This window comes from Takifugu rubripes, chromosome 20 (assembly GCF_901000725.2).
Source record: "Takifugu rubripes chromosome 20, fTakRub1.2, whole genome shotgun sequence".
Classification (NCBI taxonomy): Eukaryota; Metazoa; Chordata; class Actinopteri; order Tetraodontiformes; family Tetraodontidae; genus Takifugu; species Takifugu rubripes.
In genome coordinates, this window is record NC_042304.1 from 14,082,788 (window position 1) to 14,196,336 (window position 113,549).

At 45.3% G+C, this 113,549-nt stretch overlaps 5 protein-coding genes across 27 annotated transcripts; 2 read left to right on the forward strand and 3 right to left on the reverse strand.

Annotated features, from left to right (window-relative positions):
• Positions 1–26,718: 26,718 nt before the first annotated feature.
• atg4c (autophagy related 4C, cysteine peptidase) lies at positions 26,719–32,527 on the reverse strand. 2 transcript variants are annotated; one of them, XM_003974374.3, is made up of 11 exons: positions 32,290–32,521; positions 32,055–32,155; positions 31,604–31,687; positions 31,255–31,485; positions 30,168–30,498; positions 29,984–30,054; positions 29,282–29,472; positions 29,111–29,189; positions 28,267–28,343; positions 27,668–27,787; positions 26,719–27,398 (listed from the first exon to the last, which is right to left on the reverse strand). In XM_003974374.3, exons 2-11 carry the CDS (start codon positions 32,107–32,109, stop codon positions 27,231–27,233), a joined length of 1,407 nt encoding a protein of 468 aa, XP_003974423.1. In that variant the 5' UTR covers positions 32,110–32,155; positions 32,290–32,521; the 3' UTR covers positions 26,719–27,230. The 2 variants fall into 2 exon arrangements, with proteins under 2 accessions (XP_003974423.1, XP_029683482.1); XM_029827622.1 differs by lacking the exons at positions 26,719–27,398; positions 27,668–27,787 and adding an exon at positions 27,804–28,122 and having other exon boundaries at positions 32,290–32,527.
• A 610-nt stretch (positions 32,528–33,137) lies between these two features.
• dock7 (dedicator of cytokinesis 7) lies at positions 33,138–61,868 on the forward strand. Of its 19 annotated transcripts, XM_029827612.1 has the most exons (52): positions 33,138–33,279; positions 34,738–34,837; positions 35,692–35,867; positions 35,995–36,063; positions 36,188–36,317; positions 36,415–36,627; positions 36,787–36,872; positions 36,951–37,017; positions 37,263–37,412; positions 37,533–37,613; positions 37,774–37,936; positions 38,341–38,483; positions 38,562–38,655; positions 38,743–38,905; positions 44,820–45,008; positions 45,249–45,387; positions 45,560–45,661; positions 46,081–46,167; positions 46,839–47,070; positions 47,251–47,415; positions 47,629–47,649; positions 47,863–48,032; positions 48,966–49,058; positions 50,251–50,340; positions 51,096–51,191; positions 51,279–51,419; positions 51,498–51,611; positions 51,858–52,025; positions 52,206–52,345; positions 52,427–52,596; positions 52,673–52,851; positions 52,962–53,144; positions 53,447–53,606; positions 53,820–53,916; positions 54,635–54,652; positions 55,305–55,401; positions 55,499–55,633; positions 55,726–55,878; positions 55,970–56,128; positions 56,230–56,330; positions 56,423–56,615; positions 56,695–56,838; positions 56,934–57,065; positions 57,729–57,743; positions 59,414–59,539; positions 59,615–59,704; positions 59,776–60,012; positions 60,082–60,225; positions 60,302–60,408; positions 60,483–60,650; positions 60,761–60,780; positions 61,204–61,868. In XM_029827612.1, the coding sequence occupies exons 1-51, from the start codon at positions 33,242–33,244 to the stop codon at positions 60,774–60,776; spliced, it is 6,444 nt and encodes a 2,147-aa protein (XP_029683472.1). In that variant the 5' UTR covers positions 33,138–33,241; the 3' UTR covers positions 60,777–60,780; positions 61,204–61,868. The 19 variants fall into 19 exon arrangements, with proteins under 19 accessions (XP_029683472.1, XP_029683466.1, XP_029683471.1 ...); XM_029827606.1 differs by lacking the exon at positions 60,761–60,780; XM_029827611.1 differs by lacking the exon at positions 60,761–60,780 and having other exon boundaries at positions 53,471–53,606.
• angptl3 (angiopoietin-like 3) lies at positions 40,036–43,060 on the reverse strand. Its single transcript, XM_011615119.2, has 7 exons — positions 42,425–43,060; positions 42,183–42,293; positions 41,942–42,050; positions 41,726–41,839; positions 41,378–41,473; positions 40,996–41,268; positions 40,036–40,914 (listed from the first exon to the last, which is right to left on the reverse strand). Exons 1-7 carry the CDS (start codon positions 42,947–42,949, stop codon positions 40,733–40,735), a joined length of 1,410 nt encoding a protein of 469 aa, XP_011613421.2. The 5' UTR covers positions 42,950–43,060; the 3' UTR covers positions 40,036–40,732.
• Positions 61,869–61,932: 64 nt separating the features above from the next.
• Positions 61,933–67,143, reverse strand: usp1 (ubiquitin specific peptidase 1). The gene is made up of 9 exons (XM_011615117.2): positions 67,034–67,143; positions 66,310–66,525; positions 66,018–66,162; positions 65,807–65,908; positions 65,518–65,681; positions 64,693–65,366; positions 64,390–64,548; positions 64,019–64,220; positions 61,933–63,873 (listed from the first exon to the last, which is right to left on the reverse strand). Exons 2-9 carry the CDS (start codon positions 66,477–66,479, stop codon positions 63,069–63,071), a joined length of 2,421 nt encoding a protein of 806 aa, XP_011613419.2. The 5' UTR covers positions 66,480–66,525; positions 67,034–67,143; the 3' UTR covers positions 61,933–63,068.
• A 1,228-nt stretch (positions 67,144–68,371) lies between these two features.
• kank4 (KN motif and ankyrin repeat domains 4) lies at positions 68,372–110,501 on the forward strand. Of its 4 annotated transcripts, XR_965410.2 has the most exons (11): positions 70,506–70,734; positions 98,447–98,520; positions 99,029–102,334; positions 103,723–103,816; positions 105,665–105,934; positions 106,277–106,361; positions 106,667–106,886; positions 106,961–107,103; positions 107,291–107,491; positions 108,094–108,515; positions 109,980–110,501. XR_965410.2 is itself a non-coding variant. In XM_011615116.2 (10 exons), exons 2-10 carry the CDS (start codon positions 98,505–98,507, stop codon positions 108,196–108,198), a joined length of 4,440 nt encoding a protein of 1,479 aa, XP_011613418.2. In that variant the 5' UTR covers positions 68,372–68,444; positions 98,447–98,504; the 3' UTR covers positions 108,199–110,501. The 4 variants fall into 4 exon arrangements, 3 of the variants coding, with proteins under 3 accessions (XP_011613418.2, XP_011613416.2, XP_011613417.2); XM_011615116.2 differs by lacking the exon at positions 70,506–70,734 and adding an exon at positions 68,372–68,444 and having other exon boundaries at positions 108,094–110,501; XM_011615114.2 differs by having other exon boundaries at positions 108,094–110,501.
• The last annotated feature ends 3,048 nt before the right edge of the window (positions 110,502–113,549 follow it).

The window sequence follows — 113,549 nt, forward strand, 5'->3', positions numbered from 1 at the left end:
TGTTCTGCCGCCATGCTAAAAGGGGAGGCAGCGTGTTCAAAGTTTGTACCTGCAACTGTAGTTTTTATTCACATATCACTTTAATCCACCAATCATCCACTCCTTTGGTCATCAAAAAAGGGTGGATGACAAAAGAAAAAGGTCTAAAAACTCTTTTGAGCTTTTGAAATATAAAACTTTCATTGAATTTTCTCTTATTGGATACAGGAACGACTGTGCTGTAAATAGATGACTCCTTTATTGGCATTCAGGTTGAAGGAGTGTCTGGAAACGCTGCGGGGAAACAGCCTTTTGCTGCGGTCGAGGTGCTGCTGCTGCCGTTAAATGGAAATTCAGATGGAGCTGTAGATAAATATTTTTTCCTTGACTGTTTAGACCCATTTTTGGCTGGATATCATCTAAGATATCAGATGACCTTTCCTGCCTTGTCATTTTTTTCTCATTTCCCCCACGCCGGCGGAAGGGATGCAAAGGTGCTTTACTGGCAGCTGGAAATCAATTTATACAGTCCCGCGTTGCATGTAGGGAGAGATGGGACACGGGGAGCCTGATATAATGACACGGCCAATTGCATTGTGTTGGGCTGCGGGGGTCAAGTGGGGTCTGAGTGTGGCACGGATGCAGGCTTTGTTCGCACGAGGGGGCATTAGGCAGGAATTACACAGTGGGGTCAAATGACCCAAACCCCAACTTGCTCCCCTCAGCCCCCTCATCATCAGGCTTGGGAGATGAGAGTGACACGGGATGACATTTCAAAAGGCGGGGGTGGGGTGGAGAAACACTCCCACTAAACACTTCACCTACTGATAGGTGCCATTGACCCTTCCTAAATCTCATCATCGTCACCCCAACGCAAGGGAAGATGGTGTGGGATTTTCCGTGACATCCCCTCTATGCCTCTGCCCCCCCCCCTTCCTTTATGCCTTTGGGTTTCTGGCTTGCTCATTTGTATACAGACGCATATGTCTGGATTTATTTATCTATCTGTCTGGCGGATGTAGCGGACGTCCCTGCTGAAGATGGCAATACTCCCGCGCTGATCCTCTCTAAGCCTGCTTAGCATCTCCCAGCAGATACAGTCCCGCTGCGTCCTTCAATGATTTATCAATTTACAATGTTTGTTAAGGTAGCTTTTCCGTGACATCCCAGTGGCACGGCGGGCCGCAGGGGCCTGCTGGGAGCGGGGTTCGTGATTCTAAAATCTTCCTGTCTGTCCTGTCATTCTCCCTCACTGTGTCTGAATTACAGATAACGCTGGGACGTGTTATTAAACCTGCAGGGGGAGAGGCTGTGTTGGATCCATGTTTGATCCCAGGGCCAGGATGTAGAGTTGCCAGAGGGCCCTGACCCTCTGGCAGACCAATGGAGTGCATAGATCTGAGGTTAAGTCATCTGACCTGGCTTGATGGTGAGCTCCCTCCCTTTTTTCTTTTTTTTTTTAAACCATAATTACTGCTCATAGAACCAACTTTCCCCTTTCTCGTTCTCGGATGTCCACAATGCATCCTTCATTTCCACCATTAAACTCTGTTTCTCTCCATCCGCCCGCTGGTGTACGAGGAGCTACGTGGATATCTGCACCTAGCTCATTTAGATTGAGCAAATATGCAAACTTAGCTTTTTACGTAATTGATGGTTAAAAGATTACATTTTTAGGAAGAGTATAGTTCGAAACATTGCAAGAAAATATCATAAAGGTTCTGTGCTTATTTGAGTCCCCCCACCCCCATTTTTAAAATACTATCTCATTATTAGGTTACATTCCAATATTACATACAACTTTCTATTAATGTGGATATTAGAGGCATTTATTTCCGTGTGATCTCAACTAAAAGAGCAAAGGAATGACACAAACAGACCAGGAGGACACAAGCTCACGTAGCAAAACAGGAAGGGACGAAGATGAATCAAGAGAAAGAAGGTGAAGGAGAATGAAACGGAGTGAAGGGGAGAAAGAGCAGAATGGCTGCTGTCAGCCGAGGCCCGCCGCGGTGAAACACTAACTGTAGCGACAGGCTGATGAGTCAGTGTCTGTTTAAATGGCGGCTTGTCAGGCCTCCAGCTCTGAGGTGGGGCTGCAGACCTGTCAGGCCCCTCTGCACATTAACCAGCTGACCCTATCATCCTTAACATTGCTCTGCCACTGAGCCACCTGTCACTGGTTCTGCCATTCAGCTTTGCAGAGATCTGCCAAAGGGGGCAAGCACAGCCACCTCTTAGTGTTGTTTATTGATTTCTGACCCACCGCTTAATAGTTTTCCCAGTCCCCCTGAATGGCTTTTGTAAGCAATAGGGTTTGTACATCTCGCAGATCAATACCTTTTATATTTACAATAAAATTGAAACAGCTTCTTGGTGGGTCTCGCAGCACCTCGGCATTTGTCATCCTTCTGCAAGGGAAAACTATGTCATTATCTGAATTAAAACATTTATTTCTGATTAAGAGAGTGTCCCATCTCATTAATTTTCCCTTTTCCAATACAAGGGGAATGGAATCCTATTGATTTTTGCACTTTTTACACGTCTCCACTACTGGGAAGATAATTGAGAAGTTAGCCAGGATAAATGAAGTTTCTAGTCTTGCCTTGCAGCCAATACCTTGGAAATGTGAGGTGTTTTTGTGGGAGCAGGCCTTTAATTTTGTGCCAGTAGAAGACAGGGAGCCTGAACAAATTGGATTAAGGCTGGAGATGGGGGGGGGGGGCACCAAGGTAGGAGGAGGCGGCCGGTGCAGAGCCAGGGCCAACTGACTCTGCACACGCATGCATGTCTTGAGAAAGGAATGTCTCTGCCACCCCCCAGCACAGATTTCGGACAGAGAAAGCTGGAGAAGCGCAGATTAAAGCAGAGCAATAACACCCCCTCCTCCCCCAGGCCCATTGTTAAGGAAGAATTGAGAGACAGTAATCAATGCTTGAACTAGACCTTTTAACACAGCTGGACTCATTGATTGAGCGTGATCACCTTAATGAGCCTGAATTAAATTATGGCTGCTTTTCATCTCATCTCTCTTGTCCGAGTCACCGCAGACGTACAAAGCTGTGGGAATCTTTTTAATTATGGTCTTTATGCAGACGACACCTTCACTTCTGCGTCTGTGTCTCAGCCTGCCTAAATGTTGTGGCATGTCTGCTGTGCAGATTTGGAGGAGACGGGGCGGCGTGGTCAGCTCCAGTTTGCACAAGCCCAGCGCAGCTGATAGGGAGGTCGTGAGAGGGGTGACTGAACACAGCAAATGGACCTCACAAACACTGAGAGGGGCCAGCTCCGGCCTACCACTGATGCTGCCCGATCTCGCTTCAGGGACCGAGAGAAAATGTTGTCGGACTCGGAGAGGGCATCGTCGATCACGGCCCTGGTCTGCCTGTCAGCCGGCTGATTGCGGCAGAGTGAGGGGAGACAGAAAAGAGGCTCGAGAGTCCCAAAGGAAGGTGATTTTAAGAACAAAGGAGGCAAAGAAAGAAAAAAAGAGAGGGGAGAAGAACACACCTTTCCACTGACACGTGTGTTCGGCTGCCGGGCCCACGAATGCTCCATCTAACGTCCTCCAGCCGCTCCCTTTCCCCATCAAGAAGTCATCCCTCTTTACTCTCACTGCATCCCTTCATTGTCTGTCCAATGATCTCTCCGTCCTTCCATCCCTCCTTCATGGACAGCTGAATGTAAGGCCAATAGGCCAAAGAGTGAATGGGGCAGCTGCCAGAGCCTTGCAGCTAAACAATGTCTGACTGGGCACTAATTCACCCAGCAGAGAAGGAACCTCAAAGCTCACCCAAACACCCACAGAGCTCCGAGGAGAGCGAGAGAGGAAAAGTTTGGAAAATTAGAAAATGAACTGCTTAACAGGAAACAAGGAACAGGTCAAGGTTCAACAATAAATGTCTCATGTAGGCGACAATAGTTTAGAGAAGAACAACAGGAATTACAATCAAAAGCTGGACAAAAATGCAGCGCGCCACCTTTGCAATAAACCATCACATCACCACTTTCCATTTGTTTATCTGCATAAACTTTCTCACGGCCAGCCAGGAGCTGTGTTCAATGAACAGCTTAATTTGTAGATGCATTTCCATGCCTGGACTAATCTGGGGAGGGATACAGAAAGGTTGGATACATTCATCACAAACACAAGCTTAACATAAGTGAAAAATTACAGGATTCCCAATGACCTTCCAACCAATCAGGCCCGGTAATTACACCCATTCATTACAGAGGAAGGGAGAGATGGAGGAATACAGAGATGACCCTTCAGGACAACAAAAATGTTTATAGATGGGAACAAAGAGGAAAAGGCTAATAGCTCGGCTAGCTACCTGGATGAGACAGTGGGGAATCACAGTTTCCCAGAATTCTTCAGGACAAACCTGTTCACATTTCAGATTCATTTTTGTTTTTTTCTGAAGGACAGTTACTCACTACTGTTTTTACATATCGAGGAGGATAAGATGGAACGTTAACACTGCAGAGGTGGTCAAGAAATGTTAACAGCTGCTAAAGTTTTCTTTCTTTTCTTAAAAAATGTCCCTCTCCATTCAAGCTTTGTGAAGCAACAGTTTTAAATTATTAAGATTTATTACTATCATTGAATTATACATTTGCCACACTTTTCAGTCTTTTGTTGTTTTGTTTTTTTAAATAGACTTTAACATAATATTATTTGCTGCAGTGCTTTTTTTAACTGATAGAGTTTAACATCAACAATTGAATGCGATTTTGCTTTTAAAAACTCATCAATTATCAGTTAATAAAAATAGGAAGACATTATTATTTGCACTGTCTAACAATATCTGGAACTATTAGCCCAAACATTAAAACAATCATCAGCTGATCAATATTCTAACATTAAATCATAGAGTAATAATTGCATTTAATGCTGCGTGCTTTCTAAGGCCGGGGTCACGTTTCAGTGCCTTATCTAATGGAACCCAAAGTATCCTCAGCGTGCTTATTTTCCCGTGCACCAACAACATGCAGATTTCCTCGCCGCCTTAAAATTGAACGACTGTCGAGCCCAAATAGCGCGATGATCTGACAGTGAACTTCCCGATTCATTCCATTTCCCCGGCGATGGTATCTGACTGCTTCCCTCTGATTATGCAGATGATATTACTTTTTTCCTTGTTGATATGTGTTTAGGTGTCATTTGCGGTGGATGATGTTCTCATTGCTCAGTTTACCGCGTCTGTAATAAGATCACCTGTGGTATGAATACATTTCCCTACTCCGCTCATATATTTGAATTTGCAGAGTAAATGAGTTTCTCTCTGCCTGGAAGAGAGCAAGAGAGACAGGAAAGGGAGAGGAAAAGAGAGGGAGAGAGCGAGCGCATCAAGCAAGGTCTTAGATTCACTTTAGAGCTTGACACCTCGCCGCTCGGTCAGTAAATGGCTTTTCTACTGCAGGAGCTGGGGAAGGGCTTTGTGCGTGCACTTGAATCAACATCTGCAGAGATCTCCGCGTGAGTTTCCATCTGCAAGGCGGCCTGTGCATCAACCTGTGCCTGATATGGCGAAGCTGAATTTTACAGCCACATCTACATCCCTGGGCCCTCTCGGTGTTCCGCCACGGGGTCGACGCAGACCCCGGCCGTCGTGTTTCGCTGTCCGTCCACACAGAAGTTCCAGTTGGCGAAAAAACCCATCAGGTGGGCAGGAGGACGGATAATTGAGGTGATGATCGGAGCCGTTCAAAGACAATTGATAGTGATGGAGGCAAGGGGGGGACGGGGAGCGCAGGCGGCTGACCGAGCTCTCGGGGGGCTCAGGGAGTTCCAGACTAGAATGTGGAATAAGAGGTACTGCTGTTCCTCTGAAAGAGGAGTCAAGAGTTGTTCTCCTTTTAAAGCCGTTCTTTGAAAACCTCTGCATTGTCCTACACAAGCGACATATTGAAAACAGTATTATTTAACAGGTGGATATAATTTGAATCGCCATTGTCTTGTTAATGCTGGCTCTTTTTTTTTTTTTTTAATTCACCCAGCCACTCAATAAAAAAGGTTTTTCATCTTTGACAGCAGCAGTGTGATGTGGGCTCACTGGAAGGCCACCAGGAGCATTACAAATAGCCCAAATCCCCTCTGCCAAGCTTACCTCAATCACGCAGCGAGATATTGAGCTAGCAGAGAACGCTGTGACCCTAACATCATATTTCCACCAGCTGCAATCCCAGTGACAAGTTGCCAAACTTCAAAATACCCCAGAAAACCCAGTTGAGGCAAAGCAAGTTGTAAAGGCATTTTTCATAAGCCGAGGGACAAGGGGGAACAAATGGAGGTTATTACTTGCCTCTATTCCAAATAGCCCCCTACTGTCTAGCTGGAATGGGCCTGGTAAAAAAAATGTCTGTATATCACACATCTATAGCCGACAGCTCTGGATTTTTCTATTACTCGCTGAAAACTTTTTGTCCTCTCCCCTTTTCCTCCCTTTTTTTTTTTTACCCGCACACAAATATTTTCACCCCAGTCTCATTAATCGAGCGCGTACTGACTGATTATCATCGATACAATCACAGCCCTTGACTGTCTTTGCTGAAACCTTTGCCACATCTGTCGGCCGTGTTTCTGGAGCGCGCTGGCCGTGCCTGACTGAGGATGTTTGGATCCAAGTGTGCGGTGCCAATAACTCCATCACAAGAAGGGCGACATAGATACGGGCGCAGTATTAATGCACGTTAATGGGGCACCGTATCAATAATGCTCTCATTCGTATGATGACGCACAGCTATTTGCACGGAGACACTGTGTCAATAGCTCAATATTTCAGGTGTCAGTCCTGTGTGTCGTGCCATGCGCACCCCCCCACCCCCCCCTCAATGGCGGAGGTTGGCAGCAGAGGACGCAGACAGGGGGAGGCTTCCTGACAAGCCTGCAGCACCTTTCAATACCTGCGCTCTGCCTGTCATTAGCTTGTACCTGTCTGTGTGAGTGCCTGGCGTGAGCTGGCACAGTCAGCAAACTCCCCCCCCCCAGGTGTCATCCGTGCTCACGGCCCCCGCTGTCTCCACATAAAGATGGCTGATCCGACAGGACGTCCCGCTTTACGTCCCCTGTGCGATTCCTGCTGCCTATCCGCTCACTGGATGATCCTCCCAGGGCTCCTGAGTATTGACCCGAGCTGTCACCCCGGCCTGCACCCTTGACCCCCCTCTGTGGCGTGGGATCCATGGCGGGGCTGAAGGTTCAAATGATTTTCCTACACCACCCACCTTCCTGTTTGCCCAGTGAGCTGATTGCTAATGACAACATTAGAGAGGAGCATAATGGAGATTCCACAAACAATTTACCCCGCAGAATGAAATTACTGGAGTTTTGTGATATTATTTTTACCTAAAACAGGAATTCCGGTATATATTTGCCTAATGAATAATAAAATAAGAGGAAAAGCAAAGCAACTCTTGTTGCTTACTAATCAGGAATTCCTCCTGGAATCTGTCCTGAATCCCTCCTATGTTCACATCTGCCCAAATGAATTCCAAAATTTGTTTTTATATTAAAAATGTGCAACAAATGTAGTCATGTTCAGATATAAGAAATGATCTCAATGTGTAAAAAGTCCCTTTAATCTATTACTACAAAGAGAAAATGGCAAAAGTTGACGAAGGACTCTGTGCAAAGATAATAAAACAGTCCCTGCGGTCTTTTTCTTGCATTTCATGGATTAATGCTAATGCAAGTTCCATTCTCAGTACAACCAATAACGAACTGCCAGGAATCCACAGGAGCTCCACTATTACAGGCTTTATAATGGCTGCCTGAGATATATGTATTTATGTGGCAGGAAATAACATAAGAGTGAGTTGCCATAACAACCATATTAATCAGGGGTGAAGCAGAAAAGAGAGACGAGCGGATTGAAGGTGGCATTAAGTCTGAGTCTGAGATGGCGTCCGTCACCACCGGCCATACGTTGTCAAGAAAATGACCTTTTTTCTGTTGTTGGTGCAACATCCTTTTCCAAAAACATGTTCTTGACTGTTCCATCATAACCAACGCCATGGCCGTTCCGGTTCTTTAAATCCAGATGAAAAAAATCAGGGGAATCTGCCCATTAATCAAAAGTTCCAAACAGATTTCCCCGTGTCATAACTCTTGCAATGGGCTTTTCCCTTGATTGATTCCTATACACACATACTGTCTGATTACCATAATGTGTTCTTGTGGTGAAAATACTTGCGGCAGGGGGTGAGGAGGTGCGTGGGTTGGGGAGGAGGGTGCTGTGGGTAAGGGGTTCAGTGGGGGAGCTGTTGTGAAGCCAGCAAGGAGTAAATAACAAATGGCCCGGACCCCACCTCATCTGGAGTGATTTCAATCCAATGTTCCATCATAGCTAGTGGAGAGAGGCGAGTGTTTAGGGTTTGGGCGATCAATTACACATACGTGGAGGCAGGCAGACACTATCATTTCACTGATTGTCACCAGTCCACCGTAGTGACATCGGGAAGTGATTCATCAGTCTATTTCCTGTGACACGCCGGAGAAAGATGACAGGCTAGAAGGCCTGTGGAATTATGGGGGATCCTGAAATAAGGGCTCTTTAACATGCTTGAGGGGAGGGGGGTGGTTGCACATTCTAATGCAGACATGTAACCTGCCTCTGCCAGCGATTGCTCTTAACTGACTCCAGTCCGTTCATTCATTTCAAGAGATGAAACCATCTGAACTCTTGGTTCAGCGACGTGTCAGAGTGGCTCCGTGACCAGGGAGCTCCTGAAAAGTTGGAAATAGTATAAAAGTTTAAGATGGTAAAGCTGAATTTATTATCTTCATCATCATTGCAGGTGAGCATCAACAGTATTAGTGTTATTACCTATTTGGGAGTTGTTGTTGAGGTTATCGTGATGATTATTATTATTATTATCATTATTATTGTTGTTGTTGTGTAGTAATAGCGGCATGTTGTGATTGTATAAGGTTACCTGTACAGTGTTGCCTCTATGAGGGCAGCAGAGGTAAATGTGCTGTGCCTGGTTTTCCTCACAGGTCATCTCTCCTCAGAGTCCTGCCAGTGAGCACAGATGATACCAGCAGGCCAAACTTTATTCCTCCCTGTTGCAATTGCGTCTGCGAGCACTGACTCTATCAATCTGCTGCTGTTGGGGAGATTGCCTAATCCCGTAGCCAAGGGACTCTCATCATCAGACGGCCTCTTCATTGTGTGTGTGTGTGTGTGTGTGTGTGTGAGAGAGAGAGAGAGATCGGCAGGAAGTGTGTGTACAGCTCCTCTGCTCAGCAGTGTCGCCCTCATTTGTAAACACGGTAATCCATCAGTCGCCGACCCCCCACTTATCCAAACAGATGAAGAAGGTGTGTGTTCTTATAATTTGCTCTCATCTGAGAAAGAGACAGAATAATAATAATCTCCCCCTGATGTACACGCGCCCCCTCCTCCATCTCCTCCTCCTTTTTTTCATCTACTTTCATTCTCTCTTCTTTCTGCTGAATGCTGTATTAATGATGCCCCCTAATTCGACACCCACCGCGGTGTAATGGATTAAAACACAACCCCTCCATCCGTCTACCAGGCACAAATAATACACGCTGCATAAATGTTGTAATCCATACCCAAGAATCATGGTGCCACCTCTTGCTTGCATGATAATAATCTTAAATTGCTGATGCAGATTGGAAACACCCCATCGGGTGTTTGTTTATGTGCGAGTGCATCTGAAATCAGGCCATTGTAGGAGGGTGAATATCCAGCATTTATGTAGAGAAATACACAGCATTTTAGTTTTAATTGTGATTGAATTGAGCTGATTTAAAATATGCATGTTAAATGGCTGGGGAAAAAAAAGAGGAACAGTTTATTTTCGATACAAACTGCTTTGATTTCTTTGAACGTTCATCCCGACTTCTCAGTCTTCCTCTTTAGCAGCAGGTGTCCTGATTTCCACCGCTCTTCCCCATAAGCTGCTCAGACCGTCAGCGCTTTAGTCACGCTCCTGGAAGGAGCTTTGGCCATCAGTCCCGGTAAGAGCAGCGCCATTGTGCTGCCAGCTTTGTCTGTTACCTAACATGTGACGCGCTGGGACGGTCATTAGCAACAACTTCATGAATGGGCGTACGTCATGTGGTGAGTGGCGAGGGAAGAGACGTGTTATGAGCGGAGAAGTTGTTACCATCTGTTCAGGCTTCGAGAGCCTTAGACTCTTTCTCAACTGTTTCAGTGGTGAATATGGCCAATATGTGGTGTTTTACAGTGAAATGCCTCTTGGATAACTGGGTGAAGTGGGTTCTTTATGAAACCACTTGAATTTATAGTCTGTTGTTGTGCACAACAGCCACAAAATCAACCTCAGCAGCTTTAGCTTTAGTGGACTATTGTATTCTGAAGTGGACCTCCTGGATAAGCACTCTGACAAAATGGGCCTATCCCATCCGATGCCGCCTGAATAGCAAACATCCCAAGTGCCTCTATTAGCATTGTAGATGTGCGTGTGTGTTCGCTCTCTATTGAATTGTTTTCTTAATCGTTTCCTTTGTGCCAAGAAGTAAAGAAAACAGATTGTGTCTGAAGAGCATTGGAAGTGCCAATGACCTCTGGTCACAGCAGCAGCAGCAGGACTGCCAGAACAGCACATAAGGAGCCGGGGGGGTCAAACACTCCGTCCTTCAGTGATAGCTAGCACCAATATTTGGATAAAGGGAGACAAAGTGCATTTTCAGAAATAAACCAAACTTTATGGGGTTCAACATGTGCAATCTGCTGGATTTACATCTGAGCTGTTCCCCATCAAATGTCCAAAATCAATAAATCTTTATTTCATCTAGATGGACGGACAGACAGACAGACAGACAGACAGACAGACAGACAGACAGACAGATAGATAGATAGATAGATAGAGGGTGTGATTGCAGAGACGCCTAATTGCCTTTCAGACCTCAGCAGCACAGTGTATTTATTAATTGGGAAGTGATTCCAAATCTTGGGGATAATGAAAATCCCTTTTATTAATATGTATGCTCTGAAGTGTCAATATAATAAAGCTCGGGTAAAAAACAGGGGGCAGCAGGACTCCTGAAGGATGAGACACAGGCCCCGCAGAAAGGAATGTTCCCCCAGCAGAAATTGGTTTAATTAATAGGACATTTTACATAATGATTACAGTGTAATTGCACCGACTAGCAGAGTGTCATTAAATATATCCTTACTCCTTTACAACACCCTCCAGCTAAAAATAATGAGTTACATTGGAAATCACTATGCAACAGGTTCATAAATAATATTTAAGCCCATATAAGGCAAGTACTTATAAATAATAAATATTTGCCTTTTGTAATTGAAGAAAAAATGACAGCACGCTGCTGTAGCCTCTCTTCACCTCTTGTAAGAGCTGAATAATTTATTTGGCGGCTAATAGCGAACGCTGCACACACCCGGTGGTTAAAATATACCTGTGCGTGGATAAATGCAGCAGCAGCAGGCTGCAGAGTGATAATTGCCTGCTTTCGGATATTTTGTAGGATGCATTCGCTGTATACTCGGCAGTAAATCACTGACTTCCAATTACCGTCGTCCATAAAACAAGTTTTGTATTCAAATCAGGCCCTCACAGGAAGTGAAGAGACAGACGGCTAAAGCTTTACCTGGGGTGCTGCTGAGCGTGTGCACGTGTGGAATCAGATCTTTGGTTACTGTTACAGGTAAAACAGCACATTGGAGAATTTTTACTCACTTAAAATAATCTTGCCAATGAACTATTTTCCTCAGTCTCTCCAACAGTTTTTGTTGAACTTAGTCCAAAAGGATAAAGCAATTAGACATTTTGTGATCAAGAGGCATGAGTGTAACATTACCAAAGCGGGGGTAACTGTTCTCGGGGGGCTGTTGTGCTGTAAGTGCATCCATCAATCATTTTTATGTGGCGGAGCTCGGAGGGGGACATTAGAGGCCTCTGTTTATGTCCTTGTCACTGATGGAACAATAATTACTATTTTGGAAAAATAAAATAAGGGAATTTCAAAACAATTTTAAAATGTGTGTTTTTAAAGTACAACAAATGAAAGCTGTTGATTTAGTGGTGTTTTTAGGACTATTGTATTAATCCCATCGCATTACAATAACTCCTGCATTATTACGCGACCTGCAGGTTTCACTTCTGGAAATTAGAAAACAAGATTTTATATATGAAATTAAAAATGGAGCATTTGAAAAGATGAAGCCATGGTCAGCTTCATTGTCCTAAACATCAAATATAACGTTTAAATCACTATTTACATTTGCTATAAAAAGACATTTTAAAAAAGGGCAGAAAATTTGCATATTGACATTGTGGTAAAATGAACAATCACGGTAATTCAGCTCGTATCTGGCGTCTAATCGACCGCCACCCTGGACGACCTCACACGTGTCGCTTCACCGCGGCCCCCCCCCTCGGCGCCCTAACTTCCCTCTTTTGTCCCCGGGCAGAGGCTTTGATAAATGCCCCACTGTCACACATGCAGATACCCTCTTGAACATGATTCACTTTTGATCAGCTTTCCTGAAGTGCGGTGAATAAAAAACAGCGGCGGAGCCCCGGCTGATGCTCGCCCCCCCTGATGCTCGCCCCCCCTGATGCTCGCCCCCCCTGATGCTCGCCCCCCCTGATGCTCGCCCCCCCTGCCTCCGGGTGGATTAAATACCCCATTTCCGCCCCACACTCCCACACCAACAGCCGGATGCCTTCCCCTCATACCTATACGGCGGCAGACACCATCAGCGGATTACATTTATGCAGAATGCATCAATAACCAGAAAAACTAAGAGGCCTTGTCAGGGAGGGAGTTGTCACAGACGCAGGCAAACGATTCTACGCGGTGCTCATCTGAGCTGTAATCAGCCCCTAATCTGAGTATACATCAGGCTTTGGTGACATGGAAATTTCCTGCTGCTCCGCTCTCGTTTTCAGAGGCAGTAATCACAGGGAGAGTCGCTCAGCCTCGCCAAAATGTATAAATAATTTCTGTTCAAACATATTAACAGTCAAAATAGCGAGATCCGTCACAGAGGTGCGGGGTGCTTCCCGAGAAGCAATCAGAAGCTCTGCGTGTGTTCTTTGTCTTTGGCAGCTGAGAGACAGGGTGCAGATTACTTAGTGCGAGTCCTGTTTTGCATAATGGCCTTCTCCCTCGGTGCCTTTAAACTTTCCTGCCGATCCATTACGTTTACCAAGCCCGGCTCCCTGCCTGTCTTTAATATCATGCTTCCTTGAGAAGAAGATCTGGATGAGGGTTTAAAGACCTTTTTATTAAGGTGTGCATGCGGGCCTCCATCCATCTTCCACGACTCACAGACACGTTTATGTTCCATGGATGGGTTATGTACCGCCATCTTAAAGAGCAAAAACTTGCCCTTTTTACCTCATTGGGAACAAAAGGAATTTCAGAAAGGAGTTAGTCGATTTCAAGGTTACCAGGCCAGAGGCAGCGCTGGAATCTCGACTCGATTGTGCGCTTTATGTTGGTCTCTTTGGAATAAAAGACGCTGGACCGACCTGGATGAGGTCACCGACAACGACGCGGCGTGATAAAAATCCATCAGCAGCGGCACCAGCTCATTAAAACACGCCTTCTTCATGTCAGAGGATGTTATGGAAATTCACAGGAGGTGTAAATTGCGGTGGTTTAAGCTCTGAAGCCACCCAGGCTTGGCGGGACATCGGCGGCAGCTTTATGCTGCATCATTCATCTGCACTTTAGATTTTCTGCCTGGAAAAGATGCAGGTTGTTAAAAGGAGACACCTCCTGTCTGCAGCGTGCCTCCGAAATGCTAATGTTTTGGTAACAGTCGTCGCCTCTTAATGATCCACAAACACTTTTTCACAGAAATCTCTTCCTCATATCGGTCTGAATGTCTCTCCCGAGCAGCCGATTCGAGGCCGGCGAAGACGGACGGCGAAGAGCGATGAAACATCCTGCAAATGGCGCAAAGCTAGTGAGGGGTGCCCACTTCTCCGACAATAAAGAACACCGAGGCAAAGAAAACACCCATGGATGACAACCCATTTCATTACGACAGTGAGGCTCTCTTGTACTTTTATATTTCTCCTCATCAGCTGAAAACGATAAAACCAAAAATTCGATATGGAGCCATAATGAAAAGAATAATAATGGCTTTGTGTGCCCACTGATTCATGGGTCGGCCGTGGTCCCGGCTGTATGCGGATGGAGAACAGAAGCCTTCATTTCCAAAAGAGATTCGGAACCCTCGGCGCTATCGACATCTCTGAAATCCCCCAAACCGAGGAACATTGACGATAGAAAGGCGCCATCACATGCTGCGTCCAACTTTGTGGACGGCGGGAAGCGCAGAGGCGCGTGCGTGCTATTTAGCGTGCCAAAGATAACAAGGTTTAGTCCTGATGTCACTTCCTCCTCCAGCTCCCTCTAGACTAGGAGGCCTGCGATGAAGAAAACGAGACTTGCTGCTGTTGCAATAACAGCCAGAGAGGCTCACAATAAAGTTTAGCTTAAGGACAAGAACAAACGACTCGGACATTCGGCCGCTGGAAACTTTTTTGTGAGGATTGCATCACATATATCAGCGGGCAACTGCGCGTGACGGCTGGGCGATCGCGCTCGCCGCCCCGGTCCCGGTGATGCATGTGGCCCCTCGTGACAGGTGTCTGTTTTATAGACTTAATCGGTTGGAAATGTTGGGAACAGGCTGGAGGTGAGGCTGGGGCGCAGAGGTCTGGCCAGATTATTGTTTACTGCACAGTTCAGCCAGGCTCCGCTGGACCCGGACTCTAACTTTTAAGCACAGGAGAGCAAATCCCAACATCTGAGGTGATGTCAAGGCTGCTGCCGCTGCTGCTGCTGCAGAACCTGGACAGAATCTATAGCAGCGCTTTACGGCAAACAGAATGATTGTGGGTCTTTCCCTCGCGGGCGGCTCCGTCCCGGAGCAACACGTTAATGGCATGAGAGAGCACAGATGAGGAGAATCCACGGATCATAGCAACATTTAATTTGCTGCCACGTTGCTTGGTAACAGGATACTTAGTCCTGATGAGTGATGAGCGCTGATGGCCTTCAGGTGTTGCCGATGCCGCGCAGCTGCTGGATCGAGGGCTGCAGGACGGCAGCCATATTGTAATAAACAGCAGGAGAGGCCATGGGAACAGTCCTCCGGGATCAGGCTGCCTGTATTTCAGTTCATTTGCTTTTGGGAAATAGCTGATTACATGAGATATTTACATTTGGAAACAAGTTGACTCCCAACTTGAGGAGACCTTTACTTAAACTCATCAATCTGCCCTGGGTTGTTTCTCAAACTCTCCTGTTGGTTATTTGTTGCCACATTTCTGGTTTACATGGCCTGAAAAGACTCACTGGGCGCAGCTATTGTCAAACCGCAGCCCCGTATGCAGATTCATGCCAGGCACCGTTATAACAAAAGAATGTGGGAGACAACCTGAAAGACGAGCAAGTGACAAATGATCAACCTAATAATGGGCTCCGACACAACACACTTCCCATGCTAACAACGCGGCGCGCACAACGTTAGCCCCCCTCCTCCACCGCCTCCGTTGAAAACAAACAATGTGCTTCCAATCTATCATCGTTGATCCGTGTCATCATTACCACGGGATGGCCTCGCGGACATCAGCATGACAATGCAACATGCGGTGGGGGGGGGGCACATCAGTACCATAGATTATCATCATAGACATCGTAGCGCAAATCTCTTACGGACCATTATAGCTAGTGTGGAAAGTAATAAACAAACAGATTTATGTCTCCGAGGGGGGGCATGTTGGCCAGGCACAGTGGGTGTGGGTGTGTGTGTGTGTGTGTGTGGAGGGGGGGGGGTAAGCATCAGTGTGTCAGTTGCAAAGCTTTGCTGATGAAATGTTGTACTAATTCTGCACAGGTTGGGCTAATGTCAAGCCCCCAGGTCCTGGACTGTTGGCAAGCTGATTGGTGATTAGAGACATAATTAAGAGCAGCTTTGACACCATCACTGTCCTCCACCTCCTCAAGTGCCTTTGTCACCCCCCCCCCCCCCCACACACACACACACAAACACACAGGTGATTGGCCCAGCCACCCAACCTGTAAAGCCCCCCCAGGCTACTTCTCAGTGTTGTTTATGGTGCTTCCTCCATTATCTGACAACAAAAGGAGTCGTCGGCGCACTAACCTCCAGCCAGCTGTGGGCCTGACGCGCCTGGGAACACGTGGCCCCTCTCCAGCGACAATAAAAAGAAACTTGAGTTTAAACAAAAAAAGTTACACCATATTTGCTCAGACTAACTATGATGAAAGGCAATGAAGACAAGGGCTCCTCATGTAGGTATCAATATAAATATTACTGGAAGGTCAATTAATATGTAAATTAACTCCTCCATTTAATTAGCTATTTAACTATTTTCCAAGGCATGGACATATTAAATCATGCTTAAAGACCCCTCTAACTAGCCTCCTGACAATAGTGCCAGGGAGTCGTGGGCTCATAAACTACCGGCTTGACCTATAAAGAGCCCCGAGTCTGCTAATTCCATCTCAGCCTAATTTTATGACTTGCATAAAATAACCATAGTGCAGCTTTGTAGCTGTAAAGAGGATATGGGTAATAAAACAGAGCTGGGGAAAGCATCAGAAATCTCCTCTTCACTAGTGTCCTCATTTATTATTCTATTATTCTTTGCAGGGTACTGGGCTCATGTGAAAGACAAATGACCTTATTATATTAAATAATTTGTAAGGATATTAACCGTTAATCACATATAAACAGCATTTAAAAGGTATTGATTTTCCACAGCTCTCAACGGCTTGTTAAATTTACGTCCAATAACATGATAATAGATGATCAGGTGCACGATATTCATTTGCGGGGGACAAAGGAAAGGTGACGGGCGCCACTGTAGCGGCCCGCCGTGACCTTCAAACACAGGCCTGACCTTGGTCACGTGTATTGGTGCCAGTATCAAATTCTTGACAGTCACATATCAGATTTTATTGCTCCGATACAGGGCCAGTTTAAAAATAGCCCTGCCTTATTTTGAAAAGGTTTCATTCTTTCTCAAAGCATCTTTTGTTTCATTACTGCTCATTTCCCCCACAAAATATAAAAGCATATCAATCCTATTTGACTTTATTGGAACAGTACTGACAACAATGAGGAAAACTAATCCTCAGCATATAATTCAGCATTTTACTCTTAACATTAATGATGTGAAAACAATCTTCTATATATTAATAGCTCATATGCAGCAGTACCAAGACCTAAAGCACAATGAGAGAGTGAATACATGCATTAATGTTGATATAGAACATGATAACACATCTTTTCTGCTGAGCCACAGTGACGACCATTCGCTTGTGTGTGTGTGTGTGTGTGTGTGTGTGTGAGAGAGAGAGAGAGAGAGAGAGAGAGAGAGAGAGAGAGAGAGAGAGAGAGAGAGTCCCCTTGTTTCTGAAACAGCCCAACACTTTATCAAAAGCATCACTTTTGTTTGGCACCACTGACAGCTCTACTCTGATCTCCATGATTACAATCTGATGCACCTTTGGCTTTTCCCCTTCTACGCGTGTGTGTGCGCGCGCGCGCGTGTGTGTATGTGTGATTTCTATGTGTCTGCCGAGCGCCTGCAGACACCATTTAGGTTTGAAAAGTCCTCCAAGTTGCTGTTGGGGAAGCTGACTTGCCGCAATAATAAATTTGCAGCGGGGAACAGAGAATAGCGGATGGCATGCAAATCTGTCTTGGTGTCCCTCTGGGGCCCGGCTGCTCGCTGGGAGAAAATGAAGCCATGCTGCTCCAAACACTGTCTCTTTTTCTCTCCTGGGCCTAAAGTTAATTTCAGCAGAGAGAGCCAAATAGGCCTGGTCTGCTCTTTCTTCTTTAGCTCTATAGACACACTGGGGCTTATTTCACAGATGGATATGTGAGGATAGACTCACACTACCTGCCTGACACTGGCCCACTTGATTCATTATGACAGGCCAATCTGTTATTAGCCTGGACGTCATACTCGAACCTGATCAGGAAATAAAAGCGAAAAGCTGATTTTTTTTCCCAGGAAGAATACAGCGGTTCCATTACGCAATGCTGCTCCGTGCTTCTGACAGATGGGGTCACCCAGCAGCTTTTCGATGGCCACCTTAGCTCAGCTAGGACCACGCAGCCACGCAAATCATTATTTTAAAAGAGATGTGCTGTAAGGCTCTTTTTCGGGAGCTCGCTGGAAGGATGTAATCAAACGCATCCAATTTTACTGTTACTGGAAGAATTCTGAACAGTAAATGAATGCAAGGCTGAATGGAGGAGTAATTCAATTACTGTGTGGCAGTGCAGACCCGGTTTTATGGCCTGCTCTCTGCTCTGTGAACACATTCACAGTTAAATGGACATGATGGCCAATGGTCATCTCACCCTGTTGTTACAAGATAGCTGTTAGGCTGCTGCGGTACTGAACCTGGAACTGGATCGAACCTGGAACTGGATCCCCGGGACTATTTATGAGGCATTGAAAAAATAGTTCAATTTGTTCAAAGATGCCATTTCAATTTCAAGTCGTGCAGGACTCTGTTTTATTCATGTCCCAGTGAGATATGAAGGCACGAACCGCTCAGGAATCAGGCCTTTAGCCGATGCTGAGGTCTCCCGTATTGATCCTGATCCGTCTCGTGTTTGCGAGCCAATGGCATTTCCTTCTGTGTTTGGGTACCTTTTTGATGGCCTCTGACAGCCCCCTCTGAGTGCTGTCGGAGACTATTTGACAGGCCGGCTGAGGGGGAAAGAAGGGGGAGAAGGGGAGGAGAAGGCAGAGGAAGGTAACTGTTCGGTGGTGACAATCGGCTCAGCCTCGGAATCGATTCCCTTTGTTTACAGACCATTTCACAGCCCTTTACCTGTAACATCACTTGTGTCAGTCCCATTAATACTCCCAGATATATAATGGTTGAATTAGCATAATGGCTAAAGCGAGGCGCTGGACTGTGAACACACAGCAAATGTCAACGTGTTGTCTTCACTAACACAATTAGAGACCATTAACGGGCCCACGTCAACGATGTCAACAAAGCTAAAGGCGATTTCAAACAGCGTTCCTTGCAACCTTGTATTTCCCTCTCGTTTCCATAGAAACTGAAATGTGAGTAGGCCAACTACTGACAAATGCTGAGCGGTATTAGCACTGCAGACAGACGTATCTCAACATAAGGCACGTTGGCTTAATGATTTGGTGGAAGGCTGTAAAATGTGGTTGTGGCTCGGTGACACAGCCCTGTTATGAAAAAATATATATATATATTGACGATGCAAAGTCAAAGAGGAAGGCAGGTTGCTGCCTCCAGCATGTGCTTAGCATGCTGAACGCGATCTAATGTATTCACATGCATATTTAGACCTGGCCTATTAACTTTCTTTTCAATTAACTGGTTAGCTGATAAAGGCAACTGCAAACAGCTGGGAATGTTGCTCATTCTAACAAATAAGGATGAATACAGTTCTGAGATGAACACCAGAATGTCGCGTTAGCTATAAAAATCTGTCGTGAAATGATCTAAGTGCTGCGCCAAATGATCTGGCTACACAAGAATCCACACTCAGTTGAGCCGTGTGCTTCTGACTTCTCTAGATTGAGCGTGTAGCGCCAGACCATCATATAAAAACGAAAGGACAGCAGTGCCAGTGGTAACCAAAGTCCTTGAAAGTATTTTTACCAAACTGCAGAGGCCAGCAAGGCCAAGAGTTAACTGTTCAGGACCACACATCATCTGAGGCGGCCTTCGAGAGCAGTTATCCTGCTAATGAAAAACCCTCCAGATATCAACAGATCGCTCAGGATTTGGCTCGTTTTGGTCCAGAAAATTGCACGGAAAGCGGCTTCAGCACCCCATTTGTTTAATTTTTTTTAATTGAGCAAATGAAACATAACCTTTGGCTTCTTGACACAGAAAAAAAAAATCACTTTTACACATTCATAAATACGACTACTTTGACTGCATTTACACATTTCCTTACATTCTGGCCTAAAGGTTGTAACACCGTGCCCTCTCACGGGGATTTTTCCCTATGTGTACTCAGAATAAATGGGCCAGTGCCTGGCGGGCCTTCCCTCACGTCTGCATCAGGATTCAGCCCGATGTCTGCTGCCCGCTCGCCTCAGCGCCGCGGTCAGCCCTCAGTGATAAGTCGCCCAGCCAGCCGCTATTGATTGGGGGGTCCTCCAGGCTTATACAAAGGCGAGCGGCGAGGTGACTGATTGTGTTTTACCGAGAACATTATCACTCCGCTCAACGCAGGAGGGCTGACAGAATTTCCTCGGCCAAGAAATGGAGACGGCCACCCTGGCTGGGAGTATATGACTTGACTCAGTGAAGCGCTAAGTCCAATTTGAAAGCCAAATTGTGAGGCTTAGAACACAGAGGAAAAGAGAGAAATGGTTCCAGTTTGTGTGGTGATTTTTCTCCTTTTAGCGCTGACCGGTCCATTATATACTACCTTTCTGTTTACTGCATTTTTTTCATAAATTTCCTAAAAGTACTGAAACAAATCCCCTCTTTTTGTATGTGCACTGCGTCCCAGCCTGGCACGGAACTCTGCCTCTGTGACTTTGTCAAAGGCTAAAGAGAATAAAACTTGGTCTTTATGGTCATTTAAATCACTTTTCAGTCTATTTTGAATGTCAGAATCTGGCTTTCTCTGCTCCCGCTGATTAGATGTGGATCAAAGTGAGAGCTGCTCCCACTGAATACCATAAGGCACAATCATAGATGATCGCAGCCGATGAAAAACTGCTCCGGGGTGGCGTCTGTGGAATCCCGAATCCTTTCCACAGCTCATCTTCTTTCACCTCCCACCGACTATCTTCCTCAATCATTTTCTGCCTAAATAAAACCCACGCTCCCACAAAGTAATCAGGCCGGAGTATCTGGAGCTAATAGACTCACACAAGCTCCCTTATCAGCCAGGTGCAATCTGAGGCTGGGGCCGCTTAACAAGGAATTAAACATTTTTCCATGCTGCTGCCAGCACTTTAATTGATTGATGCTAAAAGTTTGGAAAATAAAGGTCTAGCGTGTCGACGGCTTTCCAGGATCTCTCACGCCCCGCACCAGGAGAGGCCCTCAATTAGAAGTGGCAGCTTGCATTTCCAGCACGTCATCCCGGGGGCGGCCTGGACGTGCGCGTGGGTGTGAATGTGTGTGAGCGTGAGTGGGTGCACGTGTGTCCACCACTTCATGTGGAGAGCTGTGGCTGAAAGACACATGTACTTGAAATAAGGAAATCAATAGAACACTTAATGAACAATTAGGAGAACAGCTGTAGGCCTGTCAGACCCCCCATCTGTACACAGATCTGCTCTGAGAGATGGAGAGCAAGAGAGAGGCCTCACAGCAACATCAAGGCTAAATCGCTTCAGGATACACACACACACACACACACACACACACACACAATCAGCCAATCTGCATCCATTTACACCCCCGATCGCCTCCCTCGGCTCTTGACTATGAGAGCCAAGCCCAATTTAGCCAAGCAGACCTCTGTCTCCTTCCATCCCTCACTTCACATTAACAGCAGAAACTAAAGATATGGAAATGGCGCAGGACATCCTTCAGGCTTATGGCGGGGGAGGAGGGATCGATAAATTTGACAATCCATGGCATTTAATTAAAATGGCTGCCGGAAGCAAGGCAGTTTGTTTTTCCGCGGGACACAGCCCGGCATTTATTGCTCAAATGAATACATAAGTGTATTCATAAGCACCCCGTACATTAAATCCACTTCAGTCTTTGAGCTGGGCTGGGCTGGGCTGGGTTGGGGGGGGGGGGGGGTCAGCTTTAAACACTGAGCAGGCCGCCAGACAGATGAAATTAATACCTCCACCTCCCCCACAAATGATTTTTAACATATTCCTGATGCATAAAGAGACATCCTCCTCAAAGAGGGCGCTGACAAATGAGCGTTAACCCCAGTCGAGCCCCTCGATCCGATCTGCCTGCGACAACGGCGACCTTACGTGCCAGTCAGGACGAAAAATAGTCGACAGCGAGCGTACCCCAACAGAGGTGTTGGATAGATTCAGCCTTCGTCTTGGCGCCTGACGTTGTGACGTGTAGATCAGCCGGCTGTGACTGACAGGGGCTGAGATGAGAACCAAGCTCCAGCGTCATAGGACGGCCAACGCGCGGTAATTGACCTTGCAGAGCTTCGCCGTCATTCTTTTATTAAAACTTCATTTAAAGAAGAACAACCCCAGGTGGCTTCTGCTGAGGATTCTTTATCTCTCTGCAGGCGTAATGGATTGCAGATGAATCCATTATGCTTTGCACACAAGAAAAGAAGTAGAGCCCAGGACCTGCTTAAAAATATATTTTTAGTACTGAAAATTAATGTGTTCACACAAGCTACTGAATCATTTTAAATGTTCTTTTTTAGTATATTAGGTATATGTGTTGAGAAGACCTATATTTCAATGAGGCCTTGGGCCCAGCCGTGCAAGAATAATGGAGGTGCTAATTTATTCATGATTTTAGCCGTGTTCTTATCTGTGTTTTCACTTAAGCCTGCTAATGTATTGTTTTCTAGGCTAGTTAATGTTCGCTGAAGACTGCATTCGTTACTGGAGTCTAAGGTACCCTAGAGTTCAAATAAGAATCAGACAATTTATGTGCCTTTGGTGATTGTTTCCTGGGCATTTTGCGATACCTATGATGACCCTTTAAGGTAAGATGTGGGTACAATTTGCCACAATCATCCCTTTAAGGGCTGTATGCCAAGATCTTTAGAGAAAGCTTTGACTACCTGATCCTTAGACATAACATGACTTTTCCTTAAAAAATAACCTGAAATTCAAGGACTCCAACAAAGATGGTGAGACCCAATTTGAGAGAGAGAGAGAGAGAGAGAGAGAGAGAGAGAGAGAGAGAGAGAGAGAGAGAGAGAGAGAGAGAGAGAGAGAGAGAGAGAGAGTTCCATATTTTCACTGGACAATGGGCGACTCATTGTCCACTCAAGAGTTTCAGAACACAAAATGGTCATCAGGTGTATAATTTTTTTACAATTCTAATTTCCGAGGCATAAAAAGGTTAGATTGCGCCATTACATTGACTGTGAGCACAGGTGCTGATTAAGTTGATTCACTGAGGCAATTAGAGCAAGATCCCCTTTAATTACTGTGGCTTTTATTGCCACTGTGTGATAATGGTGCAGAGAGCCTACAGGAAGTTTTAGATGGAAATGGAGATGGCAAAGTATCACATGCAGACAGAAGCCTAAAGGATGGAACTATAACACACACACACACACACAGACACACACAGACACACACAGACACACACACACACACACACACACACACACACACACACTTGGTGTTATGAAGCAGGAATACTAACTGAGCACTGCAGAGACAGGTGTAGGTTCCAACCCAAAACATGTACGACTGATGGAGTGTGTGTGCGTGTGTGTGTGTGTGTGCAGTGAAGGAAACGCATTCCTAAATTCATAGCATGTCCTGCCACACATATTTACACGCAGCGACAGCCTGACACCCTGCTAACCCCCACCCTCCTTCGCACATACGCGCAGCACACTTGCCACCCTGAGCAGCGCAGGCATGCAATAAGAAACAAGTCGACAGCTACGCAGCAGGCAATATCCCCTGCCTTCAGCCACGGCGCACCTTTCGGATGCATTTGGTTAGTAAAAGCTGACAGAGGGCTGGCTGCGCCTCAGAACTCAGCAGAATGAGGCTTTCCTTTGCATCCTGAGATGGCGCCGGTCCGACCAAACCGCTCACACACACGGGAACCCGAGGTTTGTTCTGTTTCCCTGTCAGGAATCAAAAAGGGGACTCGTCTGTCACCCCCAGGTTTACTCCAGTGCCCTTCTTGCTTGGTTTGGGGCCTCTTCCGTGGCGCAACCTCCTCAGGAAGAGAGGAGAACTCTCATCTTAGCTCATGTTAAACCTGACTAAATGATGTCACGGCTTCACTTTCATAGAGTCCAACAATCCAGGTCTCATCAGAAGTTTTGGTGTGCAAAAAGTGGTCAACAAGCAGAAAAAGAACGATCTAATTTAAGTTTTGACGGCAACAATAATCCCAACCATCACTCTAAGGCTGATGGAACAGAGAGGAGATTCGGCTTCTCTGAGTCTTGATGGCCATTTAAAAAAAAATCAACCTTCCAACAAGGTCAAAAACATCATTTTCATTGGAGTGGACCTTTGGACTAACACGGGTAGATGGCATCCTCACCGCACAGCCCTTGTAAAGCTCTGGCACCGATGCTACGGAACATCACATCTGGTTTCACGCAGAAGACGCGTGAGACATGCGATGCCTCAGCACTTTTCCAGCAGCGAGATGGGGAGGAGGTGAGCCGGCGGAGGCAGACAGCTGGAGACAAGCGGGCGGTTGTGTGGACAGACCTGGGACTGAATGCACTCTGGTGCAGTGCCGGCGGTATTTACGCTCCGACGGCGGCGGGATCTGGGTGCCGGATATATTTAGCGCCTAGAGATATCACAGCGAGATGAGATTTCAAAGTGAAGTACCTGTTTGAAGATGCATAGCATTCCACAAGGGTGGGCTAGGGATACATGGTATAAATCTAGCACCCCCTGCACCTGGTGTGAAGACGTAGGGGGGGTGTGACACCTAAGATTTAGAGCGACTCACACACAAGACACACATGTGTAAACTACACACTCGCCCTTATAAATTTACACACCCTTGATGAATGGAAAAGCTCGGACACTCAACTTCTTTTCCTTTTTGTTAATATAATTCTCTTGGGTGTTCTTGGTGCCATCCATCACAGTCCTGGTGCTGGCTTGAGGAGCTTCTTGAATCTATAGGGTTGCAGGAAAATGACAGATTTTCTTGTGCATCTTTGGCATGAAGGGAGCAGATTTGAGCAACGGCAGAGAAATCTGAATTTATCTGTGTGTTTATGGACCCACGGAGACTTTTCTAAACCAGGAATGGAGATGACAGATTGTCCAGGACCTTCTTGCATTATATATGGCCTCACTCATCAATTCCACTGCAGAATTAATAATCAGGGACGCTTGTATTCATGGATCTACTTTGTTCTTGATTTTTCATAAAAATAATAACCATTATACTCTGCAGTGGAACTACCCCCCCCCCCCCAAAAAAAAGAAAGAATCCCTCCTCTATATTCTGTTATAGTCTGAGAACATTGAAATTCATCTCAGATCACATCAGGGCAGTAAATCCAGAAGGTCCCCTTGTCCCATGAACGATGTTATCAAGTCTTCACCCCAAACACAGGTGGGATCTTAAAACATTAGGAGCCACACTGTTGCTATCTGAGGGCCTCGTGCCACAAGCAATTTCCTCCACAGGATGACGCCAAAATAAAATCTTTATTGGTCTTTGCAGAGCCTTTACATGAATGCCCCCCCGACACCCGTCTCTGACCATCCATCCATCTGTGGAACAGCAGAATCACCATCATAGACGCCCTCTTTGTGGGGAATCTGCGCGGCTGCAGATGAGATTTTCAGGAATCTGCAGTGTCAATGACATTTTCGGCCTGCGTTTAACAGGAAGGCATATTGTACGCCTGTGGATGTGCTCAGCTCGGGTTTTGTGAAGCCGCCGCGCCCTCCCTGTATCTCCCCTGAGCCTGTGACTTATTAATCAAATATTCATACATTCCCCTTAAATACAGGGCCAGCACAGACAATCCTCAGAGCGCTGCGTGCCCCCCAGCACAAGTGCTCTTTCATGTCTCTGACAAAAATCCCCAAATGTCCCATTCCCCCCCCCCCCCACCCCGGCCAAATCAAGCCTTCCTTTTCCCTCACATCTTCCAAAGTTGGGGAATGCAGCTGCATACTTGATGTTCCTGCCGCGTCCACACAGCTGGCCGACGCTCGCCATGAAGGAAAGAGACGCGGACGGACACACGGATCATCAGACAGCCCGCCGGAACGACGCTTTCATGTGTTTTGCCACTGCTTTATCCATGGTAGCGAGAGGAACAAATGAGGGATTCTTCTGGGCATTCTCACCCTTGCCCCTTCTCCATCACAGAGGGGAAATTTCCTGCCTTTAATAAGGGAGGCCCATCATAAGGCAAGAATTTGTATTGTGGATGAAAACAGTCCAGAATAGCTTGGACTTGCATGGAAACAGAGCTCTGCACACAAGGATATTTTCTTTTCCTCTACAGAGGAACACAATTGCCGCCAGTGTCACCGGGTCACATTTTTTCCAGTCCCTGGTTAATGGGCTGTAGAGATGGTTAGCACGTACGATTAGTTTTAATCTACAACATTTGACTGGGAGCAAAATAGATTGAATATATTTCAACACATCGCTGAGGTTCGAATCTAGCGGTGGAAATGAGGCAAACATTCATGGGGCTCAACAGTTCTTTCAGTGGACCCAAATGGAGCGACAAAACAGATTTTTAGTTTGCTTTTTAATTCATGCAAGTGTGCAGGAGTTGCAAATACTGGAAACTCCTCAGGTACACAGAACCACCGCCTTTATTAGGGAGCTAATTGAATAGTTCGATAAAAAGAATCTATCATCGGAAACACGACGTGAAACGTTAAAAAGTTCCCTAAATTATAAATGAATCTGTGAATTTATGACTGATTTGGAAGTTTAACATAGTAAATCTCTGCATTTGTCATTATTATGGCCTGGTTTGATACATTTAAGCAGATCATATGATCTGTTTCTCATGGTTTCAGCTGACTTTGTATCATTTTTGCAAGGACTTAACAGTACAACAATTATGTCAAAAGTTATTTATTTCTTACATTTAGATCATGAAGAGAAGGACATTATCTGTGTTGTCTGCTCAACTCCTGTGAACAGACACGAGACAGGTAATAACAGAATATTTGTCTAATCCCTATCTACTGATGAAATGTATCAAATACAAATTAAAAGCTTGAAAACTTGATCAACTTGCAGTTAAGCCAACTTTAAAGGCACAAGAACAACTTTTAAATACCCTTTAAGGGCTTAATACTTTTACTGAACTAATAACCATTTAATCTAATTATTCCTCTAATGTTTCTTCAATGATAATAACACTGATGAGACAGTCAGTATATTTGATTAATGTAAAAAAATGAAGGATAGAAAAACACATTAGGTCATTAAATTAAGTTAAAAAAATCTGACGTTTAAACTTATTGCTACGCATTTTAAAAGAAGTTTTATAACCTTCATTGTCAAAATGTGCTTGGGTACGAGGCAGAGTAAAATGTTCCTTTTCAGTAGTCTTTAAAGAGCGCTATCAAAGCAGCACGAAGTCCCCGACGGTGCTGCCGGACCTCCGTGGGTCACGGATGAACGGCCATTCTCTCTTCTCTGGAGACAGGGAGGCTGACAGGTCATAGTCCCGACCGTGCCCTTGCACGAAAATGAACGCTGGGTATTTCTCTTTAGCTGATGGCTGCAACAGCTGGAACAGAAAAGACATATGACAATATTTGTGCTTACTTTGCCACCAACCTGTTAATAACAGGTCATTTAAACAGAAACAGAATATTTAGAGCACAAATAGGAATGGTGCAACTTTATAGGCGAAAGAGATAAGTCGCTCTAATTCATAGATAAATGCTGCCACCTAGTGGACATGCATGAGAACAATTCCACATTAAGACGGAGAGAAGAACTTCCCTTTAAAACAAGGAAACTATCAGTGGAGTGAAGAGCATGAATTTACTCTACCTCAGTCAGCTCATGTTTGATTCTCTCAAAGTCTTGTGCACTTCTAGAGTAAAAACCAAAGGTGCAGCTCGGGTCCATCTTGGTGAAAGGCATCTTCTTTGGAGAGGGACAATGAAAGGACTGGACAGAAAGACCCCATGTCTTTTAGAACATGCTCCGCACGTTGAAAGAGCCAGATAATGCACAACAACAAAGGTGCACACACACATACACACACACTCTGTGGCAGCGAACAAGATGTATTCCACATTATTTGGGGAATGAAATCCTATTTATCTGCTGTCACACCGTCCATAAATCTGCAGCTCATGTGTTGTCACGTTGTATACCACCGCATGCAAAAGCATAAAACAAAGTTGCTGCGCTGATTTTTATGTATGGGCCCTGAAATATTCAGGCTCTCTGTACCTGATCTGATGTTTGCCATATTTCTCCTAAGTGGCAGCTTCGCACAGCTGAGCAGCAAATAAATCAGAAGAAAGAGACTTTGTAATTGGTCTGAGGGCTGATTTAAGATTCATGCCCTTAAGTACTAACAGAAACTATTAAATTCACATTACAGGGGCCGCCGTCAGTTCGTCTGTGTAATTTGGCATTACCTGGAGAGGGAAATCGCTGGTGCTGACATCCACAAAAGACTGACAGTAATGAGGGTCCATGTAAATCAAGCTGTCATCTGCAAGGACAAAACAAAAGACAAGTTATTCAAAAACATCAGATTATTTTAGAAAAAAAACGGGCTTCTCTTCAATTTCTATGCAGAGTAGCTCAAAGTCACTCGCCCCGTCTACTTGTGTGCATCAAATATGCCTCCCAGAAGGTTGTTGCTTTTTAATATCCACCAGTGCAGATTAAATTCCGTATAATCAGATGCGTTTGTGCAAGCACATTCTTTACGCGCACAAAGAGGGGTTGTCATTTAATTTTTGTGCGGGGGAATTACTTTTACAAACATGCAATTATATTCGGCCATTTGCATGTGATAAATGCAGCCCTGAGCGCCGCCTTGGCAGGAGGAACGTATGGCTTGTCATTTAGACATCTTCCACTACTGTATTTCAAATTGGTAAAATGTAAATGCGTAAATATTGACTGCCAAGATGTACAACTGAAGGTTCCTCCTAGCTCCTGAAGGTGATGAAGAGTGGCTCACTTTAAGGCTTGGGGGGAATTTAATACACGTCTCCTATGGAAATCAATTACAGCTCACAACTTGGGAGGGTTACTTGTGATAAATGGCGAGGCTTTGATAGGTCACAGAGAATAAAGTGAGCTTCGCTTCACTTGCCTCCATTTTCACTTCTCTCCATTTCCCTCATGCAAACAGGAATACATTAACTTACCGTGTCTCTTCATATAATGAGAGGAGGTTATGCAAAATAATCGTTTTCAGACCCCAACGGCTCGTTGTGTCTTTCTGTTTTACACTGAGCCAATACCAACCTTGAAATCCCACAAAGTAGCAGGCCTGTTTGGGCTTCCCCCCAATGATGCCTATGCAGTAGTCCAGACTCAGAAAGCTCTAAATGGAGAAAGGGACAGGGAGGATTTGCCTTTGATAAAAGCACAGGCATGTCGCTCTTTTAAATGTTGCATTGTTCAAGCATATCTCACCTTTGCGAGGTTAAAATAATCTGGATTCGTCTTCTCGCCGCCCAGCCGCACCGGGACGAGGATGATGACGGCCCGGCTGTCTGGAGAGGCTGAAGCTGGCTGGCTGTTGTGAGAGGATGAAGTCACATCAGGCCTCTCAGCGGCTGCTGATGCTGATGCTTTGTGGCTGTCGATGACATCAGCGCTGTACACTGGAAATATAGACGGCGGTCTTCTGTCAATTCTTTTTGTCCTCATTTCATGAGATGTATATTATCAGAAATGTCATTTATTGTGGTTGAAAATTTCCTAATTCGTTTTTAAAAAAAAATAAAATGCTTTTATACTTAATAAACAGCAATTTTTTGTCTTATTCTGCCATTACAATATGCAGCAGAAGTCCTTTTTAGGCAACAAATAAGCACAACCGAGCTGTCCAAGTTGGAGTCAATAAAAACAGAACCTATATAGATTTTTAAAAAGCTGCAAGAAGTTTGTGTTGTTGTTCAGAAATAATTAACTGAGGGATGAGCTGAACAGATGAATATGGGAGTGCGGAGCTAAATCTTTTAGCCTGCATTATACTTATATACTGATATAACCCAGGCAGTGAGGATAAGGGTCGTGTTTTGAACTTGAGAACAGAAGACTCCTGCTGCTGTGAGAAGGGGAGAGACAGTCAGCGTGAGTGCTGCGGGCTGGGACCAGGCTCCTCGTTCTCACCTGTGCAGTCCTGCGAGACATAAGAGGAAATACCTGCGAGACAAGGGTCCCTCGCTTCCTCAACAGCTTTCCTTAGAGCGGTAGGAGATGGAGAAAGGAAGGAATCAGGTAAAGCAGGGAGATGCTAGCTGGAGGATTTATAAACACTAATTTTGCAGGCGTCTTCCTAATTAGCCAGACTTACTTGAGAATGTGTGCCACCACAGCAGGCCCGTACCATTCCCCTGCCCGTTTCCCCATCGCCAGGCCCAGGCGGACCATCCTGTGGAGGCCGAACTGAGCCGACGGGCTGTCCCCGAACCAGGACACCAGAGTTCGGTGGAAGCCCCCGTCCGTGTGGACGCCCGCTTCCTCACCAGATCCTGCGACCTGCCTTTGGGACACCACGGGGTCAGAGGGTCCAGGAGAAGCTTGCAGAGAAGACTCAAGAGAGGCCACCAGGCGCTTCGCTGCAGAGGTGGTCCACGTCTCTGTGTCCAAAGGCTGCAGTGACATCGCCCCTGACCAGGTCCAGTCTAGGGGGGAGGATACACTACTCTGAGGTTTCATGTAAAATACTTGGCAACAGAAATCACAGCTCCCAACATAAACCCAAGGCCTTGCGGTGGAGGACAGGAGCCGCCTACGGCCTTTCCAGATAATTATAGGAGGAAGGCAATTACAGTAATCTTTTTGACCAGATGTTTAGTGACAATCCTTCAAAAGTTGGGCAATTTAGCTAAGAACAGACAGATGACTGTCCCATTCTGAAAAACAAGTGTCCCGGTATCTCACTCCAGCAGGACCGTACAAAAATGAGAGCCGCAGGCAGTAACGAGAGGAGTGTCCCGGCTCGTAAAACAGGCCAGATTAAAGTCCGAGGCATTAACAAAATGACCTTGAACCAGAAGTGAATTAGAGGGAAATTGATTAATAAATATGTTTAAGTGGCCCTTAGTCATTTTATAGAGAACTATTTCATTCGAGGCATATTTGAGGTCTGACAGAAGAACAAGTTTTAAATATTGTTTTCTAAATGACTACATTACGCTGGCAGTCATCTCATTATATGGACCCATTAAGTCTGGGACACTTCACAGTCAAAAGGTCTCGCAAAGACTTGCGGGATTCATTTATGTTACACGGCTCGCATCAACTCATTTAAATGTGTACTTTTGGGTAAAAAATTAGGAAACTCTTAAATGTGGCTAGCCATGAATTTAAAAAATATATTGCGACGTTACAGTTCGCCAAATTACTGTCCGCGGTTCCCCCATCGCTCCTCCGCTCACCTCTGCCCAGAAAGTGAAGAAGGAGGGCCTGAGCCAGCATCATCTGCCCGGCTCTCAGCATGCAGCCCCAGCCGCAGTCCGAGGTCAGAGAGGAGCCGGGCAATGGGGGAAACTCCTCTCTGTAGGTGAGCCAAATCCGGGACCCAAAGTCTCTGCGGAAATCCTCCACATTACCCATGACACCTTCCTCATCAGAGGCCTCTCGGCAGGCTTCTGTCTGACCTTCATCCTCTGAAACGAGCGCATCAAAAAGGGTTGACATGGCCGAACAGGACGAGCTTGTGTGTGGTAAACAAAGGCTTTAGAGGAGATTTCTGTGAGCCTGTATTCTTTTATCTTTTACACGCACCTTCGGCTTTAAAATGGTAACATTTTCCAAGAAGAAGGACCGGGGAATTTCTGCTGAATGATGTCTTTGGTTTCAGAGCCCAACCTACACACACACACACACACACACACACACACACACACACACACACACACACACACACACACACACACACACACACACACCATTCAGTGTTTTCTAACTCAGTAATATTTGCACCTACAAACTTCTTTGCAAATCAGAGTTGACACCATAACACATAATTGTTTTAAGATATTCTAACCTGGTTTCCTTTAAATGTTTGATTTGTTCAATGTTCTATGAAAAAAAAGGGCATAACACTTTTCCAACCTTAAAACTGCAATGCAATTTACAACCCAGTTGAGAAAATAAGTCCTTAAGTGCGATCTATAAAAGCAAGCAAACCAAAGTGTGTGTGTGTGTGTGTGTCCGCCTCGAGCCGATCACTTACTGTATTTGACATTGTGCCACACTGACAAGAACTTTGTCTTTCCTTTCGTTTCCATTTGAGCCAGAAGGGCACGGGGTCCATTCCCACAGCGCTTTCAAACTCTGCCAGCGAACAGTTACACACTCAAAACGGCGTCAATTTACAAAGCAAAAACCACAAGTGCCACAAAACGGTTAACCACCAAGAATGTTTCACCGGCTGTGCTTGTACTGGTGCACGCAGAGCAAACTGTTACCTTAGAACTTCCTCCATACGTGCGTGTTTCACATCCACAGTCACAGGGCGAGACCGTTGGAAATTGTAGCGTAAAAATATCTTCAAGTGCATTTAAATGAATTGCATGGTCTGTCGTTACGTCCCCACTTTCGAAAACCAGAAATTAACATCGTAATCTTTATCCAACGTTTAGATGGAGGAAGTGGAAAACGCGGGTCACGTGATCTCGTGTTTCCGCCGGTGACCATTACTTCTCGAGCCTGGGACTGTGGGGGCTTGTTTTTAACCAGCCATGCACGAGCGGGCGGTGCTTAATAACTCCCCCTCCTGAACTACGTTGCGGACGACGAGCGCCCGGTTTGTTTGTGTTGCGCCGTGCTTTGAAATAAGCGCCACTTATTTCTTATGGCCGCACTGACAAAATAAAGCGCCGCAGGCACCGTTTAACTTATTGTCTCACATTACTGTCAGTACTGCGCAGGGAGGACTCGTTGTTCATGACCTCTATCTGTTTTTCATAAACTGAGACTCAACAACTAACCAAAAATATGCACGTCCATAAAACAATCAGGCACTAACGTAACCTCTTGTGGAGGAATTAATCTTATTCTGTAAATGGGCCAGAAATGGGCCAGTGTGTCCAAACTGTACTTGAAAAAAACTAAAGAATAAAAAAAATTGACACTGTCATTTCATGTGTGTTTTCATTCTCATTTGCAGTGACTCGGAGTGGCCGATATATAAAAGCCCCTTATTTATCTGTGCTGTATTCGACACTTTTGCTGAATAATGCGCAGCGGCTTTCTGCTGGGTGTGTTCTCTTGCGCAGCACTGCGGTCGGGACGGTAATGCTTCCATTCTCCTGTTTTCCCTGTGGTCGTAGTGAGTGGAAAAACCAACGGCGTCTTCCTCAGCAGCCTGCCTGCCTGCCTCCCTGGGAATCCCGTTAAAGCACAGTAGCGGCCACTGCCATGGCTGAACGCCGCGCCTTCGCCCAGAAAATCAGCAGGTAAGGCCTCGAAACCCTCGGCAGTTTTGTGGGAGGCTGCGTGAGCTTTCTGTCTGCCTGCGCGGTGGTCAGTCTCCGTCATACCATTACTGTGGGACCCCAATGAAGGAGGCCCAGCCAACGGAAGCCTGGCCGCTCCAAGCTAACCGCTCGTTAGCCGCATCAGCAAAGATGCTCAGACCCACCCAGACAGCCGCAGACGCAGCTCGCTGCTTCCCCCTGTCCCGTCTGTTTAACGCTAACAAAGAATAGAGGTGAAGTCGTTGTTCAAGACGTGTTGTAGCAAAAGGGAATTCAGCTTTTTTGAAATATTTCGGTTTACTGTCAATTGAGCCTGTTTTTTGGTTAGCAAGCTATCCTGCCTGGTTGCTAACGACAGGCAACTGGATGTGAGACAACTTGGTGTAGCTGGAATTTATACGAAGTGACAGAAGATGTTGGTGGTTTAAGGGCATTAAGAGCGAGGACAAAAGTCTTCCTCAGAGGCTACCAATGGCGATGTTATGATCCCTTATCCGCTTCTCAGACAGATCAAAGTAATCTCTTTAACAAAGGGCTTTGTGCTAGCTGTCAATTACGATCATCCCAGATAGATGGATGTATAGATGATGTCTACTGGAACTATTAACACCCCCGATATTTGTCACTTACAGGATTAATTGGGCTTTTTGGTGCAGTCTAAGCTGGTGAACCTACAGAATTTCTGATGAACTCAATGTTCCCTGCTGATTCTCTGCGTTTTTATTCAAAAATGCAGATTTTGGCTGCAAAATGCTCAAATTAATGGGATTTTTACTGACTGCCTGTAAGTCACAAATGTTTGCATAAAAAACATATATTTCCTAGAATTATACAATCATAGGGGAGTGGAATGTTGTATTCTGATTTCAAGATTTAAAACAAATAACATTAAGTTGATTCCAGAACACGAGAACCATTTGTACATATAATATTAATGCTCATACTATTGACATGGTGGCCGGTTCCAGTAAATCCAGTAAATTGCATCCCTTTTTTAGCCTGTTATAAACCTAGCTCATCATTTAAAATGTAATTTTTATATAATATAGTAGCAGTTGAATGCTTCCTTTGTGGTGAAATCTTTCAGTTTTGAACAATATTGTATAATATCTCTCCTAGCGTAGCTTTTTGGTGTTGATTTCAGTGTCATATTATGATATGTGATCACCAGCTCGACACATCGAGCTGGTGACACCACAGAATCATGAGTGCCAATCCTGCTCCACCCAAGTCTTTTTCACTTGCCATGATTAGGTCGGGACTCTAACACCTAGTCCTATAGAGAAGTCTATTTACCATAATCGAATCTGCTTGAGGATCAATCGGTCGGCCATCTTGATTCGCTGTGGTTAATCATGCTCGCTTTAGCTGGAGGATCTCTGAAATATGATGACACTCACCTGCCTTCTTCCTTCTGTTTCACTCTCTCTTTTACAGGACTGTGGCAGCAGAGGTTAGGAAGCAGATAGCTGGCCAATATGGTGGTTCACCACAACTCTTCAAAAACCTCAATGTGGGGACCGCAACAAGCAATACAGTGAGTCGTCTCCAACAGCATCGGCGCTCGACCTTCGCGCGATCTTCTGATTGCTGTCCAGTCACGCTACTTCGTGCTTCAGTTGATACATTCTTCCTCTTTCAAACTCTCTGCCTCAGGCTGTTTTTAAATGGCTGTTTTTAATGTCAGTGTGCCACAAGGCGTCACTGTTCCTACTTTTGAAGACTCTCAATACCGCCATGTCGGTAGAAAAATGCCTCCTGTACCCATGAAGCATACTTTCTGTATGTAGCCGCACATTTCTTTCCATGAAATAACTGCATGTGAATAAGAAACACATTTGAATATCTATTTCCCAAGGTTTCAATAACATTGCTATAATAGTGTATCACTCTGCTTTTAATCTGCATCTTTGGCCTGGATGAAACTATAGAAACATTAGTGTCTTTAGAGTTTTAAACACTGTCTGTGAGACCAAAAGTGGCCTTATTTAATATGTTGGAGGCTTGTCATGATGAGGCACAATACCGGCACGCATGTCTCCCTCGCTTTAATTAGTTCACAGTTTGCTTTAACTGGGTAAAGTGTTTGTGTTCTGCAAGTAGGACAAACAAACAGACAAACACACACCCATCTGGAAAGATTTTCCTCGTCTGTTAGATCCTTTCACTTCAGCAAAGACGAAGCTGACTTCTAAATCAATTCTTTTATTCTGTATGCTCATCCTAAAATAACAGGGGAAGTTGTGCTCTAAATAGCATTTTGCATCTTTATTTGTTGTGTGAATTAAACGACAGAAAAAACACATCTTGAAATAAATACTAATAACTATTCGGACTACTTCCAACTTTGTTTTTCCTGACATTTTCTTAACCTTCCTCATTACCATCAAGGTTCCTCTAACAGAATCAGTTGAGCCAGTGGATTTTGAAGAGTATCTCATCACTCACCCACCCATTGTGGAATCAGGCCCCCTGAGAGATCTGATTGAATTTCCCCAAGATGATATTGAGGTCATCTACTCACCCAGGGAGTGTCGCACAGTAGCACAAGGTGTTCCAGAGGAAGGGTAAGATGCTCTCAAGGTCTTAAAACTGTCAATAGTTGTCGTGTACGTCCAGTCAGGGACAGATTTAAAGGATTATTAAAGTTTGTGCCCTCTAATTCCCATTTTCTTTTATTCTGTCTTCTTTCAGCGATACTGATGCTCATGTCAGAGACTGCGTCCGGTCCTACACAGAAGACTGGGCTCTTGTCAACAGAAGGTAAGAATCACCAGAGTAGTTCACATTCTCTTTTTTAAACCCTCTGGTTTCTGGTTGATTCTTTTCTGTGAGTAATGAAGGTCACTAGTACTAATGTCTTCTGACTTGATGCATGCTCCCTCAGGTACCACAAACTGGGTACGGGCTTTAATCCCAACACCTTGGACAAGCAGAAAGAGCGTCAGAAAGGTCTGCCTAAACAAGTGTTTGAGGCTGATGAAATGCCAGAAACTAGCACCTACCAGGATGACCAGGTTTCTAATCTTTGATAATCTCTGGGGATCATGTAGCAGATTCACACACACGTCAGCTTGTGAGTTGTTGGGGTTAATTGTGGCGGTTGTGTTGTAGGACGATCTAAAGCGGAGGTCCATGTCCATCGATGACACCCCTCGTGGCAGCTGGGCCTGCAGCATCTTTGACTTGAAGAATTCCCTCCCTGACGTGCTCCTCCCGCACCTCCTTGACCGCGCTCCAAACGAGGAGATAGACCGGCACAACGAGGACCAGCGCAAGTGCCACCGCAACCGTGAACTTTTCGCTTTGTACCCGGCCCTCGATGAGGTGGAGTTTACACACTACATCAGAGTTTTGCCTTTAACTGAACTGAATTTGATGTATCTTTTGATTACAACCATTGCAAGATTGAAAAATGAATACAAACATTTACTCTGGCCCAGTAAAGTAGTCTCATCCATCCAAGGTCATTGTTTTTGTGTACAGGAGGAACCCATTGAACGCCACTGTGTGCCTGAAGTGCCCAAAGAACACTTTGGCCAGAGGCTACTTGTCAAGTGCTTATCCTTGAAGTAGGGCTTAAATACTTCATACCTCCTATTTTCCATTTGCTGATTTTCTGCTGACACTTTTTTGTTCTCTTCCTGAAGGTTTGAGATTGAAATTGAACCCATATTTGCAAGTTTGGCCTTATATGATGTAAAGGAAAAGAAGAAGGTAAGCTTTTCGGCTTTTCTCAGTATGGGTCTTCTCTGACTTGTTGGGTCTTGATGCTGTAAACCTTTCAAATTTGGGATTTATGCTTCAGCTGTGTTACATTTACACATCTGAACATCACTCGTGTCATTTTTAATGCTGGTTAATTGACAAACACTAGGTAGCATATGACAGTGCTGTACCCGCCGGTTGTTTTAACACCGCATCACTGTCGCGCTATAAATAGGTTTCTGTCTCTCTCTCAGATTTCAGAAAACTTTTTCTTCGACCTTAACTCTGAGCAAACGAAAGCGATGCTGCGACCGCATGTGCAGACTGCAGCCATCTCCACACTGGCACGGTCTGCAATATTCTCCATCACCTATCCCTCCCAGGACGTCTTCCTTGTCATTAAGGTCAGTCTGTTTTTTCCTGTAGGTTCTTTTTTCCTGATATAATGCTAATAATATCTCACTACTGTAAACACTTGTATTAGCTTCTGTGGTAATGATAGAAGGTTTATGCTGTGTCCCTAGTTGGAAAAAGTACTGCAGCAAGGTGATATTGGAGAATGTGCTGAGCCCTATATGGTGATGAAAGAGTCAGATGCTACAAAGGTAGGGCAACTGCAATTTTCTGGGGAAAAGAAATGAATTTGTTTTTTGAGTTTTGCTCAGTTTGCACATTCCAGTTTCAAGTGCAAAATCAATCCTTGTAACCTATTGATGCTGTCCACTAATCGAGTCTGATAAGTTTGTTTTTTTCCTCCAATTTCAGAACAAAGAAAAGCTGGAGAAGCTTCGCAGCCAGTCGGAGCAGTTCTGCCAACGTCTCGGCCGGTACCGAATGCCATTTGCCTGGACCGCCATCCACTTGATGAACATTGTAAACAGTGCTGGTAGTCTGGAGAGAGATACTGAGCTGGAGATGAGCCTGTCAGGTAAGAATTGTCCTTTTAAAGTAACCCTTTGATTGCAGTGGCAAACATGGTGCATAAATAGCTGAATATTCCAACCCAGGTTTTGGAAGTTCACTACACTTTCATTAAAATGGAGATGGATTACACTGTTTTGTGCTTTTTATTCTTCTTCCACCTACACTACTGCATGTAGTTATCATGATAGTCTTTGGCTGAGAGGGTGTCCCTCATGCCTGGGTCATGTCATGTATTATTTTTGAGTTTGACCATTGGTCTTTGCCTAACCTTTGACCCTATGGTGTATTTTTGAACGTGGTGGTTACCTTTTTGTTGCTAGGCAGGTTTAAGAAATAAACCTGTATATCTCCTGTCAGTCGGGATGGAAAACAAATATTAATCCTGACCTCTTCTTTTACTGTGTGCAGAAAGAAAAGGCTCATGGTCAGAGCGGAGGAACTCAAGCATCATGGGAAGGCGTTCTCTGGAGAGGACCACCAGTGGAGATGAATCCTGCAGTCTGACGGGCTTTAGACCTGCAACACTTACCATTACCAATTTCTTCAAACAGGTCTCATAGACATACAAAAATACATTCAGTTTTCTTTATTTAAATGTATTTATGTTGCAACCTGTAAATGTGTTTTAGGAGGGAGACAGATTGAGTGATGAAGACTTGTACAAATTCCTAGCTGATATGAGAAGGCCTTCCTCAGTGCTGAGGAGACTCAGACCAATAACAGGTATACAGTTTGAATTTAATTGAAAGTTTTCAGAAAAAAATGTAATGGTGTTTGTAATGAATCTGACTTATTTCTGTTTCATAACAGCTCAGTTGAAGTTGGACATTTCTCCAGCTCCAGAGAACCCCCATTATTGCTTGACCCCTGACCTCCTCCAGGTTAAGCCGTACCCAGACAGCAGGGTGCGTCCCACTAGGGAGATCTTGGAGTTCCCCGCCAGAGATGTCTATGTGCCAAATACCACATACAGGTACCGAAGCAAACCTTCAGCTGAGTTGTTATTTCTTACCTTTCTGGCTAGTTGTGGAGTGAACATTAATCCAGTAAATGAAGATTTTTTTCTCAAGTGTGTGTGGCTTTTTACTGAAATGCTTCTAAAGCAGACAGTATTTAAATGTATTTATTTTTGATTAGCCTGTAGTAAAGTGTGTGCACGTTTTCAAGCGTTGCGCAGTAAAGCCCGACACTGGCTTGTTAATGTTCACTCCATGTCTCCCAGTAAAGGCCATAGATCTTCTGTGTGAGGAAGTTCTGTTTTAGTCAAGGTCACCTGGAGGTCTGTCCTTAAGACCACCTGTTACATTTATGCTTCCACACCTCATTTATCCATTATGGTCAAAAATCAGATGTATACAAAAACACAATATTATTTGCTCCCATTAGCTTTATTTTAATATCTTTATAAATACCTGTGCAGTACAGCAAATGGCCTAATTGACATTTTGATTTAGCCGGAGACACATTAACTATACAGTTTTTATGTTGAAATAGCATCACGGACAAGAGTCAATATGACTCAATAACTGGAAATATGCAAACATGATGTTTTTCCAATATTATGAGAACACACAAAGCAAGAATATTAACATAGTTTAAATATCAGAATAAAAAACACACATGAAACCAAAAGATTTCAACTACAACCAGACAACTGTTAGTACTTTAGTTATTTTTTCCCCCATGCAATTAATGATAAAGTAGCATAAACAACAATTACAAGACGTGGCATCAATAATGTTAAAGATGCATTGTTAACTGCGATTTATAGAATAATTTGCATGCAAGTTGCCATTGTGAATCAATATGACCATTTTGCAAGTGAATGTAGGGGTTGAGTAATTGAAGGACAGGTTAATGACCTCCATGGCATTGTTGCTTCATAGCAGCTGTCAGCATTTTTCAACCCAAATGCAGCAGTCCGTTATCTATTGGTCAGTACAACATCGTGACATGTCAGGAGGCCATCAGGCTACAACTAATGTTATTGAGTAGGGCTTGTTAATTACAATGTGAGTAGATATTAAAATAGAAAACAGAAAATCGCATCGGCCTGTTTAAACTATGAACTTTGGCTTTTGGTTATGTCGCATTCAGGGAGTCAGAGGTCCTCTATACGTAAGAGTGGAGAGCACATATTGGATCCTAAAACTCAAGAGTCTGATTAATCACTCTGATTAGTAATGCAAAGATGAATAATGCAACTGAGTGGGGTAATATATCAGGAATAGTACATGTGGCTTTTCACAGAAAGACTTGTGCATTTGCACGGACTTAAATTCATGAATACATTGATGATTTATATCTCTTCACGTACCGACAGGACGGGTAAAGATCTAATCTAATTTCCGTTGAGTTGGAAATGCAGCCCAGATTCTAACATTAAATTTTAATAATCCTTTCTTTTTCTTAATCTACACATCCCATCTAGAGCCCGTCCTTGTTATTCCGCCAGCGCATCTGCAGAGATCATACTTGTTGTTTTCCCACCTCATGTGCATCCTATTACTTGTTTACCAGTTTGTATTTGAAATGAAACTACTACAAAGGCTTAGACTTGACGGGTGATCGTGCTTCAGGTAGCACGTGTCAGATTGAGCTTTACATGAGGACTGTTGGATGAAAGTAGGGACTAGTCTGTGGTTGACTCAGGACTAGTTCATGCACATGACTGCCAGCTTAACAGATAGTTGTTAAACAGTATGGATAGTTCTTGTGTTACCTCACTTGAGCATTCAAACTTATTTTGTGGAGGGGAGGGGGGTTCCAGTACCCACTTTGAAGGTGTAAATTTTGAGACTCAGTGTTGGTTAGTGTGTTGGACTGGCAGTAATGTCATCTTGGTCATCTTCAGGTAAAAGGAAGGGCCTGCAGCAGGCCTCCAGTGAATGCCCCTCCTTCTGGGTGCCCTTCCTTTTGCTCTCAGCCACTGATACCTTCCATTCAGATGGGTTTCCCCACAGGCATTGACCCACCAACCACCTGTCAGTGGATCAAGTAAAAAGCATAAACTATCGGGAACAATGTGATCATAGGACATTTTGGGGTTCTCTGGGTGTCTACCTGTGTAACTGCGGTTGCAGTTGGGGTTTTGATTGTCGTCAGTATTCCTGTCCTTTGTAGAGAACCTCATGCCGGTGCTGTTGGCCAAGGCATCAGGCAGATCACCAGAGAAGTTAGTGACTTGAATGATGTAGTCTTTGGAAGGACCCTCCAATGAGAACTGGTATTCAGCCCAGTGTCTCTCCTCCTTCCAGTCCTCCAAATCAATACGCAGGATGTAATCCCCCTGCTGAGTAAGGCTGTAGATTTTCTCCAAGCCCAACCAAAAGTCGTCTGCAATAAAACGGTCCCCAAATTAATTTGATGTTAAATGAATTTCCTCTTGATACATAGTTTGTTTTCTGCTGCAGCTGACATTTATTTCAAATCACAAAATACTTACTTTGCAAGTCTCCGAACCCGAGCTCATACTTGTTCCACGACTGGTTAAATTCCACTGAACCATCGACCCTGCGCTGGACGACAGTTGAACCTCCGTCTACAGAATGCATTTAGAAATATATTCCAGGGCAGACAAACGTTCAAACAAAGATTAGAGAATGTTATTATCACAGATTAAATGACATAGTCAGCCAGTCAACACATTCCCCACACGCTTGCAGAACCTCTTGGATCTATTTTTAAAGGCCTCGTTTGTTTGCTTGCTTTGCCCAATGACCCATACCCAAGGCTCCCAGAGCCACAGAGTCTAATTCAGCTCTCACAGCAGGAACTTTAGTAATCAACCAACCTGATCCCATTTCACAGTAAACGTAGAACGGCTCAGATTGGTTGGGCTTGATAATGTAGATTCCGCTGTTTGTCTCTCCTTTGTCGAACAGCTCGCTGCAGTCTGTCGCCAGCTCTGAAAGACGGTGATGATTAATGAATTAGCTAATTAGCCCACAGCTTTGCTGTCTTTAATTCGAAGGCATTAAGGGGTACAACAGATGTGAAATAATCTCACCGTTTGTGTCCAGGCTGGAGTTTCCTGCCAGATATTCAAACAAATCAGAAATGTCTGGGTCTGGATATTTGGCCTTGTCAACTGTATCTTGGTAGTTGTCATAACTTATCTGCAAGAGGGTATAGTTACTTTTAAAACTGTGTCCAAAAAAATCCCCTCATTATTTCATATTGTTGAACAGAACATGCTGAAACCACAGACACTATAACTTATTGTGACATTTTGTCAAACAGGCGTCTACCTTGTCCTCAAGATTTGTAATCTTGATTTTCTGGTTGTTAAGCTGATCGTGCTGCTCCCTCACGGCGTTCAGAAGGATGCCAATTGTTTTTTCTTGAGTTTCAATCACTTCCTGAGAAGAACAAATGTTATCATTGTAACTGTTCTAAAAAGCCCATTTAATTGGTTAAAAATATTGAAAGTATCAAATAAAATAGTACAAATCTAGTCTGAACTCAAAGAAAAGAGACATTAAGAGCTTACCTTGAGTGTTGTGATCTCATTAACGTGGTCGAGGGGAACCATGCTCTGCGACAGTCCCTGCATCTTCTCCTCAAGGTTGCCCACCTTGCTCTGCAGCTGTGCACGCTCCTGCAGGATACTGTTGATCTTAGAGTTGATTTCCAGCGACAGATTTTTGATCTCTTCATTGTTGGCTTTCAGGTAATTGGTAGTCTTCTTCAGCTCCGCCTCTTCCTCCTTGATCTCTGATGTGACCACTGAGAGTTGGTAGAAGGAGCGGTCAAAAATGTTCAGCTTCTGGAAGATGTCGTTGATCTGGCCTTTGGTCTTGTGCACAAACTCTCGTAAGCTCTGCCCCAGTTGAAGGAGGCCATTTGCCAGTAGGCGGACATCGTCCAGCAGGGCAAAGCGAGACTTGGCTTCGGGCGGCATTGTTGCAGTGGTGAAGACATCGGAGGGCAGGGTAGTGTACTTTTCCCTACTTGAGGATTCAAGAGGGGTGGCAGCAGTGCAACTGGCAAGCAGCAGCAGGTATAACAGCTTCATCTTGGCTCTCTTATCCAGTTCCAAACAGCAGAATCCTTTACGGCTCTTTGGTGTAGCCTGTCCTCTGCTATAAACTGACCTTGCTCTTTAACTGGTGTGAGAGCAGGCTGTCCTGTGTTATATACTGCCCTCCCACCAAAGGAGGGGGGATTAGCTGATCATTAAACCCAACTGTGTTTTAGTTTCCTACCTTCCCCCCAAATCCCTCAGTAGCCCTCCCTCTCCTGAACAAACAAATCACAGCAGTGAGCAGATGACATACAGTATACATCCCCCCTTTTTTACAGCCTATTTAACCCCAATCCCCTCTCCATGCCACGGCCGACCCCTTGTTCTCCATCTGTGGCGCAGAGCTTTAGCTGATCAGCAGAAAGCCAACAATGACCATCCCAGGTTTTCTGATGGATCGTCATCCTGATCGCTCCCAAACCTGGTAACGCCTCCCTGATTGATAGCGCAGCAAGCAATTAATGTTCCTGGATTTGATTAAGAATCCTGCTGAATCAGCCCCGCAACAGCATCCCTACCCCACCCACCCCCACGTATCTCAGCATGGGGGGGGGGTCTGTCACCTGGGTTGGGCTTCTGCGTGAATAATGCTGGCAGGGTTTCACAGTCTGTACTCATGGTTGTTGTTTTATTGGCCAGATTTTTTTTTCTTCCCATGCTTCGTGGCGTCTCTCAATGGTACATGTAAACAAAAGTGTCTCTGAGGAACTGGAGAAGTCTGAGACAAAAACAGTGCTGTTTCACATCCTTATTCATGTGTGTTTTGGGCTGAAGTATGTAGGCGGCCTTACACGGTTTTAAGGAATGACAGCGACGACTGTATAAACATTATTTTCATTTAACACTTGTTTTCAAAATGCAATTGGAATTATTTTAGTTTAATTTGTTGACTGTCAACCTGTCCTTTTTGTGCACCTCTTTTCAAGTGTCACACATCCAGCATCCCCATAATTTGTGACAAGTGAAACGCGCATCTGCATCACAGACATTTTTGTGCACTGATGTGTGCTGACATCTAGGACATGCAGAGCTTTATTTTAGAATCATCAAGACATAACAGCATTAAAAAACTCTTTGGTTCCCACGTTGTCTTATTGGCTGTGTTTCCAGCTGCAGTCTCTGCGGGGCCACCCCCCACAGACTTGATCCCGTCATTGTGGTTTCTCTGCTGATCCCAGGTTACGTTACATATCCTAATTTGATGCTTCCTCCCCTTTTAGTTGTGTACTAGTAACCAGTGCTTTACTTTTGGTTACAACCAAAGTACCATGGTGGATACAAAGGCCCCCAGTTAGTTTTAGTCATACAAGTTAATATCTATGAATCAGAGTCAGGTTTATCTTTATCCATTTTAAGATTGTTGTCTATGAGTGATTGGTTGACTGGGTTAAAGTACGGCATTTAGATTTGTTGTTGCCAGCCATATAAATTGAAATTTATTTGTGACAAGTTGATATTTCTGTCAAGGGCAGCATGTGCCTCTTATGTTGCCGCTCCTCCCGCTGTTATCACCTGGACAAGCCCCCTGTATTTACCAATAGGACTAAGTTTTAACTGGTTTGGTGGCCTTGATCTCACAACTGTCAGTTTGAAGGATCTGATGTAACTCTGCTTTAACTGGGTCAAACTATTCTGATTTTATTTTTTGCATGATGTCTTTAGGAGTCACTGGTATCCCAGTAAAATTTAACTGGTCAGAACGTGATGTGAAATCAAGACTTACGTGAAAAATGGACCCTGATAAATAAACTCAAATGGGTACATTTTGACATATCTGGTGTTATACTGATTGAGAATCTAATTGGAGTAGAAATAAAGATGGCATCTATAACTCATCATGTTTTCTGTGGTTCACTTTCAGGAATCTTCTGTACGTGTACCCGCAGAGTCTAAACTTCGCCAATCGCCAAGGATCTGCCCGCAACATCACAGTCAAAGTGCAATTTATGAACGGAGAGGACCCAAACAACGCACTGCCGGTAATATTTGGGAAGTCCAGCTGTGGAGATTTTGCCAGGGAAGCCTACACTTCTGTGGTCTATCATAACCGGTATGGTATTTATTTATTTATTTTTTATTATTTTTCATTCCCTGACCTCTCAGAAATGGTGTTTTAAAGGCAAAGTCTAAAAGGAATTGAAACATTCTTCACCGTTTGTGCGTAGTTGATTTTTGAAAAAGAACCTGATGCAGTTGTTTTCTAGTTGTATTTTTTTTTCTTTCGCCTAATCCGTCAAGTCAAATCAAGCAATCTTATACTACAAAATTGCCACCTCTTTTTTGCCAACAGATCCCCAGATTTTCACGATGAGGTCAAGATTAAACTTCCCGCCTCACTGTCGGATCACCACCACATTCTCTTCACTTTTTATCACGTCAGCTGCCAGCAAAAGCAGAATACGCCGTTGGAGACCCCTGTGGGATACACGGTAGGTAACGGCCACTGAAACAGCTGCTCACCGGGGAGGGGGGGGGCACGAGGCATTTTCATTTAGCATTTTAATCATTGCGCTGCTGCTGTACATCACTGGGGAAGTTTGAATGTACAATACATGTGACCTGATTCCATTTGCTGTATTCTGTGTCCTCTGTTTTGTGCAGTGGATCCCCATGCTGCAGAGCGGGCGCCTGAGAACAGGACACTTCTGCTTGCCTGTATCTCTGGAAAAACCCCCACAATCATATTCTGTGCTCTCACCTGATGTAAGATAATCAAATTCTTTGTCTGTTTTCAAATAAGTTGTGTGAAAAGATTTCTTTTTAAGATTTATTGTGGCCCAAGAAACAACCCAATATTAATTTAAACCAATATTAGATTAAGGTAAAATCAAATTTAACAGTATAGATTGTTTTTGGAAACATTGTGAGCTGGATTATTTGTTTTTTTTACAGATTTTATATTGTATGTTCAATTGCATCCATATAGATTCTTGTCAAATTCTGCAGCAATATAGCAAATGTAGAAATGTGATGGTTTATATACAAGCAAAGCTTAGGAGTTTGCTTTTGAGGCAAATACAGTATTAGGACACTCCTCTCAGTATGTAAACCATTTTGTCATTAACATCATTTCTGATTTTTGTTGCTCATTTTAATTGAGCCATGCATTTATGTTACGTCAGGTTCCTCTCCCGGGAATGAAGTGGGTGGACAACCATCGAGGGGTATTTAATGTGGAAGTGGTCACTGTTTCAGCCATTCACACTCAGGTAAGAAGGTTGTGTGCAGTAGTTTAAGTTCTGTTTGGGGGGAAAAGAGGTGATAAACATTAATTAATGCTACTCTGTAACAGCATATTTTCCTTGGAGCAACAAGTAACAAACAGTGTTTCAATTTTGGACGGTTGTTACTTCCTTGCACCAGGTCATTATTGGGCCAGACTTGCTTTGCCAGTAATTTACTGGGGCCTACTCCATCTCTGTATGGTCTGACTATGGGCTGCCTCTGGTCCCTAGGAGCCAAACTGAGATTAATGTGCCCATTAATCATTGTGCCCGGCACAGATAAAACTCACTGAACTCTCATGCGTTCTTGTACCAAAGTAAGTTTAGCCGTTTCAACATGATGAGCCAACTTTGTGAAAAGTAGAAACAAGCTTCCACTTCTATGACACCCTTTCTACTCTACATTCTTCTTATTTAACACAGTTTCATGACCAAGTAGTGCCACTTTCCTGATTAAATGCTGAGACCTAATCTCAAACACCGGGGTTCATATCTCATCTGTAAGGTCTAAGGACAGTACACACTTACATTTGTCATTGGATTTGTTGTGTAAAACAAATGCTAATTCTTTCTCTATACTCTTTATTGTATTTATGTATCTGTATTTTACAAGCAAATGTCATTTCTCCCCTCTTTTGTACCCTCCCACTCTCCAGGACCAGTACCTTGATAAGTTCTTTGCCTTGGTACACGCCCTGGACGAGCACATGTTCCCGGTCAGGATAGGAGACATGCGGATCATGGAAAACAACCTGGAGGCTGAGCTCAAATCCAGCATTGCAGCACTCAACTCTGCTCAGCTGGAGCCCGTGGTCCGATTTCTTCACCTTCTACTCGACAAGCTGGTGTTGCTGGTCGTGCGTCCGCCGGTCATCGCCGGGCAAATAGGTAATTCCTTCCATGATGCGCAACTGCAGCCTGGATGTTTTCCTTCAGTTCTATTCAGAGATGGACTGAGGTGTTTTATGTATTTTTATTGGATGCATGTGATTGATGTGACTTTGTATTTGTTGTATTTTTGTTTTTCACTGTCTGCTGATTATGCTTCCTCTTTGTATTCGTGATCAGTGAACCTGGGCCAGGCGTCGTTCGAGGTCATGGCAACCATTGCAAACCGTCTCTATAAATACCTGGACGCCAGCCAGGACATGCATGGCCGAAATGGCTTACTGTCCTCGTATATCCACTATGTGTTCCGCTTGCCCAGCACTGACCCCAACTCACACTCTCCAGGTATTTTCCTCAGATTTCTGAGCTGTACTCTTTTTTTTTTCTTCACTCTTTCCCTACTTTTCTGTTTTTCTACTTTTGCATTATTCTCGCTTGCCTCCACTGAATGTCTATTATAAACCTACCTGCCATATTTTTAATTTTTCCATTCATTTTTTTTTTTTTTTGCCATTTTCTTCATAACTTTGTGTTTTGTCTTCTGACTGCTCAACAAAGACACCAACTCATCTTTACAAGGTATATAAAGCCCAACACAGACAATTTTAAGTCTGTCCTCCCTTTAAATTAGAAAGACATTGCATTTTTTTGTATAGAACGTCATTTTAGACATTCCATGTCACTGTTCATGTAGTTAAAATCTTAATCTGCTGCCATTTTATTACTTTAGTTCCTCTGGCTTGTAGTAATTGCTTATTAGTGAGATACTGCCCTTTTCTTTTTACATCTCAGGTCCAGGAGGGTTGGGAGGTTCGGTTCATTATGCAACCATGGCCCGCTCAGCTGTTCGTCCAGCCAGCCTCAATCTGAACCGTTCCCGCAGCCTCAGCAACAGCAACCCGGACATCTCCGGAACACCCACGTCACCAGATGACGAGGTCCGCTCCATCATTGGCAGCAAGGTAAGATGATCATTGGCAACAGTTCTATATATAAATATATGTATATATATATATATATATATATATGCGTAACTGGAACTTTACATCATACTTTTAGTTCTAAAAGACATAAATACAAAATATGTCTGCTCCATGAAAAAGGTAAATCTTATTGTCAGTATTAAATATTTAGCAAGAATGCAATCAAACTGCTTCCTTTGATTTCAGATAGGTTTATCAGGTGACTGTGCTGAATCCCTGTGTACAGTGACAGTGTACATAGGACTATTTCAACATGTAGAATATATGTACACTGTGTAAACAAAGCCTGCACATCTTATCTCTCTATTTTAGCCCCAACCTGATGTCATCAGCAGACAGTCTGAATGATCAGGGTGTGCAGGTTGTGCAACTTGACTTTAAAAAAAGATTCAGTTTATTGCCACATCAGACAGTAGATGGCATTAACATCTGTCCAGTCATTTTCCTTTTAGAAACAAATGGGGGTTTTGTGGGGAATTTGGAGTCTCAGCTTCTTTTTATTTAATCAGAATGAGATATTACACACTAGGTCTTGTCTCGCATTTAATATGTTTCTTTCATTCAACCCAAGTAAGTGCCTGTTTATTGACTGAATGCAGCCCTTTTTTCCATGAATGTGTCCTTTCTTGCTAATACTGAACTAAACCTTTCTTCTCTTGTCTCTGAGGAAGGGGAACTTATTTCCTTTAGAGCAAAAGTCAGAGAGAACCTTTGTACTGCTCCTTTTGTGGTGATGTTTTCAATTTTTTTTTTTGACAGCTAACCATGTTTGGTTCTTGGGCATCTTTCAGCTGTCCTGGCCTCTGAACCTCTTTAACTTGTCAATATTCCTTCCCTCCTCCTTTCCCTGTGCTGCTCACTCATTCCCTTGCTTCCTGCCTGCCTTGTGTCCTTTGACCTTGGCACACCTAGGGCTTAGACCGCTCCAACTCGTGGGTGCACACCATGGGCTGTAAGAGTGCCCCCTGGGGATCCAGCCCTGGGTCCGCTCCAGAAACCATGCAGGTGGTTTTATGAATACCCCGTCCTCAACTTTGCCTCACTGCAAAACCAAATGACCCTTTTCACCTTGAACAGAGTATTGTTGTACTTGAAGTTTTGGTTTCTTTGTGTACTTTGTCAATGTTGGGCCATCATTTTCCCCCTTAAAGAGTACTTTAAGCAGGACATCATTGCATTAGTGCTGTCATAGTGATGCCTTTCTTTGACTGTATGTTAATATGAACATTGCTGTGGTTTATGAAGGCGAACCATTCAAATTAGTTTAAACCCATTTAGCACTTTACCTATGTAGTACGGAGACATAAAAGACCAAAACTTCAAAATATGACGATATTCTTGAAAACATAATCCTCTTATCATCTCATACATTGATCATACATGACACTACTGCTTTATGCCAGTCATCCCGCCTCACTGATTATACCAAACGCTAACCTTTTTCTCACTGTTTGCATTAAGACATATGGACTGAAAACATATATTGAGTGCCAGTTCATTAATTATTCTTTTTCAAAATTTTTTGATGAGAAAAAGTGCAGTGGTAAAACTAACCCCATCAGATCTTCGTCAGTAGTTTTTAGAAATAATCTAACTCATTGGTGTCTTCCTCCCTTCTCCCACCAAAACCTTCATTCTTCCATCGTTGAACTGATCGTCTCCCCTCTCAGCTAGTAAAGCTTGCATGATCTCGCATGTTGTGTTCCTGTCCTAATGCAACATCTGTCAGCTTCATCTGATGTTCTGCCATTCTCACTTTTATACATTAAATACTGTTTAGATTTAGAGCATAAAATAAATTCTATGTTATCACAAAATGACTCGTTCACACTGTTGACATATTACTTGGTATAACTTATGAACCATCATTTTATGTCCATGATTTTTCTTGGAGGGATACAAAATTGCGCAACTTTAAGCAAGACCTGGTGAAACTAATATAAAAACAGCATAGAATGTATTTACATGATTTTTAGCCGTTTTTTTATCCCTCCTGCCAGCTGTTTTAGATTGTATTTACAGCATTACACTGATATGTCCTGTGTCCACGTGTGTCTTCATCTGTGAAAATGTTAATTGTGCATTTGTGTGTTGTCCAGTAGACACATTCTGTGTGCTGGGGTATTAGGTGCAGCCCCACCCTCCCGTTGCTCTTCCACTAACCTTATTGTCACCGTTCCATTCATCCCACCCATAGGCCATGGAGCGCTGTGGCAATCGCATGTCTTCGCACACTGAGAGCGCCAGTTTCTTGCAAACATTAACAGGACGGTTGCCCACAAAAAAGGTAGAGCCACTTGCACCGGGGCAGGAGCCAAACCCTACCCACCTATTTGCTCACCTCCTCACCTGTCTTGTCTGGATGTGTTCCTCTGAATTGATCGATGTCGTATTTGGTGGTCGTGGAGTCTTGTTGAATGCTGAATGTCAGTGACCTGCCTCTTGTTGTTGACGTGTCAGGGGTTTTGATGCAGCACCACCGTTAGCACAGTCTGGCTACTTTTCATCCTACTCTGTGATGTCCTCTCAGACATCGAGGTCACATTTACTCTCCAGTCATCTGCCTCTACCTGAACTTCCCACGATACATTCTGTGAAGTGGAAGGTAGTTTGGTCAGTAAATGTATTAAACACTTGGAGCATTTAACCGCTGACCTGAAACATTATTTAAGAATCGTTATTAAAAGACTCGCTCAGTTCTAGTTCTGGTTCTCTAAAGAGCCAGTAGAATGAGCCAGACAGTGTTTGATGTTGGTTGCACACATGGTGCCATGTATTGATGAATACTGTAGTCTTCTTTCAACGCTAAAAGCCTTTTGGTGTAACTAACCCTTATTGTTTGGAACCTTGAATTTTGTCTAATCCATTTATTATTATTTCATGTCTTACCCCCCAGCATGTCTTGAGGTCTGTTTTATTCTAAGATGGGGTTTTATTCTCCTGGTCCCTCACAGTGTCTCCTTTTATTTTCCTGTCCTTGTCTGTCCTCCCTTCCCCCTCATTATTTTGTCCACGTGTTTCCGATTTAATCGTCTGTTTTAGCTGTTCCACGAAGAGCTGGCCCTGCAGTGGGTGGTGAGCAGTGGGAGCATCCGAGAAGGTGCCCTGCAGCAGGCCTGGTTTTTCTTTGAACTGATGGTGGGGAAACCTTCTTACATCTAAAAACAGCCCTAACTTTGATGGGCATTTGTAGCAGATGGTCCTTTTTTCCCTCCCTTACCACAGGTGAAGAGCATTATTCACCACCTGTACTTCACTGATCGCTTGGAGTCACCCAGGAAGAACCGTTTCCCCGAACGCTTCATGGATGACATCACAGCCCTGGTCAGCACCATTGCAGGTGACATCGTATCTCGTTTCCAGAAGGTGAGAAAACAGCAAGGTTCCCTCCACAATAAGTTATGACGTTGTTATAAACATAACTCATGTATTTTTGTTTACCAGGACCTGGAGCTGGTGGAGAGACTAAACACAAGCCTGGCGTTCTTCCTCAACGATTTGTTGTCGGTCATGGACAGAGGCTTCGTCTTCACCCTAATCAGAGCGTACTGGAAACAGGCAAGCGTATAGTGAGGTGTACCAAATCTTACAAATTCAATTTTTATAGGCAGAGATCAGGCAGCCAGATCATCAGTGTAGGCTTCATTGTCATTATCTGACATCACTGCACTTTAAGATTTGCTCTATTGAAGAGAACTGAAGAGTTCATTAACATTTTCAGATCTGAGTTCTCTATCAACTGTGATACTGTGATGCCCTTCTTGGTCCAGGCTGTAAAAATAAGACTTTCCATTTTATTTCCAGGTGTCGACAAAGCTTTATGCTCTGCAGAACCCAACCTTGGAGTCTCTGAGGCTGGACTTTCTGCGCATCATTTGTAGCCATGAACATTATGTTACACTCAACCTGCCTTGCTGTCTGCTCACCCCACCCGCCTCACCTTCACCCTCTGTGTCTTCAGCAACCTCACAGGTCAGACTTGTGATAGATACTTGTAGACTTGTGGAAGTGACTCATATTTTAGTCGAGTGTGATGATTAAGAATAACAATTTAATTGTCGGTAAGAGATTTTGTGGAATAAATTTTCCAGCAGTTAGTATAGTCGCATCATGTTCCGTCTAAACGTGTTGATGTTCCTCTTCTGTCCTCAGAGTTCTGGTTTCTCCACACATGTCCAGGACCAAAAGATAGCCAATATGTTTGAGCTGTCTGCCCCCTTCAGGGAACAGCACTTTCTGGCTGGACTGGTGCTGTCTGAACTGTCTGTAATATTGGACCCTGAAAATGAAGGGTCGGTACCCAAATTTCTTCTACGAAAATGGATTTAAAAGGCAGTCTATGTTTATTTCTGTCTGTCTTCTTGTCATTATAGGATGTTTGGCCTCCATAAAAAAGTGGTCAGCGTCGTTCACAACCTCCTGTCCAGCCATGACTCTGACCCACGCTATGCTGACCCTGAGGTGAAGGCCAGGGTCGCCATGCTTTACCTGCCCCTCATTGGCATCGTCATGGAAACGCTACCACAACTCTATGACTTTTCAGGTAAATATTATGGGCTCCTGTAAACATTGTTGTTCTTTCTTATTGAGTGAAAATATCTCTCTCTGTGACTCGCTAGAGTCCCATAACCAGTGGGGGCGGCCAGGCTGTCCGCAGGGTGCAGCAGTGGGCTGCAGTGGTGAAGACGCTGAAGGTGAGGCTAACAGCCTAATCAGCCAGACTGTTGCCATGGCAATAGCGGGAACCGCCACCGCTTCCCCTATATCTCGACCGAGTAGCTTCTTGCTGAACTCGCAGGTAATTCTTGTAGTTAGTGGAGTTGCGTTTAAATTAGAAAACACACAAGGAGCCAGGTTCGTAGACGTTTCTCTCATTTCGTGGTCGTTTGCTCCCCCGCCAACGTCCAGGCGAGTCGTCAACACGGTAGCTTCACGGCCGAGTCAAGTCGCAGTCTTCTCATCTGTCTGCTGTGGGTACTGAAGAATGCTGATGAGATGGTGTTACAGAAATGGTTCACAGATTTGTCTGTGTCACAGTTGAACCGCCTGCTGGATCTCCTCTTCCTCTGTGTCTCTTGCTTTGAGTACAAGGTAGAACCGCCGTTTCTTGTGTCGACGCTCTTGTGCTAACTCGTGCACTTAGCAACAGTAGCTTCTGTGCTGATATGCTTTGGCTATTAAATGTGCTGATAAAATACCAGCAACTTCCTGCTTTCCATAAACATGCCTTTACTCATGTGTGTTTCAAGCACACATGCAGTGCAGTCAGTTTTCTTTTTGGGCTTCCATTTCTTTTGCCTCTACTAACCTGTATTTTCTGGCTGAGTGCTGTGATGTAAATAACTTTCCCACTGTGCTCTTTGTCATTTCACCCTCTGCCTCTTGGATACAAGGCCCATGTTGTGTTCACCATGCAGGGAAAGAAGGCGTTCGAAAGAATGAACAGCTTAACTTTTAAGAAGTCCAAAGACATGAAGGCCAAGCTGGAGGAGGCCATACTGGGCAGCATCGGGGCCAGACAGGAGATGGTGCGACGCAGCAGAGGGCAGCTAGGTGGGGGCACTAGTCCAACAGCATGTACATTTTTAAAATATAGAGATATTTTTTATTGGGGGCGGGGATTACAGAAATTCCAAAGCAATTCCTCAAAATGACCTTTTGAGTAAGGTACAGCAGATGCTGTTGTAACCATTTAGCTTCCAGAAGTCATATTTTACCCTCATTACCACCCTCATAAAAAGTAAATAATCCCTTTGCACCATTTAGAACGGAGTCCATCTGGCAGTGCCTTCGGCAGTCAGGAGAATCTACGCTGGAGAAAGGACATGACCCACTGGAGGCAAAATAATGAAAAGATGGACAAGTATGCACATTCTGTTTCACTTTTAATGGTTTATTAAATGTCACAGAACAACCTAAAAAAAGCTCCTCTTTTTCTGTTCTGGGCTCTATTTTTGTTGTACACCCGCACATAAATATGATTGCGTATGTCTTACACCGCAAATGCTGCTATACTGCACATTTAAATGCTGTTTTGAACGTACTTCACCTCATTTCTAAAAGCAGCAAAGAAAATTATGCACAATTCATGATGCCTAAATAGCAGAATGTGCTCATTTTATAATCCCCTGACTCACTTGTACAGTTGAAAAAAACTGAAAATAGAATTTCACATGGTGATTTGTTTTTCAAGGATCTGTTTGAATAAATAAATGAATAAATTTGATACTAATATCACATCTGAGTAAGGACCAAAAAAAGATTCCAAATTTAAACGTTCCATTGTTCATCAGAGCACATCATCATTATCCGTCTGAATCATCTGCTCATAAATGCTAATCATCTCCCTGCCAGTTTGCTTTCATCATTCATTTTCATCATTGTTTCACTGGATTTATGTAACCGCAAAAAAAATTCCAGCTTATTCATTCATTTATTTAGACTGATTTATGCGTTGCAGTGATAAAATCAAAGATCGCTGTTTCTCATCGCCTTAAACAGTTTGTCATTTTTTAAACTTGAGCTCCACTCTTTGTTTTCTGTTAACTTCTGTGTTCTCTCACGTTGCTGTGTTTATATAGGGGTCACAGATCAGTCAGGTACTGTATGGTCCCCATTTGATTTGTGCTCCGTTTGAATTTCCCCCTGTCTCCGGTTCTCGTTTATGGTGTATTCACATGCTTGTGAGCATTTTGGCATTTTTATCAGGTTTCTCTGTGATTAACATCATAAATCTCAAGTTTCAGAACATGCAGGATTTCCCAACGAACTTTGGTGACCAGTGTTAATTATTCCAGGGTCTGACGCGCCCACTTCAGGAGTCATTTCCTCCCTAGTTTAGTTCCATAAGCTCATATATGCACATGAATGCACTGACAGAGGCCCTCTGCTCCTGGTCCCCCCCCATCCAGCTCCCGAACCCTTCCCATCCCATCCCTCCTGTCTTGGTAACACTGCCTGATTGGGGCTTGGTAGTGGTTGCAGTGGGTCTGCTCTGCTTTTTAACCAGTTTGCTTCTTGTTTGGGGTTTTTCATATAAAATAACACAACATAAATGCTCTTTTTGTCCTAATGTGTGAAATATGTGATATATTTGTAAGTTTCTATGTCAAACAACCTTTGATAATTCTGTAGCTGTTTACCTTTTATAACTCCGAGCTTCCAACCCCTCTGCTGAAGAAAGGATATATTAAAAATGATTGTTTTTAAAAAAGACAAGTTTGATTAAGCCTTCTGTCACTTTCATTGTAGGACCAGAGCAGAGCTGGAACATGAAGCCCTCATCGATGGAAATCTTGCAACTGAGGCCAACCTGATTATCCTGGACACCTTAGAGATTGTTGTGCAGGTTTGTGAAGAGGAATAAATGCAACATATAAAGACACATCGCTCTTTAAATCTGTGATCTGATACAAAGTGGGTTTTTTTCTTTCTTTTTATTGCAGACGGTGTCTGTGACGGAGTCGAAGGAGAGCGTCCTCGGTGGCGTCCTGAAGGTGCTGCTCCACAGCATGGCCTGCAACCAGAGCGCCCTCTACCTCCAGCACTGCTTTGCCACCCAGAGGGCACTGGTATCGAAGGTGAGGGTGGCCTTGGATCAAATGTGAACCATTTCCTCAGTGTTCTGGCGTTTATCTAGGCATGTGGGGTTGACTTCTCTCTGCTTTTGCAGTTTCCTGAGCTGCTGTTTGAGGAGGAGACCGAGCAGTGTGCTGACCTGTGCCTGAGGCTGTTGAGGAGCTGCAGCAGCAGCATCAGCATCATCAGAGCCCACGCCAGCGCGTCGCTCTACCTGCTCATGAGGCAAAACTTTGAGATCGGCAACGTAAGTATCACACCTGAAAGGCCAAGCGCTGCCTCCTCGTTGATCAGCCACATCCAGCACTTTGTCGTCTGTGACTTTTTGTCGTTTTTAGAACTTTGCAAGAGTGAAGATGCAGGTGACCATGTCGCTTTCATCCCTGGTGGGGACGTCTCAAAATTTTAACGAGGAGTTCTTACGTCGCTCCCTGAAGACCATCCTCACCTACGCAGAAGAAGACTTGGAGCTGAGAGAGACCACATTCCCAGACCAGGTACAGATTTATGGTCCGACTGCCGGCTGGTCGTCCATCACGCTGTTAGAATACTGCTGACTGGCTGACACACGGTCGATCCATTTGTGCTCCATCACCAGGTTCAGGACCTGGTCTTTAATCTACACATGATCCTGTCTGACACCGTCAAGATGAAGGAGCACCAGGAAGACCCCGAAATGCTAATAGATCTGATGTACAGGTACAAAATCCATGCAGATTTCATCAAACACCTTTAGCTCTGATCTAAAATCTGATCGTCTTTATAAACGGCGCCTGTTTTTCCTTCGGTAGGATTGCTAAGGGTTACCAGACGTCACCTGACCTGCGCCTGACGTGGCTCCAGAACATGGCTGGTAAACACTCGGAGAGGAACAACCACGCCGAGGCGGCTCAGTGTCTGGTTCACAGCGCCGCTCTGGTTGCAGAATACCTGAGCATGCTCGAGGACCGCAAGTATCTGCCCGTGGGCTGCGTCACCTTCCAGGTGAGGAGAGAAGTGCCCTCGCCTATGAGCATGACGGAGTGGACCCATTTGTACTGTCTGTGTGTGTGTGTGTGTGCAGCATATTTCCTCCAACGTGCTGGAGGAATCCGCCGTCTCTGATGATGTGGTGTCACCAGACGAGGAGGGCATATGCTCAGGGAAATACTTCACGGAGATCGGCCTTGTGGGCCTCCTGGAGCAGGCGGCTGCTTCCTTCTCTATGGTGAGACCTGGTGGTAAAGGAAATCCAGCATCTTTTTGGGCTAATTTGAGGCAACCGCTTTAGTGTTTGTTGGTTTTCCTCGATCTCCTCTCCAGGCGGGCATGTACGAGGCCGTAAATGAAGTGTACAAGGTCCTCATCCCTATCCACGAAGCCAACAGGGACGCCAAGAAGCTAGCCACCATTCATGGTAAACTACAGGAAGCATTCAGCAAAATCGTACATCAGGTAAACGCGCTGCTCACCAGGTCACCTCATCACACTCGGAGCTCGTCCGCCAACGCTGAATGTACAAGATCAATGTGTGTTTTGCATTTTCCCATATTTTTGGTGCACTGTTGATGGTTTATGATCAACAAGAGACCTTTGTTGTGCTGCAAGAACCTTCTGGTTTGTTTTAACTATGAGATTCCTCTGAGGCTTCCCTCACCCCCCTGGATTGAGTAGCAGTAAAAGCAACATTGGAAAAAAGCCCCCCCCCTCAAATGTTTGGCAGCTTTGCATGACATTGGTATTCTTCATTTTACTTCTGGTGTATTTATTTAAGCTCGCATGCTTATTTATTGCAGAGTGTGTTGAGGCCTGAGATGTGGGGAGGGAGTGTTGTTTTTTAAAGTGACATTTGAGGTGAAGCTGCCGTGTGGGAAAGGTTCCAGTCGTCCGGTGAGCAGAGCAACAGTCCTCACAAACACTCCGTGCTGACCAAGGAAGTGCCTTTGGTTTGTGTTGTAGAGTTCTGTTGCGCTGTTCACCGCATTCACCAGAAATCGGGATTATCTTCAGTTTCCTTGCTGTAAAACAACAGTGTGCATGTAGATGCCACACTGTCCGGGTGCGTGTGTGTGTGTGTCTGTTGTGGTTCACTTGTCCTGTATTCTCTTTGTCACACAGAGTACTGGCTGGGAGGTAGGTGGCTGAACAGTTCCTTGGCCCTGCTCGTCTATCTGTCGTTTTTATTTACCCTCATCTTTTGATGTGCTAGCATCCAGGCGCTCTCTTTGCTTTGTGACACACATCCAAACAGTTAACATCTGCAGACAATGCACAGCTGTCTGCCCCTCCCCCCCCCCCCCCGCCCGGGGACACTCACTGCGAACGCGGCAACATCACCATCTTCCCCTCTCACCCCCCCCTTCCTTTCATAACGCTCCACGGGAGCTTGTTTCTGTAGCGTGACGGCGTCTGCAGGCTGTGCATGGGAGCCACAGTGTGTGGCGCTAACGGCAGACGTCTCGTGCATCACGTGCACAGCACAAACGTCCCCGTTCTCCTTGTCTGTCCGTCCGTCCGTCCGCCGGGCAAAGCGCCCTCGCTGGCGGACCGACCGTCACTTTTCATCACCCATGTTCACCCACAGGGCTCGATTTCAGCACCTTGTTTTCATTTGAAGAGCAGCTTTGATTCTCGGACAGTTTCTAAACGAGCTGTCGCAGACGCTCAGCGGGTCCAGGCTCAAACCAAATTCCCATTTTGATTCCTTTTCGTTTCACTCAGTAATCTGGGGATTACTTGATTTATTGGTATTAACTCCATCCTACCTGTTGTTTTTAACTAAATCGACCCCTGTTTGTTTTCACCCATTTTGGTCTTTTTTAACCGTATTAACATCAGTTTTCATGGTTTGTTGCATGAACCTGATCTTTTGGAAATGCACTGAAAGTGCATGTTGCTTTTGATGGTTGTGGAGTTTGGGTTTTTTTGCCATCTTATCTTTGCATGCCCTCCACAACCAGTTCCTGTTGGATCTCTTTTAGCTTTTATGTGTTGGTTTGTGTTTTTTTGATATTCTGGAGAGGAAGAATCCTCATTAAATTTGTTCTGTTTTCTCCTTTTTGATTTCCCTGGTTGCCGACCCTTCCTCCCCACTTTACTTAATTGTGTCTTGTGGTAAGTTCCGAGTTTTCAGGGCCTCTTTTAGTTTTCCATTTATTTGTTATAATTTTTTAAAGATCGCCTTCAACCTGAAATCAGAAGATCCTAACCGCTGCTTCTCTCTGGCTCCTATTTCTTCACATTTTTTAAAAATAAAACAGTGTAATGTAGTGATCTTGGTGCTCTGGCTGGGATCTAAAGTTTATTTTATTGGTTTCTGAGTGTGGTTGTGCTCACAGAGGTCTTTGGAGAGTTTTTATCCTTTCAATTTTTAGGAATGATTTGCTTTAGAAACAGAATGAAGAGGCGGTAAAATCCTGTATGGAATAATGAGTGAGCATAATAAGGTGGCATTGTCTTTTGTAGTGGAACAAATTCTAAAATAATAAATAGCCTCTTGTAATTGATGCGATAGCACGGACATTATGATTCCAGACTAATTTTGAGTTATTGGTTGATACTTTCATTTCAAAGTCAACCCCTATAAATTAGGAATTTGTAGACTCGAATATTTGGATGACTTTGATGATAACTGTGTGTAAGTCTATAAGATTAAACCTGTTGTGCTGAGGAGTTCACTGGTGACCAATGTTTGGTCAGATGATCACCAATGAATCCGGGGCGTAACAGGTTTCTTCTTTATTGGAGCACTTTCACCTGGAATATAATTCACCCCGTTTCTCTCCTGCTCGCAGGACGGAAAGAGGATGTTTGGTACGTACTTTAGAGTCGGCTTTTACGGCTCAAAATTTGGCGACCTGGACGAGCAGGAGTTTGTGTACAAGGAGCCGGCCATCACCAAGCTGGCAGAGATCTCTCACAGGCTGGAGGTGAACGCACGATGATCCGGAATTTTTGCGCTTGGACTTTTCCCAATTTAATGCGGCTCTCTCCCGTCTTTGCAGGGTTTTTATGGGGAGCGCTTTGGAGAGGACCAGGTGGAGGTCATCAAGGACTCAAACCCAGTGGACAAGTGCAAGCTGGACCCAAACAAGGTGGGTCGTAGGCGAAGCGGTCCCGCTCTGCCGCTCAGCACAGGGGGCTCACGAACCGTCCCGTTCCGCAGGCCTTCGTCCAGATCACGTACGTGGAGCCGTACTTCGACACCTACGAAATGAAGGACCGCATCACTTACTTCGACAAGAACTACAACCTCCGGCGCTTCGTCTACTGCACCCCCTTCACGCTGGACGGGCGGGCGCACGGGGACCTGCACGAGCAGTACAAGCGCAAGACCATCCTCACCACGTCCCACGCCTTCCCGTACATCAAGACGCGCATCAACATCATCCACAAGGAGGAGGTGCCGTCCCACCCAAGCCGCAGTGTTCACTCGCTAAAGCTGCCCACTAAAAAAGTCCCCCCCCCCCAGATTATCTCCACGCCCATCGAGGTGGCCATAGAGGACATGCAGAAGAAGACTCAGGAGCTGGCCTTCGCCACGCACCAGGACCCGGCCGACGCCAAGATGCTGCAGATGGTCCTGCAGGGATCGGTGGGAACCACCGTCAACCAGGTGAAGGGGGGGGGAGAATAGCTGGGAATATTGACTGGAATAAAGCAGAGTGTTAAAGCTGCTCCCTGCTCTTCAGGGTCCTTTGGAAGTGGCTCAGGTCTTCCTGTCGGAGATTCCCAGCGATCCGAAGCTGTACAGGCACCACAACAAGCTACGGCTCTGCTTCAAAGACTTCACCAAAAGGTACTGCGGGTCATTTAAACCGCCGTTATGGTATGAGGCTCTGCGTTAGTTCACCGTGGGCACCTGCTCGACAGGTGTGAGGACGCCCTGCGTAAGAACAAGAGCCTGATCGGGCCGGACCAGAAGGAGTACCAGAGGGAGCTGGAGAGGAACTACCACCGCCTGAAGGAGGCGCTGCAGCCCCTCATCAACAGGAAGATCCCTCAGCTTTATAAACCTGTGCTGCAGGTCAACTCGCACAGGTAGGAAGAGGCAGCTGGGGGGGGCGTGGCTTCAGGTCAGGCTCGCATATTAATTTCTGCTCGTTTTCATTTTTTCTGTTGGGCAAAAAAAAAAAAAAAACATCCCGCAGCAAACGGACAGCTTGACAAGGTAGTTTGGGACTGGTCTCTGTCCTCTGTTGTGTATTAAAGAGGACGTCCGCCCAGAAAAGGAACTTTATCTATTCAGTGTTGATGGGGGGGGGAGACGCCAGGCTGCAGAACCTCCCTCAACATGTGGAATAGAGGGAACTTTCATTTTTGGACGGACTGTCCCTTTAATACGTGCGGTTCCCACTGATCTACAATCCTGTAACCAATCAGACCTGTAGAATTAAGATCATTCCGAGATTTCCAAAAGAAACCAGTGAGGTTGTTTCCACCGGGATCACACTGGGAACCCCGCATTCGTCCTCGGCGTCTCGTCTCATTATGCTCAAAGGTTTTAACGGAGGTGGAAGTTCAGGCGGCAGACGAGCAGCAGAACGCCACTTCCTGTGTGAGTGAATCCCGTCTTTGTTCTTCTCTTTTCCAGAGATTCCTTCAGCAGGTTGAGTCTCCGTAAGCTCGACATCTGAGGAAGAATGGAGGCGCGAGCACACACAGCAGAAACTGCAATATTAATTTATTATGGGGTGTAAATAGAGGAGTCCCGCCAGGTCGGTACGTCATTCCAGTGTCTTAATTTGTTTACAGACGAGCTGTTACAGTCGGAGAAGAACAAGTCAGACCAGGCGACACCTTGGCCTTTGGACCGAGACTTCCTTTTATGTCCCGGGAGAAAAAGTCCTAGTATTTTATCCCTATGCAACCTTCGAAACGAAGCCAATTAAGAATGTCGGACGCAACAAAACGAGCCAATGAAGAGAGAGAACGCTCTGAGAGCCCTTTTAGTTCCAGTGCCAAATGATTGTCTCAAAGCAGGAACGGTCCAATTCCAAAGGTCAAGGTGTCCCTTTTTGATAATGTATTATTACGTGTCCAAATAATCTGTATTCAATTTCATGTGTGCACTTTTTTATTACGTAGCAACGCATTTTACAACCCAAACATGTACGAGGGGGAAAAAAAAGGTACCGTTATTTATCGTGATGCTTTTATTATTTCTAGCTTGAAAGATTGTTCTGACGTTGGGAACATCCTTGTATAATTTTCTGTAGTTTTGTTTAAATATTTTACTAAATAAATATTTTAATGTTGCGTTGGGGTACGCTCGGAATCTGGCGTGTTGTGTTCGGGTGGGGGGAGAAAGGTGGAAAAAGACGAGTGAAGGTAAAAACTTTATTGTGCATAGCGTGGAGCTCATGACGGAGCGGCCGTGGCCAGAAAACCAGCCGGAATCCTTTAAATCCCAGGTTAAAAAAACCAGCTAAATCTATAATACCAGCCCAACGGGCTCTGCAGAACTTTGGATCACTGCTACATATTCGTATCGAGCGTCGGGGGGAAAAAAATCCCTGATTTTCAGTTTTATGATCCGAATCGTTGGAATATATTTATATACACAAAGCTTATGTACAGAAACGGGTCTGGGACCCAGTCAGCAGCCCGGGTGCCCCGAAGGAGAACAGCTGGGGAGGATGGATGGATTCCTGGGGGTGAGCTTATTTTTGTGATGGGAACGGGCCGAGCGGAGTCGGACTGATGGATGGATGGATGGATGGATGGATGGATGGTCGGTTGGTTTCCCCAGAGTGACTCCACCTGCTGATGCCAACGTTGAGCCCTGAGATGGATACTGACGACTGATGTTGCACATCTGCAGCTAGCTTATACACCATAAGGACGTGGCACCAGGGCAGGAAGGGTCAGCCACTGGCACCTTTAACCCGTTGGTTCAGTGCTCAGTATTAAACCTGCTGTTAAAAGCCTGTTCATATAGGGAGAGGGGAGGAGGGGGGGGCATTAGGAGAGATAATTCAAATATACAGCTTGGATGAAAATCACCTTTTCAAAATGTTCTGCGTTGGGAACTAGAAAACGTCAACGGTTCAAACTTTATCTGCATAGCATAAATTCCAGCCTCCGGCGTTACTAGAAGGGAAAACCAGTGCAGTCGATGGGATGCAGGGAAAGGAACCCTGGGGGGGGAGGGGGGGGCTGTGTCCTGAATGTTTGGGGAAATTCAACAGACTTTGGCGTTCATTGATACCAACGTGTCTGGAAATGCAGCCCGTCCGCTCATCCAAGTGAATTTCCCAGAAAAACGTTCCAGATTTTTCATTCCAAAAGTGCTTTTCCCCAAATGGTAAAAAAGAACCACGTTCACTCAGTAACCACGAGAGGAGGAGGCATTAAAGATTATCAAATGTTCAAAAATGATCCCCCCAGAAAAAAGAAATTCATCCCTGGCATGTAAAAAAATAAAAAAGCCCAGATCCTGGCTGGGGGAGGGGGGGGTCAGTATTTCCGGCCCTGTGCGGCGGCCCCGGCGGCAGCTGTGCTGGGCGCCGGCTCGGCCACGCGTCTGTAGAACAGCAGGTACGGCGTGGACGAGGAGCAGGTCTCGGGGGAGCAGGCTCTCAGGAAGTCCTCCTCCTGGAACAGGCGCACCTCGCAGTCGTCGAACAGCAGCCACTTGCCTTCGTACTGGAGGAGGTGGTCCAGCGCCCGCTGCTCCGTGGCCCCCGCTGGGCCACAGCTGCTGGCGGGGGCCTCCTCTCCCACCCCGGGCTCTTTCTTCAGTCCCGCTTCAGGGTTTTGGCTCAGGCTGATGGTTTTCCTCCGTTTGGGGCCCTCGGCGCTGGCCGCTTTCTCCGGGTGCGCGTTGCTGGTTCCCAGTTGATAACTGGACAAACTCCTCTGGCCTCCCAGGAGTCCCACCCCCCCCTCGGACAGCTTCTTGCCTCCCGTTTTCCCACCGGCCAAACTCAAGCCTCTCCTGTTCAGGTTAAACGACACCTCTCCGTCGTCGTAGCTCGGGAGCTCGTCTTTCTTGGCGGGCGCGGGCTTGCTCTCCTCCTCCTCCTCCTCGGACTCCGGGCCGTCCGCTGGCCTCAGCTTGACGTCGCTCAGGTCGCTCATGCGGACGTAGGCGGTGTAGTGGCCGCTGCCGATGGTGACGCCGCTGTGCATGATGACGGCAAAGAGGCGGTAGTGCTGCCCCTGTGCGGCCGAGGGCTGCGTGCACCACTCCTCCAGGGACAGGCTCAGCGGGGTCTGCAAGGGGGTGTTCACCTTGGACAGCCCAGCGTAGGGGTCCAACCTGAGACAGAAACAGACGGGTACGTTACTGGGAGGTGGGGCGGACGTAAAACATGTGAGCTGAAGACGTTTGTCCACATTAAAACCTGAATCCTACACATCCCATCAGGTTTGAGGGACATTCCGTCCCTTTGAAGTCCACTCACTCTAAGCTGTTGGCGGAGAAGCGTTTGAGGTGGATGGTGATGACTTCAGGAGTTTTGTCAAACAGGAGACTCCTCTCCGCTTCTGTGTAATGACGGCAGGTCTCGCAGAAGTATTTGTCCTCCCCGACGATGCGCTCCGCGGAGGCAAACTGCCCGATGGCCCAGGTCAGGGTCTTCAGCTCTGGCTTTGGATCCGGGGACACTGAAGAGGAGAGAGAGTTGCTGATGGGGCATTCGTCAACAGACAGGAACAGTTCTAGGATTCTAAAGCTCATTAAACACAACGGTTGACAGGTTTAACGAGGGTCCACACCAGAGTTTGTGAGTTTTGGAAGCCAATCTTATTCTAAATGAATAAAATGCAGCCCCACCTGAAGAGAAGTCCCCCGGGCTGCTGGGCGAGTCGTCCAGCACCGGGACGCTGATGTCCTGAAAGTCTTCTCTCCTCTCTGTGAAGCTCTCACACTCCAGGCAGCGAGTCCTGAGAACCAGCTGACCCTGGAACAAGGTCTCCATCAGATCCAGGCCGTCTGCGTTGGGGAGGAAACAGAACAGAGGAGCCGATCATCATCACGCGTTGTAAACAAAGTGATGTCAAAATAAACACCTCTATATATTACACCTCTGTCCATTTATGTTAGGAGTGCAAAACTAGTAATGATAAAGGGCCGCACCCTGACATCTGCCGGCGCTCTTGAGTGCGGCCATGTTCTGAGGAGGTCTCTCTTCACTGGCCTCCTCACTTGACCTCTGACCCTCGCCCAGCCCGTTTTCCTGCTCTGGTTTGTTTGGGAGCTTCACAGTGGTGCAGCTGATCTTCCCCAGGCGGCGGAACTTGGAGAAGATGCTGGGTTGTTTCCCAGAAGGCCTCAGCCAGCTCAGTTTGGTTTTCTTCTTTCGTTTGGAGGTTTTGTCGCCTTTTGCCTCGCCGTCACTCTCCGCTTCTTCCTCCTTATGGAGCTTCTTCGTCCCAGCATCCTCCGCCTCTCGTGTGCTCACCATCACGTCGCTGGACGACCGTCTTTTGGACCGAGTGACAGGCTTGTTCCTTACTTCTTCCTCTGCCTCAGATTTCTTCGCGTCCACAGATTTTGGCTTCTTTTTGGCGTTTCCCACCTCTGTGTCGCTCTTTCTCTTGCTGCCCACTTGGTTCTCATCTTCTGTGGAACTCTTGGGTTCTGCTACTGTGTTTTCATCCTCATGTTTCACCTCAGTTGCTGCCTTGTCCCTATTCAACCCCTGCTCTTTCCTGATGGTATCACAAGCCTCTTGGATGTATCCCAGGATGCACTGCAGCACCTCCTGGGCATCGTGCTGGAGATAACCTTCATACATGGGGTTTAGTTGTCTGCAACACACACACCTTCAGCAATTAGTTGGGTCAGAAAAACATGGAAATGCATCATATTTATAAAGCGAAATAACCGTGCTGACTTGTGTACATCGTGTTATTCCACTTGAGTTTCCCACCAATAAATGAAACATGAGCACATTGTCACCTGAGCGTGTGGAGGATCTTCCGAGGAGGAGTGGCGAGTTCGTCCCCGAAGCTGTCGGGGTTCAGCAGGAAACCAGACTGGAGCTGCTCGATGGAGATAATCAAGCTGTTGAAGCTCGCCAGGAGCTCCACCTGCGGTGGCAAATCCTCCGTGACCTCTGCCGTCTGGGAGAAGGACGCACAAACCAATGACTGAAATGTATTGGTCATCTGATAATCAGTTAAACCAAACCACAGCTAAAGTCAGGACACGGTAACATGAGCAGCGACGACACCAGGAAAGCAATAACCTGTTCATTTTTCTCCTCTTCTTTCTGAGACTTTGCTTTCCTTTTGGACAGTTTATGCAGTTTCTTCACGCCGTCTCTGAGCCCTGGGCAGTAGTAGAGCACCTGCAACAGCGGTGGATGTCAGTCATTAGTCACGATTCCAAATAAACCTCTACAACCAACAGCCACAAACGCTGTTTCAACAGGTGGCTAAATACAACCCGCCACCCACCTGTAAGACACTGTTCAAGTAGCAGGTGTTGCCGAGGTTGTTGAGGCCCACGAATGGAACCAGGGTCTCCCTCTTTTCTGATGGCAGCAGAAAGCCAGGCGAGGCTGGACATGGAGACGGGCCCGGGACCACCTGGTCACAGGGGCTGGACCGGGAAGAACAGTCATTTTCAACTGTAATCACGCTTGGTAATCATTCAGTTGTGTCTAAAATGTATTTCTGTATAAATAATGACAGAGGCTGATATTTCTAACTATCCAGGACGACCAATAAGGCAGTAACACAGACCCACCTGGGCTCGGGCTCCAGTGAGTCAAACGCTTTCGGCTCATCTGCTTGGGATTCGGAGAAATCTAGAGCCCGTTTGGTTTCTTTCCTCTGGAGGAACTTGAGAGAGAGTTTATTCCGTCTAACGGGGCTCCCCAAAGCCGCCACCACATTTTCACCTTGCAGGCCGGGCATCTCTGATCAGCGGGGCTGTTCTACACGGATGCAAGAGCGCCACCCACTGGAAAGACATGGAAATACAGCTCTGACTCACATTCTGCGCTGTTCAGTAGAAACGAAAGTACACCAAGATCATCCTGGCATTTTGCCCAGCTACGACCAAAGGATGTGGCTAAATTACATTCAAACAACCCCGTTTGATTCATTCCTGCTCGATAAACTACTACACACCGCATTATATAACGTTTACGTTAGCACGCTAAAGGCTAACTTACTAGTGCTTTTCTTGCTTTCTTAGACTCCGTGCAAATTAAAAAAAACAATCAAATCTCACCACAGAAAGTACCATCTAAACCAGAGGAATGGTTACACAGTGTTACTCTTTACCATATAGAAAACATTAAACCGGTGTTGCCAGTATTTCGCAGACAACAGCGACAAAACTGGGTCAAAACGGTGCAGTGAAAAAGTGGGAGGAGAAAACAGGGAGCACGCCGTTAGTGAAAACGCACTTAACCAAAATAAAGATTCTTAGACATTTAACGGCGTGTGAGGCGTAGTAGACTTACCCGGGAGACTCATTCCAACTGTAAAATGATTTTCACACTATCCTTCCCAACAGTATCTGGCGACTTGGCGCAGCAGAAGTTGGCGGTTTTTCCTGCTTGAAGGCCCATTGACTGGCGACATCGCCTGTTAAACATCGTCAAAACATCAACAGATCCAATAAAACTGCTCAAACTGCAAAGACCCTTGTGCATCATAGTAGATTTATAAATTTAAGTGAAAACAATAAGAGTAATTTTATTCTTATAAAATAATTTAATCTGAAAGATTAATATTTTTAAATATCAGGCATATCCAAGGACGGTCTTGCGTTTTAGGCCCAATAGCCCAGTGAGTGGAGCCATTTTTGTAGTTCTTTAAACTAATACGTGAAGTCACGTCTGCAACGGATTGCCCCCATTAATTTCCTGTAGCAAATCCTGGAATTCTTTTTTTTACTTTTATTTTTTTTACCTCAGACCCCACTGATAATATTGCCATTAAATGTGTGTTGTTCCTGTGTGTGTTTATGTTCCTTACAACGTACACAAATTAAATGCCACTGTCACTGCCACTGTTGCTTGTTGGGGGTCAGGCCCTGGGATTCTGTAAAGCGCCTAGAAACAATTTTGATTGTAACAGACGCTACATACATAACGATTGATTGATTGATTGATTCAACTCCAGTTTCTCTCAGATCAAACACCAAATCAACAACATTCAACTATACAGACAATGCATACAATCATATGCGGTCTGTTTCTAAAATACACTGCCAGAAAGAAGCTATTAATACTACATTGATATTGCATACATTTGCTGGTGTAATATTCGCATTTACAATTTTCGGCGATTAAAACACCCTAAAATTGTGCAGAGAAATATTCAGTCAATCAGACATTTAATTCAAGTTCAGTCGACAAACACATACAAAACAAGCATTCGAAGTAGCATGAAATGGAGTAAAATAATATTAATACTAATAAAATAAGTCAATGAAAGTGTAAAATCACTCAACGCCAGTAAGAGTTTTTTTTTAAATGAATTGTCCCCCACTGATATTTTTTTTTAAATTGCGTTTGTTTTATTTTGAAGGCGTCAACGGAAAAGCATATAATATTTAGTATAAAATGATGGTAATCGTTTGAACAAAAACCCACAATTTAAGAAAAATCATTTGCAGATTGTTATTAAATCATATATTTGTTGGAAAGTAGCTTTTTCCCCCCTCTTTATACAACTATTGCTGTTTTCACTGACCTAAAAAAAACGGTTGTTCGTGAACAAGTTTGGGGCAGTGCGCTTTTATAGCCAGCAGGGGGAAGTAGTGCTCAGGATCATGAGGAGTGAAGCGTCCAGCATCATTTCGGCTTCCACTGGAGCATCTCATCCGACGGTCAGCGGAGCGGAGGCTTCTCTTCCAGCACTTCCACGGTAAGATACTATTCACGTTTCCTCAGATTCTCTGCTCAAACCCGTCACAAACAACATTGGCTTGAAAGCGTGACCGCGAGAGTTGCCTCTCTAATATCCGGTTTTTCCTGTGTGCATTAGTTGTAGTCCGTCGGCTGCAGAGTGCTGGTCCTGTCGTGTTTTCCCAACTAAGCGGACAGGTTTGCGGTCTGACTGCAGCGAAAAAATGAGCAGTGACAGACCTGTATCTTCGCACCTATAGGAATGTGTACGGTTGCATGCGTGCATGATGGACCTAAACCGCCGCTGCTGCAGAGTTGCTGCTTAATCATCAGCAGAGACGTATCGATGGACGCGGAGATACGCTGGAGCTACAATCCACCGTGTTCGTTTTTCAGGCTGGCGGGTTGTTGTGTTGTTGCAGCGGCAGGGATGTTGATACAGTAGTGGAAGGGAGCAGTTTGCAGGTAAACACTTCCTGTGAGGCTACGAGCCTCCCCGTGGAGGTTGTCATGTATCTGCATCATGCAGCCTCAACCATCAGAATATTTGATCCCTGCGATCCCCCCCCCCCCCTTCTGCACTGGTTTAAAAATGAATGCCACTGAACAAGAGCAATCTAGCTGCAAGTGAACGAGACTGGGAATATCTGAAAATCTCAGAGGTCATAAACAGTTGTGGTTTTATATTCTCTCACGTACCAGGAGATGGATTAACCCTGTGTGTGTCTGTGTGTGTGTGTGTGTGTGGGGGGGGGGAGGAAGGGGATTAGTGTGTTTCAGCTCCCTCTGCACCTGATGATAACATCAGTTTCTCAGGGGGGAGGAGATCTGTCCACTCATGTCTTAAATCCTGGTGAAGTCAATCCAAGGCCTTGTGTTTAATTGGTCGTCACAACACAATAGACCAGCCAATAACGCGGCTTCAGCTTGTTGAAGGCGGCTGTGAAGGATCTACTGTAGATGTTTCTCCCATGGGTGTGCTCCCAGAGGAATTCAACCTCTAACCTGTGGTAGTAATGAGGACGGTTCTCTTTTTATCAAGGCGGGTTCTGTCCCGGGGAGAGCCGAGCGGAGGCTGGGGGCAACGGCCCCGACCCGCGACATTAAAGAGAGGAGGCGGAATGAAAGCATGCTGAGCGACAGGACACCCCAGGAATGAGAACTATGTCCTGAAGTCAACCTCTTACCAACTAACCAAACCCCTCCGCGTGGCCGCTTCTAAAAAACAAATGGTTTTTCCAGTAACATCCTTTAACGCCGTCTGTATTTCTCCACTGAATTTCTTGGTTTTTTGGGGATTTTTTAACAGATTAATTAAAATACGGTGTGTGAAACTAGCGGTCAGAATAGAGCCTGCAGGAAATTAATACCAGCCCTCAACCTTTTCAAGTGTCAGAGAAACTATATTTAAGTGATGAGTAAAACAAGTTCTTTAGAACTGTTTTCTATTCTGGGCCACGGTGGAAACAGTACCCGTGATGATATTTAGGTCCTAAATGAAAGAAAACACAGAGATTATTATTGTAATAAGGGTCACAGAGGCATATTTGGGAGTCAGAACTCGTGCCCACTGGACCTTCAGCTGAGTCCGACTGAAAACATCCGCAGCAGAACTACGGTGCAACCTGACCCTGTCCGGCCTGTCAACAGTCATTCAGTCCAACTTCTCAAAAACTCCCAAAAATCTAAAACACGAGCAAACACATGACAGAATTAATTACGAGTTCTGACTTCCTGTGTGTTTTCATGCCTGAAGCGGTGAAAACAACTGAAAAAACATCTCAAACCCAAACTCCCCCCCCCCCCGTCTTCTCCAAACGCAACCTCGACTCATTAAGGCTCTTATTGCTTTTATCAGCGTCTTTATTTACAGTGGAATTCCCAGCAGCCCTTTCACCAACTCTGAGAAAAGGGGGTTAACCAGATCCTCCGGGAGCGCGTGCACGTGCACGCGGGCACATGTCACCTCGCGTCTCGGGCTGAACTTTGCATACTTCAGCGCGTGTGAGCGGCTCCCATTTGATGCATGCTGAGGAGGTGGGCGTATCCAGCCCAGCCGCTCTGATGTTGGGAAGCGGCAACTCCTCCATCCCACTCAGTCTGCCCTCTGCTCTCCCTGCTCTCCCTGCTCTCCCTGCTCTCCCGTCTCAGTCTGCCTGCGTGCCCTCCGGCGCACCGTTCTCCTCCCGCTCACCAGTGAGCGCCGCCGTCTGGGACGCACTCGCGCAGGTGCAGGCAGCAGACGCACATGTGAGTTCTCGGACAGGATTTTTGCCCCCCCAAAAAGACACCTCGGCCCAGCAGCAGAGGTAAGGTGGGCAACATATGATCTGCCTCTTTTTTCCTTCCATTTCCGTCTCCTCTCTTCTCGGTTGTTGATGCGGCTTCTCTGGGCTATTGATTTATCATCTCCATTCATCTTCCCACCGTCTTTATTTACCGGGACCTGACGGGAGTGCTGCCCGTTGCTCGCCTTATCCAGGTTTGGGATATGTTGCGCGATAGGTCAGCGGATGTTGGCGGGGAACACGTGCACGTGCTCTTCTCCCCGTCCCTTTGAGCTTCATCTCTATCTCCTTTCATCCTTTCCTCAGTTGATATAGATAAAAGTCCTGGTTTTACTAAGCCGGCGCTTCAGAAATGCAAATATGCATCCATGCGCGATGTGCTCATGCTGAAGGAAGTGTGCAGTAGGCGTTGGATGGAGGCAACTTTTGCATCGTTGCTTCCTGCAGATATGCTCTCTCAGGCTCTCTGCTTTCCTTCGCCTGCCACAGAGCATCGACCATGGTTGGCTGGCCAGCCGCAGCCACGCACGGCTAAGGCCTGTTTAAAGGGCGTCGCAGCGCGCTTGCCTGTTTCGTGCTGCATTTACTGACATTAGGGGCCGTCTGACCACGCTGAGGGTCAAAGGGCGCGTCCGGGATTCACACCAACACGCGCTGTCCCCTGAGATATCGCTGACCCACGTTAGTGTGTTTGCATGCGCGCGTGTGCGTTGTCCCTGGGAGCGGGGAGTAATACCAGCCGCCGTGGCTGCGGAGGCGCCATGATGGGTCATCTACAAACAGGCTGACAGAATCATAAACCGGGGAAATGTCAACTTTTCAGGAAATGAAAAGGGCTCGCTGTCCATGAATCTTAAACACCATCGTAGCTCAGAATTTAATGGGATTTGCTGCACTCGCACTTTTTACAGGGCCCCTGAGTCAACAGCAGTTTGTCTTGAAACCCAACACTGAAATAATACGTCTGAGTCAGAGAGCCTTTATTGTCATTGTGTGCACGCCATACAAACAGAGGGATTGCAGTATTAATTGAGCATTAATCCATAATTACAATATTGCTGATTACCCACCTGAAGGATCCCAGCAGTGACTTCCTTTTACACACCCCTCTGTGCACGTGTTTGTGCGACAGTGTCAAAGCTGATATTGTTCTGTTTAATTCTAGTTAGCAATTTTGGTCTGTCGACAAATGGAACATTGACCCTGCCAAAAATAACCTGCACGCTCGCAACATTATGCTGGGAATACTGTGGGAATATTGTGGGCAGAAACCTTGTGAATATGTAGCAATAACAAGAATTCATAGACAAACGCAAACACACACTCTCTTGTTTTTCTATCTATGTGACGGCGTTCATAGATGTTATTCATTATTCAGCTCCCTACCCTCACCATTCCAACTAACCCCGAACCTCAACTCTCTTTTAACCAGCTGTCTTAACCCTGAAACAGTCCTTTAAAGTTGTGTGGACCAGCAAGAATGGACCCACTTCACAAAAAATGTCCTCAGTTTGCTAGTAGAATGAGTATTTCGGTACCGAATATGTGGCAAATACAAGGACACACACACACACACACACACACACAAACATGTAGGCCAGAATTAGATGGTCACAGCTCATTTGTTATTGCAACTTTTGCTTCCAGCTATGAAAAAATATAATGAATATGGCAAGTGACATGATTCGTTCTTGTAACCGCTGCAGTGATGTGGATTTGCTGCAGGGTGTCTTCTCACCCACTAATATGGGTTCTGCTCTGTGTGTGTCTACGTGTGTGTAGGGGGTCGGTAGACAGGAGTGTGTGGTCAGTGCCAGCCGATGCCAGTCTGTCTGTCTGGGCTGGCTAGATGCCCGGTGCTCCCATGTGGTTCATATTCTCCAGACATCAGAATTCACAGCCTCCTTCTGAGGCTTGGCTGAACCAATAAATACCAGTAAATACCTCCGTTGGCCATCACATCAACAGCGCGCTTGTGAACCAGCGTGTGCGCTAATGCGGTCGCTCAGAAGATAGCGGCTCAGTTTCTCACTGAACCAAATAATTTGTCACAAAGACAAAACAAAGTTGGGAAAAAACGAATCTGCGAGGACACGCTGGAGCCTTCTTAAACGGTTCTGTGCACGTGTGATCGCAGCACACACACACACACACACACACACAGGAATAGTACTCCTAATCTTTTTCTGTGTTGACACATTCGTCCTGTGGTGTGCCACATGTTCAGATTCCATCTCCTGTTGTCTCCATCATAAACCTGAAGCATCTCTATCTCCTGTGGCCACTTCTGACTGGATGTCACATCCTGCTCGTCCAAGGAAACACGCCGATCATTTCTGTGATGAAAAATACCCGACACCTGATTCCACACCCGATCCCCCACCGAGGCTGCTGGGGGATTTATGCTGGATAACGTCATATAAATAACTCATACTGGTGCAACATTTAGTGGCACTGCAAGCCGGGACGTGTCACGCGATCGGCCTGTTAATCAAAAGAAGGCTGGAAAGCTCAGTCGGTGAGGGAGGAGATGGCTCCGTCTCTGCCGATCTCCACGTTCTCACTCTCAGCTTCACACGGTCAGATGACAGGAACCCCATCAGTGTTGCCTTATGATGAAAGGAATTCCAATCAATATTAATGCCATTCCTGACCCTTCAATAATAGATAAACCCATATATAGGTTTAGGGTGACATTTAGTGTCAGGACATGAAAATTATGGCATCAAAAATTTATTATGTCTCAAAAATCAGTTGGATAAAATTACCAGCCCACTATGTAATGGAGCTGGGCGTCTTATTTTGAAAGTTATCCAGTATTGGTCAAATATAGGCATAACAGGAACAGGAAAACAACATAGTCAATCTTTTGTGTTTTCATTATTTGAGGAGTGGGGAGTTCCTGGCATCTTTTAACCGAATACTTTAGGTAGTCCCACGGAGCTCTGAAGGGGTTTCCACCTTTAGGAACAATCAGCCAGGACAAAGGTCAACAGCATGAGTTATCCGCTCGGGATACGGACATCAAAAAGACAGTGGGGCTACGACGTGCACGGCTTTGATTTGTTAGTGTGTTTCACAGAGGAATGTGTGTGAGTGTGGAATTTGGTGTGAGTGGGTGAGTTTGGCTGGGCGAGGGTCAAGGAGGTGGCCTGCAGGCTGCAGCTGAGGAAAACTGCAGAGACCAGAGGAAGAAGACAAGCCGCAAGGCTTTCCGCTGCTCTTCTGTTTGGGTGGGGGGGCACCAGCGCGCTCTTTAACTGCTCCGGCCTCACCTCCAGCAGGGCTTTTATGAAAGAGTGAGGCTAATGTGAAAACAGAAGCAGTTGTGTTGCCTTCAGGAGCGCATTTATAAGCAGTTTTATTTAACATAAAGATGACAGAAGATTCCCCAAATTCTACCTGTGGATGATCATCACATACCAGACTGTATGTGATTTGTTTTTTTGGCCTTTTTGGTCGTTGTGGTTTGTGATATTTGAGGGTCTGGATTTAATTCGGTATTACAGCAGCCGTTAACTATAAGATAAATTTGCGAAGTGCAATTTGGCCAGAATTAAAGAACAACAGGACCTTTGTGAAGGTGCAGCCGTGAGGAAGAAGGACCACGTCCATCCTCACATTGTTTCCCATTGTATCCCCAGCACTGCTCCTTAATGGGTTCCTGGCATTGACAGGCAGGAAAAAACAGACTCTGTCATGCAAGGAGTCGAAAGTGCAGGCGGCAGCACCATGTGACTTCCTTAATGGAACCTCGCTCATTACATTTTGCATTGTAATTGGCTGGAAGCAGGAGGCAGGAACTTCCTGTCTAAGTAAAGCGACAACTCCTCAGATGAAGATTGCAAATGTGCGTATCTCTCTATCATCATCTGAGTACAGCAGCAGAGAGCGTTAGAACACTCTCCTGAAACCTCTGAACCTGTGATGAAGAGGGTGTGTGCGGTCAGACGGGATGGAATTTGCCCTCCTCACCACCTGACTGTTGTGGAGAACAGACAGGCAGCTCTGGGAGACTTCCAAGATTCTGCCTTTTTCTTGGAGTACTACTTGGATTAGTAACTGTTAGTGACTTTGGATATTTGCTTCAATAAGCTGCTGTTTCTGTACAGTGTCTCCCAACTGCCTGGTGCGCCTGAGTATTTGTGATGGTTTTTGGTTTATTTTACTCCAAAAAAAACCCAAGTCATCCTCAGAAAGACCTTAAACACATGCTTTCCCTGTCCAACAACACTTTTCTCTGATGAAAATTTTATGGCTCCCATCTGAAAGCAGAGAGAAAATTGGTTTATGGCTTGCATTCTCTTCTCCAACCTCTTCACTATCCCATGTGTACCACACACACGCACACACACACACACACACACACACACACACACACACAGGCTTTTATTTCTAAAGGCAGGTTTAGGTATCCCGGAGCTTTAAGTGTCCACATTTGATGTGAAGAGAGGCAAAGATGGAAATGATGAAAACAGATTATGGAGCAGGAGCGCTGTGGGTTTCTTTGATGCTGCTCCCATAATCTAACCTAATTATGAAGCGATAGCCGGCACTAAATGGTTGCATGAAGCTCAGGAATGTTGATCAACAGATGATTGATTCACCACTGAATGCCTGTGTGCTTGCAGCGAAGCACAGACTAATGGCGCTGCACCAGCGTGCACGGCGTGACGTGCACAGACACTTTAGTGTGACTCTCTCGCATGAGCTGCAGAGTGTTTGGCCCCTGTGGAACTCGGGCCTGACTGGGATTTAATGAGGCCTGAGCCTGTCTGCTCTTCCACCTGTAAGCGTGTTTCTGCATTCCGCTTTCTTGCAGCATCTTCCAGGTTCCCATTTGCCATCGGGCGTCTTCTGCACATGTGCACAAGCTGCCATTTCGCTTTCCGATAAATGATTATTGGAACTAACGAATCAGCTGTGTAACGACGGGTTAATGCTTAACAAGCAGAATAAAGCAAAGGTGATGCCCAAAGTGTGGGAATTTTAAGGTTCTGTGCACCAAATGACACTGGACATTTGGATCCACATACAAGTTAAAAAAATACAAACTATTATGGTTGTTAATGAAGGGTAATGCCTTTAAATGGTGACTGGCAGAGCAGCAGAGTTGGGCAAACAAAGAAGTTGGCAGGCAGAACATACTGTAAACAGCTGGCGGCACCAGGCAAGAGGCAGGAAAGCAACACAAACTGTTAGAAATAAGCATCGGGCAAATTAGACTGAAAGCAACATACTGTCACAACCTGCTTCCAGGAAAGTTTTGGGATTTAACAAGGCAGCAAACCAAATATCCAATCCTTTAAAGGAACTGGAAACCGGGAATCGATCCAAACCGACTCGCATTTCAGATCTTTACAGTGCTAGCTTTCATTACATACGTCTACATGCGTACACGCTGATCCTCATAACAACTTGGGTTATTTATCTTGCATGCAAACACACATGCACCCTTCTCCCCTTTTAATTATCCATGAGTCTCACTCAGTTTACTGTGAGTTCAACCTCTTTCAAAATATTAAATTAATCCAAATTAGCACATTTCACACTGTTGAAACGCTTCGTAATCCATTCGCCACGCATTGATAGATCGAGGATATGAAGCAACAAACTGCTCCCGCCCAATCAGCTGGAGAGTTTTGTCGCTTCGCCTTTCCGCCATCTGCTCTCATCCGCTCTCCAGGCAAGACGCAGCTCATCTCAGACGAGCCTAATCAGACGGGATTTCAGCGCTTGAACCAGCTAACCCACCAGTGACTCCAATCAGAAGGATTGTATTATCAGCCAGCCCGCTCCCCACCGCCAGTCAAAGTCCAAGTTATCCTTTATTTCCCCTGAAATATCACTTTTGACCTGGAATATAATACTTGCTGGATTTTTATGAGAACCCTTTTTAAATTAACTTTTTATTAAATCAGTGAAAAGGGTCGCAGTCATTGCAGACAGGGCTAACAGAATAGAATGTGATTTTTTTTATTTTTTTGAACTTTAAGCACACATAATTGATGATGGATCGTACGTTTTCATCTCTTCATACCCTCCTCTGGGCCCTGCAGCCCAAGAAGTTGCTGACACATTTGCCATTATCTCCTTGTTCTCCCCGGTAACTAAAATCCACAGACAGCTCCACATGTCAGCCAATCAGATAAGAGATAGCCTCTGATTTCAAGTCTGTGCCGCTCGCCTTTCATCCCGCTGATAGAAATCATTTTGCAAAACAGACAGATCCTGCAGTGTGTTTGCTATGTGCGGCGTCTCATGAGTTGATGTGGAAAAAAAGCAAACGAAGGTTGGATGTAGGGTTGAAGCGGGAGACAGAGGCCTCCTTTCAGCTAACCTCTCACTGGCATCTATAGGGAGAGACATGGGGAGCGAAGAACTGACTGTCGGAAGAGGGAATGTCAGCTAAACATTCCAGCAGCTGTACCCCCCCCCCCCCCCCCCTCCATATCTTTCTTCCCGCATGTCTGCATCCCAATCAGATATTTCTGTCAATCAGCAGTGTGTTACTGGCACCACATTTGGCAGCCAGCCAATCAGATCCAGAGTGGGGGAAAAGATGGAGGGATGGTTTAGATAGGAAGGGGAAAAGAAAGTTACTTGAAGGGAGGCAGACATGTTTGCATCATAAATCGGGGTACGGTTTCAAGTGTATCTCACTGTACCGTGGTCATGTTTCTTTAGAAATGTCACAGCCAGGAAGAAAAGTCTCAGTTAAGACCGGGCCTCGGTGCGAATTAGCTTCTCCGCACGACTACAACAGATTTCCTGTTCATATCAGCCGGCCTCCACAGCTGTCAGTACCGATTATTTTAACTATCGAGTCAGATAAATGATTCAGATGTTTGTGCCCAGAGTGCCAATGTTTCATTTGCTGACATCTTTTAAATGTGGATATGAATGCGTGCAGCGGAATAGTGCGCTAAAAAAGACAACATGCCATGCCTGTCATATATAGACTGAAAAGAAGAGCAGGCGGGGGTGGACTCTGTATGCACCAGGATGGTAAATTCCACCATGTTCCCCTCCAGACTGAAAGATCAGACATTGAAGGACTGATTTAGACACGAAAATATGGCAGACTGAACCTGCCAACATCGACAGTAAACAAGAGAAACCTTTGCTAGCTTTCCCCCCGCCGCGCCGCAGTTTCTTCCTGCTGTGAGGTCGCACCATCGCTCAAAAGATGGCCGAGGCCGGGTGGCAGCGCCGCACAAATATTGGCCACCGGCGACCCAGTGATGCTTTGTTTCTGTGTCACGATGCCGCTGCTTCAGAACTGTCTGTGCAGCCCAGCAACTTGGCCACAAACCAGAGGCCCAGATTTGTTCCCAATTTCTCCGCTGTGCCAAGATCGGCTTAAAATGGAGAAAAATAACTGGTCTGAGTAACCAACCCAATTTGTCACCAGTATGGCGTCATGTTAACCATGTCTGGTCATCATTCTCATCCCTGTACGTAGTGAGAACATGGCTCCTCTCCCTCGCTCTTCCTCCCAACAGCCAGCCACACACAAAGAGTGATGGACGGAGAGGGCTCTGCAGATAAAAGATGTTCCCCTCTTTGCTGCTCTGGGGTTATTTTTAACCTAAATGCTTGTAAACTGTGTGTCTCTCTTTATACGTCTCTCCGTCCCCCAGTGGCTCCATTTTCCGCTCCCCCAGCCATCATTCTATTCATTCATCAGTGGCGTGCGCGAGCGTGGCTGTGAGAAGAGATGAAAGAGTGCAAAGTGGAGTTTTCATCACAGGCCAACAGTGAGTGTATGTGTGTGTATGTGTGTGTGTGTGACTTGAAAACTGTGCAGCAGGAACATTGGTAAAATACAAACACAAAACAGAGAAGTGTACACTATAGCCACTGATGCTAATGACGTCTCTTTGCGTGTCCCTGGGCCTATTTTTTATGGCGTATTGAAAAGCTGAGGGTTTTCAGCAGCATTGAAGCCCATCTGTGACAAAACTCCTACTGATTGGCTATTCATCTGAGCAAATCAATGAACAAGGGCTGCAACATGTGCAGCCTCTATCTCAACTCTCCGCTGTGTGACGCGCTCACAAGCAAGAGTGTGATGTACTCAAAAGGGCGGCCTGCGCGTCAGATCTCCGACGTTTGTTCGTCTAAGAGCAGAGGGGAGATGAAAGTTAGCATAATGGAACTCTGGAATCGGTGTTGTCATCTAGTGATTGAAAACTGACCAACCTGCAGGTTGTCCTTTTTCTTATGGCTTTAATTTGTCATTCTGCAGCTTTAATGCACAATGTCCATCACCGCGGCGACGGCCTATTACGTCACATTCATTTTTTTTCCTTTTTCCTGTTGACTTTGACAGATTCAATTTGCCACGTCAATGAGGAAATCCTCCGCGTTGTGTTGAATTATGGGTGGATTGAGTGCAGTAGCACTGAGTGGGGTCTCAGGCCTGGTCGACTCTTCAGCTTTGCCGTGGTGTTGAACATGGTGGTGAATGGGAAGAGGATAAGCTGACAGGCAGAAAGAGCCCTTCTTTGATGGGATTAACACAGCAGCAGACAGGGACTCGTGCTTTAGATTGATTAAAGTGTAATCCTGGTGGATAATCATGCCTCCTGATGTGACATGTGTGGCCAGTGTACGTCTGACAGCACCGCAGACACATAAACAAAGCAGCCAGGTCTCCGTTAGGGTAGTAAAACCTGCATGCTGCTACTGTGGTGACGTCTTTATTCCACAACTACCACTCAGAAGTGGGAAGTTGAGATTTAGGTTTGTCTGATGTTTTGAGCATGTAAAAAAAAACAAAAAAACCTTTCGACAGCTATTTTATGGCGATTTTCTCATCACAATGGCAAATTAATTTAGAAAAGTCCTTAATTTCAGTCCTGCACTGCATCAATAGATGAAAAGGGAAGATCTCTGGGTTGACAAACTCTTCTTATAACCAGCCTTTAACATCATAAAAGTTACTGACTGGGGATATTAATTTGCTATCCAACACACATAAAAAGCAAACATGTTTAATCCCACATTCTCTGAACCATTATAGAATCAATTCAAGACTTCGGCGAACGTCATTAGGAATTTATAGCTCCTCAGAGATGATGTTTTGGGGTATTCATGGGGTATTCATTCCATTAGAGTCAATATATTTTGACAGTTGACAGGATGGTTTTCATGTATTTTGTGTACTTTACATTTTAATTGAATTACTTTTAAACAAATATTGTGCAAGACGGTGTGAAACTGGGTGAATTATTTGTGACTGTTATTATTCAAATCATTATTTTATTATTTTAATCATTCTGAGCCTTGTAAAATGCCAAATACGCAGAAAACCTGATTTCTGATTCTTATAAATCACCTAGTGACCCGGCATGAGGCCCATCCAGTGTAGTGTTATACTGAGGGAGATTAATATTTGATGATGGTGGTTTTCGTGGTAAACTAAGTTTGAAAGGATGGAAGATTGTGGGCTTTGATTCATGCTTAAAGAAGAGTTGATTCTAGTGTTTAAATGCTTTTTTCTTGTGTGTTTTTAAAAAGATGCAATAGCAAAATGTGCTTCGATAAGTATGGGAATAATGAATTTGAAGTGGTAATTGGGAGAAACGCGGCGGTGTGACGTTGTGTGTTATCTCCCCTTTGCTTCATTTTATTCCTCCACTTTCTGTGCTCATTTGATGAGACGTTGAGGCGCAAAGGTGTCACGTTTCAGGACAGAAAATCAATTTAAACAATCCACTCGACTCTGAGCTCTGAGGGCGGATGGTGACGAGTCGACACGAAGGGACTCGCTATTAACACCCAGGACAGTAATGAAGAAAAAGACAAGAATTTGATTGTTACGTCAATCCAGCGCGCCAGTAAGGAGGTCAGAGTACGTCTACAGCTGTTGTTCGCCCGACATGCGTTTTCCATTGTTCCTTGTCGTTCGAGCTTATCTGTCCAAGCTGCCATCTCAGCCCGAATGAGAGAGCCTTCATTGAGGAGTGAGTCACAGCGGCTCTCCTCTGTAACCCGATGACGGTGTGATATAGACGGAGCGTTCAGCAGGGTAGCATTCTGATGCCTTCAGGAGAGATTTATTTATTGGTACGGTAATCCGATGCATCCTTAGCTATAATTAACCCACAACCTTAAAAAGCACGAAGGGATTAGAAGACGGTTGTGTGAATTTACTTCTGTATCAACGGATGTGTGGCAAGATGAACTCGGTTTGAGACCACGTGATCACTTGTGGATATTTGTAACAGAAAATGGAATATATAACTTTTATTTAGTTCTTTAACCACTCAGTGGTTCTAAATTCCTCGTATATTCTTTTCTAGGGAGAGGAAATAGTAAAAGATGGAGAAGATGTTGCCCGTATTATTACAACACGTCTTCCACAAATGTTTGGGTTGATGTTGGATCGACTGTTTGGATGGATTAACCATTAGCAGGTTTTGGTTGTCTGGTGAAGACCAAGAGTTTCCCTCTGCTTCCTCTTCCTTTAGTAAATGTATGATTGAGCCAAACTGGTGCACAAGCACGAGTGACTTAAGCTTTTTCTCCAACAGGTCAAAGTTCTCCATTGCAGTAGAATGGATGTACATTAAGTTTCTTATTTTATTGCAGTTGCTCATCTTCAAACTTCTGCTTCCACTACATTTTCCTCTTCAGCTGGACAAGTGCAAAGTTCCTGCAAAGGCCCTTAACCCCAGCTAACCCTCTCAACAGCAACATCTTCTCTTCTTGCCTGTAAAGGCGTCATCTTAATGACTCCTCAGATGCCGACATGTCAGTGTCCTTGTAGTTCACGGGGGAAACCAGAGCTGAACAGCAGGAGCTGCATGTTGTTGTAGTCAGACAGGGAAGCGGTTCTGGCTCTATGAGGAGATTGGAACTCACAGTTAAAGTTGTATAAAGAAAAGATATATTTAAGCTGAAGTGATGTTCCCCAGCTCCCGGAAGGCCTCGTTCTGCCAGGTTTACAGTAAATACGGAAATAATAAAGGATAGACTCTGTGCTGTCGTGAAACATCTGATGTGAATAACCTTGTTGTGTTTTTTTAAACTTTCATTCTACAACAAATTATCAAGAGGCGTGTTGTGCATGAGCCAGTGCTCCAAGCCAAGTTTTCACACCATGTTCTCTTCTCTTTTGGGCTTCTGTTGCATTTGCTGCTGAAGCCAGAGCGGGTTTAGTTTTCTTGCTGGGTGCCAAGGATATTCGCTTCAATTTTTTTTTCTCTGAACACAGAAAAAAAAGGCTTCTCGTCTGCTTAAGTGGGTGCATCGTATCGTAATAAACTACACACATCGGCAGAAAATTGGGAATTTTGAAAATGATGCTGCTTGCATCTAACTTTCCACCTTTCTCCTCTTTTGTAAACAACCAAATCAGCTCATAGCAAGTGTGTGTCCTTGTGTGTGTGTGTGTGTGTGTGAGTTCACTTGTCTTTTCTTTCCTTTGCTCCCACTCACAAAGACTGACTTTTGAAGTGAGCTCCCTTCAGGCCAAACCACATTGTGCTCTGTTGTTTCCACGCTGCCACGGCGTGTGAATGTCGACTGACGTGAGTCCTGGTGTGACAGTTTTTGCCATTTTCCCATTTTCTTCCCGGGATCGGGAGCTGGATGTGGAAGAAACTTAAGCGTAAGCTCATTTATCGTCTCAGGATTCTTCCTCCAGTTGAACTTTCCCCGCAGCTGAAGCTAAAGGTTCTCTTACTTTCCTTTTAAAAGCTAAATCCTTCATTATAATTGAACAGTTCACAAATGTGGTTGCGGATTATATTCTGCACAGCTACTGAGAGAATTTTAAGGCAACTTTTTTAAGGAATCTGGGAGAGATTTCCCTAAATAACTGCCCATAATAGAGTCACATTGGAGGGCGGCCTTTCTCCGAGTGTAAATGATACAGTATAAGTGTCAGCAACACAAAGAGGACTTCTGTGACCTTTGTCCCACATGGAGCTTAAATACAGTCATGTCATGTCAGCAGTCGTTCCCATCTATTTGTAGAAAGTGGTAATTTTGGAACAAAATGATGCTGCAGTCTCTCCACTCTGCAGACTCGCACTCCCACACGGTCGTTTAGTCTGAGTGATGTGGATATCTGTTTCACGGAGAGCAGGGACGAGGAGCGGAGCCAGGGATGGGTTGATTTATTTCACTTTTTACAATCCAGTGTGGGGGAAGGGGGAGGGGGGGGGTCAATTACCCAAGAAAATGGAACGCGAGAGGCTTTAGAAGTATACCGCATGTATACAGTTACATCATATTCGCTTATCATCATGTTTCTTGCCTAAACACCTATATTACACTCATTTAAAGGAGTAAACAATGAACTGTAGTCAGACCCTGAAGAGTCAAATGAGCTCCGCAGGAATCAATCCAGCAAGACTGCTGTCGTCAGCAGATGTGACGTCTCTCTTTCTTCCTCTGAGAATATTAACGTGTTGATTGCGCGCTCCAGGACAGCGACGCGACCTTGAAAAGACCTCTCTTACTTCTTCTGGAAGGAAAGAGGAGGAGGAGGTGTTCTGGAGGGGGCCGAGAGGTGGATTTTACTTGATATCTGCTCAGGGAATAGACCCTCCTTCCTCCTTCTCTCAGTCTGCATATCTGTTTGTCTCCGGTCGGTGGTTGAATAAAAGCTGCCCTTGGAATTAACGACTCGAGTCTTCGTTTCCATTAACGCGGAATTCACACATGATCTGCTCGGGGCTCATGGATGGATTTTATGAGACTTAAAGCCCGGCTATCTGACTTCACTGAAACCTTAAACTGGACCCGCCCTCTAGAGGATAATAGTATACAGATGCCCTAATGTGACCTTTTTTTGCTTTTTATATTTACAAAACACACAATAAACACAGCAACAAACATCTTGAAAGGTGCTTTAGATAAGTCAGCTACACGAAAACAGCTCGGAAACGTTATCTGTTTTTTGTTCCACTAAAGCTCTGTAGCATCAACAGGCTCACACATCTAAGATCAAGCAAAAGATACTGAACAATAAATGTTAAACATTAATGTTAAAATCAGCTGGACGTTTTTCAGCATCTGTGCTCCTGGGGGGAACCCATCTAAAGACCTTGCGGAGCGGTTTTTCCCTCCACAGGACCGTCTGAATCCAAACAGAGAAGAGCAAAGTCAACAAAAGCGTGGAATGAAGTCCCGCCAGGCACTTGCAGCTTCATGATCACGACAGTTACTGCAAAACCCAGGGATTTTTGTGCAACCTTGCAGGTTTATTCAATCATTTCTGCACATTTCAGCAGTACCCCCCCCCCCCCCAGGTCCATGTATATATAACCACAGTAATTTCCCTGTTGTTGCTATGAAGATGCCACAGATGCTGAGTGCCTACCGACATAAAATAAAACTTTATGAACTGATATTTGTGCAGAAGTGTGTGTAAAGAGAGGGAGCTGACGGGAGGATGTTATAATTAGAGAGAAAAGACCAGGGATTAATGAAGTAGGCTTTAACTCAGCGGGGAAGTGACAGCGTAATACCGTGGAAGAGGTGGAGCGCATTAACATACACTGAAGAAAATATAATTCAGCCAGTAGTTCAGGACGCAGGGCCAAAATGAAATATGCAGGTATTAATAGGACAAGGACGGCGGGAAGTCATCGGGGTATTTGGGTGATTGGGTCATGTTGTGGGGACAGAGGGATTAGACAAGATTATTATTTTTATTATCAGCAGTGTTTATCTGACTGTCTGTCAGGAAGCTTCTGCATCTAGATGTTTTGGCAACTGTTGGTTGGGTGGTTTTCCGTATAAAAACATGATTGATGAGCGTCACAGGGCTGTAACGAGACAATGGCGGCGGCTAATGACAGTTAACTGGTCACTTGTAGGATGAGCCTACGAGCCAATTTATATTTGCAACCACCCTGTTTCTCTTTAGCCACTGTATTTTTGTCTGGCAGACAACTACAGCGAAGCTAACTGGATGGAAATGTCCCTGAAGGCACAAAATCACGATGACAAAAGGTTTCTGCAGGGGAAATATCCGCGTAAACGAAATGTGCTCATGTGGTGTGACTGGGAACAGCCCTGATCACATGAGTGAAACACTCTATTAAGTTCATCATTGGTACAACCTGTAAATACAAGCTGCATCTACACTCCACTGACCACTCCTGACTTCATCTCCGTTCTGCTAAACCCCTCCAAAAAAGATAGATTATGCCAGAGCAGTAGTGGAGCAGAAAATTAATTTTACCCACAGAAAGTGTTACTCCTACATGCATTATCATATTTCATGCTACATGACACGTACAGAGATGTTTTAATTCCGGGCCTTGATTTTGCCCTTGGCAGAACAGTAACAGGCGGGTGATTGAAAAAGTGCGAGTTTTTTTGGGGGGCGGGTGGCTGTGTGTTTGTGTGTTGGGTGGGGGGGGGGGGGTTCAAAGCTGCAGCCAAGAGTTGGAAAATAAACTACCGGTAGCCTGGAACTGTGTTTGTGGCAATTATGAAAGAGAATTGGATTGAGCTTCGTGACAACCCTCCACGGTGTAAAGCGGTAATGGCCCTAAATATTTCACAAATGTTGTTTTGAAATGATCTCTCAGGGGAAGTAAGCCAGGGGACAGCTTCACTTTTAAATTATGCTTCATCATTACCTGGAACTCCCGGAGCATCTTTTGGAAATATTCATGCTGCTCTTGGCTTAATCATGTTCGTTACTTTGGTTCCTCTCTTCCCCAAATTGTTCATGTGAGAGTTTAAAATGTGACACATTTACTCCTTACTTCATTCACAACACAATATAGGGGTAAAAATACAGAACCAACATTTAAGTTTGGTATTTGGTCAGCAGTCGCTGCATGCAGGCATATCAGGCTGCTAAAGATAGCTTTGCAGGTTGATGACCGGGCCGTCATCTTTGCTTTGAAATATTTATTTTGGCATGGCAGAGCTGGGAGTTCACAGGAGGACCAGCCTTTTTCCCTATACCCTCGGCGTGTGTGTGCGTGTGTGCGTGTGTGTGCTGTACGGCGTTTGAGACGCTATGGAGCTTTTGATGTGCTCTAGGAATTTCGTCTTACTCATTATTTCCTGGCTCAGCCTGTGGTTCTCGCAGAGACAAAATGCTTCACACACACACTGAGAGACAGAATGGGGTGAGCTGACGGGGCTTGAGCCTCACATGCGCTGAAACCTCCCACGAGACATATTATTTTTACAAGATCTGGGGTCCGTGGTATTTTTGGATTTGGTGAGAAGAGGATGGGAAAGCCGTGGAAATAAGGAAATCCTTAAGTGTGTGTGTGTGTTCTTGTACTTGGTACATATTTAGTACTGTAATTTGCATTCTACTAGCACAGTGAGGACATTTTGGTTGGTCCTCACAACCTTAAAGGACTGTTTAAGGGTTGGGAGCTGGTTTTAATGTTGAGGTTATGAGTTTAGGTTAAGGTCAGGGTCAGGGGAATGCATTATGTCTTTAAAAGTCCTCACAAAGAGAAAATATGAGTGTGTGTGTACAGGCAGCAGTAAATGTAGGTTACCTGGTGCAGGTGGAGGTGCAGGACGGACAAATCCCACTGCTGCCTGTATAAAAATAAAACAGCTCCATTTTGCACACGGTTGATTAAAACCAGGATGTGAACATGAAGAAGGAGATAAAGAAAAGGAGCAGGTAGGAGCACGAGCCAGCTGGTGCCATGTGCAGAAGAGTGTTAGTCCATGATCAGGAGGCAGAAGGTTATGAGTTTGGGATTCGTTCATATTAACAGTGTATTAATCTGTATTCTCAGGGATGCCATGGTAACACAATGAGCCTGCACGATGATGCAGATTTATTTTGCCCTGTTTGTGTATGAAATAGATATAAATATGTATTTATGGGCATCATCCAGAAGACCGGGGAAGTCTGGCCACACGCTCATACCTCAGGGCAGTTTAGTCTCTTGTTAATGCAATATGGATGTTTTTAGACTGTGAGAGGAAAATCCATGTTGACAAAGGGAGACCCCACAATGATGCTATGTCAGGACACACAATAAACACTTTTCCCATCTGTGTTGTATTACATTTGTCGTAACCCAAAACTTCCCTTCTGGCCTGGAAAGAAATTGACTAAAGCACAAATGGGCTGAGAAATGAAGAGAGAAAGCGCACGTTGGCACCTTCAGAGCAGCTCTGGGGGCTTCCTATTGTGTTGAGAGGAAAGGGTGCACCATGACCGCTTCCTCTACAGCTGCTGGGAGCTTTTACGCCACAGTACCGTCCAAAAACCCTTTTCCCCCTTTGGTAATGCTGCCTCCTTTAGATTAGTGGGATTCCCTCCCTGTTTAAGTCCCAGAAGCATGGAGAATGTCAGGTAAGATAAGAAAACATGCTTGAAACCACAAAAAGGGCTGTGAGCTACACTTGAACCCTGGATTTCACAGCGTTTGGCCGACGGTGCTGCCCCTTTGTACTCCTTTTTGCTAGTTTTTGTTATTTTTTAAAAATGCTCCCTTTTCCTCCCTAATAAACCCATTGCGAAACAATCCACAATCCACAGTCTTTATGTTACCATACGAGTAAATTTAGCCCAAACAAATACTTATAATAAATAATAATACGTATTTTTACCCCTAAAATGATTTTCTTGTTGCTGGCAATTATGCTAATCCTTGGAGCCAATCTCAACACGCGAGCCCTGATTTTAAGACCATTTTGTTTGCATCATAATCATTTATGTGCATGCTATCTTTGGAAAACATTACCCTCACATTAAGGACTCCCTGAAGGCAGATTAAGGCGTCTCTGCCCTGGCTGAGCTGTTCTCAATTGGTCAGGAACACTAAAGGTACGAGATACAAGATACGTTTATATAGCAGAACATTCCGATTTCTCTGTAACCTCCAGCTTGATTATTGCATGACTACGCGTTACTTCTGGGTCTTTTATCTGCCAGCCTGTCACATAACGTGATAAATGGACCTTGGCCTGTGTGTTTGACGTAGCTGAGACCAGAGGTTTGAATATAAAAAGGCCGACAGCTGATAGCGATGGAGTTTGGAGCCTTTGACTTGAAGCTGCAGGAAGTGTGTGCATGTGTCCTCTGATGACGCGCAGACCAGCTGCAAAGACTGGAACTCCAGCACACCTCCGAGCCGCAGCGCGGCAGCTTCCCCCTCTCGTTTTCACGTGGGTAAGGAGAGATTCCTGGGAAATGTTCTGACAAGGTCGCAACCTCGTGCAGCTTCCTGTTAGACTCAACAAACTGCTTGTGTTGGGCGAGCCAACGCTGCTGTTTTCCCAGCGTGTCACAGAGCGAGCCGTGCCGAGAGATAGCGCCCTCCCGCCTGGGAATAGCAGGTGCGGCGGCTTTGGGCTCAGGAATGGCTCATTCTGCCCACCCACACCCAACATTCATCCCAGAATTAGAAAATAGGCTTGATGATAGTCGCCCGCGGGGGTTTTAGCACATCCAGGAAGTGATTTTGCTGACCTGAACTCGACCTTTTGCTGTTCACAAGGCCGCGTTGACTTCAAAAATATCTACATATTTCAGAAAAATACACTAAAGTTGACGCGTGTCGGCTAATCCAAACATACTTGAACGTTTTTCATCAAACTGTACTTGCTTGATGTGACTTTTCCTTTAGAGAGTTTGCCAAACTTGGATAAAAGGCTGGTGAAGTGCAAAACTTTGCAACTCTCTGGAGCTATTGATTCAGGCAGGATGAGAGCAACTTTAATTGACAGAACACACAAGCTGGGTCCTTTTTAGACCCAGCCAGCATTTTAGGCAGTTTAAATAATTGTGGTCATTTTGCAAAGCATTTTAAAATTGATTCTTTCTGTGTACTTCATAATGTGCTGAAAATCAATGTGATGTGATTTGAACTTTACAGTCAAAGCCCAGACTGACTCCCCCCCCCCCATCCAATTGACTATTTATCGATTATCTTTGGATCTTCTCCTGCACTCAACTGCATTTGTCTGCATAGTTTGCAGTTGTCTCCATGTCCTGTTGGCCGGGTGAAGGTAATTGCTGTCTGCTCTGGTCAAATGTTTAGCTCTGCTGACTTCAGGGTTGATTCGTTATCGGGAGTAAACTGGGCATGCTATGACAACAGAGAGGAAAATATGATTCGCACAACAAAACAGACAAAAATAAATTCACTTCTGTGGTTTTGAGCCCCAGCCCCAGTACACAGAGCCTCTCTTCCCCAGTGGTCAACACAGTTCAGCTGGACAGGAAGAGGCAGTCTGTGGGAGCGACAAGCTAAAGCTAATTCTTCTTTCTTTGTCAATTCCTAAAAAGGAATGCCCCTTTGCATGGATGCAGATTTTGGTGATTTCCTTCAGAAATCAACAAAAGCTGATCATTTGTTTATTGATCGTTTAGCTATTTACAATGTTAAACATGTAGCTTCAACAAAACATGCACGTACACAGCTTAAATGGTTTTTGCTAGTTTAAACCCTTCCTATTTTTAATTAATGGCCTGGGTGGGGTTTCCTTGAGCTTCACCCTTGTTTACATTACGTGCACAATGGAACACACACACGCACACACACGCACACACACACACACACACACACACACACACACACACACACACATCCTTGTACTACCTTTGTGAAGACCTTCATAAGTATAATGCTTTATCCAACTCCTTATCTTAATCCCAACCATTCCAGACTTACAACCGTGTCTTAACCCTCAAACATTCTCTGAAGCTCGTGCAGGACCAGCCAATGTCCTCACTTTCCAAAAATGTCCACTTCGTTAGTAGAATGCAGATTTTGGTGCCCAGTTTTTAGCAAGTACAAGAACACACACACACACACACGCACACACACACACACACACTGACACATTATCATGTCTTTAAACTTTGAAGTCTATAATAACGGCAGAGTCGAACAGGGAAAACGGGGAAGTGCAAAGATTTGAAACGTTAATGGAAACACAAGAGGAGGACAGAGGAGCCCCGGCTGTATTTATGTTTTCAGCGTTTCGCTTTCTTCTCGGCCAAAGCTGCCAGCATTCATTTCCCCTCTTGTCAACCTTCAAATTTGCACAACACCAATTAAGATGATAAAAAAGATACAATAATAATAAAATCTGAGGGCATGCCTGCACACTTGGAATTGAATTACTAAACCTGCAACTGGCAAACAAACATTTGAGGTTTCAAAATGTCAGTATCCTCAAAACGAGCAGTCCCTTAACGAATGCTGCTCACACAGGCTCTTTATGGCGCCACAGTCACACCAAAAGGAGGGTAAATGATTCTCGATTCAGTGTTACTCATTTGTAAAACGTCACACCCACCTCGTTTATCTCAAGACCCCCCCTAGCATAGCGTCACTTTTCCCAATTGATGTTGGCTGCTTTTCGCGGGGATTGTGCCAACACGTTATTGATAATTGGCTGAATTTGGAATGGAAACATGCCAGGTTCAGCTGAGCCTTAAGAATTTCTCGCTCTCTCTCTCTCTCGCCGCGTTCCCGTCTCACGGACCCACACTTGTGCACACTCTGGCACGCAGAGCGGGCAGCGAAGATCAGGTCATTTCCACTTGAGCAGTGAGGTGTGCACCGTGGTCAGTGAGGTGTGCATCTGTTCCAGCACATAAACAGTCTTCCCCTGCCTGAAGGCCTTATCAGCAACTGGCCTTCCTCAGGATGTCAACCCTGGCCTGACCCTCACACACACACGTACACACACACACACACACACACACACACATTAAGAGCAAATGGAAAATCCTGCTCATAGCTCTGTTCAATGTCTCCATCTAAATCATGCCAGTAATGGATAGTTGTTGCAACGGGAACATCTGGGAAGTGCTCGGCCCTCTCTTCCCAAGAGGTTGGGCACAAACTAAAATGAATTGTGACCTGCATCGCAACACTCTTCTACGCATATATGAATCTAAACACGATCCATTAAAGCTGAGGATGTGGGGGGGTGGGGGGGGGGGGGGGGGGGGACAAACAGCTGCAGATTAAAAAGCTGCATGAAAAATATGGCGAGCCAGAGACAAATGAGACATGTAAAAATGAGCAGCGCTGATATGCTCCGGGCTCGGCGGAATGAAAATGGGATATTTGTTAAACGGAGTCGCAGGTTCGGGGGGAGCGTCGGCGACTCCGGGGCAGCGGTCTGTGGCCTCGAACCTGTCCTCATAATTTCATGCTTCACTTTACAGGTAATTAGGTTCTCCGGATATTTCTACACAGCTGCCATAGTGAGAAATTAAATAAATAAATAAATAATGAGGGGAGAGTATAAATAAATCTGTATTCGACCCCAAGCTGTTGTGCAGCTCGTTACACCTGCATATTTACAGAATCCTGCAGAATCCTTGGTTTGAAACGGCATATAGATTTTTAATAGCTGGCATTTTGTTTGCAGACATACTCATCTTTAGGTATGATTTAGTTAACTACCGGTACTTTAGGTAGTTAAAGCCCATTTTGGTCAGCGCCGTCTCTGTGCAGCAGGGCTCTGGCCCGTTCTATGCAGAGGGTGTGAAGTCTCCCCAGTGCCTGCTGGGTCAAAGAACATGCTCATTAGGTTAATTGGAGACTCTTAATTGTCCTTAAGGCTGACTAAATGATGTGTGCACCTCGTGATGGTGATGGACCTGACCAGGCCTATCCTGCTTCATGAGCAGTTTTGGATGCTAGGTCAGACCTTTTGCTCTCCTTGAAAACATTTGGGAGGACAGAGTCGGTCATGTGATCTGTATCTGAAGGTGTCCTCCTGATGCTGAAGGTGACCTTCTTCCCACAGAACCATCAGATCTTTCTGCAGCCACCTGTGTCAGCTCCAGTAGTTCTCCTGCAGTACGTTACTGTAAACTATTATCACACCACAGCTCTCACCGCTACCCTGCCTTTAACCCTCTGCTTTGATAGCTCAACTAGCATGTTTCAACCCTTTGAGCTCTTTGCCATGGGAGACCAGTGAAGAGGTCATTTTCACACAGTCCCCAGGGTCACGTGGCCCTGGGAATCCCTCGGCCACGACACAAATCCTCAGCATTATACCCGATATTATTCAGTGGCTCCCGCTCCATTTTACCCCCCCTCTTGTTTTGAATGAAGGAGAAGAAATTCAGCCCTTGACCTCTGCCAGCTGTTTCCCCATTTTGACTTTGTAATTTAATTTCCCCGACCTTGACAATAAGCAAGGAGTAATGCCCACTGAAGCTCTGAGGCTCTGCGGTGGGATCTGATCCCCCCCAACAAGAGAGGGCTCATGTGATCGGCAACCCTCTGGGCTACTCAGAACCCTCTTTCAGTCCATTGCATGAGATAAAAGGATGGGAGCTGATTTGCAGCAGTATGTTACATGTTGTGAGGAGGGGATTTAGACAGGTGAGAAACACTGTCTGACTTTATGCAGCTTAGCAAAGAAAATGTCATTTTTCTCGCCATTAAAACTATTTGAAGCGCGTCGTGACTAAAATCTGATCTTGTTTGCGTCGTTGCATGGTAGAATTTATAGTAGAAAAACATGTAAAGGACCAATTTGGCTTTGGAGACCCTACTGAGGATCACCTGCGTGGTCGTTTAGACAGCGGCCGAGCCGAGCTGTGCGTGTTTTTAGCCATGAGGCTCAGGTGCTTTGATAGAAGAGAACTGCCAGCCCACACATTAAGGATCTGTTAATGACTCTTGGACAGGCAGAGACAGTGGATCACTTCTGATGTTTCTAAAAGGCATCTTTGATGCAGCCCAAAGCTTAACCAGGTCAGCGGGCTCCACTGAGAGCGTGGCTCTGGTTGACCTCCAGTAATAATTAGGCTGGTGCAGAGTAGGAGTTCACTGAAGAGCAGGCATTGTGCCACAGGCTAAACCCACACACACACACACACACACACACACACCCTATTGATGCATGAATGAACAGCAAGCCTGACAAAAATAACCGGACACACAAAAGTACACCAAGCTGCTCCCTACTTGTCATTGCATCAACACACATTTGTAAAGAAAACATGCAGTGAGGCTGTTTTCCATCGTTCTTAGAGGGCTGAGTGTGATCAAGATCACCATCACTAATATTGGGTGGTGTGTTTACTGGACCACTGGATTCCTCTCCTCTCCTCTCCTCTCCTCTCCTCTCCTCTCCTCTCCTCTCCTCTCCTCTCCTCTCCTCTCCTCTCCTCCCGTCCCCTCCCCTCTCCTCTCCTCTCCTCTCCCCTCCCCTCCCCTCCTCTGCCCTCCCCTCCCCTCCCCTGCCCTGCCCTCCCCTCCTCTCCTCTCCTCTCCTCTCCTCTCCTCTCCTCTCCTCTCCTCTCCTCTCCCCTCCTCTGCCCTCCCCTCCCCTCCTCTCCTCTCCCCTCCCCTCCTCTCCCCTCCACGTCTCATCGCTCTCCTTCTCTCACCTCATGGCATGTGTCTATTTTTGCAGGTTAGAACACAGATTTTCCCTCAGACATGTGTGAATCTGTGAAAGAAAAGCAGGAGAGCGTGGAAAACGCTCACACACACACACACACACACACACACACACACACACACATATAAATATATATAGATGAACAGGTGTATCATATGCAAATTGATAAATGTTGATTGGATTCTGGAGTAGTCCTGCTTGCTCTGCAGGCTGGACTGCACCATCATCTCCCTGGCTTCATGGTCCTGCTGGTGTCAGGCAGGCTGTTTATCACCAGGAGGTGTGAAGGAATATTCTTTGCACGGATGCACTTTCGTACTTCATGCTTGTCCAGAGGGGTTTCCTGAGTGCACACAAGTGTGCCTTTCCTTTGTCCTGCCTGTGTCAGTAGAAAACAATAATTAATGAGCAGGGACACCTACGTATATTGGAGATATGAATATTTTAAACCTGCTGGATATTTCTTTGTGTTGTGTTGTCACTGCAGCGACAGTATCTGAATGCGGGATAGGTCACTCGTTAATTGGCAACACCAGCTGCTAATTCAGTCATAATGCTAACACGGCTCCAAAAAGAAGCGTTTGTCTGTGTGCTGAATAATGGATGATATTTCATTTCCCTTATTGGTAGCTAAAGTAGGCAGCAGCTCTCACAAGGAGGACAGTCTGAAAAATGAAGACGTGTTTTCATATAGACGCTAAACTGCCCGACTGATAACAGTTGTAACAGTAACAGTTGCAGGGAGGGAATGGCGCTATCTGGGCCTTCCCAGATAAGGCAGAACCAGGACAGGTCAGATAAAGCATTTTTCACAGTAAAGTTGGCGAAGTGAAAGCTACAGTTGTAGCGGTGAATTCCCACTGACTGTACGGGAGCAAGCGTTACATTAGCACTGCTGTGGATGTTTATGCGGTGGCCGAGTCAGAGATAACATGATTCAGTCGGAATATTTGCAGTGCGTGCTAAAATCCTGTACAGAGAGGCTCAACAGAGGAGGACTCTATTGTGATTTATTTGCTTGTTGTTGTTTTGTTTTTTTTGCTGAATACAGCAAAGATGTTTATTGTGTTACAAACGGAATCCCGTCTGGCTGCTGATGTGGTGTTTCAGCTGTGGGATGGGAGCGTGCACGTTCCTTTGCTTCTGTAGACCATCAGGTCAGCGACGGCTGCACCTCAAAGTTTGACTTTGTGTGTTTAAATGGGCTTCATGACCAGTTTCTTTCAGCGTACTGGGCAGAACAAAAGCAGCTCTGTCCAACTTTAACAAAGTTAAAAACCTCAGGAGGTCATTGACCACAAACATCATGGAGTTATTTGAATATCTTATTTATCCTGATGAAAACTTGAAACAACAGAGACATGTTTACTGGTCTCTTTTTAAGCCTGTATTTTCAAACTTGTCACTTAAATACAAAGAAAATAACATCTATATACTGCAGCTTGCTGAACTAATACAAATGTTTCTCTTATTATTACTTTTCTATAATAGATTCATGTTTCACTTTGTGGTTATTTGTCTGTGAGAAATAAAAAACCTCAAAGGCAAAACTGCATTCCTACAGCATCCTTCTCATTAGAGGCCTGTGGGATGGTTTTGCCACTGTTTAATAAAGCTCACAGGCAGAAGTTCCCTCTCTGGGGTTTAGCGCCAGATGTTGTGTAACACAAGAGGAAAAAAAAATCACATCCCCATTGAATAAAGTCTCTTCTATACATACTGGGAAAGACTGGATCAAACTGGGTTACTAATGAAGGCAAAGGGCATAATGGTGCTGCGGATGTTCTGGTACAAATGCTGTATAGTTTGGGTCGTGTAGGGGGGACTAACTCCTGAAACACTGATCCTGGAAATGAGCCCAGTGAGCAGAGGAGACGGATGAGAAGAAAAATATGCACATTTCCCCCCATAGATTACCTTCCGGATCTGGATGGAGATGACATTTGTTTGAGCGACCCTGTCAGGTTCCTCGGCACTACCCAGGAGCAGCTCCTGCTGTAGTGCAAAACTGCATCAGCACCTTGAAAAAAACCCACACCTAAATGCACTAATGTGCTTGTTTGAGATCCAAAATAGATATTTTAAAGGCTTCATCCTGCTTAACATGAAATAGAAACATCAAGACCTAAATTCTGTATTAGAGCTGCTTTTATATGTACTCATTTTTATTTATTTTTTTAAATTCTAAGGCCAATTTGCTGTTCTTAAGCCGGGCAGCTGCCGGTGTTCTCAGGGTGGTTTACGTTTAAACCGAGATAGCTGGTCAGGGGTGTGATAAGAACCAGGGACTAGTGCCATCGCTGCAGTCCTGTCGCCCCTCTGCTGCGCCTCACAGAGCCGATGATTACCGGAGCTGCAGCTGCAGGAGGTGCTCGGCACTTTGCTGTGTGTGCACAGGAGATTGCGGCGCGCTTCCTTAATGAGAATGAGAACGCAGCCCGATCCGACTGAAGCAGTGTTGGAGGTGAGAGATGCAACGCCAAAGCCGCTCTGCCAGCCTGAGATACAGCCGCCACTCCCGCGTCTGCCTCTTCTTCACCGTGTCACCCACTTTTTCATTTCCCCAGCCGCCCACTCCACGTCTCTCAAATCTTATTTCCTGCCTGCCTGTCTTCTGCCTAAGCCTGCTTTGCATCAGTGTATCAGACTAATTGAATCTTCAGTTCTCGGGGACTCCAGTGTAATGACCCACGACATTCAATTAATGCTCTCCTTCCTTCCTGGTGGTTTGATTCTGGAGATTTTTTTAGTTTTGGGTTGGCATGTGGAGCGCCTGAGCTGCTATCTGAGAAAAAAAAAGCTTTCGTCAGGATAACTTTCAAACCTCTGGCTGCCGCTATCATCTTATTTACTGCGCTCTCAATATTGTCGGTCTCCCAGGCCTCACATTACCGTCCTCGCCTCTCGGCCAGCTGTTACGTTTATTGGATTGGCGCTGAGAGACGGTTGGACGTCGCTTGAAACCATGTGTGAATTTGCGTGACTCAGACGCACGTTGGAACCGGGATGAATACACACACAAAAAGCGTGAGCGAATCAGTGCTACGGCAGTGTCAGACGTTCAGATTTGTGCAGCTTACTCGGGTTAGTTGTAATCCTGTGCAGATTGAGCGCCATCATCGCCGTGAGCTGTTTAATCACAAACCTAACTGTGCATACTTTCCGTCACAAAGGATTTTCTCTTTAAAAATGATTACAATGACAATAAATCATTACTTGTGAATTTTAATATTTATTCATTTATGCACGATTAGCACCTGCAACACAATTCCTCTCTTGCTCTCAGGCCTTTATTACCCACATGAGCATGGAAAATTTGAAAACATTTGTCTTCCTTCTGGAAATAAGGCTGAATAAATTAATACACATAAATAATAATTGCTAGTGACGCACAGTTGTTCGCGCCTCATTTCTGTTGTTACAGTCGCTTCCTTCTTCTCTGGGAAAGCAGACAATGAATGACATGAATGGCTTTTTTCCAGGTGCTTTGGTGCTGGAAAGTCACCAAATTGACCCATACTGAAAGTAGAAGTATTCATCAGCGGCATTTAGCAACAATTTAAAAGCTATGTGTGTGTATTTTTTGCGAAATTGCCCTGGAACAGGTTTAATTAAAAGAGAGTGCGTCTAAAGATCCTTTAAAATCTGCACTGTGGGGAACGCTGCTTTGGGGAAATCACTAGAAATCCCCGACTTTTTTAGCTCTTCTCTCCGTCCCCTCTCTCCTGCTGTACTCTGTGTCTCAGTAATGATCTCATTAAGCAGGATTTTGTGTCCTGCCCACTGTGTATAGCTGCCAGCGGAGTCTGCTTGTACTTCACTCAGCAATTACAAGCCAAATTTTTCTGCTCAGGAATCGGCTAATTAAGCCTGGAGGACAACGCATTGATCGCTGTTGCCATGAACATCGGGGGAAGTCAGGAAGGCCTGCACTGTCCTCACATCTGGGACATGCAGAAGCAGGGGACTGATGAATGGTTGCTATGGTAGCAATCACATGGTGTCAGATTCTGTGCAGAGGCTTTCGGTCGGTTAAACTGTGTCTGTCCTGCATCTTTGTGTGTCCAATAGGGCCACCAGTTCTGCTTTAGGTCACCGCTTGTTTTCATTCATTGCAGATCAGTCTGTGCTACAGGTGACAAACAGCGCTTGTTCCTGTTTGTCCCCGGGGGTGCTAGATGCCATTTTGATTGATTACATGCTAGCTCGGGTATTGCTTGCCTTGCAGTCTGTCCTTATGTTGCTCAAAACACAGCACAATGTTTCCAGGATGCCGACACATTAACACCTAGTTGTTGTAGCAATTTCACAAGAATACAAATGGAAATGCTAACAAATACTTTCTGCACTAAGAATGCGTCACACATAAAACAGTGCATGACGCCCTGAAAACAAATCTCAATGCAAAAAGATTGGGACTGGAATTATTCATCCTCCACCTGGCGAAACACAGCGAAACACATATCCAACCATTCACATACGCTCACATTTAGAGTCTCAAGTCAACTGAATATGAATGTTTTGGGACTGTGGAAGGAAGAAGAAAAGACATCCAGTCTCAGGGACATAGGAAGGCCTGAGCAGGAATTGAACCTGGAACCCTGGGAGACGTTTTAATTAGTATTTCAGGTACTTTATAGTGTCACAACCCCTTAGATGTGGATAGACTCCCTGGCTTTTCTTTGTTTTATTGGATATTTTATGGCAAAACATAATACTTTAAAAGTTTTGACCCCTTCTTAGTTTTCAGAAAACTCCTGTAAAATAAACAAAGTGGTCGGAATTATCGCTTCTCCAGCTACAACAGAGTTTGATGGTGAAGTAAAGATTCCCTCTATGGACTCCTCTCTGGCTGTTGTCTTAGAAAATAATGTCCTCTGTTGTTTTGACTGAGACAATAAACATAAAGTCATTCCTTTTCTCCTGCAATGATATTAGCATTGGCTGTTTTGGCTTCATTATAAGGGAAGACCTGATTTATTTACCATAATTCCCATCCTCTTATTAGAATATTTCAACACATTTCTTTTGGTCTAATAACTGGTGCTGCTGTTTATTGCTTTAAGGCAACAGTTTGTAATATAATAACAGTATTATGTGTCAGTGTATAACTGCAGTTGTAATAATGTCTAGCTTTGATTTTACATTTATTGTTGTATAAAGTAACTTTTTGCAACATGGTAAAAATGTTTTTTAAGAGGACAGAATGTTTAAAAAGTTGAGAATTATGGCTCAAAGGAAAGTAAACTGAGGAAAATACATTTCAAACTGCGTACTTATCCCTCGCTGCTCTGATGTGGTGATGAAACTAAAGGCTGAGTAACTGAACTGAGTTCCATTTGTGATTAAAAAAATATCCTCATCCCTCTTTTTCTGTTTGATCTAGCCCCACACCTCCAACTGTAGCAAGCACAAGTCGATGACTGAGAACTCCGCCGCCCACGATGGAGAAGAAAAATGGTAAATGTCACCAAACCTTTATTTAAAATGATTACTCTTCTCTGACTTGTTCAACAAATCAATTGCTTCCGCGGGTGAAGCGTGAATGGCGATGAAGAGTGAGCTTCTACTTTCCTACCACAGTGTGTCCCGTAAGGTGCCGCAGCGTGAGCAGCATTTTCATCGCTTGTTAGCTTGTTTTGGTGCAATCGCTGCATGATAATCACTTCCCCTTAAGTGAGCTGAGTTTACATAATTAGGCGCCGCGTGTGCGGCCAGGAACAGACTGTCTGTAGGGGTCAGGCGGAAAGAGTAACAATAATTTGCAATCTATTCATGTTCATTTCCTCCTCTGAACAAATGTTAGCTGTGACAACATAGACCACGATGCTCATTAAGAGTTATAGTACGAAAGCAGTGTCGTGAAGGAGGAAAGGCCATTTTGATAATTAGCTTTTGATGTTTCCTTATGGACTTTTTTCGCCTACTAATTATCTTCTTCATTCACCTCCATGTTGATTTCCTGTAGCCAATGGTGTTCAGACCAAGGCCAGTGAGGGCGGCGCTCCAAAGAAGCAGCTTCCCTACTCTGTGGAAACTCCTTATGGTTTCTACCTTGATCTGGATTTCCTCAAGTATGTTGATGATATTGAAAAAGGAAACACAATCAAACGGGTCCACATTCAGCGCAGGATCAAAGGTCCGTCGAAGTTCAGCACCTTGCCAAGGAATTTCAGCCTCCCTGGCCATGGAGTCAGGCCTGTCCCCAAAGAAAAGGACAGCACGTGGTCTGGGACATCCACCCTGGGCCCCAAGCCTAAATCACGAGTGGCAGAGGTTCAGCAGATCTTTGACTTCCGAGCAAGCGAGAGTGTAACTTCCACCCAGAGCAATAGGGCCGCAGTTAGCCCAGGTAGTAGCTTCATTTCAGCGAAGCCCAGAGATGAAGCTCGGGAAGGCGACGGGAGGACCATTCCGGGTCAAGCTCGTCCGAATCTGCTCCGAGCGTCGAGCATGCCGATTACTCTGCAGCAACGCAAAGGATCCGATTCAAGTAGTCCTGATCGCACTGTGGGAACGCCAGAAACCGGGTCAACAGAAAACGTGTTCCGAGCTTCCCCGGACATCACGGAGAGACGGAGCATTCCCCAGGATCGCACAGGACTTCACCAGCAGATCACAGTGGCCCTGAAAAGGGTCAGAGAGCTGGAAGAGCAGGTGAAAACCATCCCAGAACTAAAGGCTCAGATCTGCTCATTAAGGGAGGAGAGGGAGAAACTACTGCTTCAGCTCCAGGCCCATGTTTGCACTTCACCCTCCACAGTAGTTCCCAGCTCTAATACCGAAACACTCCCATCTGGGAGCACTCAAGCTACTGGAGTTTCCGAATGTTTGCCAACAAAGGAAATAACAGGAAAAGAGAAAATAAGCGTGTTGGTGAAGGAGAGCGATATCAATTCCGAAAGGGTTGAGATTTGCTCAACACATAAAGAAACAGGTGGACAGCTAGGGCAGAAATCTGACGGACAAACACAGCCGTCAGAGGCAAATGTTCCACCAAAGGTAGCAGTGGAGCATCCGACAGAGCTAACTGTGCAACCGCTGCCACAGAATGTTGCAGGGCAAGAATCATCGTTACCCGTGGGAGCGAGAAAAGATGCTAGCAGGATTCACGATGATGCCGTAAAAGGAGGGAAAAGTGAAGACAGTAAGCAGAAGCTACAGGAGAAGCTTTCAACACTGGAGGCCAAACTAGCTCAGGCTAGTCAAGAGCTGGATAGAACCACTGGTCTCTTGAAAGAGCAGCTACAGGAGAACAAGCTGAAAGAGGAGAAAATCCTCCAATTAAGTGAGGGGGTTAGAGAAGAGGTGTGTGTTGCAGAAACACACAACAGGTCAAGAAGAGAGAGCATTGACACAGGGACAGAGACTGACAAAGTAAATTTTGCCAACCAGGAAACAGAAACGGAATCACTCCACACTGCAGATCAGGGAACAGATACAGATAGAATCTGCATCGAAGTGCATCCGCCAAAAGAGAGGACAGGAAGTATAGATCATGGCACAGAGACAATTAAAACTGACACCTGTGAACAGGTGACAGAGATGGATGAAGGTGCTGCTGTGAGCCTGCACAGACCCAGAGCAAACAGCATGGAAAGGGGGACAGTAACGGAGAGGATCGTCACGCAGGATCAAACAACAGAGACACCCGTAGCGGAGAGGATAAACCAGGTCACAGAAACCGACGGGGAGATGGTTACAGATCATCCACAGAGCCCAAGAGCTAGCAGTGTAGCCCGGGGAACGGAGATGGAGCGCGTGGACACAGTGGACAGGGTGACGGAGACAGTGGAAGCACAGATGACAGATCAGCAGACTGAGACGGTGATCAACAGACAGCCAGACAATCCAACTGTAAATGCTGAGAGTCAAGAGGTAGGAAGCACCCCATCTCAAAGTGAAAGTGAAAGCACTATCGTTGGTGAGAGAGTGAAGGATGAGGAAGTAAGTAGGGAGCGCCTCGGAGATATTGGAGACAGTTTAACTGAAGTCATCGAAATCAAACGCAACCAAACTACCGATTCAGATGTAGAAACCCAGGAGGCCGCAGCGTGGGGACATACTGACTCGAAGACCCAGATGATCTCGGTGAAAAGTGATTCGGAAACAAAAGAGACTAAACCTACAAAAAGTGAGATACCAGACATTTTGGACGCACAACCGGTTGCACTTGAGATTGTTGACAAGACTCAAAGAGAAGACAGCGAGACTCTGCGTGTGACAGTAAAAGAACCTGCAGTAGGTGAGAAGATGGTAGTGCCTGTACGCCCCCAGAGAGGCAAGAAACCTGCAGCAGAACCGGCAGAGCCCTCAACTCCTCAACTTCAGGCTGCGCCTCCCCTTCCACGAAGAGGATCCAGTGAAGCACAATCCCAGCAGCCCCAGCCCCAAAGCAAAAACCAACCACAGGCACAAATAAAAGGCCCGCCACCACATGAGGACACACAGAAGAAACATCCTGCGCCAGCTCCAGCTCAAAATGAAGCTGTCACAAAGAAATCTCCAACGGAGTCTGGTCAGAAAAAGCCCCAGTCCCAACCTCAGACTCAGGGTTTAAGTTCAGGTGAAGGCCAGAAATCTCAGCCTCTGTCTCAAACCAGTAAACCAACACGGGACTCCAAGGAGCTTAAAGCAACTCAGAAGGGATCTAGTCTGTCACAACCTCCCCAACGTGGAGAAAGTCAGGCCCGCACAACTCGACAGGGGTCCTGCGACACCCAGACACAAACTCAGGGCTCCCGTAAAACACCCAGTGAGGCGAAACCTGCTCACAAAGATGGCAGCGACGCGCAGTCGCTGCGCAGAGCCTCCGGCGAAACAGCCCAGCGCCGCGGCTCCAGCGAAGCCCAGGCCTCGCGCCGGGACAGCGGTGACGGACAAACCCCGCGAAGAGGGTCGGGCGAGTCGCCGACGTCTCCCGCGGCTTTGGGTCAGGTTGTGACCCGGTTAACAGGTCTCCTGGGAGAGCAGTGGGCACAGCTGGGGAGCAGCTCCGGAGCACAGCAGACGGCCGGCCAGCAGGAGAGCCCCGGCACACACAAACAGACGGCAGGGAAAAGAGCAGAGGCAAGCAAAGGGGCATCGGCCAAGCCCGCAGGGAAGGCGGCGCCGCCGGCAGCGGCAGCAGCAGCAGCAGGGAAGGCAACGGGGAAGCCTGGGCCTTCCAAAATGAGCTCCATTCAAAGTCAACTGGTCAGCTCCCTCAGCGTCCTCTCTGCCTTCTATTCACCAGGACAAAAAGCCGCCGGTGCCGGCAAGAAGCAAGAACAAGGTAGGCCGACATGGGGATGGGTGCCATTCAGATCCATTCACAGCGCCAGTACCATGCGCAGATGTGACGTAATTTCCCAGTTTACTCAAATGTCACAGGTAGGAAGAGGATGAAGTCATACAAATAGCATAATATATATATATTTTTAAATGATAAATGAGTTGTGGTTTTGGGTATATCCACTGAAAAGGTAGCCCTCGCTTTAGGCCCATTTAGGCCCATTTCCATCTCTGTGCAGCCTTGTTGTCAACAGTTTTGGGTTAAAGGATTTCCAAATGGGAGCAGCTGAGCGCGACCAGAGGAGCTCCACACGGTTGGAAGTCGTTCTCCGTGTTGTAGCGGTTGTACAATGACTCTCAGCAACACACACAATATCAAACTGAAATCAGCTGGTCTGCTTCTTCGCTTCGACCCGAGACCACACGGGTTCTGTTCCATTATTCAGAGTGTTTCTGATGTGCTGTCAGATCTCATCTATAAGCTCTTCTCTCAACGGTGCTACACCCCTCAGTTGTTTGTGTAATCCCTCAACACGGTAGTAGCCATGATCCATTCAAAGAAATGGAATTTGCAGACCTTTGCTCTTACATAGGTTATGCTGAGAGTTGGTATTTAGGCCACAAATACAGACGCTCCGCTTCCAAAAGGTTTAAAATAGCAAATCGATCATTGACATGCTGCGTTCTCACACCATCTCTAGAGATATTTGGTTGTTCTTCTTTGATGGTGGTATCCACAATGCCTTCAGATGCTGGTTCCTTGGCACAAGGTTGCATCCTTATGTTCCCGTTTGAAAATTACAGCGCGTCTGCACCTCGTCTGCTGTCAGATCCGAGTAAGACGGCCGACCCGGGCCTACAGCCAAGAGGAGTCAGCAAAACACACAATGTAAAAATCAATCTTAGGGCATTACATCCCTCAGCAGGCCTGACATTGACATTGTAGTCAGTGAGGCTTGCGATATTTAACCATCTGCATTGACCTGGAGCTGGGTTGGTGGTCCTAAATGAACTACATCATCCTGGATCACGATGTATATCCATACATATACTGTATGTCTTCACAAGCTGCAATTAATCTATGTAATTAGCATTAATTGTTCAGCAATTCATTATTCAGAGTTTAGAAGAAAGCGCGACACTGACAGGGGCTCTACGGGTGGAAATACACCAGAGAAGTTCTTAAATGTGTTCTAGCTGCTGTCTTTATGCAGTCAGAGGCTTTCGATCCCAAACTGTGTTTTATGTCAGTAGGAGGAATTTTAACTCGCGCAGTCCCACAGGTTCACAACATAAACACAAAGAAAATCTCATGTTTTTTTTCTTCCCGTCCTCCCTTTTCCCTTTTATCTCGCTCTCTCCGTCTCCCTCTGTCCTCTGACTCTCCAGGTCTCAAATCTATTATGAAGAAAGAGGGCGCCGCAGACAAGCAGGGGAACAAGCGAGCCAAAAAAAACCTGAAGTTTGTTGGGGTGAATGGAGGGTAAAGCATTCTTCTTAATGAGCAGCATGTGTTCTTTTTCTATGCAACCCAATGGAGAAAGCTAGAAGATGGATTGGCCATTTGTTAACAGTGAGGCATTATATCGTCAGCTGCCAGGAAAACAGCTTTCCTCTTGTTCACCAGTCTGACCACAGCGACTGTTCATAAAATGTCTCCAGCTGTGTCTTACACATCTGTTTCATCAAGCCGTTACAGACTCACTGTCCTGAATCTAACCTCACACTCTGTGTGTGTGTGTGTGTTCTTGTACTCACTACCGAGTACCTAAATACTCATTCTACTAGTAATATTCTACTAGTACATGTCCATGAAAGTCCTCACAAAGATAGAAGTACAAGGATGTGTGTTCTCTATCTGTTCATGGCTGATTACGTCAATGTTGTATTGACGCAGTTACAAAATGAAGAACAATAGATGCACACAAACGATTTGTGTGCTCAGGTTTTTTAACATATATTCCAGCAAATTGTCAATAACTTGACAAGGTAATCAATCAACGTGATTGATCCATCAAATGCATCGACGTATTTTGGATTTCCCTTTCCTGAAGATGCGACTTGTCAGACAACATTTCCTTCGCCTATCTTCAGAGTTCTGCCCACACCAGGAAGTGGGATGCTGTTTGGGCTTCTCTTTGGTTGCTCTGACCTATGTTTGGACTCCCTGGAGCTCCGCTGGAATCTAGGGAATGCCGTGCGGCCCCTGAACGCCTCTTGTGGTGTCTTGATCTTTTTGCATGAGTTTGTCCATGAATCGGAGGCATTGAGTAGAGGCTTATCTGACAAAGGATCCTTCATTACACACTCCACTGACCACACACACATGCTATCTTCATACCTTCCTCGGTGAAGAAGGCGGTGTTGTGTTCAAGGTCGCATGGTGAAGGGGCATATTTATTGATTTTCATGTGTATGTTTAACTTTGTGAAGGATGTTTGGGATCTGTGGGCCACGTTTGTATCGGACAAGCATCTTTTTCATGTTCAGGGTTCTAAACCCTTATTTATCTAGCTTTTACTGTGGACACGAGCAAATTTGTTTTTCTTTTATAGAATATTCCATTGACATCTACATGTTTTACATGTACACATTTGCTTTCAAAGGCCACATGAAACAACCCAACATCACAGAAATATTTCAGTTTTCAGAAGCTCAAGGCTTCTTCCTTCTTCTCACAAGTGGGACGATCCCAGTGGCATTTAAAATGCACATCTAAAGAAACTTCCAACTTTAAAAATAATCAAACAGGGCAGCCTCTTTCAGTACTAATATACATTTTATTGTAGAGTTTTCTGCTTCTACAATTTGTGTTATTTTGACTGAAGGTCCATTCAACTAAAGCCATTAAATATTATTCAGTATCTAAAATTAATGAGAAGCTGTTTAGCATCAGATTTATATTGGCCCCACTAACTAAATCTACCCCACTAACAACATCTGTGGGGAGAAAACTTTAGATTGGCTGTACAGTGCAGCTTTTCCCCACCAGAATAAACTCAATGTGCACCTCAGTGTTGGCTGTTTGTGTGCACAGAAGCTCTGGAAACCTCCACGGTGTTGTTCTCCTGAGCTCTTCAGCGGACAGCAGCTGCTTTACACTCACATTGTCTAGAACTCTGGCAGGAGGTCTCTTCATGCAATTACTGCACAGCAGGCTTTAATATTCCCATGATTGTTGCTTCAAAACCAAAAACTCAGCACCAAACCAAGGCCAGTAACATAACATTGTCTTGATTATGTGACTAAATCCTGACGATTCCAGACCATTTCAATCTGTCTTCAACAGCTTAGATAAGCTACAAAATGCGACAACTTTGTTCTTGTTCAGATATGAGTCCACATCCAGTGAAGAATCCAGTGGAGAGGAGAAGCCGAAGGCTGAGGTAGAGGAGGAGAATAGCTCGGAACCAGAGGAGGAGACGGAAAAGAAGACGGAATCTGAGCCGGCGGAGAAGCCTGTGGAGGAAGCAGAGGCCCAGCAGAAGGATGTAGACGTCCCTGCAGCTGAAGGAGGCGCTTCAGGCGCAGAGCAGCAGAGTGAAAGAGGCCTGATGGATCCAGAAGTTAGCTCGGAGCTCCTGGAAGATCAGGCTGAAGGGTGAGGCAGACGGTGAACTATTGTATGGAGACATTACTTCTCTATGACTGAAGAAGTGTGTAATAGAGTATGAGCACGTGATAAATGCATGAGGTGAGCTGCTTTCCATTTCCTCTTCCTGGAAAGTTATAATAACGTCTCTCGGTTTAAAGGGAATTTCCTTAAAGGCTTAAAATAAAGAAATAGTGCTCTCAGCAGGGTCGAGTTTAAAAGGCTTCCGTCCCTGGATATTCCTGCACTCTGTAAAGCTTCTAGAAGTAAACACTGCAATATTTAAGACACCTCCGAGAGGTCAAACATGCTTCTTTATTGTGTCATTGTTTCCTTTTTTTTTTAAACCAGAGAGAAAGTCGACAAAAGGTTTATAGATGCTTGTGTTTATGTGAAAGATCGGATGGAAGAGGTCTCGTCCCCAGATAAAGAAATGGTGAGAATCCCCTTTTTTTAAATTCTCCTTCAGATGATTGATGGCAGTCTGCTCTCAGCACAGCTCCATGTGCTGTTCCTGTCTCTGAGGGACTCAAAATGATTTATTCTACAAATTCTCTTCCCTTTCCCCCCCCCGTTGCCTCTTTAGGCTTCAGTGGGTGCAATAATGTAGCGTTAAAAAAAAAGAGAGCAATTGTTCAAATGTGAGCTGTTTAACGACACTATTGCAAACATGTTAAGGGAACCATAGGAACTCGACACCAGCTCTGCTTTCACCGTGACGTCTCCGTCCCGTCTCCACAGCGTCAGGTCTTGGTCGCCCTCTACCAGGAGTGGTTCAGGGTGTCCAGTCAGAAGGACTCCCAGGCCGACACCGTCAGATCCTACCTGCGACAAGTGAGTTTGACCACGCCCACTCTGCTGCCGTACGTGGTGAACCTGACGGACGGCAACGGGAACATGGCGCTCCACTACTGCGTTTCCCATTCCAACTTCCCCGTGGTGAAACTGCTGCTGGACACCGGTGAGCGTCCCTTCGCCACTTTTGGAGCGTTTGGAATCCTGCCTCCGACTTGGCCAAACTTATCTTGCGTGCAGGTCTGTGTGAGACGGACAACATGAACAAGGCGGGCTACACTCCGGTGATGCTGGCTGCGCTGACGGCTGCAGACAGCTCCGACGACCTGGAGGTGGCGCAGCAGTTGCTGAAGCTGGGCAACGTGGACACGCGCTCCAGACAGGTGATCCCAACATTAACCCCGGCTTCCACTCACTCTCCCGAGGCTGGCGTTGGAGCAGAATGCTCTATTTCAGGCCCAAAGCCTTAGACTTTGATTGCACGCAGACCTTTATCTGTTTTCATCCCGTCCCATCTGCCCCCGAGTCGTTTCATTCTAATTCTCTCCACTTCTCACTCTCTCTCCGTAGGCGGGCCAGACAGCGCTCATGCTCGCAGTGAGCCACGGCCGTGTTGCCATGGTGAAGCTGCTCCTTAGCTGCGCCGCGGATGTGAACCTGCAGGACTACGAGGGCTCCACGGCGCTGATGTGCGCCAGCGAGCACGGGCACACGCACATCGTGGGCTTGCTGCTGGAGACGGGCCGCTGTGACCTCAGCCTCACTGACAAGGTGCCAGTTTAGAGCCCGGAGCTGGAACGCTTTGAGATAAAATGAGGAATAAAGATTTAGATAACACCGAGGCAGAGTGCAGATAAAATCTGCATTGATTACAGAGAAATGAAACAACTCAATTTAAAAGTTTTGCTGCCTGAGCCTTATGATTAGTTGGGGGGGCTGTTGGTTTGTTTCTGTATAATTTGTCAATAGACATTAGGCTTCTCCTAGATTCACCATTAGGTGCTAAGTAGCTGCCGTCTGACCCACACATGGATTGATTGTTCAACCTAGAACATTATTGATCCCTCTGGATTAATGATTCCCCTCTGCAGCCGAGGGTGCCGCGCGAGAACTTCGCCATATCAAGGTGCTCTTGTTCTGCAACGCACAAACATGCTGCACAGCCTCGTCCAATCGTGCTCTTTTCTACACACATGTGCTTTGGTGTCGTTCCTGAGGCGAAATTTGGAGTCTTTTTCAGTATTGATGTGGGGATTTTAAGCGTGGACAACTAATAGTTCAAACCATGGAGGGATCCAGTATTGTTCTATAAATGATCTAGCCCAAGTTTGACCATCTGGTTTTGTGACAGTCGGTGTTTTTCACCCCCCCAGAATGGACAGACAGCTCAAAAAGTGGCAGCGGGATCCTCCCACCAAGACATAGTTGACCTTCTGAAGGCCCACGCCAAGGCCTCGCCTCCCGCTGACCTCCTCTGAGCCAGGCTCACCATGTTTACGTCTCCTCGGCCCCCCGGACTCTCCATTCTGCAACCCTTTTGCCTTCCATCAGGAGAACGGCGCAATTAAGGATACACGTCTCTCACTATGTGGCCATTTTTCTTCCGCGTCTTTGCCAACATGCCCTGCGTGTGTTTATAGATATGCTGCATCAGCCACTCTCAGTATAAAGGGCACCAGTCAGATTGATGATGAGACAGTGTCATTATGATGAGCACGGCGCTACAGCGGCGACGGGCAGTGATGGACGGACTCTCCGCTGGATGAAAGATCATCAACGGGCTCTTCAAGCAAATGTAAGCACATGATCTACCTTTCAAATATACGAGATGAAATATGACATTATTTATATTTTCTTTTTTATGACACCAATGTCATTTTCATACATTTGGACATAAGCCATTGACAAGATGTTATATGTAGAATGTTATTGTATCAGATTATCATATAAAGTGTATTTTCTACTGTACTTTTATATGGTGTCGGTGTACAGTAAATAGTCACTCTGATAGAATTATTCAGATTAAATATGTATCGCCAAATTCTACAGAAGCTAAATCAAATTAAATAATTTATTGTCAATATTCCCCATCATTTGTTATATTTTCTTTTGCATTCGCATCACGGGAAGAGTAGTTTTGTTAAGGATTAAATATTTCTGCTGGACACAGAAGATTTTTGTAACTGCTATAAAAATGTAAGTAAAGAGAAATATTGAAATTAGATGATTGTATCGTGCAAAAAGGCGCAGCATGCTGTTGCGCAATGCCGCCCTCTAGTGGCTGTCTGGTAGTAGTGACGTGTGCTGTTAAACTGTCTCCTCAAGATTAATCTCTCACCTGTTTGCATTCCTTTACCACTGTACAGTGGATGTCTTGTATGCAACTGCTTCAGAAAGCACAAAGAATGTCCAGCTGGTTGTTTTACATTCCAATATTTAAAAAAAGAATCCCTCAACAGGAAGTAAATCTTATTTATGCTGGCATGGATGAAGTAACTGAAACAAACTCACAGATATAGTTTTTCAGTGGAACTGACAAATAACAATAATTTACTCACACTCTCACTTTGTTGCTGCACTAGTTTTTGTGTTTGATGTACATTAAGCTCAATTCTCCTGGTGGTTTAGCCTTAAAAGCAGCACTTTGTAAGCTGTTGAGCCTGAATCCCAAACACTGTTGACAATTCATGACCTGGGAATGAGTCTCAATCAACTACTGTGGCCTTTTCAGTCTGTCTCCCTGCTAATCCGCACCCTTATTCCTGACGTAACTTTGAATAGGTGCACTGTTCTGAAAATGTTTACAGCCCCACAGCTCCTGCACAGCACAGAAACCAGTTTACCAGGCAGAAAAACCTTATCGTGTGGCAAAAGCATAATTCAGAGTTAGACAAACTGGGACACTTCCAAGGAAAACTGTGACTAAATCCTGACTCAACCTCATAAATCTGGAAACTCGTTCATGTGGTAAATTTCAGTAGGTACTGTTTGGGATTTTTTTTTGTACTGGTTCTGATGTGATACGAGGTGAATTCAGGTTAATAAAGGCCCATTGTGATGTAAAATAGCTCAATTATATAAAGTTCCTGTATGTACTCGACAGTATATTAGTATATTAAAGTGTCTTTTGGGATCTTTATTTGCTGAATCACAGTGTAGCACAGTTTTTCCAAACAATGAGGGTGCCTTTACCCCTGAAAACTCTGAATTCTGACCCCCATTGGTTCCCTGGACTCTTATCTCCCCACGTGTCACACAGTGAAAGGTGATCAGAGCTGCGCCTCTGGGAGATGATGGCATATCTGGTCTTCCGTGCCTGTGTGTGAAGTTCTAACCTTGTGTCCACATTTAATTCAGCGTGATCCAGATGTTGGACGGTTTCTAAAGGGGCTCAACACCAAAGAACTGAAATCAGATCTGTTTCGCTTGGTGTGACGTACTTTGTTTTATCTGTAAATCCTGCCAAATACATGTACATACAGTATTGTGAAATATATATAGCAAGTATTGTCTGATAGTTTGCTCCAAAATTATATATATATATATACACACAAGTATTTATTCAAATGCTATATTTTTTATCATATATAGTATACTTATGTATGCATGGACAAATATAAAGCAATTTGTTTGGAAGAGCAGGACTTGATGGACTAATGCAGAGTGTTCCCTGATGATGTGACTGTCCAGTGTGTCGTTGGTTGGTTCTGCGTGTGTATGATCAGACCGGGTCGTGGACTGTGTCATGTGACAGACAGTATGTGGGGGGGGGGGGGGGGGGGGGGGGGAGTGAATTTAAGCTGTTGCCGTATGTACATGACAGAGTGAAATGTAAAAAAAAAAAAAAACAACAAAAAAAAATTAAAAACCTCCGTACCTCTCTGACATGTTACTTGTACTTCAGGATCATATGTTACCAATCAAAGAGAAATAAATATCAGTATTTAAAATTAAAGTGTCATGCAGTTCTTTGAAGAAGTTGTTTAAAACCCAGGACATAATGCCTTTTGGTCAAATGAGTGGTAAAGGATGAGCAAGAATTTTCTGCTCTGTGGGGATAACAAGTTGTTTATGAATCCTTTTTTGACTGTTGGTTAGCATTTATTTTTAAAAGAACTATCTCATTTTATCTGTTGCTGACAACTACTGAACCCACCACGTGGTGTAATGACATTTGAAAACCAGCAGGTGGCGGTATTGGCGCACCGATGAAGACGCTCTCGCTCGTATTTTTCCTTTAAAACTCGAACAGGTTCCTCCAAAAGTAACGGTTGATTTAAAATCACTTTGACGGTTTGACAATGTTAAAAGTCACATGTTGGTCACTTGACCACATGACATGTCATGTGAGAGACTTGAGCTGACCCTCTAATGTACTCAGTGCTTGTCACTGAAAGTAAGAAAGAGCAACAAAGGGCATTCTTTTAGTTGAAGTAAATATATAAATCTGGTCATGCTGGCTAAAATGTCTTCTTGGTTGCTAACAACACAGCAGCCAACACAATGACCCAGACAAAAGGATCCCAACACATGCACTCAAACCCAAGAGCGTGATGAACCGACGGTCTCACCTGATGGGCGCCTCTCGCTGGCTGTGCACCAGCCAGGCTCCAGACGGTAACTGCAGGTCATTCGCGGTCTCAAGGTACCTGGAAGTTCAGATCAGGTTGCATCTAATCGTTGGACGGCAAATGGCAACAGCAGGAGGGAATTCAAATTGAGTATTAAACCGGGGCAGCTAAAATCTGGCTAAAATCAAACTAAATTGTTAAATAAATGATGCACTGTAGAAGACAGATTATCAGGTATACATCAAATTTTGCACCTAATCTTTCCCAACACCTGAAAAATGTAATATTAAATTTATTTTATGAATTACAGATGGCTGGAAATTAATTTCTCTGGGAAACAGATGGCTGCCATCACATATATAAATAAAAAATAGGAGGGGGGGATTGCTTTCCTCTTAACTGAAGTGAGGACGCCTCAGTGCTGTTTATGGGCTGCAGTAATTACGACCACACAATGAACGCTGATGTTCTCGTGCACGCGTGAGCACAAACCACAACGTACTGAGGCCATTCCCAGGTTCCCAAACAGCGAGGAATGAGAGGATAATGAGTAAAAACGTTGTTTTTCTCTCCGCATCAGCTGTTGGCTGCAAATCTGCCAAAATGGAGTCCAGCAGGCGGCTCGCAAAGGATCTCTGTGGGCGTTGGACGCCCTCAACCGTCCCAGCAGGTGAAAGATTCAATCAAAACTTCTCACACATGCTGAAACATCTGCAGCACCAAAGGGTTACATCTTTGTTTTGCACATGATTGTGGCGCGCGTGCGCGTGCACACGCACAGCATTCGTGAAGGGGAGAGAGCCACAAAAGAGGAAACAAGCCCATTAAAACCACCTTCCCGCTGTGATGCGAATGCCCCGAAACGGAGATGACTCATGCTAAAGTGCCCTTCGCCTCACACGCAAACATACATCGACGTGCTTACATGTGCTTGACGTCACACACAGACACACACGAGTCTGGAACGATGCAGAGGCAGAGGAAGAGGAGAAGGCGGCGTACAAACATAAACATCAGCACAAGTGCCCCTAATCTGCATAGCAAACAGCGGCATGATGAGCGAGGCTCGTTAGCATTCACACTCTTTGCTGTAATTATCTGCTAATGGTGGTGCTCCTCCTCCTCAAGGGTGTTTCTGCATGTGGAAATATCAGCAAACACACACACACAGAAATATTTAAATAGAAAAAAAAAAGGGGAAGCACACACAAATACACACAGCTAAACAGGCGACGCAAAAGGCTGAAATCAGACAATTTGGGCAAATACACAACTTCACCTCATATATAAAAGGAGCACATGCACACACGCACACGCCCACCCACCTACACACACGCCCACACAGTTCAATAACCCTGCTCATCTGTATGCACCCGTGATTAATCTGAGCAAATTATTATCCAGGAGATAATAGGAACTGTCACCCACGAGGCAGGAAAATGTGCTTGTGTGTGTTGACTGAGACCAATAGATGCAACAAACAAGGTGCAAGAAAGTGAAGCACAGGGAGGAAAAGTGCAGGATTAGCGGGAAAAGAAACGAATAGAGAAGCATGTGAGTGCGTTAATATGTGGGGGAAATGCTGCTGCAACTACAAGCGACTGAAAAAGAGGAGGCTGAACTCTGGTTTGGAGACTAATCACTATTATTGCTTTTGTTTGTTTGGGGCGACAGTGATCTTAATGTTCTCTGCAAAGATCAACCTCAAAACAGGACAAATAGGAAATGTGGCCCAACATAGAAAAGCCGAATTCTTTCCCGCATTGTTTTACAGAATAAACTCTAAATGGAGACCACCTGGAGCTGAGAACTTATTGTTTCTTGGAGGCTAAAGCCGAACACTGGCTGGAAGTTCTCTTCTCATCAGGTGACTGTAGGTCTGACATTCGACCAACAGGGGGCGCAAGACATCAGCAGATGACGAGAAGAAGACTCCTCGAGTTGGAACCATTACACACAAACTGTAGATTCCAGATAGACAGAAATTCCGTGGATGGTTGGTGAAGATGACAAATACCTCCAATGATGCCAGAAATGCAGATGAGCACAGGCATCCCAGTCCTGCTGTGCTGGGATGAGTTCCATAAGTCATTCCATCCCAGAATCCTGTCAGATTTAATTCAAAGGGATGGGAGCAGACTGATTTTCCACCACTATAAACAACCTGGATGCTCCTCTAAATCAAAAATGAGTCCTAAATGACTTCCATATTACTAAATAGAGGCCAGCCGTCTATGTCTATGAACAAAAGAGAATTT

Excerpts from the sequence above, each read along its gene's own strand:
- atg4c (XM_003974374.3), bottom strand. The coding sequence starts at position 32,109 with ATGGAAACGAAAGGAAAGACAAAGTTCTTGTCAGTGTGGCACAATGTC. Across the intron at positions 29,473-29,983 it reads TGTCTCGCAGGACTGCACAG|TGTACAGCGCTGATGTCATC; the intron begins GTGAGAACGAGG and ends CTATATTTCCAG. Across the intron at positions 29,190-29,281 it reads ATTATTTTAACCTCGCAAAG|AGCTTTCTGAGTCTGGACTA; the intron begins GTGAGATATGCT and ends TTCTCCATTTAG.
- dock7 (XM_029827606.1), top strand. The coding sequence starts at position 33,242 with ATGGCTGAACGCCGCGCCTTCGCCCAGAAAATCAGCAG. Across the intron at positions 37,018-37,262 it reads ATGTAAAGGAAAAGAAGAAG|ATTTCAGAAAACTTTTTCTT; the intron begins GTAAGCTTTTCG and ends TCTCTCTCTCAG. Across the intron at positions 45,662-46,080 it reads ATTCTGTGCTCTCACCTGAT|GTTCCTCTCCCGGGAATGAA; the intron begins GTAAGATAATCA and ends ATGTTACGTCAG.
- angptl3 (XM_011615119.2), bottom strand. The coding sequence starts at position 42,949 with ATGAAGCTGTTATACCTGCTGCTGCTTGCCAGTTGCACTGCTGCCACC. Across the intron at positions 42,294-42,424 it reads ATGAGATCACAACACTCAAG|GAAGTGATTGAAACTCAAGA; the intron begins GTAAGCTCTTAA and ends TGTTCTTCTCAG. Across the intron at positions 41,840-41,941 it reads CTCCAGCCTGGACACAAACG|AGCTGGCGACAGACTGCAGC; the intron begins GTGAGATTATTT and ends ACCGTCTTTCAG.
- usp1 (XM_011615117.2), bottom strand. The coding sequence starts at position 66,479 with ATGCCCGGCCTGCAAGGTGAAAATGTGGTGGCGGCTTTGGGGAGCCCC. Across the intron at positions 65,682-65,806 it reads AAGAGGAGAAAAATGAACAG|ACGGCAGAGGTCACGGAGGA; the intron begins GTTATTGCTTTC and ends TCCTTCTCCCAG. Across the intron at positions 65,367-65,517 it reads AAGATCCTCCACACGCTCAG|ACAACTAAACCCCATGTATG; the intron begins GTGACAATGTGC and ends TGTGTGTTGCAG.
- kank4 (XM_011615116.2), top strand. Across the intron at positions 105,935-106,276 it reads CTGGAAGATCAGGCTGAAGG|AGAGAAAGTCGACAAAAGGT; the intron begins GTGAGGCAGACG and ends TTTTTAAACCAG. Across the intron at positions 106,887-106,960 it reads GAAACTGCTGCTGGACACCG|GTCTGTGTGAGACGGACAAC; the intron begins GTGAGCGTCCCT and ends TCTTGCGTGCAG.